The sequence below is a fragment of the Caretta caretta genome, chromosome 21, assembly GCF_965140235.1.
Source record: "Caretta caretta isolate rCarCar2 chromosome 21, rCarCar1.hap1, whole genome shotgun sequence".
Classification (NCBI taxonomy): domain Eukaryota; kingdom Metazoa; phylum Chordata; order Testudines; family Cheloniidae; genus Caretta; species Caretta caretta.
Genome location: NC_134226.1, coordinates 16,659,240 through 16,799,609, shown reverse-complemented (window position 1 = coordinate 16,799,609; position 140,370 = coordinate 16,659,240). Strand labels below are relative to the sequence as shown.

Genomic DNA, 140,370 nt, shown 5'->3' with positions numbered 1-140,370 from the left:
CTGAGGCAGTGCCCTTAGCTTCCATTGAAGCAGACACCGTGGCCGATGCGCTCCTGACCATTTTCAGCCGAGTGGGGTTCCCCAAGGAAGTCTTGACAGACCAAGGCTCCAACTTCATGTCGGCCCTGCTCCGGTGCTTGTGGGAGAAATGTGGGGTCCGGCACGACTGGGCCTCAGCTTATCACCCCCAGTCCAATGGGCTGGTGGAGAGGTTCAACGGGACGCTAAAGATGATGCTGAAAACCTTTATGAACCAGCACCCGCAGGATTGGGACAAGTACTTGCCTCACCTGCTGTTCGCGTACAGGGAGGTGCCACAGGAGTCTACCGGATTTTCGCCTTTCGAACTGTTATATGGAAGGAGGGTGAGGGGCCCCCTGGACCTGATGAGAGACGAGTGGGAGGGGAAGGCCACTCCCGATGGAGAGTCAGTGGTGGAGTATGTCCTGATCTTCCGAGAGAGACTTGCTGAACTCATGGGCCTGGCCAGGGAGAATCTGGCCAGAGCCCAGAAGAGGCAGAAGGTCTGGTATGACCGCACGGCGCGGGCCCGTGCCTACGCCACCGGGGATCCGGTGATGGTTCTCATCCCCGTGAGAAAGAACAAACTACAGGCCGCCTGGGAGGGCCCTTTCAAGGTCGTCAAGCAGCTCAATGAGGTAAACTATGTGGTGGAGCTGTCGAACCGGGCGCACCACCGCCGGGTGTACCATGTGAATATGATGAAGCCATATTATGCCAGGGGGAATGTGGTGTTGGCCGTGTGTGGACAGTGGGAAGAGCAGGGAGATGACCCTTTAGTAGATCTATTCCCTGGGACCAGAGCTGGTTCCCCCCTGGAAACAATTCCCCTCTCGGATCAGCTAACCCCTGCCCAGCAAGCTGAGGTCAGGGAGGCACTGCATCCGTACCGACAGCTGTTTTCCAACCAGCCTGGACGCACTAATCTGACTGTCCACCGGGTGCAGACCGGGTCGCACCCGCCGATAAGATGCTCCCCCTTCCGAGTCACAGGGAAAACTGCTCAGGACCTGGAAAGAGAGGTCCGGGACATGCTGGCTTTGGGGGTGATCCAGCCATCTGCCAGCCCTTGGGCCTCGCCGGTGGTGCTGGTCCCCAAAAAGGATGGGTCGGTCCGGTTCTGTGTGGACTATCGGAAGCTCAATGCCATCACTGTATCTGATGCCTACCCCATGCCCAGGCCGGACGAGCTCCTAGACAAGCTGGGAGGAGCTCGGTACCTTACCACCATGGACCTTACAAAGGGCTACTGGCAAGTGCCGCTGGATGCAGAGGCCCGGCTGAAATCGGCCTTTATCACCCCTCTGGGGCTCTATGAGTTCCTGACCCTGCCTTTCGGCCTCAAGGGAGCGCCGGCCACCTTCCAGCGCCTGGTGGACCAGCTCCTGAGGGGGATGGAGAGTTTTGCCGTGGCGTATATTGATGACATCTGTGTCTTTAGCCAGACCTGGGAGGACCACGTGTCCCAGGTTAGACAAGTGCTGGACCGACTCCAGGGGGCTGGGCTGACTGTAAAAGCGGAGAAGTGCAAGGTGGGGATGGCGGAAGTGTCTTACCTGGGCCATCGGGTGGGGAGCGGCCGCCTAAAGCCGGAACCAGCCAAGGTGGAGGTGATCAGAGACTGGCCCGCTCCCCACACCAAAAAGCAGGTCCAAGCCTTTATTGGGATGGCAGGATACTACCGAAGATTTGTGCCCCACTTTAGCGCCATAGCCACCCCCATCACTGAGCTATGCAAGAAGGGGAAGCCAGACAAGGTGGTCTGGACCGAGCAGTGCCAGGAGGCTTTCCGGGCACTGAAGGAGGCTCTGGTCAGTGGCCCAGTTCTGGCAAACCCAGACTTTGACAAGCCCTTTGTGGTGTTCACCGACGCCTCCGACACGGGACTGGGGGCGGTGTTAATGCAGGAGGATGAAAAGGGGGAGAGACACCCCATCGTGTACCTGAGCAAGAAGTTGCTACCCCGGGAGCAACACTACGCGGCCATCGAGAAGGAGTGCCTGGCCATGGTGTGGGCCCTCAAGAAACTAGAGCCCTATCTCTTCGGGCGGCACTTCACCGTGTACACCGACCACTCGCCCCTGACCTGGCTGCACCAGATGAAAGGAGCCAACGCGAAACTCCTGAGATGGAGCCTGCTCCTGCAGGATTACGACATGGACGTGGTCCACGTGAAGGGAAGTGCCAACCTGATAGCGGATGCGCTGTCCCGGAGAGGGGGCCCCGAACTTCCCCAGGTCACTGGTCACAGTGACCCCGCTCAGTTCAGTCTCGAAGGGGGGAGAGATGTGACGATGTGACTCAGCAGGGAGGGGGGAGTGTTGACCTGGGAATGTGCCCTGGGGATGGGAGACCTGAGAGCCTGTCACCTGAGCCAGGAGGGGGAGGGGGAGGTAACACCTCTGCCCAGGAATGTGAACAGAGGCTGCAGCAGGGAACCTGCTGGGTGGGTTTAGTTGGCAGTTGGGAGGCTGGGGGGGAGGAACACAGGGAACCCCAGGGCTGGGGTCTAAGCTCCCTGCTCCCCCAGAAGGACGTGATTGAGGGGTCCTGGTTGTACCCACAAGCTCTGTTGTGGACTGTGTTCCTGTGGTCCAATAAACCTTCTGTTTTACTGGCTGGCTGAGAGTCTCAGTGGATCCCAGGAAGAGGGGTGCAGGGCCTGGACTCCCCCACACTCCGTGACACTCCCACGGTCCTCTTGCTCTCTCAGACTCAGCTCCAATCCCGTCCGTCTCGATCCCCCGATGGGGCCCGATCGTGAAGACCCCCGTCTGGTCGGGGACAGGAGTCTTGGCGATGCCTGGCTCCCGCTTCAGCTGCTCCCAGATCCTGCTATAGCCCCAGTTGGGGTCAGGAATCTGTTCCTTAGAGCGGTCATCCTCCTCCAGCTGCACGATTAACTCTGCTTTGGTGAACTTTCCAACGCTCAACCCTCTCTTTCTGCACAGGGTTACAATGTCCTTCTTAAGGAGACAGTGACAGGCCGTCACTCCGCTCCTCCCAAGTTGTTGTGGACTCACAGGCCCGTGTGTTCTCAGCTCCCCACGGTTTCCAGGGAGAACCCCTAGTGTGCCAGCCCTTCTCAAGGTCACCCCCTCTTTCCCAGGGTCGAGCTGCAGACTCCTCCGCCCCTTGGACTGCTCGCTGCAATCCCCAGGGGAACCCTGTTACTGCACAGTCCTTCTCGCTGGTCACACACTCCCAGGGGTTAACCGCCCCCCGAAACCGCTCCTCTCTGAGCCTTCAGCAGGCCTGGTCCTCAGCAATCCCCCTTCGTGTTACTGCTCCCCAGTCACTTACTGCAGGAAGCACCATCCACGGGGTGCAGTACATCCCACCGCTGCCACCAGTTGTCACGGAGTTCCTGGGCGATGCTCTGGAACTGCTCCCCATGAAGTCAGTCAGGACTCTGGGGTAGTCGCCTTTCTGTGAGCAGCCTGTCTTCAGGACACACAGCTCACACAGCTTCCACCTTCCTGGGTCTGACCTCGGAGCATTCAGCATCCTCTGCCCCTCCGTGCGCTTCCCACAGCGAGTCCGCTCAGGCGGTGCTCCTGGGGAAGCCAGAGGGTCCTGCACCCCAACTTCGCAGTCAGACGTGACTCTCAGCCAGCCAGTAAAACAGAAGGTTTATTAGACGACAGGAACATGGTCTAAAACAGAGCTTGCAGGTGCAGAGAACGGGACCCCTCAGCTGGGTCCATTCTGGGGGGCAGTGAGCCAGACAACCACGTCTGCACTTCACTCCATGTCCCAGCCAGCCCCAAACTGAAAACCCCCTCCAGCCCCTCCTCCTCTGGGCTTTGTTCCTTTCCCGGGCCAGGTGGTCACCTGATTCCTTTGTTCTCCAACCCTTCATCTCTCACCTTGCAGGGGGGGAAGGGCCCAGGCCATCAGTTGCCAGGAAACAGGGTGTCGGCCATTCTCTGTGTCCAGACCCCTGCACACACATGCCCTCTAGGGCTCTGCAATGATCATACACCCTTACTCCACCCCCTAGATACTTAAGAACTGCCTAGGGGAAACTGAGGCACCCCCACACTATTCAGAGGAAACATTAAGAACAGTCCCACTTCGTCACAGGGGCATAGTGAGCAGATCGAGGGACGTGATCGTCCCCCTCTATTCGACACTGGTGAGGCCTCATCTGGAGTACTGTGTCCAGTTTTGGGCCCCACACTACAAGAAGGATGTGGATAAATTGGAGAGAGTCCAGCGAAGGGCAACAAAATGATTAGGGGTCTGGAACACATGACTTATGAGGAGAGGCTGAGGGAACTGGGATTGTTTAGTCTGCGGAAGAGAAGAATGAGGGGGGATTTGATAGCTGCTTTCAACTACCTGAGAGGTGGTTCCAGAGAGGATGGTTCTAGACTATTCTCAGTGGTGGAAGAGGACAGGACAAGGAGTAATGGTCTCAAGTTGCAGTGGGGGAGGTTTAGGTTGGATATTAGGAAAAACTTTTTCACTAGGAGGGTGGTGAAACACTGGAATGCGTTGCCTAGGGAGGTGGTGGAATCTCCTTCCTTAGAAGTTTTTAAGGTCAGGCTTGAGAAAGCCCTGGCTGGGATGATTTAATTGGAGATGGGTCCTGCTTTTGAGCAGGGGGTTGGACTACCTGACCTCCTGAGGTCCCTTCCAACCCTGATATTCTGTGATTCTATGACCCAGCCAGACACGGTGGAACCAGACCCGAGACCAAAGTCTATGGAAGCAGTTGTAAATCCAGTTCTGGGGACCCAGCCAGAACCAGCCCAAGGATCGGCACTGGCAGAGCAGTCAGCACCAGAGCCCGTGCTTGCAACCCCGGCAGAGTTAGGGGAGCCAGCACCAAAGGGCGCCAGAGAGCCTGCACCTGCAGCAGCAGCTAAACCAGCGCAAGAAGCTCAACGGGAGCCTCAAATACAACCTAGTGCCCCAGCGGAGAGCGATTCACAGTTGACAGAGACACCCCCATCACCTGCATCACTTCCACTGGGACCAAGCCCAAGTCCACAACCCAGCGATGAACTAATGTCTCCAGCATCAAGGGAGTAGTTCCAGGCAGAGCAGAAAGCGGATGAGAACCTCAAGGGAGTTGGACAGCGGCACGGAGCACTCCACCACCTCTCAGCTCTTCCAATAGGCCCAGGTTTGTTATGGAAGGGGGACTCTTATACAACGAGACCCTTTCTGGTGGGCACAAGGAGGACTGGCCTCCTCAGAGACAGTTAGTAGTGCCAACTCAGTAAAGGGAAAAGCTGGCGCGACCAACACCCGAGTGACATTTCCACGGTCCCCTTTGTCCGGGCGGAGGCCCATTGGTCGTGCCACTCCCGGTTGGACCGCATTTATTTATCACGCTTCCACCTTTCATGAGCCCACTCCTCCAGCATCGGGCTGGCCCTATTTTCTGACCATCATTTAGCCACGTGACGGCCTCCCTCTGCGCGCAGAGGCCGGGGCCGGCTTATTGGCACTTCAACAACAGCTTGTTGGAGGATGCGGGCTTCGTGACGTCCTTCCGGGAGTTCTGGCTGGCCTGGCAAGGGCAGCTGCGTGCATTTCCCTTGGCGCGGCGTTGGTGGGACCTGGGGAAGGTGCACGCCCGGCTCTTCTGTCGTGACTATACCTGGGGCGCTGGCCGACGGAGGGATGAGGCAATAGAGCAGTTGGAATGGGAGGTCTTAGAGCTGGAGAGGCTTCTGGCCGCCAGCCCCGAGGATCCGCCCCTCTGCAGAACATGCCGGGAGAAGCGGGAGGAGCTACGGGCCCTCGAGGACCATCGGGCCCGGGCCGCCTTTGTTCGAAACTGCATCTGCCTCCTTCGGGAGATGGATCGCGGCTCCTGCTTCTTCTACGTCCTGGAGAAAAAGAGGGGGGCCAAGAAACACATCACCTGCCTTCTGGCAGAAGATGACACCCCCCTCATGGATCCGGTGGAGATGTGCGGGAGGGAGAGAGCCTTCTACCCAAGCCTTTTCTCCCTGGATCCAACTGATCCTAACGCTTGCAGAGTGCTTTGGGAGGAGCTCCCTACAGTCAGCGCAGGCGACCGATACCAGCTAGAGCTGCCTCTCACTCTGGCCGAGTTCTCGGAAGCCCTCCGCCGCATGCCCACCAACAAATCCGCAGGCATGGACGGGCTGACCGTGGAGTTCTACCTCGTGTTCTGGGACGTCCTCGGCCCAGACCTAGTCACTGTCCCCACCTAGCCACTGTCTGGGCTAAGTCTTTGCGGAGCAGAGTCCTCCCTCTTTCGTGCAGGTGAGCCGTGCTCGCCTTATTGCCAAAGAAGGGGGACCTCTGCAATTTACGAAATTGGCGTCCCGTCTTGCTCCTCAGTACGGACTACAAAGTCGTAGCAAAAGCCATCTCGCTGCGACTAGGTTCCATGCTGGCGGACGTGGTCCATCCAGACCAGACCTACATCATCCCGGGCCGCTGCATCTTTGACAACCTATATCTGGTCCTGGACCTTTTGGAACTCGGGTGTAGGGATGGTCCATCGTTCACCCTCCTGTCCTTGGATCTGGAGAAGGCGTTTCACAGGGTGGATCATGGGTATCGCCTAAGCACTCTGTGAGCATTTGGCTTTGGACCCCAGTTTGTGGGTTTTCTCTGGGTGCTGTATGCCTCGGCAGAGTGTCTGGTCAGGCACAACTGGATCCTGACCAAACCGGTCAGCTTCGGGCGAGAAGTACGGCAGGGGTGCCCCCTCTCGGGCCAGCTGTATGCTCTGGCGATTGAGCCTTTCCTCTTTCTCCTCTGCAGGAGGTTGACTGGGTTGGTGCTGCAGGAGCCGGAGCTGCAGCTGGTCCTGTTGGCGTACTCTGACGTGCTCCTCATGGTCCAGGACCCGGGTGACTTGGCATGGGTGGAGGCTTGCCAGGCCGTCTATTCGGCAGCCTCCTCCACCCAGGTCAACTGGGTCAAGAGCTCTGGCGTGGTAGTCAGGGACGGGTGGCAGGTAAGCTCCTTCCCACCCGCGCTTCAGGCCATCCGGTGGAGCGCGGGTCTGCTGCTCTATCTCAGCGTTTACCTTTCTGCCACGCATCCCTCTCCGCTGAAGAACTGGCATGATTTAGAGGGCACGGTGATAGAGCGGCTCCAGAAATGGACAGGACTACTCCGGTGTCTCTCCCTTTGAGGGAGAGCGCAGGTGCTTAATCAACTAGTCCTGTCCATGCTCTGGTACCGGCTCAACACCCTGGTCCCGGCCCCGGGTTTCCTGGCCAACCTCCGGACATTGATTCTGGAGTTCTTTTGGTCAGGACTGCACTGGGTCCCTGCGGGGGTTCTCCATCTAACCCGGGAGGGAGGGAGGGCAGGGCCTGAAGTGTCTGCACACTCAAGTCCATGTCTTCCACCTCCAGGCCCTGCAGAGGCTCCTTTATGGTGCAGGTAGTCCGGCGTGGAGCGTACTGGCACATGCCTTCCTGCGCCGCTTCTGAGGGCTCCGATATGACCGGCAGCTCCTTTATCTCCATCCGAGAGGTCTTCCGCGAGACTTCTCCGGGCTGCCGGTCTTCTGCTAGGACCTCCTCCAGACCTGGAAACTGCTTTCAACAACCAGGTCCATGGCGGCCACCATCTCCTCGCGGAGCCCCTGCTACACAACCCCCAGCTTCGCGTGCAGGTGGCGGAGGTTGGTCCTGGCAGAAGTCACAGGAGTCGGAGACCTCCTGGACTATGACCGGGGAGACTGGCTGGATTCTCTGACAATCGCTCAGCGCATGGGACTCTCCAGACCTCATACTCCCCGGTGCGTACTTCAGGAGGTGAGGGCCGCTTTGCCACCTGCTGCTCGGGTTTACCTCAACAGGGCCCTGCATGAGGGCGCGCCCCACCCACCCTCCACCTCAGGCCCTCTGGACCTTTTCATGGGGCCCCCACCCCTTCATCATGAGCCGGCTGCACAAGCTGCAGCCAGTCTGCTTCCAGACCATGCCAAGGAAACATCTATACACACTCGTGCTCCACACCCTTCACGCCCTCATCCTCGTGTGCTGCCCCGATACAAAATGGCGGGACCCAGTGGGCCAGCCTATATTCCACCTTGGTCCTGAGGCCTGCCGGGGATATCAGTTGGCGGCTCCTTCATGGAGCCGTGAGCACGGGCATGTATTTGGCGCAGTTCACCCCATCCCAGACACCTGCCCCTTTTGCGGTGTGAGAGAAATCCTGGCACACATATCTGGAGTGTGCCAGGCTGCAGCCCCTATTCCGGCTTCTCACCAATATTTGATTATGCTTTTGGATTGTGCAACCGAATGACACTAGCCAGTATCTCCATTCCCAGACACAACCCTAGGAACCTCCATCTTGCAGTGTCCAGTTATGCCCGCTGGATGCTGCAAGCTTATATGAGTTCGTCAATTTAACAAAGAAATTGATACGTACCAGGCTTGTGATCGCAAGGGGAATCTCTGACACGCTTCAGACCAAATGCACTGCTTCAGGTAGAATAAACAAATTAGATTTATTAACTACAAAGATAGATTTTAAGTGATTATAAATCAAAGCATAACAAGACAGATTTAGTCAAATGAAATAAAAGCAAAATGCTTTCTAAGCTGCTCTTAACACTTTCAGTGCCCTTACAAACATAGATGCTTCTCACTACAGGCTGGCTGGTTGCCCTTCAGCCAGGCTCTCCCCTTTGATCAGTGCTTGAGTCAGTTGGTGTGTTGGTGATGGCTGTAGATGGAGCTGGAAGAGAGAGGAAGAGCATGGCAAACATGTCTCCCTTTTAATCCTGTCCTTTCTTCCCTCTTGGCTTTGCCCCGCCCTTTCGGGGTCAGGTGAGCATTGCCTCATCATAGTCCCTGACTGACCAAAGGAAGGGGGTGACTCACTTGAGAGTCCAACAGATCCTTTGTTGTTGCCTAGGCCAGTGTCCTTTGTTCCTCTGAGGCTGGGCTGGGTTTGCCCCATGCATGCCCTGATGAGAAGTAAACTGCTCCTGGGGAGTTTTTGCCTTGGCTTGCTTTAAGCCATGAGGACACATTTTCAGCCTCATAACTATATACATGAAATTACAACCGATAACATTACTGTAACAACGACTACACTAACATTACAATAGCAACAATGCTCAGTACATCATGAGCCTTCTGAAGACACCTGCCATAACAAACTTTGCATTGGATACCACACAATCATATTATAAGGATGACCATGGGGGTGGGGGGGGGAGGGATAGCTCAGTGGTTTGAGCATTGGCCTGCTAAACCCAGGGTTGTGAGTTCAATCCTTGAGGGGGCCGTTTAGGGATCTGGAGCAAAAATTGGGGATTGGTCCTGCTTCAAGCAGGGGGTTGGACTAGATGACCTCCTGAGGTCCCTTCCAACCCTAACCTTCTATGAATCTATGGTGCAGGGTCCTCCTAGGAGGTACAAAGCATCACTGGGTGATCCCAACCTTGGGGACAGCTTAAGCACAGTTCTGCTTCCCTTCATTCATACAATAATGACAGCACATTGGTAACAGCATCTCATTCCCCCTGCATTCAGTACTACAGTGATTTGTAACCCAACACCAGCCAAAGTTGATCACTTTGAGCAACACTGCTCTATCTGCTGGATAACTAGGCAGAGTAGCTGTGTTCATATAAATACAGTTTTCTCCTGAAGTCTCCCCGCTTGGAGCTAGTGGTTGGGAGAGTTCATTCAGACCCTGCTTACACTACCAGCCCTTTCTTATCTTAATCATCTATTGTTAATCACTCTGTTTATAAACAAAATTCTGACTCCCGGCATCAGGGGCGCAAACTGGGAGCAGTCTCCTGTCTCCTCTGCAGAATTTGTTACATTGCACACCCAGGCAACACCCTCCCATGCTCCCCGCAACAAACTATGCCTATGGAGTCCCTGCATTACAGGGGGATGGGAGGGTGGCCCACAGGGAGTTTGGAGGCAGGGGGGAATGGAGGAGCGCTGGAGCTTGGCAGAGATGACCAGCTGGCTATGCTTGGCTGAGCATATACTCCCCTACAGTGTAATTTTAAAGAGGTGATATATTTGAGGGGAGGTGTCCCGACCTTTGCCCCCCCCTGCCCCGCTCCAGTTTATTTTCCCCTCCCACTTACTTTTCTTTATGGGGTGGGAGGCTGCTAATTTCCATCCTCTCCCTACTAGCCCCTTTGGCAACAACCACAATAAGACCCTAACCCTAGCCTGGACCCCGCCAATACCCACCTAGGCTTGTGCCAATGATGCTGCGTAGCCTGACCAGCTGGAAGGGTTTGCAATCATGCTCCAAACAGCCTACGTGCCCTCTACCTGCCCCCAGAGCGTTTCCTGTACCCTCCTCTGTCTAACAGTCCTGCAGGGAGCCAGGATCTCCCCCACAGCAGAGGCCTTCAGCACCCCTAGGATCCCTGTTACATAGTGCTCTGCATGGCAGGCTGCCTCCCCAAAGTGCTTGTGCCCATCCCAGACTTCTTGACAGTTTCTGCTGCTGCCCAAGCCCTCAATGGGATTAGCCAGACTCACCACTTATCTTCAGCCAGCTGCTATTGCATGACTCAGGAACGCCTGATTCATGGAGCCCTGAGACCCCCCCCCCCGCACCCCCAGAACAGTACTTCTCTATTACGAAGAAAACAAAGCCACATGATCAGGTTTCGTAAGAACAATAATACCTTGCACTTGTATGTGCTGGGTGCAGGGGCACGCCACGGTCTCCAGGGAACAAAGGGTTAACCACCCCTCAGCTGATCCCTTCCCCCCCACATCTTGCTTGGGTGCTCAGGGGAAAGGGTAAAAGTGGCTGCGAGGGGGGTGGGGGCGGAGATGGAGAATGCCCAAGGGAGGTCGGGTTCCACGCTGAGGGTCAGAGGACAGAGTTAGACCCCAGCTGGGGAGCGTCTAGGGTTTGCTCTCTGTTGCCTATATTCACTCACTTTAATTTCTTGCTATAAAGCTCATTCCCAAAGGAAAAGACCCGCTGACTGCGGCTGTGCTCAGTTTTTCTGCTGCAGCGTCCCCCCAGCTCACATACTCCAGCTCTTACTACTGTGCAGGTTTTCTACTTGGTAAAGTACCACATCCTCTGAGTGCAGCATCACACTCCTAGCTCAATTGCACACCCAGGAGCTCCAGCCCTTTGCAAACGTGAAGGAAGTTTGGCCATCCCCCAGGGCAGAAGTCAGGGTAGTTGCAGAGGGGCCCAGCAGGGTGATGGCACAAGGGGCTGACTGTTGGAAGGGCTCAGTTCTCGGGTGGGCACTGCACCAAGGGCCAGCTTTTGGAAAGAGCCCCGCACCAAGATGCTAAGATCTTTTGAACACTTTGCCTTAGAGGAAATGGCTAGATGTGCACATTAAAGCATGGCCAATAATAAGCTTCAGAGTAGCAGCCGTGTTAGTCTGTATTCGCAAAAAGAACAGGAGGATGTGTGGCACCTTAGAGACTAACCCATTTATTTGAGCAGAAGCTTTCGTGAGCCACAGCTCACTTCATCGGATGCAATAAGCTTGAGCAGCTGACGGAGGAAGGGAGTGGAGCAGCTAAAAGGGGAAAGGCGACCACTACACTACAGCCAGCTGTAGAGCGCTCACAGGTCTCAGCCAGGACACAGGACACCCGTTGTTTACCCTCCTGTATGAAAAATATGTTTTCTCCTCAGTAAAGTACCACATCCTCTGAGTGGTACAAGCAGCGGTGTCTCAGTTTGCATGCGGGTCTGAACGCCTGTGAATACCAGAGCTGCTGCAGACTCGGAGCCCCTGGGAGCAATGCGAATGGGCCTGGTTTCGCATGTTGGGGCGGGGGGAGTAGGTTATGAAACCAAGATGGCTGGGATTTCACGAGAGGCGGGGGAAATAAACCACTAAAATATATATAGTAGCATTAAGGCGGAGATGGGGCCGAGTCACAGCTGTCTGTAATGGAGTGTTTGGACAGTCTTTAGCATTTGCAGCTCAAGAATGGTGAGAATAGTGAATGGCCTGACCTGGTCCCACCAAACCAGGGATGTTTGGAGCGAATGCTGGAAACCTACCCTTAACCCAGCGCCTTATCTGAGCTATTGGGAGGGGTCTGGGTAGGGTTGCCAACCCTTCAGGATTGGCCTGTAGTCTCCTGGAATCAGCATCAATCTCCCAGTGACTAATGAAAACAATCTGGGAGATTTTAATAGGCTATTTTAAGAAAATGACATTACGTCATGTTGGAAAAAAAAGCTCCTGGAATAGCTTCAGTCAGAGTTGGCAACCCTAGGTCTGGGCTGACCCTACATGCCAGCACCAAGGAATGGGCAAAAGATAGACTGGGAGATGGAGTTTGCCAGTCTTCACCATGAAATCTGAAACTGCAAAACTGCTTTCCAGTTTGTTTACTGAGGTTTGTGAATTTGTTGAGGGAACCTGGATCCATTCAACTGAACCTTGAATCTATTTATGATTTCACAGGGCATAAACACACAACTCAGCAGTCCACAGGGAGATGCAAGAGGAGGGGAGAGTCTGAGGTTTTGACTATATTTAGCTTTGAGTTTGGAGGTTCATAGGGCAGCTCGGGAGAGAGGGGACAGTGTGTGCAAACCAACACAGAGCAGAACTAGATGAAAAGGTGAGAATGACACTCCACCCTCAGTCTCCAACAGTGACCTGCATGTTCTGGTTTTAGTGGACTTAAATCAGCCTCTTAAAACAGCTGCATCGGGGAATGTTTCGGGTGTTAATGATGGAAAAGGAAAGATAAAATATAGCCCTTAAACCATCAGCATTTTGTCTTAGAAGCTGGTGTCAAGACACTGGTATTTGGTATATGGGCATTACCATAACCTGGATATTACATTTCTGAACACTATGCTGCTGGGTGACCTTGGGCAAGACACTCTTATCAACTGATAAGTTGATAGTCTGTTTTCCCTATGATTACACTTATTGTTCTCATGATCTGATCAACTTTGATAATACTTAAATCAAATAAAATCCCCCACGAAACAAGAACTCGCCAGGGAAGGGGTGAGGGCATGAGTATTGTTTCTTACACTGCATCAAGTCTAGCTTTGCAAACAGACCAATACACCTATATCAATTCAAAACCAGTTGGTGTTATTACCTTATTTGGAGCTGCCGGCCATGAGCACCACTGAGAAAATGCCACCTGAAATGAGTTGCATTTGCAGTTCTAACCACATCTGTCTCTCTCATCTCCTTTCCGAGAGTACCTCATTTATACTCGCAAACAGATTTAATTAGTGCTGAGGATTTCTCTAACCCCACCCCGTATAGATAGTGAGGCCCTCACTATTCCAATTTAGTGAGCTCCCCAAAAGCATGAGTCAGACCCAACAATCATGGGACTGGCTTAAAAATCCATGAGATTTGATCAAAAGAAGAGCCTGTTTGCTTTTAAGCAGGAGACAGTTCTAAAAACCAACAACTTTACAAGGAAGCTCCTGCTCCCAGTGAGTTGTGAAAGAGAGGAGGACTCCACCTGCTAACCCTCTCCTGGATCCTGACCCAAAGCCCATGGCAGTATATGTATAGTGGCATATGCTTAGCGTAGACCTGGCCTATAGCTTTAACTGTACCCGTATTCCCTTTCCCGCACGGGAAGATTGATGCCAGTATGGGCACCTTTATGTTGGTATACGTGTGTCCACACTAGGGGGCGCTGCACTGCTATGACTCGATTGGGATAGCTAAAGCACGATCACTTCCCCATGTGCACGAGGTTTCAGGCAATGCACGAGGCTTTGAAAAACCCCACCGTTAAACTAAATATATTGTTCAGGCTCAGCCCCAGCTAAGGTGACCAGACAGCAAGTGTGAAAAAAGGGAAGGAGGAGGATCCTGGGAACTACAGGCCAGTCAGCCTCATCTCAGTCCCTGGAAAAATCATGGAGCAGGTCCTCAAGGAATAAATTCTGAAGCATTTAGAGGACAGGAAAGTGATCAGGAACAGTCAGCATGGATTCACCAAGGGCAAGTCGTGCCTGACTAATCTAATTGCCTTCTATGACGAGATAACTGGCTCTGTGGATGAGGGAAAAATGGTGGACGTGTTGTTCCTTGACTTTAGCAAAGCTTTTGGCATTGCCACAGTATTCTTGCCAGCAAGTTAAAGAAGTATGGGCTGGATGAATGCACTATAAGGTGGATAGAAAGTTGGCTAGATTGTCGGGCTCAACGGGTAAGTGATCAATGGCTCCATGTCTAGTTGGCAGCCGGTATCAAGTTAAGTGCCCCAAGGGTTGGTCCTCAGGCCGGTTGTGTTCAATATCTTCATTAATGATCTGGAGGATGGTGTGGATTGCACCCTCAGCAGGTTTGCAGATGACACTAAACTGGGAGGAGAGGTAGATACGCTGGAGGGTAGGGATAGGATACAGAGGGCCCTAGGCAAATTGGAGGATTGGGCCAAAAGAAATCTGATGAGGTTCAACAAGGACAAGTGCAGAGTCCCGCACTTAGGACGGAAGAATTCCATGCACCGCTACAGACTAGAAACCGAATGGCTCGGCAGCAGTTCTGCAGAAAAGGACCTAGAGGTTACAGTGGACGAGAAGCTGGATATGAGTCAACAGTGTGCCCTTGTTGCCAAGAAGGCCAATGGCATTTTGGGATGTATAAGTAGGGGCATTGCCAGCAGATTGGAAGACGTGATCGTTCCCCTCTATTCGACATTGGTGAGGCCTCATCTGGAGTACTGTGTCCAGTGTTGGGCCCCACACTACAAGAAGGATGTGGAAAAATTGGAAAGAGTCCAGCAGAGGGCAACAAAAATGATTAGGGGTCTGGAACACATGAGTTATGAGGAGAGGCTGAGGGAACTGGGATTGTTTAGTCTGCGGAAGAGAAGAATGAGGGGGGATTTGATAGCTGCTTTCAACTCCCTGAAAGGGGGTTCCAAAGAGGATGGCTCTAGACTGTTCTCAGTGGTAGCTGATGACAGAATGAGGAGTAATGGTCTCAAGTTGCAGTGGGGGAGATTTAGGTTGGATATTAGGAAAAACTTTTTCACTAGGAGGGTGGTGAAACACTGGAATGCGTTACCTAGGGAGGTGGTGGAATCTCCTTCCTTAGATATTTTTAAGGTCAGGCTTGACAAAGCCCTGGATGGGATGATTTAGTTGGGGATTGGTCCTGCTTTGAGCAGGGGGTTGGACTAGATGACCTCCTGAGGTCCCTTCCAACCCTGATATTCTATTATTCTATGATTCTCTGAAAAATCAGGTCGGGGTGGAGGGGGTAATAGGTGCCTATATCAGACAAAGCCCCAAATATTAGGACATCTGGTCACCCTACCTCCAGTAATCCTTCACTGAGACTAGGGAAGTGTGAAGTTTTAACATTTAAAGGATCGGTCATTTAGTAAGTTAACCCTGTGTGTGATGAAGTGGGAATTTTCTGAAGCCTAGGCATGCCTCAGTTTCCTCTCTGCACACTGCATTGCTACCCAGTGGGTACAAATGGGCTAACACTGCTTCTGGAACAGCACAGGACACAGGAGATGTGTGTGTGTCACCTCATATCTGGCAGGACCAGGGAGACAGAGCAAGAGGTTGAGTCCACCACAGCTTGGCTGGCTTATCTGGGCATTTGTTTGGCTCTGGCGTCAGTTCTGCCCCTCTGTGGCAAGTCAGTAACTGTTTGGGGAGGTTTAACTGCCCCTGGCCTATTATACCCGCCACCCATGCTAATCAATGGTTAGCGTGTCATGGAAAATAACCTCGGGGAGCACTGCGCGTGGAAGGGAGACAGTACAAGCCTCCCACAGGAGTCTGCCTTGGCTGGATTCACTGCAGGGAGCCATGGAGAGAAACGGGGATCCTTGGTGCCGAAGGCCCATTCCTGGGGTCCTGGAACTGTGTGGGTCCTTGGGGCCTGGCCCATTAAAGGGGTCACTCCCAAGACATTGGTGCCAGGCTGGGGCCTAGACCAGGCCCTGTGACACTGCAAAAACAAAACAGCAAAGCCATCCTGGCCTGATAACATGGAGGTTCCTCAAATTTTTTAGAAAAAACTCACCTTGGAGTGAGAATGAACATGGACATTTCAGCTGCAAGAGACACATTTTCAGCAAGTTAGGAATGAAAACAAAGGAATTAAAATGTCATCTTACAACCTTAAATCTAGGGTTTGCTACTGAAATGTCTGTCCGTCTGTCATCTCCAAAGCAAAAAGCTGGGGTGACTAGCGTGAGAAGAATCTAATGTGAAGATTCCCTCCAATCATGGTGGAGCCATTTCCCCTTCGATTGACTTGCCTTCTTTGGTTGCTCCGCTTAGTTTAGATCGAGAGGCCAGGGTAATGAATGGAGTCCAGTTGAAAGAGCCGGTCCTATGTTAGAATCGATTCAGGATTAAGGACTCTGGGGTATTATCATCTACACTCTGATTCAGAACGTCAGCATGTGCGCACCTAATCTAACCACCTGGACTGCATCACCAGCCACAGCGGGGTAACTCTCCATTCAGCTCAGAAGTTCAGATTTGCTCATTTATAGAGTTCTTTCGATCGAGATTAGCGGGCTCGTTTTGCTCTGCTGGCTCACTGAATCGCGAGTGGCTAGCTATGACTGAGCCCCCACAGAGAGCAAAGCTGGTTTTGCAGAAGGCTGGGAAGTGATTTAATTCAGATTTCACACTCCAAGTACAAAATTAATACGTCAACAGAAGAGGCAGAGCTAGAGAGTTCAGACGAAATTGAATCCTGATCGGTAACCAGGTCAAAAATGTCCTGCCAACCAGATCTCCACTCTGATACAAAGCTCTAGGGCACAGGACAACTATTTGGAAGGTCCTTGTGTGTGGCAGTGTGGCCCATCATTCTGGTTATTAGCAGCTATTTGCATATTCTTTTCTTCCAAAAAAAGCTCACACTTTTCAGTGTCGCTAAGACAGGGCCCAACTGTTAATCTCCAAATAATGGCAGCACCCAGCACATTGGAGGCCCGATTCTGAGCAGGGCTCCTGGGTGCCACTGTAATAGAAAGAATAGGCCTGGTTCTTCCCTCCATGGCAGTGATACACCAGTGTATCTCCACTGGTTACCGTAGGTCTGTATTGGTGTATAGAAGGGAAGAACCAGGCATAACAATAATAATGATGACCTGGGCTAGAGAATTTCTACAATTCTGGCTAATCTAGAACACTGCAAAATGGCTGACAACAAGGTTAGGCTCAGACAACTGCGACCAAGACAATGTCATTTACAGGGTTCTGGGAAGACTCGTGTTTAAACATGATCCCGTTTAATTTTTCTACTCTTGATACCAGCAGCACATAGAGGAGGGAGCCACTCTAGGCTGAGCAAAAAGAACAGGAGGACTTGTGGCACCTTAGAGACGAACACATTCATTAGAGCATCAGCTTTCGTGGGCTACAGCTCACTTCATCGGATGCATAGAATGGAACATAGAGTAAGGAGATAGATATACACATACAGAGAAGGTAGAAGTTGCCATAACACTAACCCAGGAACCTATCCTTGCAACAAAGCCTGACGCCAACTCTGTCCACATATTTATTCAAGTGTCACCATCATAGGGCCTAATCATATTAGCCACGCCATCCGGGGCTCGTTCACCTGCACATCTACCAATGTGATATCTGCCATCACTTGCCAGCAGTGCCCCTCTGCCATGTACATTGGCCAAACTGGACAGTCTCTACGCAAAAGAATAAATGGACACAAATCTGACATCAGGAATCATAACATTCAAAAACCGGTAGAAGAACACTTCAACCTGTCTGGCCATTCAGTAAAAGACTTAAGGGTGGCAATTCTGCAACAGAAAAGCTTCAAAAACAGACTCCAGCGAGAAACTGCTGAGCTTGAATTAATATGCAAACTAGATACTATTAATGGGTTTGACTAGAGACTGGGAGTGGCTGCGTCATTACCCATATTGAATCTATTTCCCCATGTTAAGTATCCTCACGCCTTCTTGTCAACTGTGTAAATGGGCCATCTTGATTATCACTGTAAAAGTTTTTTTCTCCTGCTGATAATAGCTCATCTTAATTAATTAGCCTCTCACAGTTTGTATAGCAACTTCCAACTTATCTGTATGTGTATGTGTCTATATCTATATCTTACTATATGTTCCATTCTATGCATCCGATGAAGTGAGCTGTAGCTCACGAAAGCTTATGCTCTAATAAATTTGTTAGTCTCTAAGGTACCACAAGTTCTCCTGTTCTTTTTGATTAAATGTGTGATCTAAAACACACTGGAGTTAATGAGAATCTTTCCCTTGACTTCCATGGGCTTTGGATAAGCCTCCAATTGAAGGGGGGCTGTTTTTTATTCACACTGTTTAAAACTCTGCTTTGGTTAATTAGATCAAATGTTCAAGAAGCACTCTGGAGAAAAATGCCTTTGTTAAAGTTTCAACTCCCCACCCCTTCAAGAAAGCTCACAAGTCAAGTCAGACCCTCCAAGCAGTGCTTCAGCTAAAAGCAGGGAGCACCACACATAATATTCTTGAGCTCTGCAAAGTAAAAACCAAGGTGGGAAAAGTAACCTTTCAGGCTATGTACATACATTGCAAAGCAGCAGCTGTATCTCCTCCTGCCCCCACTGATCCTGTTCATTCTGTTTTGTACCATTTTGCAAGATTTGTAAGTGTGGAGGAAAGAACTGGGACTTGAAGGGTTTTGTGTTTGCAGGGTGTTTTCAGAAGAGCATTTTGCATTTCTGGCCTTTATTTGCTTGTAAATTCTAACCCTCCCTCCCACCACCCCACGGGCCCTCTGTCATGCACTCTTCATTTTTTCTATTTTTCTTTATTTTTTTGTTTCCAAAATTAAATCTAACTCATCTCATCCCCAAGTTGTTCACACCCACTGATACACTCTCCGCCCTGCCATCCTTGCCCTCACAGCAAGAGGAAGTGCATAATATTGCCTTAAGAAGATTTCAGAACAACAAAAAAACCATTCTGAGATTTAAACACCACCCAGTCAGCTACGCAGTTAGCGTGCTTCCTCCAGCCCTGTGCAGGTGCCTGAAGAACGCTCTCCTGCAACTCTCGCTGCTCAGTGGGGAAGACAGCTGTAAAAATGACAACTGAACCCTGGACTGTAAATTATGAAGCATCTTCTGCTGTCTACTCGGATTATAATCCCCTCCAAGATACCTGCCTACCACAGGACCTACCCTACGCTTGGTGCTACATTCCCATCCTCTACTTCATCGCTTTCTTCGTTGGCTTCATTGGCAACCTCTTGGTGATTGTACTGATGGCCAAGAAGAAAGGCAGCAAGAGGCTGGTGGATACCTTTGTCCTGAATCTGGCTGTTGCCGACCTGGTCTTTGTCTGCACCTTGCCTCTCTGGGCAGTGTCAGCAGCTTATGATAACAAGTGGTACTTTGGTGAAGGCATGTGTAAATTCAGCAGCTTTATCATCTCTGTGAACCGCAGCTCCAGCATCCTGTTCCTAATGGGCATGAGCGTGGAGCGTTACCTGGTGGTCATGAAGCGTGTGGACTCCAAGTCTACTGGGACCAAGAACTGTCTGATCATTGCCTGTGGTTGCATCTGGGCTGTCTCTCTCCTCCTAGGCATTCCCTCTATGATGTATAGGAAGCTCAGCCCCTCAGAGGATACCACTGGTGAACTGTGCGAGGATGAGGACTCTATCACCTTCCAGGTGCTCAGCCTGGCTTTGCTTATCTTGACCTTTCTCCTGCCCTTGGGAGTGATCTTATTCTGCTATTGCTCCATCTCCTTCAAGCTGCTGAACCACATCAGCTTGGGAAAGGGGACAAAGAACTCCCTCCAGATCATCTTCACGATCATCGGTGCCTTCATCTGCTGCTGGCTGCCCTTCAATGCCTTTAAAGCGTTCCTCTTCTTCTCCTCTACGTTCCAGGGAGCAGATCTGTCTTGCTGGGCATTAATGGCTCTCAGACGGGGCCTGACCATCAGTGCTTGCTTGGCCTTCATGAACAGCTGCGTAAATCCCATCATCTATGCCTTGATGGATCACCATTTCCGACGCCAGGTGCTGCAACAACGGCTCCGGGTCTGTGGTGCTTTCCAGGAGACACGGCAAACCTCGGTCTTGTCCGTCTCATCCGCTACTGAGTCCAGCCTCATGTTCGCCAGCCGGAACAAGCCACCATCACCTGCCTCCATTCGGCCGGAGATGTAAGAGGGGATGGGTAGGGTTACAAGCCTCCACCCTGAGGGCTGAGGCAGGCTAGGTAGTCGCTGTTGCTGCTTCTTGTGTAGGTAAAATGTGCCAGTTATTTGGACAGCTTTCAGGTTAATTTTGACAAGGGCTTTTCTTTCTTGACAGATCTCATTCTAAAAGCATCGCTAAGCTACCCCCCAGGTCTGTGTAGAGCTGTAACGCCAGTCTGTCTCACCTGGGTGTCAGCAGAACCTTAGTGGATCCACTCCTCTCCTGCCATAACTCCACTGATGTCCAGGGAGTTGCAAGAGCAGAGTTTCACTCAGTATTCGTAGAGGTTATAACACAGGTTTTGAAAAGGAAGAGGCTGAAGATTTTCAAAGATGACTAGGGGATTTAGCCACACAGCTCCCATTGAAATGAAAACCTCGCCTAACAGCTGCTCTCTCCTTCCCCAGCACCCTTGGGAGAAGAGGGATTCTCCACTGGCCTTACCTTCCCCTGCTAAGGAAATCAGGCACATCCAGTGCCTTTCCCAGGGGCAGTCACACATCCCAGAAATACAGTGAGGGAGAAACCACCCTGAATGCAGCCTCACAGCCCGTAGAAGCATCAGGGTTACTTAGGCCTGGTCTATAGATCCACCCAGCTACACTGCTCAGGGATGTGAAAAATCCACCCCCCTGAGCAACGTAGCGAAGCTGACGTAACCCCCGGGCACAGACAGTGCTAGGTCAGTGGAAGAATTCGTCCCTCAACCTAGCCACTGCCTCTTGGAGAGGTGGATTGGCTACAGCGATGGGAGAATTCCTCCTGCCGGCGTAGGTAGTGTCCACACTGAAGGGCTGCAGCAGCGCAGCTGTTTCACACGTAGACAAGCCCTGAGGTTTGCTCCGGCGATGAGAGCTCACACTCCCCAGGTGCTAGTGGGGGCCGGGGGAGGGGAACAGTGGCAGCAGCAGGGCAGGATGTGGCACTACAAGTAGGTTTGCTTGAGCAACAAAAATAGAGAATTCCGGAGAGGGGGCCAAACTCTGGTCTCGGTTACCCCAGCGCAAAGCCAGAGAACCACTTCTGCCAGTCTTACTCACAGGAGCAATCCCTGCTCATGTGAGTAGCCCCACTGATTTCTATGGCCCACATCCTCAAGGGTATGTCATTGCCTAACTTCACTGGGAACTAGACCCCTGCTTACCTTTGGGGATCTGGGCCTATGTGCTTATTCGCATGATCAAGGCCTGGCAGGTTTGGGCTCTGATGTCAGTGGGTTCCTACCAGGGAAACCAAGGCTGGAATCACACCTGAGGTGTACATTGTAAAACCAAATGCCTTAAATGTGTATCGCCACCCCTGAATTTATATCTCAGAGTTATTGCAAATTCAATAAACCATGGCTGCTTGCTCCTGTTACAGATCTACAGTAACAACGAAGGCGGAATTACTGAAGTTGGGACCATGTGACAGAACCATGTGGGGCTCTCTCTCTGTTAAGCAGTTGTATAATAAATATGCTTTATTAAACTTAACACAACTAAAAATAGATCTGGTAGCAAGAATCTGTACGTTTAATGAAAAGACACATTCACAATTAAAACAGCTCTGTTCTTATTACATAGTTGTGTAATAAATATGCTTTAATACTGACTGGTTTTTCTGAGTTATTTTACTGAATTGAAGGAAGTCGCTCTGGTATCTAAAATCAGCATCTTTCGAGACAGACCTATTGCACAGTGCTGCCACTCCACATTTACCGTTTAGCCCATGAGGATTCTTTGGGTTACAAACAATGCCCATAACACTGGACAGTTTTTTATACTATATTTCCCTGACTTCTGCACTATAGCATGACCTTCCCTCAACTTCTAAAAGCCCCAGCACAATAAAACAATCATCTTATTCATTAAATATCAGTTAATTACTGAAACCTTGTTTGAGGTTTCCAGCTACCAGAGATGTCTGTGACGCTCTTGTTCAGTCCCGGTAAGTGTGTTTTTACTAATCAGCTGCCATTTCACTCACACACAATAACCTAATTAAATCCCACTGGACCTCTGTGTTAGGGCATGTGTCATAACAGAGCCCAATGTTATTAGCCTTGCCATGGGTTCTTCTCCCTGGGGAAGACACTTGTCATACCGAAGGGAAGTAGCTTAGACAGCAGTAAGAATGTCTAAGGATCTGGCTACTCTGCAGTCTGGGGGTGTGATTGGAGCACGTGTAGACATACCAGCGCAGGCTCTGACCTAGCTAAATCCAAGCTAGCTCACATAATAATAGCAGTGAAGCCAGGGCATCATGGGCCTCCTGTACCTTTGTCCAGCCTCCCCCATCCCATGCTGCCAAGGAATCAAGAGCGGTCTGCTGGTCAGAGTGCAGATATGCCCAGTGATGAGCTGCTAGAAGCTGAAGATCCAGTTCCTTCAGTCGCTCCGGGTCTTCAGCGGCACTTCGGCGGCAGGTTCTTCACTCGCTCTGGGTCTTCGGCAGCATTGAAGGACCTGCTGCTGAAGTGCCGCCGAAGACCCGGAACAAGTGAAGGGCCCGTTGCCAAAATGCCGCCAAAGGTGCGCAGTGCCGCCAGGTGACTACAAATTCACAGGGGGAGCCGAGAGCTCGGGCGGGACGGGCGGGACAGGAGTCTGCCCACCCCTTTAACAACCGGTTCTCAACCGGCTGCAAAATTTAACAACTGGTTCTAAACCGGCTGAAAAATTTAACAACCAGTTTGCGCGAACTGGTGCAAACCGGCTCCAGCTCACCACTGGATATGCCCATAGAATCCTGCACTCTGTTAGAAATAACAGAGCTCCCAGAGGAGCTGCCATAGTGGGTCTTCATTTGTGGGAAAACCCGCAAGGCCCGCCTCCTCCGATCCCACCATGGGCACTGAAGAAGAAGAAAAGTGGGGCAATTTCTAAACTATGAGTGGAGGCTCAGATTGGGAGAGGGCTTGAAGGCTTCCCACTCTCCTGCCTGGCTGGGGTGGATGCCTGCTCCCCACACTCACTGGCAGGCTGGCTGGCAGTGCAGAAGCTCAGACTTTTCTCCGAGACTTTATTCTCAGACTGAGATCTACCATAAAGGAGCAGAAAGTGGGTCCTGCCCTCCCTTAATCGTTTGCTTCAGCAGAATTGATGCTCCAGTAAAGTGATTATTGTTTCAGCATGTTCAGTGCCTTGCTAGTGTTGATAGCTATGTCCTCAGTAAGAAAGTTTGCTCCCTCCTCAGATTGCCTTTGATAGACCCCTAGGCTTTAAGGCTAGAAGGGATTGCTAGGATCAGCTAGTCTGTCCTCCCACAGAATGCAAGCCAGAGAATTCATAAACCCCAGGGAACTGGCTGAACTCAAAGGGCTAACGCGACCTGCAGTACCCAGTGAAGGTACTGGTCATGGAGCACAGAAGTAACAGAACCAGGAGTCTCAGTTCAGGGCAATTGCACCTGTATTTCCCCCTCATCGTCCAACAAGGGCATCTGCTCTCAGGCTTCTAGATCACCAGCCATCACCTCTCTTGAGCGAAGACCCACATCTCTCTCCCTCCTGACTGGGGTATTTCCAGCTGCACAGCTCCCTGCCTGCACTGTGAGTGCCCCAGCTCAGCAGACTGCCAGAGCACGCTGCTTTGCCTTCCTTCCTCAGAGGCGCTGCACAGTGCAGTTGCCACAGTTAAGTTAGCACATAGCCCTTTCTAAGCAAGCACGGGTATTCTTAAGGTGAAAGCATTACAGAGAAAGCAATAAAAGAACCTACACGCCTGCTGATAAGCTTACCAGAGCTCACCCCAACTCCAGCGAGGGCTTGCGTAGGTCCTTCAAACCCCACCAAGAGGGTTTCCCTGTGTTCACAAGTTCATAACAGCTGTTAGCTCAGACAGCACCCCATGGATACAAGCCCCTTCTAAATGCAGCTTTCACCTTTGATCTCCGGGCCCTGGGAACTGGTAATCAGCAGCCAATGAGCTCCAGGTCTGGTGGGGAGAAGTTACCGTCCCCTCCTCCCAAGTATTTCCTAGGAAACCCACTCAGCTAAGAGCTCAGTCTTGTCTGGCACATTGGTTAAAAGAGTCCCTCGGTGCTCATAACCCTTCCCGGGGTGTGCATTATCCCTGTCTCCCCCTAGAGTCGTTACCTACACTCCCCCACACAATAACTGGCACGTTAACATTTTAATGCAATGACCTCCTAGAATACTGAAACTAAACTCAGCTGGCTTTGCCCAGGAATGTGCCCTCTCCAGCCCAACGGGTTCGAACATGCTCACTGAACTGCACTACAGCCTGCGATTGATAGCACAGATGGTCCCACTAGGAGAGCCCTACAAATGGGGTGGAGAACCAGGGCAAGAGCTGCATGATTTTGTAATGAATTATATATGTGCCTCAGTTTACCTGCTCAATATGACTCTGACTGTGCGGCACTGAATGCAAAGGGTTGTTAGGAAAAATCAAGCAGGAAACAGCACAATGGTCAGCGCTAAGATAGCTCAGGCCAAACAACTTCAGGAGGACAATGGCTGGACCATGAGCGAGGGCAGATGCTCTCCTGAGGTGCTGGCCTAACATGACCCAGCTGTTTGGCCCAGGCTAGAGCCTAAGTTCCAAAGGCCAGAGACCCATTGGGCAATGGCTGCCTAGAGAGGACGGGGCTGTGGGGTGCATGTCAGACAGACAGATCCGGAGCTAGGCTGTGTGTGCAGCAGGGCTGTGGCTGAAGGCAGAGGCCCTGCGGGATGCGGCTGAAGCAGCTGGGCTCATCCATCCTTTGGGAGAGGCAAGGAGCTGTTGGAAGGCCCAGGAGTGTGGCCCCATCATGGTGTTAACCCTTTGCGCTGCTCGTTGTGTACCTTTGGGCGGATGGACAGTACAGCTGTTTGGAAGGAGCTGTTGTGAGTCCCTGTAACCAGCTGCTGGCCATGGCTCCCAGGGAGAAGGGTCAGGCCCATCATGCTAGCAGCTGGAAATGGGTCTGTGGCCCTGGGTCCAGTCTAAGTACAGGAGAGCTGCAGGTTCCACCTGGGGAGAGGTGCAGCTAGCAGAGAACTGCCGGGGCGGAGGGCACCACTCGCTCCGTCACCCGGCAGGATGGTGGGTGGACATGGAGGGTGCTGTCTAGGTAGCCAGTCTAAAGGGAGGCCACCCAGGGAGGCACGCAGGTCACTTGGAAGAAGTGCCCCGAGACAGCCCGGGGGACAGAGCACATGGGCAGCATCTTTTCTGCCACAAGATACAAATCCATCCCTTGCCATCTCCCTTCCGTTCCTTGTGGTCCCCCCTCCATAGCTGGCAGCTTCTGGGGACTTTGCTCCCCCCAGATCCACTCTCCCTGGGAAGTTCAATAATTGTCCCTCCTCCTGGGTCTCATCTCCATTCCTTCCCCTCACACAGGTTCTCTTCTCTGTCCTTCCCCTCCCTCCCTCCTTTGGTCACTCGCTCGCCTCCCCTCTGCCACCCACCGCACCCCAGGGTCTCGTTTCTGGCTGCTGGGACTCAGGAGTGTGTCTGGCTCAGTGAGACGTCACACTGGCAGGCATGAGTGCAGAGTCGGGCCCAGGAGCTGCTGTCTCAGGTTTCCCCTCCCTCTCACTTGAGAGGACTCTCTCCTCCGCTCTTTCCCACGAAGGGTCCCCCCACCCTGCATCCCCCAGGTTCAGTCCCTTAGTCTCTCACCGTGTGTAAGTCTCACTTTCCAGCTCAAGCTTAGGGCGTCTCTCCACCCCCTGGAAATTCTCCCTACTCATCTGCCCTATCTCAGCCTTTTGCTGTCCAGTCCCACTGCGCCCAGCAACGCCCCCAGTCTGACCCTTGCTTCCCACCCATCTCCCAGCCTCTGACCCATTCTGCATCCACTTCTATTTAGCAACCAGCACCGCCAGCGCCAGGCAGCCTCCCTGCTGCCCCTGCTGCATCCTGTCCTGCCCCTGCTCGCAGCCCCTGATGCCCTGCCTGTTGCCAAGCCCCCTGAGACGCTCCCAGTATTGCCAGGCGCTATGGGTCCAACACTGAGTCTCTCACCCTGCAGAGAAGAGCCAGCTGGGCCCAGCGATCATGCATGCAGCAAATGCCAGGCCCAGCAATCATGCATGCAGCAAATGCCAGGCCCACGTGCTCCATTTGGCTCTGATGCCTGCTCTGCCCCTGGCCTCTGCCGCAGCTTCTGCGTGAAAATCCTGCCTCCAAGCACACAGACATGCCGCGTGCTGGCTGACCGGGATGGGGCTCCACTTACCCTCTGCTGACCCCTGGGCATGAGGGGACCAGTCTGTTCCTCTCCAGCCCCCTCCCCATCTACCCTGCTCTCCACTCACACTGCCTGTCCTGAGTATGGGATCCTGTACCATCTCCTTCCTGCCTCAGCCATGTTATCCTGGCCCAGACCCTCTGCCTGGCCCCATCACTTTCCTTGTCTCCCTTCCCCCTCACTAACCCTTCCTCCTGTTACCGTGGAGTCCCTGCTCCCTCATAGCCCCCTTGCCCCCAGGGTCGTTCCCTGTCCCACATACCCAGGCCCCTTACTGCCTGTCTGGGCGCCATGGGGCTGCACGGTCAGCGTTTCTCCTGAGGCAGCCCAGCCCCCGGCTTGTGAGAGCAATGGGCTATGGTGGCCAGTTTTAGCGAGGGGGCTGGAGCATGGGGCGGCTTGCATCAGGGTAATATCGCACCGGGTGGCACCTCTGCCACCCCTGCCCCCATTCCTGCCCCTGCTACCAGCTCCTACCCTCAGCACCCTCCCTGCCCCAGCCGGCGGGTCCTGGCTGGGCAGCCCCACGCAGGGCTCAGGGGCCTCTCGTGCCCTGCCAAGCCCAGCAGCGGGGTAGGGGGGCAGCAGCTAGCAGGGGAAGAGCCGGCTGCAGGGAAGGGCAGATGGCTCACGAGGCCCCCTGCTGGACACAGGCAGAACTGCGAGATTGGCAGACAGACCCTGATCACTGAACACTGCCTCCTGGTGCAAAGGCTTTCCCTCTGTTCCCCTTGCTCACATTCGTGTGACACCCCAGGGAACAGTCCAGACCACTGGGGGCTGTGTCACCCCTGTCCTGCAGCCTGGGGTGCCTTGCAATGCCTTGCTGTAGTAGCTCCCATCTGGGCTGCTCAAAAACAGCCTGTCAGGATGCAAGCCACACCCTGAACATCTGTGTGTAACTACAGCCTGCCAGCCACACTTGGGTTACTCTCTGGCTCTCAACAGCCTTGGTTATACTGCATGGTGACCCCCAGCACACTCCCAGTCCTGGCTCTTCCCTCAGAACTGTACGTCCGGTACTGCTCAGCCCTCTCCTGGACAGAACAAATATATTAGGTCTGTTATTTCTTTGGCTACCAATGAGACTCTCAGATCAAACAGTAAAAGGAGTATATTAACTACAAAGAGATTTTAAGTGAGTACAAGTACATAAAAGTCAGAAATGGTTAAAAAAAAAAGATAAAACATGTACTAGTATCTACTTAAGAAACTAGCTTAGCTGCAAAGCAAACATTCTCACCACATGCTCCAGCTGATTACTGCCCAAACTCTCAGGTCCGGACCCCTCCCCCAGAAGCCAACGGCTGTTTCCCTTTGTCTTCTCAGGTGCGGAGAATGAGGTGGGCAGGGGGAGAGAGAGGGGTGCCTTGGGGTGTTTGTCCCTCCTTTTTATAGTGTCAGGTCCTTTCCTGAAAAACATTTCCAGCTGAGACCCAGGAGATAAAAGGTCTGTGTGGAAGGATGTTCCCTGATGGTTTTTTCACCTGTTTGAACTTCCTTTGTTTCCCTTCCTGCTTGATGATCTTGTTTCCTGCTTAAATGCAAATTAAGGCCAGCACCATGGGCAGCAGGTTTCGTAAGCAAGAGAAGGCTCAGCCTACCCAAACTACCTGATGTGGCCCTGCCCATGCTCTACCCCCAGGCCTGCTCTAGGGTGACCAGATGAAACGGACAAAATATCAGGACACATGGGGGAAGCAAAAAAAAAAAAAAAAAAGCAGTCGGAGTGGCCAAAGCCAGTCGGGACGCGGGATAAAGAACTAAAAATCCGGATAGTCCCGATTTTATTGGGACGTCTGGTCACCCTAGCCAGCTCCTACCTGCCTGGTGTTGTTCCCTTGTGGTGGCCCAGAAGCTGGGGCAGACAAGCTGAGCCTGGGAGCTGGGTGCGTACAAGACCCCCAAGCTTTGGGTCTGAGGGCAGTCCAGCCATGCTGCCTGCCCTCCTGCCCAGCGCTGGGGGGTGCTCTGGCCGCGCTGCCCGCCCAGCACTGGGGCTGGGGGCCGATGGCCGTGGGTGTGCTCTGAGCTCCCACAGGGGAGGGGGGAAGAAGGGGCGGGGTCTTGGGCAGAGGGGGAGGGGCCAAGGGTTAGCCTCCCCCAGGGGTGCGTTCACCCACTGCCCATGGCGAGCACACATTTTTCCTTTGTTTAGGACACATCTGACTTCTGCCCGAGCAGGGCTGTGGGGTTTGCAACATGTGTTAATGACATCATACAAGGGAATCTTATAACTTCTCATGAAACATTGTCACACATTTTACCAGCACATATTGACCAGAAAATTCTGAGTTTTCAAATGATATCTTACAAGGCATACCTTGTACAAATATTACACTAGCGTGTAGGATGTGAACACAGGGGCATATTCTGTCACACCTGCCCCTGGAGGCAGCAGGTCATGCCCTTTTTTTCTGGACAGGGCATTTTTCCTTTATATACACAATTTCCATATCAAAATCTTGTATGCTCTTGACCCAGTGTCTGATACATCTGTACACAGTTTAAATACCTTGTCAAAATCTGGACTGGCTAGAACAGGCTTCTTAGACAAGATTTTCTTTACCTTATTAAAACCCTCTTGACATGCCTTTGTCCATACAACTTTGTTAGGCTTAGTCTCTTTACACAGATCTGTGATTGCAGATACAATGCCACTGAACCCACACAAACCTTCCATTGGAGTGTAGCAGAGCTGTGAAAGATTGCATCTGTTCTTTGGTTTGGGGAACAGGCCAATTTATAATGACATCAACTTTCAAGGGATCAGGGAATATTTTATCTTCCCCTATCCAGTGTCCCAAGTAAGGAACTCTGGCTGCTCCAATTTTACACTGAGAGGCTTTTACGGGTAGCCCTGCCTCTGAGCGGTGAGAGCACAATTCCCAAGTGATTTTTGTAATCACATAGAGTATTGTGAACACTGCGATGTTGTCCAGATTCACCCTCTGCAAACCACTTAACACTTGGTTGATGAGTCTCTGAAAGGTGGCTCCTGCATTAATTACGCCAAATGCTAACACTGTGAACTCAGAATCCCATATCAGTGATGAAAGCAGACTTTTTCAGTGCATCCTTATCTAAAGGAATTTGCCAATATCCTCAAGTTAAATCAAAAGAGCTGAGATAAGCTTTGCCTAAAATGGCCAAAATATCATCTATTCTAAGCATAGGATATACATCTGGGACTATGACAGTGTGACATGCTGTATCTCGGGGAACACCTTGCTCCCCCATGTTCATCCTTATAATATGATTGTGTGGTAATCAATGCAAAGTTTTTCATGTCGGGTGTCTTCGGAAGGCTCTTGATGCACTGAGCATTGTTGTTACAGTAATGTTATAGGTTGTAATTTCACGTATATAGTTATGAGGCTAAAAATGTGTCCTCATAGAAGGGTCCTCAGGGTTGGAAGGGACCTCAGGAGGTCATCTAGTCCAACCCCGTGCTCAAAGCAGCACCAATCCCTGATTTTTGCCCCAGATCCCTAAATGGCCCCCTCAAGGATTGAACTCACAACCCTGGGTTCAGCAGGCCAATGCTCAAACCACTGAGCTGTCGCTCCCCACTCATGGCTTAAAACAAGCCCAGGCAAAACTCTCCAGGAACAGAGAGGCAGTTTACTTCTCATCAGGGCATGCATGGGACAAACCCAGCCCAGCCTCAGAGGAACAAAGGACACTGGTCTAGGCAGCAACAAAGGATCTGTTGGACTTTCAAGTGAGTCACCCCCCTTCCTTCGGTCAGTCAGGGACTATGATGAGGTAATGCTCACCTGACCCCGAAAGGGTGGGGCAAAGCCAAGAGGGAAGAAAGAACACGATAAAAGGGAGAGATGTTTGCCAGGCTCTTCCTCCTCTGTCTACAGACATCACCACCAAGTGACTCAAGCACTGATCAAAGGGGAGGGCCTGGCTGAAGGGCAATCAGCCAGCCTGTGGTGAGAAGCGTCAAAGTTTGTAAGGGCACTGAAAGTGTTAAGAGCAGCTTAGAAAGCATTTTGCTTTTATTTCATTTGACCAAATCTGACTTGTTGTGCTTTGACTTATAATCACTTAAATTCTATTGTAGTTAATAAATCTATTTGTTTGTTCTACCTGAAGCAGTGTGTTTGGTTTGAAGCATGTCAGAGACTCCCCTTGGGATCACAAGCCTGGTACGTATCAATTTCTTTGTTAAATTGACGAACTCATATAAGTTTGTAGTGTCCAGTGGGCATAACTGGACACTGCAAGACGGAGGTTCCTAGGGTTGTGTCTGGAATCGGAGATATTGGCTAGTGTCATTCGGTTGCACAATCCAAGGAGCAGCTTACATGTCAGAGGCTGTGTGTGAACAGCCCAGGAGTGGGGGTTCTCTCAGCAGAGCAGGGTAAGGCTGGCTCCCAGAGACAAGGATTGGAGTGACCTAGCAGATCACCGGTCCCGATAACACCAGGGGAACATCACAAACAGCATTGAGTTTTCTATAATAAACACAAAAATCTTGGAGTGTGTCTTTTTTAGTGAACAAGAACACAAGTGATGACTAAGAATGGTCAGACTCTTCAGTTACTCTCACATCTAATATGCTTTGTGTTTCTGTATGAATTAGTTCCTGCACCTTGCTAGGACTGGGTAGGAGCTGCTGGGAGGTGGCAGTGGTCGTTTTTCAGCAAGTGTCTGGCTTGCTAGAAAACACTTCTTTGTGTTCTTGCAGCACAGACAACACCTCTTCCCTTTCAACTGGTGTTAACTCACTGCAGACATCAATGCTTTCCACAGATGAGTCAGTCTGGCATTCAGCCATCAAATCAGTGAGGTGATGTGCCTTGGTTTCCCCTTCTACACAGCAGATATTTGCTGTAGCTTCCCTGCTGTGAAAGGCTTTAAGTCTGTTTACATGTATGAGCTGTGGGATGGCATTACCATGAGGCTTTTTAACATCATATGTATCTTCATTTACAGTACCACTACTATCACCTAAAAGGGTTATTCCCAAGAGTTTGGCATTTTGTACTTTTCCCAGAGGGCTTAACACCAATGCCTATCACACTCCAATCACAAAAGAGTATTTACAAGTAGGTTTATCATAGCACACCTTTTGTCTGGACTGAATGTCTGTGAGGGTAGTTTGAACAATACCCATCATGTCTTAACTCTATCCTGAGCCTTTGTATGTATTCAGTTACTGGCTCTGCCTCAGTGTCCCTTTCCCAGGAGTCTCTGATGAGATCAAAGGGTCCCCTACCTTCCCTCCATATAGGAGATCAAATGGGGAGGACCCTATTGATTCTTGGGATACCTCTTTGTAAGCAAACAGAAAATATGGTAGCAACTTGTCCCAATCATGAAACCTTTTATTTGCATACATCCCCAGCATAGATTTTAGAGTCCCATTGAATCTTTCTACCAAACCATTTGTCTCTGGCTGACATGGGGTGGCATGTATTTGTTTCACCCCACACTAACTCCATAACTCACTGAATAGCTGAGACATGAAGTTTGACCAATGGTCAGGCAACATCTCTTTAGGGAAACCCACTTTGCTAAAGATAGTGACAAGGGCTCTTGCTACAGATTCTGCCTCAGTGTTAGGCAGAGCTACTGACTCAGGATAGCTAGTGGCAAAATCCACCACCACCAGGATTATTTCTTTCCCCTTTGGGTAGGACATGACATAGGGCCCACAGAAATGCCCTCAGAAATGTCTCTTGTATCACAGGCCAAGCACAGGGGAGCTTTCTGGGGTCCTGCAAGTCTCTTTCTCTCTTGACACAAGGCACAAGATCTGCAACAGTCCCTCTGTGTTCCTGTCTAGTAGAAATTTTTCTTTCACCTCTTCTAGGTTCTCTGTGCCCCCAAGTGACCAGCAAAGGGACAATCATGTGCTAACACCATTAACTCTCTATGGTGCTGGGTGGGCAAAACCAACTGCTTATAGGGCTTCCCAGAGCTTTTGTTTTCCCCTAGGAGCCTCCCAATACAACTTTCCATCTTCTTCAAAACTCTTCTCCCTGTTTCCCCTGCTTGGGGCCCTCTCTAGGACACACCCTCTTATGCTCCCCAGAATAGGATCTATCCTTTGTTCAATGGCAAAACGCTGATATCTGGGACAGCTTCTTCAGTCACAGGGGTCATCTCCTCCCTCTGGCCAGCCTCAGCTCCTTCCACACCTGGAAACACACTGGTCATTCTGCTGCAGAGGAGTTAGAGAGACCTTCCCTTTCCCCCACCAGCAGTCGGTGAGGTTTCCCACTCCCTTCTGGGGTTCCAGCACAACATTCCCTTTTGCTGAGGGTTACCAGATTAATAGCCTTAGCCATGTGCAAATTATTATTACCACCAAGTTCATAAAAGCTGTCAAACACCTGCTGTCAAACACCTTCTAAGCCTTCCTGTTCCATGTGCACCATGGCTAGAGGGCCAGGAATCTTATGTCCCCCACTGGCAGATGCTCCTCTTCCTGGCCAGGCAACATACCAGTCTTTGGACCACACTTCCAGAGAGCAGAGAAATCTGGGCTCCAGTGTCTCTCCATCCTACACACTCCTTGCTATTTTCTCTGTCAACTTGAATAAATTCCATACCTATGCCCTCAGGATCAGCCTTCCTAAGACTCATCAGGTGAGCTCTGGGGCTTCTGCGTTAAGCCCTGGATTGGACGGAGTTTAGCTGATTTCTCAGTGGAGTTACGGTGGAAACACCTTCCTGGATCCTCTTCCTTCACAGCAGGGTTGTGATGGGGATTTTCAGGAGGGGAGCAATTCTGGGGGGTTAGTTCCTGGGCTCCCAACACCCTCCTTCTGAGATGTAAAACAGGGTCCCCCCTTTACACTGGGTTTGTACCCTCCTCTTTCTGTGGCTGGTGCTCATTAGACATTTGGACTTGCACAAAGCAGTCAGCCAGGGTGTGCATGGCTTCCACAGAATGTAAAGATTTGTCCCATAACATATTCCTAACTTCGTCAATGCAGGTACTTAAGTAATGTCCTTGGGCAAAGAGATTAAACATCCTCATCCCTTTCCCCATTAGGGCTCACATTTTATAGGCATATTCTCTATGATTTATGTCAGCACTTTTCCTGAGATTCTTACATTTCAACCTATACACTTCAGGAGTAATTTTAAACCTTTGCAAAACAGCTTTTTAAAATTCAGAAAATCTCAAAGCTTCCTCAATCTGCATTTCATTAAATACATTCAAAGCTTTACCAGAGTGTGTTGCAATCAGGATGAGGACTTTCTTGTCCTCAGGAATATTATGAACCTCTCATAACCTTTCAAAAGTGGTAAGGTATTCTTCAGTGCAATCTGTTCCCTTCTGTGCAGGGCACAACTTGACCCAGATGAGGCTTCCTTGAGTGGGGGAGAGACTAATGTTGGGTTAGGGTTAGGGTGGGGTCTGGCCATGTTTTGCCATCATGTCCAGATTATGCTTCCTCTCCTTCTCCTTCTCTAGGGACTCTTTCTCTTTCTTCTCTCTCCAGCCTGGCCAGTTCTAGCTTTGCAGCTGTTTTGCTGGGGCTCACATTTACACTTTCCTGTTTCTATTTCTTGTACCCAAAATAAGCAAACAAAAACAACAAACTGTTACCTCTCTGTGACTGTTTGAAGCCACCACACTTGATACTCACTTAAAGCTGCTACACCAGAGCTTAAGGTATAAACCTCATTTACAGTAACAAGCTGTGCAAACACCCGAGTTCACTGCATCACTGTGAGATACTGGGGCACAGTCCAGACCAGTGGGGGGGCTGTGTCACTCCTGCCCTGCAACCTTAGGTGCCTCACAATGCCATACTGTAGTAGCTCCCACCTGGGCTGCTCACAAACAGGCTTCCAGCAGGCAAGCCACTCCCTGAGTACCCGTGTGTAACTGCAGCCTGCCAGTTACACCCTGGCTCTCACCAGCCTTGGTTATACTGCAGGGGGACCCCAACACACTCTCAGTCCCAGTTTCCAACCCAGAACTGTATGTCCTGTACTGCTCAGCCCTCTCCTGGACAGTACAAATATATTAAGTCTGTTATTCCTTTAAGGGAATAACATGCCAGCTTGATACCTTGAATAGTTATCCAGACACTCCAGTTTAAACACACTGGATTACATCAAACAGTAAAAGAAGTTTATTAACTACAAAGAGAGAGGTTTTAAATGAGTGCAAATAATGAGACATAAAAGTCAGAAATGGTTACAAGAGAAATAAAGATAAAATGCTAACTAGTATCTACTTAAGCAACTAGCTTAATTGCAAAGCAAACATTCTCACCATATGCTCAAGCAGATTATTCACCAAACTTTCAGGTCAGGACTCCTCCCCCAGAAACCAACCACTGTTTCCCTTTGTCTTCTCAGGTGCAGAAAATTATGTGGGCAGGGAAAGAGAGGGGGATATTTGTCCCTCCTTTCTATAGTTTCAGTCCCCCTGTTGAAAAACATTTCCAGCTGAGACCCAGGAGGCAAAAAGTCTATGTGGAAGGATGTTCCCTGATGGTTTTTTCACCTGTTTGAACTTCCTTTGTTTCCCTTCCTGCTTGATGAACCTGTTTCCTGCTTAAATGCAAATTAAGGCAAGAACACATTGCTTCTTTTGATTAGGACAGACCTGATTTCTGCCTGGGTGTGGCACTCTGTACCTCAAAACAGCACCCTAAAACCCTCATATGCATCATTCATCATTCATCCAAAATATGCCATGTAAGATATCATAGGAAAGGTCACAATCTGCCAAAAGTCATTATTCTGTCACAATATGTATATCTTTAGTGTATGAAATTATGAGATTTTTCTTGTATGATTGTTTCTGAAATATGTTGTAAGTTTGAGGGTTCTCCATTTCTCCAGTGACAACAAAGGAGGTGACCCACTCACAGAAGGGTGTTAAATGACCATTTATCAGCAGGGAAATTGTGATCAAGGGATTTACAATGTTGTAAGAGGGCTGTGCAAACATCATACAATGGGGGATTGCTCAACCCTGTGACTCAGCAAAACCCACCAGGACATGTCCTGGTACATTTTCAAGGTACATGGGCTGAGGATATAAAATAGAGGACAGTAGCATCATGCTTTGGCCTTTCTCCTTCCCACACTCATGCCAGAGGCAACAAGAACCCTGGGAAGACAAAGACTTGAACTGAGGAGACTGGTCCAGGCTTAAGGGGCAAGCCTGTGTATTCAGGGCTGTAACCTACCTGCAAGATCCAGTGAGGTGAGAAAAAGTGCTTGATCCAAATATTGTCTAGTCTAAGAAGGTTTAAGATTTAGAATGTGTGCTTATCTTTTTATTTTCTTTGGTAACTATCTCTGACATTTTGTGCCTACCACTTATAATCACTCAAAATCTATCTTTCTGTAGTTAATAAATCTGTTTTACATTTTTCCTAAAACAGTGGGTTTTGGTTGAAGTGCTTGGGAAATAGCTCAGGTTACAAAGGCTTGTTTGTCTCCTCTCCACATCAAAAGAAGAGTGGACTGGGTAATGAATTTACACTGGTCAGGCTTCTGACCAGGGCAAGACAGTACAGCTCTGGGGTATAAGGCTGGGGAGCAGGGGGGAATTGGCTGGTGCCTTTCTCTGTGTGATTTGTGAGTGGCATTCATGCAATCTGGCTGGGTGTGGGGCTCCACATGCTGTTGTGCTGAGTGATAACAGTGCCGGGAGGGGTTTACTACTTGTCCCTAGCAAAGCATTGTGAAAGACAGCTCAGGCTAGAGAGTTAAGAAGGCGCAGCGGTCCCACAGTCCTAGGTTGTACCCCAGGGATCCCATCACACTGGGTAGGGCTGTGGGGTTTGGAACGTGTGTTAATAACCTCATACAGGAGAATCTTATAACTTCACATACAGTGTTGCCACACATATTTTACCAGGATAATACTGACCAGCAAATTATGACTTTCAAATGTTACCTTCCAAGGCATACCATGTACCCAGATTATTACACTAGTGTGTTGGGCGTGAATACAGGGATGTATTCTGTCACCGCTGGAAAGAATTGTTCTCGTAGGATAGGGAAGGAGACGGCTTCTGGGCTATGCCCTGCTAATAGGAGAGGAGTGATTCCTCCAGGGGCAGGGATGGAAGGGGCCTGAACTCCTGAAATCTTCCTCTGCCCACTAGCAGCTGGGTCCCCAGCACTGTCATGGTTCTGACAGTGATGTTGTCCCAGAGACCCACTTAATTAACCCTGTCCTCCAAGGTGGGGCCCTCTGGGGAATGGTTCCTTCCCCAACCCCTTTCTCTCCCTTCTCTCAGTGAGCTCTTTGTATTGCTCCCACACTAGGATCAGTGTGCTGGGCTCTGCCGTGGGACTGCAGCTGTGGGAGCCCATGGGGGGCTGTGCGAGGGGAGCTGTGCTAGCCTGTGCCTTCTGGGGAAGGTCCCAGAGCAGCAGCTGAGCCTGTAACTATTCCCCTGTCCTGCCCCTTTGTTCCTGCCCCCCACCTTGGGACACTCTGAGGTCACTTCCCCCCTTCTGAAAAGGTCAGGAGCACCCAGAGGGGTCAAACCCTCGCTGAGCCAAATCTGCCCTGGCTGACCCCTCTGGAGCAAGCGACTGGCTGGGACATTAGGGAGCAGGGAGGTAGGAGCAGGGGCATGAGTGATACCAAATAGGGGGCTTGCTGGGGGCGAATGCCACCCCAAAGGTTTTTGCACTTACTCAAAGTTCCATTGGGGCCAGATCCGGGGCGGGGAGGGGACTGGCCTGACCACTCACAAGCAGGGGTCCCACACTAAATCAGGACGGCTGCAGCTGGAGCCTTGCTCTGGCCATGCGATCCCAGTGCCACTCACATCTGACCTGCTGCCCCACCGTAAAGACAGAGGGGCGTCTGGGCCACATGCTTGTGACCTGGCTGTTCCGGCACTGCAGCATGGGGGAGTCCGCCCTGACCTCGACTCCAGAGCAAGAGAGAGGGAGACTCCCCAGCCAGGGGAGAACCAGGGTCCTGGGAGGCACAGAGACCATCCCAGCCTGTGGCTGCAGGAAGCTGTGGGCCCATGTTGGGGATGGCTACATGCCACGGGAGGGAAATGGCCATCCCCTAGGCAGGGCTGTATTGAGGTTATGAGAGGCCTAAGGCTAATGGGGGGAAGGGCCTAAGTATGAATGACATATTGCAAAAAAAATGATGAAGTCCTCAAACATTTCTCAGCATACATAGTCACATATTATTTATTTATGTAAAATTAACAAGTTTATTCCACTCTCACAACACCCAGTTCTTCAAAAAAATACTTCTGAGTAAGAGGTAGCACGGGGGATAAGAACACAAGAATGGCCACACTGGGTCAGACCAAAGGTCCATCCAGCCACGTATCCTGTCTACCGACAGTGACCAATGCCAGGTGCCCCAGAGGAAGTGAACCCAACAGGTAATGATCTAGTGATCTCTCTCCTGCCATCCATCTCCACCCTCTGACAAACAGAGGCTAGGGACACCATTCCTTACCCACTCTGGCTAATAGCCGTTAATGGACTTAACCTCCATTAATTTATCCAGTTCTCTTTTAAACCCTCTTATAGTCCTAGCCTTCACAACCTCCTCAGGCAAGGAGTTCCACAGGTTGACTGTGCACTGTGTGAAGAAGAACTTCCTTTTATTTGTTTTAAACCTGCTACCCATTAATTTCATTTGGTGGCCCCTAGTTCTTATATTATGGGAACAAGTAAATAACTTTTCCTTATTCACTTTCTCCACACCACTCACTTTCTCCACACCTCCTCTATCATATCCCCCCTTAGTCTCCTCTTTTCCAAATTGAAAAGTCCTAGCCTCTTTAATCTCTCCTCATATGAGACCCGTTCCAAACCCCTAATAATTTTGGTTGCCCTTTTCTGAACCTTTTCTAATGCCAGTATATTTTTTTTGAGATGAGGGGACCACATCTGTACACAGTATTCAGGATGTACAAGGCTAATGTAGTGCCAATCTTTAAAAAAGGGAAGAAGGAGGATCCTGGGAACTACAGGCCAGTCAGCCTCACTTCAGTCCCTGGAAAAATCATGGAGCAGGTCCTCAAAGAATCAATCCTGAAGCACTTGCATGAGAGGAAAGTGATCAGGAACAGCCAGCATGGATTCACCAAGGGAAGGTCATGCCTGACTAATCTAATCGCCTTCTATGATGAGATTACTGGTTCTGTGGATGAAGGGAAAGCAGTGGATGTATTGTTTCTTGACTTTAGCAAAGCTTTTGACACGGTCTCCCACAGTATTCTTGTCAGCAAGTTAAGGAAGTATGGGCTGGATGAATGCACTATAAGGTGGGTAGAAAGCTGGCTAGATTGTCGGGCTCAACGGGTAGTTATCAATGGCTTCATGTCTAGTTGGCAGCCGGTATCAAGTGGAGTGCCCCAAGGGTCGGTCCTGGGGCCGGTTTTGTTCAATATCTTCATAAATGATCTGGAGGATGGTGTGGATTGCACTCTCAGCAAGTTTGCGGATGATACTAAACTGGGAGGAGTGGTAGATACGCTGGAGGGGAGGGATAGGATACAGAAGGACCTAGACAAATTGGAGGATTGGGCCAAAAGAAATCTGATGAGGTTCAATAAGGATAAGTGCAGAGTCCTGCACTTAGGAACGAAGAACCCAATGCACAGCTACAGACTAGGGACCGAATGGCTCGGCAGCAGTTCTGCGGAAAAGGACCTAGGGGTGACAGTGGACGAGAAGCTGGATATGAGTCAGCAGTGTGCCCTTGTTGCCAAGAAGGCCAATGGCATTTTGGGATGTATAAGTAGGGGCATAGCGAGCAGATCGAGGGACGTGATCGTTCCCCTCTATTCGACATTGGTGAGGCCTCATCTGGAGTACTGTGTCCAGTTTTGGGCCCCACACTTCAAGAAGGATGTGGATAAATTGGAGAGAGTCCAGCGAAGGGCAACAAAAATGATTAGGGGTCTGGAACACATGAGTTATGAGGAGAGGCTGAGGGAGCTGGGATTGTTTAGCCTGCAGAAGAGAAGAATGAGGGGGGATTTGATAGCTGCTTTCAACTACCTGAAAGGGGGTTCCAAAGAGGATGGCTCTAGACTGTTCTCAATGGTAGCAGATGACAGAACGAGGAGTAATGGTCTCAAGCTGCAGTGGGGGAGGTTTAGATTGGATATTAGGAAAAACTTTTTCACTAAGAGGGTGGTGAAACACTGGAATGCGTTACCTAGGGAGGTGGTAGAATCTCCTTCCTTAGAGGTTTTTAAGGTCAGGCTTGACAAAGCCCTGGCTGGGATGATTTAACTGGGATTTGGTCCTGCTTCGAGCAGGGGGTTGGACTAGATGACCTTCTGGGGTCCCTTCCAACCCTTATATTCTATGATTCTATGATTCTATGTGAGCGTACCATGGATTTATATAAGGGCAATAAGATATTCTCTGTCTTATTCTCTATCCCTTTTTAAATTATTCCTAACATCCCGTTTGCTTTTTTGACTGCCGCTGCACACTGCGTGGATGTCTTCAGAGAACTATCCACCATGACTCCAAGATCTTTCTCCTGATTAGTTGTAGCTAAATTAGCCCCCATCATATTGTATGTATAGTTGGGGTTATTTTTTCCAATGTGCATTACTTTACATTTATTCACATTAAATTTCATTTGCCATTTTGTTGCCCAATCACTTAGTTTTGTGAGATCTTTTTGAAGTTCTTCACCGTCTGCTTTGGTCTTAACTATCTTGAGCAGTTTAGTATCGTCTGCAAACTTTGCCACCTCACTGTTTACCCCTTTCTCCAGATCATTTATGAATAAGTTGAATAGGATTGGTCCTAGGACTGACCCTTGGGGAACACCACTAGTTACCCCTCTCCATTCTGAAAATTTACCATTTATTCCTACCCTTTATCCCCTGTCTTTTAACCAGTTCTCAATCCATGAAAGGATCTTCCTCTTATCCCATGACAACTTAATTTCCTTAAAAGCCTTTGGTGAGGGACCTTGTCAAAGGCTTTCTGGAAATCTAAGTACGCTATGTCCACTGGCTCCCCCTTGTCCACATGTTTGTTGAGCCCCTCAAAGAACTCTAATAGATTAGTAAGACATGATCTCCCTTTACAGAAACCATGTTGACTTTTGCGCAACAGTTTATGTTCTTCTATGTGTCTGAAAATTTTATTCTTTACTCTTGTCTCTACTGACGTTAGACTTACTGTTCTGTAATTGCCAGGATCACCTCTAGAGCCCTTCTTAAATATTGGTGTTACATTAGCTATCTTCCAGTCATTGGGTACAGTAGCTAATTTAAAGGACAGGTTACAAACCATAGTTAATAGTTCCATAATTTCACATTTGAGTTCTTTCAGAACTCTTGGGTGAATGCCATCTGGTCCCAGTGACTTGTTACTGTTAAGTTTCTCAATTAATTCCAAAACCTTCTCCAGTGACACTTCAATCTGTGACAATTCCTCAGATTAGTCACCTACAAAAGACGGCTCAGGTTTGGGAATCTCCCTAACATCCTCAGCCGTGAAGACTGAAGCAAAGAATTCATTTAGTTTCTCTGTGATGACTTTATCATCTTTAAGTGCTCCTTTTGTATCTCAATCGTCCAGGGGCCCCACTGGTTGTTTAGCAGGCTTCCTGCTTCTGATGTACTTAAAATACATTTTGTTATTAACTTTTGAGTTTTGGGCTAGCTGTTCTTCAACTCCTTTTTGGCTTTTCTTATTACATTTTTACATTTAATTTGGCAGTGTTCATGCTTCTTTCTATTTACCTCAGTATGATTTGACTTCCACCTTTTAAAAGATGCCTTTTTATCTCTCACTGCTTCTTCTACATGGTTGTCAAGCCATGGTGGCTTTTTTTTAGTTCTTTTACTGTGTTTTTTAATTTGGGGTTATACATTTACGTTGAACCTCTATTATGGTGTCTTTGAAAAGTGTCCATGCAGCTTGCAGGGATTTCACTCTAGTCACTGTACCTTTCAATTTCTGTTTAACTAACCTCCTCATTCTTGCATAGTTCCCCTTTCTGAAATTAAATGCCACAGTGTTGGACTGCTGAGGTGTTCTTCCTAGCACAGGAATGTTAAATGATATTATATTGTGGTCACTATTTCCAAGCAGTCCTGTTATAGTTACCTCTTGGACCAGATCCTGCGCTCCACTCGGGACAAGATCGAGAGTTGCCTCTCCCCTGGTGGGTTCCTGTACCAGCTGCTCCAAGAAGCAGTCGTTTAAAGTATCGAGAAATTTTGTCTCTGCATTTCGTCCTGAGGTGACATGTCCCCAGTCAATACGGGGATAATTGAAATCCCCCACTATTATTGAGTTCTTTATTTTGATAGTCTCTCTAATCTCCCTTAGCATTTCATCATCACTATCACTGTCCTGGTCAGGTGCTCGATAATAGATCCCTACTGTTATATTCTTAGTAAAGCATGGAATTACTATCCATAGAGATTCTGTGGAACATGTGGATTCATTTAAGATTTTTATTTCATTTGATTCTATATTTTCTTTCATATATAGTGCCCACTCGCCTCACCCCCCCGCCCCGCACGACCTGTTCTGTCCTTCCGATATATTTTGTACCCCGGAATGATTGTGTCTCATTGATTGTCCTCACTCCACCAGGTTTCTGTGATGCCTATTATATCAATATCCTCTGTGACAGGGTCAGGCCAGATGGAGAGTGATAGAAGGAAGATATATTAGCCCCAAGTTAAGTAGGTCCCTTTTCCCTGGGTAAGGTAACAGGGAAGGTTCCAGAATAATCAGGAACCTTCTGGAGACAATTAAGACTGACTAGCTGATTAGAACACCTGCAGCCAATCAAGAAGCTGCTAGAATCAATTAAGGCAGGCTAATTACGGCACCTGGGTTTAAAAAGGAGCTCACTTCAGTTTGTGGTGCGTGTGTAAGGAGCTGGGAGCAAGAGGCACTAGGAGCTGAGAGTGAGAACGTGGACTGTTGGAGGACTGAGGGGTACAAGCATTATCAGAAACCAGGAGGAAGGTCCTATGGTGAGGATAAAGAAGGGGTTGGGAGGAGGCCATGGGGAAGTAGCCCAGGGAGTTGTAGCTGTCGCATAGCTGTTCCAGGAGGCGCTCTAGACAGCTGCATTCCACAGGGCCCTGGGCTGGAACCCGGAGTAGAGGGCGGGCCTGGGTCCCCCCGCAAACCTCCCAACTCCTGGTCAGACACAGGAGGAGTTGACCTGGACTGTGGGTTCATGAAAATGGCCAAACTGAGGGCTGCCGTGAAGCTCCAAGGCGAGCAAATCCGCCAATAAGTGCAAGACCTATCAAGGTAGAGGAGGAACTTTGTCACACCTCCTTGAACATGAGGCAGTCTAGTTCACCCATCTTATTCTTTAGACTTCTAGCATTTGTGTACAAGCACTTTAAAAACTTGTCACTGTTTATTTGTCTGCCCTTTTCTGATGTGTCAAATTCTTTATGTGAATGTTTCTCATCTGATCTGGCCCATACTTGATCCTCTTCCATCCCCTCCTCCTGACTAAAACCTAGAGAATCTCTATCAATAGACTCTCCTCTAAGAGACGTCTCTGTCCGATCCATGTGCGCCTCTGCAGCCATCGGCTTCCCCCATCTTAGTTTAAAAACTGCTCTGCAACTTTTTAAATGTGAAGTGCCAGCAGGCTGGATCCACTCTGGTTTAGGTGGAGCCCATCCTTCCTGTATAGGCTCCCCCATCCCAAAAGTTTCCCCAGTTCCTAATAAATCTAAACCCCTCCTCTCTACACCATCGTCTCATCCACGCATTGCGACTCTGAAGCTCTGCCTGCCCACCTGGCCCTGCGCCTGGAACTGGAAGCATTTCTGAGAATGCCACCATAGAGGTCCTGGATTTCAGTCTCTTTCCTAGCAGCCTAAATTTGGCCTCCAGGACGTCTCTCCTACCCTTCACTAGGTCATTGGTACCTACATGTACCATGACCACCGGCGGCTCCTCCCCAGCACTGCACATAAGTCTATCTAGATGCTTCGAGAGATCCGCAACCTTCACATCAGGCAGGCAAGTCACCATACGGTTCTCCCGGTCATCACAAACCCAGCTCTCTATGTTTCTAATGATCCAATCGCCCATTACTAACACCTGCCTTTTCCTAATGACTGGAGTTCCCTCCCCCGGAGAGGTAACCTCAGTGTGAGTGGATACCCCAACATCATCTGGAAGGAGAGTCCCAACTATGGGAAGGCTTCCCTCTGCTCCCGTTGACTGCTCTCCTTCTCTGAGCCTTTCATCCTCCTTAACAGCACAGGGGATGTCTGACCGGAGGTGGAACAAATCTACAGCGTTCCAGAAAGCCTCATCAACATACCTCTCTGCCTTCCTTAGCTCTTCCAGTTCCGCCACCCTGGCCTCCAAAGCCCGTACACAGTCTCTGAGGGCCAGGAGCTCCTTGCACCAAATGCACACATGCGCCACCCGCCCACAGGGCAGGTAATCATACATGTTACACTGAGCGCAATAAACAGGATAGCCCCCACTCTGCTGCTGGGCTTCTGCCTGCATTCTCTCCTACAGCTACCTAGGTTAATGGTAGGGTTTTTGTTTAAATCAAGAAGTTTTGATTATAGTTTAGTTCAAAGGTTTCAAAGAATGGTAAGCCTCGCCCCCTTCCCACTCTCCTTCCCAACTCCCTCTCAAAACTCCCTGTTAGCAGTCCCTGTTCGCAAAGCTCCCTAGTTGCGTGCTCACTGCTTTATAAAGCTGTCTCCATCAGCTTGAGATGTTCTGATCCAGCTCAGACCATCACACTGGGCCTCCCCCTGCCCTCTTCCAGTGATGCCCCAAACACCCATACTCACACTCTGCTGTACTGTCACCGTAAAGGACACTCGCCCGCCACTCAAACACCAAGGTACAGGTACACAGTGGGAACTAGACCAGCCTAGCTACGGTGCCATAGTCCCAGTATAGCCCAGGAGCATAGACACAGCCTAGGCTGATGGCAGGGTTTTACCGTCAGCTCCCCAAGTGACAGTGTCTAGGTCAATGAAGCATTCTGCCATGGACTTGTGGTGTCTACATTGGGGTTAGGGCAGCACAGTTCTGGCACTCGGGGTGGATTTTTCATGCCCCTGAGTGCCGTGGCTATATCAACCTACATTTTAAGCACAGCCCATGCCTAAGCCTACTCTCCAGGGAGAATCCCACCCTTGTGAAATTGGACACCCACTTCACACTCCCTCGCAGGATGGCACCCCTTCCCCAGCCGCAAACCAGAGCCTGCTCTCAGCTCCTGGCTCGACAATGCCTGTGGCTGGCCCCATTCTGGTGCCTTGCTAGGGAGCCAGCCTGCGCAGTGTGGCATGAAATGACGCAGCCTAGCACCTTAGGGCACAAATGCTCCCCTTACCTTGCCTTGCCCAGAGGGGGTGGATGCAAGCCCCGATCTCCTCATGCCCCAGTCCCAGCTCCTTGACGCACCTCAAGCCTATCCCCAGCTCCTCTGTTCACCTACCCCTCGACCAGCCAGCCCCACCGTGTGCCCTGACTGCAGCTGCCATGCATGCAGCTAATCCCTAGGGCCTGTCCAGCTGTGGGGGGCAGAGGGAAGGCTGCAGAGGTGGACACTGGAACTGGAATCTCAGGTTTGTTGGATTCGATTATTTGGAAGGACATGAACTGTCGCCAGGGAACCCGAACTCTGCATGAAGTCTTTTTTGCCATTTAATCTTACTGATTCCCATCATCTGTCCCTGCTAACTCCCAGGCACTATATCTGCTGGGGCAGGGGTGGGAAAACTACGGCCTGCAGGCCACATCCGGCCCATCAGACCATTTAATCCAGCCCGCAGCTCCAGCGGAGGAGTGGGGTTGGCGGCTTGCCCTGCTCTGCACAGCTCCTAGGAAGCAGCCGCCATGACTCCCCTCCGGCTCCTACTTAGTACGTGGAGGCGTGGCCAGGCAGCTCTGCGCAATGCCCCGTCCACAGGTGCTGCCCTCACAGCTCCCATTGGCTGTCGTTCCCGGCCAATGGGAACTGCAGGGGTGGCGCCTGCGGACGGGGCAGCGCGCAGAGCCGCCTGGCCACGCCTCGGAGCTGGAGTGGGGACATGCTTCCAGGAGCTGCTTGCAGTAAGCGCCGCCCGGAGCCTGTACCCCGAACCTCTCCACCCCCGCGCCCCAATCCCCTGCCACAGCCCTGATCCCCCTCCTGTCCTCCAAACCCCTTGATCCCAGCCCAGAGCCCCCTCTTGTACCCCAAGCCCTTCATCCCCAGCTCCACCACAGAGCCTGCACCCCCAGCCAGAGCCCTCACCCCACCATGCCCCAACAGCCTGCCCCATCCCTGATCCCCCTCCTGTCCTCTGAACCCCTCGGTCCCCCGGAGCACCGTCCTGCACCCCAAACCCCTCATTCCCGGCCCTACCCCAGAGCCCTCACCCCCCCGTACCCCAACCCAGAGCCCGCTCCTGCACCTTGAACTCCTCATTTCTGGCTGCACCCCCAAGAGCAGCTGGAGCCCTCATCCCCTCCCGCACCCCTACCAACAATTTCATGAGCATTCATGGCCCACCATACAATTTCCATACCCCAATGTGGCCCTCAGGCCAAAAAGTTTGCCCACCCCTGAGCTAGGGGACAGGAAGGATGGCACTGAACCTGCTGGACACCATAATGCCCACCAGGGGGCACTGCCAGCTAGGGAGACAGCTCCCTCAGGTGTAATTCTGAAGGGCAGTGGTGTGGGGCAGATTGGCTTGCACCTGCTACGGGAGGGGACCCCCTGGCTGCACTGGGCACTGCTGTCACACCCAACAGGCAGCACGGTCTAGTGGCTTTGGCTTGGCGCTAGAAGGCAAGAACTCCAGGGCTCATCCTGCTGACACTGACTCAGTGTCTGGCTGTGGATAAGGTGCCTAACTCCTCTGAGCCTCAGTTTCCCCTTCTGCAACCAGGGACTGCACTCGCTAGTGCGAGGTGCAGAGGACGGGCTGCGGGCAGTGCTTGTCTGTCAGCGCAGTGCAGCAGTGCAGGGAGTGTGGGACTGACGCCTGCTAGCACAGACTGTGTCTGCGTCTCGGGGCTGCTCTTGGTCCTGTGCTGGTGGAGGCAGCTGTGTCTCCCTGCCGTGTCTCCCTGTCCCTGCTGTGGAAGGCTGTCACTCACAAGGAGATGCCTTGCGGCTGGGACCAGCTCTCCTCTGCACAGATGTCACCATGGTGGCTGTGTGATCACTGGGGAAACGACAAGCCCCTGGTACCACAACCCCCTGGCCTGGGAAAGTTTTCTCCCGTCCCCAACTTGAGCCCAGCATTTTGCGGGCTTTGCCCCACAGCCTATTCTAAGTTATTGGAGAGTAAAATAAAAGACTGAAATGGTGACTTCTCCCCCAGCTCCGCCCTGCTAACTCAAAGTGACTGCAAGGATTTACTTCAAACTCTCCCTCACATCTCCTGTCGGGGCTCAGACCCAGGACAGTAGCTGACATTGAAATGGGGCTGACATTGAAATATCTTGTGTCTCTTGTGCCCATTCTTTGAGCCATGGGGCAGGGGGAGGAGGAAGGCAATTTGGGGAAGGGGGGGTCACTTCAGAAAAGGTCCTGTAGGCTCAGCCAGACTTCTGTAGTAATTCCCATGGCATAAGCGGGACGCTGCTTCCCCAGTCACCTTGGCCAATTTGTGGAGGTCCTAGTTCTTGGAGTGAATCCCCAGTAAGACTCAGAATTAAGGAAAAATCCCGGAGACTCACCAGCTCTCAGATGGGTTCTTCCATTCCCTGGGGCATCTCCAGACAGCATCAGCCCGGCTGTGGAGAGCTGCCACCCTCGCACGGTGAAGCCTTTGGCATCAGACTGGAGAGAGACAGACGGATGGAAGTTCATGGCCTCAAGACACTGTCTGCTGCTGCAAACTTGTAACCCTCTGGGGCTGGTAGTTGGGTTGATGCATATTTTCCAGCACCTGCCCCATCTGCCACGAGTAGAGGATGTGGTCAGCTCAGCAGAAACCAGTTGCAGTCTGTGATTAATCTCTAGTGCCGTGCGGGCTCTCAGGAGATCATTTCCCACGAGGGCAGTTGGGGGCATGGACAGGGCAGCCCAGATACTATGCCAGCCTGGAGGGTCTGTCCTGGGCCCATCTACACTAGGCAAGGGAACTGCTGCCAAGGCCTGGGCTGGTTTCCTCACTTCTCTGCGCAGCAAACTGCACGGCAGGTGTGTATGACAGAGCCATGTCAGCGTGTACCTCACAGCACCTCTGGCAGCTGGGGCTGTCCCTGGGTGTCTGGGATGCCTGAAGCATCCAGGGCAACGAGGCTGCCTGGGGGCTGTCATGCTAACTTCACTCTGGCTTGCTTTGGAAGGGAGCACCTGGCCTGGGGTAGCCTGGGGTCCCCCCAAACTGCCTCACACCCAGCCTGGCCTCTGCCTCTCACCGCAGCCTCCCCTTCTGCCCACACAGCCTGGGCCTCAGCCCCACCTCCGGTCTGTCCCCACAACAGGCCACCTCAGCCTCTCCCCAGTCGGGTCTCACCTCAGCTCCCCTTGCCAAACTGGTCCCAAACCAGTGTTCACCTCAGCCTCCCTTCTACCCCACGTCAGCTTCCTTTCCCTGGGCTTCTCCTCAGCCTCACCTCTGTGCCCAAACCAGCCCCCCGCCCCGCCCCGCACGTCAGCCCCTGCGCAGCCAGGCCTCCAGCCTCGTCTCTTCCCCCCCAAACCAGCCCCCCGCTCTGCACGTCAGCCCCTGCGCAGTTAGGCCTTTAGCCTCGTCACTTCCCCCCGAGACCAGCCCCCGGCTCTGCACGTCAGCCCCTGTGCAGCCAGGCCTCCAGCCTCGTGACTTCCCCCCGAGACCAGCCCCCGGCTCTGCACGTCAGCCCCTGTGCAGCCAGGCCTCCAGCCTCGTCTCTTCCCGCCAAAACAGCCCCCTCCACATCAGCCCCTGCGCAGTCAGGCCTCCAGCCTCGTCTCTTCCCCCCCAAACCAGCCCCCTGCTCTGCACGTCAGCCCCTGCGCAGCCAGGCCTCCAGCCTCGTCTCTTCCCCCCAAAACCAGCCCCCCGCCCCGCAAGTCAGCCCCTGCGCAGCCAGGCCTCCAGCCACGTCTCTTCCCCCCAAAACCAGCCCCCCGCCCCGCAAGTCAGCCCCTGCGCAGTCAGGCCTCCAGCCTCGTCTCTTCCCCCCAAAACCAGCCCCCCGCCCCGCAAGTCAGCCCCTGCGCAGCCAGGCCTCCAGCCTCGTCTCTTCCCCCCAAAACCAGCCCCCCGCCCCGCAAGTCAGCCCCTGCGCAGCCAGGCCTCCAGCCACGTCTCTTCCCCCCGAGACCAGCCCCCCGCCCCGCAAGTCAGCCCCTGCGCAGTCAGGCCTCCAGCCTCGTCTCTTCCCCCCGAGACCAGCCCCCGGCTCTGCACGTCAGCCCCTGCGCAGCCAGGCCTCCAGCCACGTCTCTTCCCCCCAAAACAGCCCCCTCTACATCAGCCCCTGCGCAGCCAGGCCTCCAGCCTTGTCTCTTCCCCCCCATACCAGCCCCCCGCCCCACACATCAGCCCCTGCGCAGTCAGGCCTCCAGCCTCGTCTCTTCCCTCCAAAACCAGCCCCCCGCCCCGCACGTCAGCCCCTGCCCAGCCAGGCCTCCAGCCTCGTCTCTTCCCCCCCAAAACAGCTCCCCACACATCAGCCCCTGCGCAGTCAGGCCTCCAGCCTCGTCTCTTCCGCCCAAAACCAGCCCCCCGCCCCGCAAGTCAGCCTCTGCGCAGCCAGGCCTCCAGCCACGTCTCTTCCCCCCCATACCAGCCCCCCGCCCCGCACGTCAGCCCCTGCGCAGCCAGGCCTCCAGCCTCGTCTCTTCCCCCCCAGCCGGGCCACACCTCAGTCTCCCTTTTGCCACTGGCCAGGCCTCAGGGTCCCCTGGGTGAACCAAATCATCAGGGCCCTCTTTCAGATCTCAGATGCCTTCCTCCTCTGGACCCCAGACCTCCATTTCCAGCTCAGCTCCCATTTTCCATTCACCGGGTCCTACTCCCTCTGTCTGCCCCGCTCTTTCATGGGCTGTGAACGGGACCAAAGCCCACTGTGATTCACCCACCAGGAAGGATTTTTGGTCCACCCTGGAGCATCAGGCCAGGCTCCCAGTGAGCTTGGCAGCCAACTGGGGGTGTGGGTGCAGCTAATGTCACACGGTGCCCTGGGTGGGGAGCAAACCTACGACTTCGGGATCAGAGCCAATGCTGCCTGTGTTAAAGACCCAGCTCTTCTAGCCAGGGTGGTGGCCGGCTCCTCTGCCTCGCCAGGGGACCCAGCTGCCACTAGAGGGGGATGGAGCAGGCACCGAATGGCGGCGTGTGGGGTGACACTAACAGTCACACTCCCTGCAGGGATAGATCTCTGGGGGTTACTCAGGGTGCACTGGATGCCCACAGCATCCTCTTGCTCATGTGAACGCTCTCAGCTGTCCATGCACAGCGCCAAGCAAATCCCAGACTGGAACGCTGGGCCCTGGCTTTAACCAAAAGTCACTGCCTGCAAGCGTTTGCTGAGGCTGGTTTGCAAGTGACATGGTGAGAGGGTTTGGCAGTGAGGTTTTCAGGGTGTTGTAGTAAAGCCACCGAAAGACTCTGGCCTTGTAACCCTGCTCAGATCTCGGTCCCTGCCCATTGCCCTACAGATCCCCCCATCGCCTCAGGCACTAGATTAGAGCCCTGGGTCTCCACACTCAAGGACAATTTATAGGCTCTTATGAGTCTCCTAGTATTTTTCACATGAGCTGGGTAATATTTTTTAATGATCCTTTTTACATTACACAGCCCTGCCGCGCTGGGGGTGGGTCAGCGAGGGGCAAACGCACTGGGTGGGCATAAAGAGCCCAATGCCCTGAGGTCAATGGAACCGGAGGGAGCTCAGCACTTGGCAGTACTGAATCTTTGGGGCACCAGAGAGATGATACAGCAGGGAGCTGGTTTCATAATGCCTGCCATTTCGCCACGGTTACCAGCTACTTCCACAAGCCTTAATACACAGCCCTTCTCACCCCACTGCTACATGGCTATTCATGGAGGCTGGAGGCTGCCTTTAAATACCAATGGTAAGTAGCTGAGTGGAAAATCATTTAAAACCTGTTCCAAACCAATTACCTCATCCCACTGGCAGAACCAGCCCCTAATGCTGGCTATGCTCCTTACATCAGGCCCTGGTTGCACAGCGGGAACCCAGAGCTCTGGGCTTAGTTTTGTTAGATTGACAAAGAACATGGAGTCAAGGCAAATTGCTCCCTTGTCTTCTGCTCTATACATAACGTGAGAACAAATTGGGGTCATGTGATGAAATTAATGGCTGGGAAATTTAGAACTAATAAAAGGCTACTTCTTAATAGTGTGTTGCAGATAATCTGAGAAACTCCCTGCCACAGGGAATTAGAGTCACATGCTGTGGCTGTAAAGTACGGTGCCGAACCACAGTATTTAGCGATACCTTGGAAGACGTCATGGTTCATGGCAGTAGCTGATGGCACATGGGCAGGAAGGACCATATCCCTCTACACTCAATATAGCTGTTGATCAGGCACGTGATGGGAGATTTTTTTTGCCTGCTATGAGCTTCCTGTGCAGGCCACAGCTGAAGGCAGAACAGTGGACCTGGTGGGACCTGATTCAGTATGGCAAGGTGGCCAGGCTGCAGTGGGCATGATGTATGAGAAACGTCTAAGGACCACAGCTGAGAGCTGAGTTGCAGGGACTATTTTATCATCACTACAAAATGGTTCGTACCACTTCTCAGGAACGTCCTTGATCTGCCTGAAGATATGTCTGCATGTGAGCTGGAGGGGTAACTTCCTGACACACCTGCCCTCGCTCTGAAGGAGATAGCACACTGGAATAGAAGTGCGGCTGTGGTGGTGCGACCAGCAGGATGGGTTAGTCTCCCCAGGAGTGAGCCAGAGTGAGACCCTAGGCACGTCTGCTCGCCCGGCCTGCTGCTTGTGCTGCCACAGCTCCAGGGCTATTTTTAGCACAGTAGTTTGGTCAGAGCTAGCGCAGGTATGTTCACACAGCTGGAAATTACATCACTAGACCCTGAGCGGCTGAGTCAGTGTAATCCCTTCTGAGGGGTGCTCCTGACATACCACACCGAGCACATCGGGGACTTGCCCCTGGCCTGCAGCAGCAGAGTGGCAAAGGCTCAGGACTCCATTTCCCAGCTTGCCTGAGCTCCAGGGCGGAGATAAGGACTGGCTGACAGCACCACCAGACCTAATCTGAAGCCAGAAGGCAAAGACAAAGGGTTTGGTTTTACCTCTGGTTTGGGGTGTGGCGGAGAGAGATGTGTCACAGCCGGGACGCCCTTTTCCTCCAGACTCCTGCCCAGGCTGACCAGATGTCCCGAAATAACCAGGACCATCCCAATATTAGGGGCTTTGTCTTATATAGGAAACTATAACCTCTCCCCGAAAAAAAAAAGTGTCTTGATTTTTCACACTTGGTCTCTGGTCACCTGTCAGGGTTCCCTCCCCACTCTGAACTTTAGGGTACAGATGCAGGGAAATGCATGAAAGCCCCCTAAGCTTATTTCTACCAGCTTAGGTTAAAAACTTCCCCAAGGCACAAATCCTTTGTCTTTGGACGGTATGCTGCCACCACCAAGTGATTTAGACAAAGAATCAGGGAAAGGACCACTTGGAATTCCTATTCTCCCCAAATATTCCCCCAAGCCCTACACCCCCTTCCTGGGAAGGATTCAGAATAATATACCAACCAAATATGTAAACCAGATTCTTAAAAAACAGAACATTATTTTAAAGAAAAAAAAAGTAAAAGAAGCACCTCTGTAAAATCAGGATGGAAAGTAACTTTACAGGTTTCAGAGGAACAGCCGTGTTAGTCTGTATTCGCAAAAAGAAAAGGAGTACTTGTGGCACCTTAGAGACTAACCAATTTATTTGAGCATGAGCTTTCGTGAGCCACAGCTCACTTCACGAAAGCTCATGCTCAAATAAATTGGTTAGTCTCTAAGGTGCCACAAGTACTCCTTTTCTTTTTAACTTTACAGGGTAATCAGATTCAAAACACAGAGGATTCCCCTCTAGGCAAAACTTTAAAGTTACAAAAAACAGGGAAAAACCTCCCTCTTAGCACAGGGAAAATTCACAAGTTAAAAACAAAAGGTAATCTAACGCGCCCTGCCTTATTTACTTACTCTTTTTGCAATACTGAGACTCACTTTACGATGGTTTATAGGAGGAGTTTTCTGACCTGATGCTTCTCTGCTTCCCAAGAGAACACACAAACAAAAGCACAAACAAAGCCTCTCCCCCCTCTCTCCCCCCCAGATTTGAAAATATCTTCTTTCCCCATTGGTCCTTTTGGTCAGATGCCAACCAGGTTATCTGAGCTTCTTAACCCCTTACAGGTAAGGAGGAATTCTAGGCTACCTTTAGCTGTATGGTTATGACATCACCCTGTTCTGACCCAAGGGAAGACTTTGATCCTTTTGGGATTTCCGGGGTGCTGAACAGTGTCATCTCAGCAGGAGGCAGTGGAGAGTCACAGCCAGGCTACCAAAAGGCAGCATAACTGCACATCGGAATCCTGGCCAGCAGGCCGCAGAAATACTGAGATATAATGATCATCTTCTGATGAGCACAGAAACCTGTTGTATATGCACTGTTTAGCTACTTGTCTCCATATAACCTCTCCGCTTCTACTGGACAACAGTTTTGTCAAAGGAGTAGTGCTATCCCCTGTCATATTTTACTTTATTTGCTACCAAGGCATATAAAATCCCCGCTGCAGTTTCAATCAGCTATGGTATTCTTACTCACTTTCTCTTGCAAACTGCTGTGCACATTGAACAGCTGCATTGTCCTACCCCAGAGAAGGCTGCATTTCAGCTGAAATTCACTCATCTGTCAAGACAATACAAGCAGAACCCCACTGGTTTCACTGTACTTTACCTCTACAACTGAAGAGCAGAGCCAGGACTGTGAGTGAGGACTTTTAACTACCTTCGGTTATCCAGTACTTTTCTCAAAGGCAGGTCCAGTCATGGTGTCTGTTTGTGTAGAGAGGAAGGAAGGCCCAGTGGTTAGGGCACTAATTTAGGACTTGGGAGATCAGGGATCAAGTCCCAGCTCTGCTATAGACTCCTAATGTGACCTGGGTCAAGTCTATTGGGGTGCGTCTACACCGCAATAAAACACCTGCAACTGGCCTGTATCAGCTGCCTCGGGCTTGCAGAGCTATAAAATTGAAGTGTGGTCATTCAGTCTTGGACTGGAGCCCAGGCTCTGGGAAGCTGTGGGAAAGAAAGAGGAAGCGAAACAGAGTGAAACGCAGCAAAAAAATGCAGGTGTGAGAGGGGAGTGGGGCAGAGTGAAAAAGAATCACAGCTAACAATCCTAAGTGTTGTGGGACTCGAGTTACTTCTGTGCCAAAAAATTAAAAATTCTGCACGCAGTATTGCAAAATTCTGCAAATTTTATTTGTCAAACAAATGTGGAGGCTCCAGCATGGCATTGGGGAGCACAAGGCACTGGCTGCACAGAGGTGGGAAATCAGAAAGTCGTTTTTCTGCAGGGCAGCAAAGAAATCTGCAGGGGACATAAATTCTGCGCATGCGCAGTGGTGCAGAATTCCCCCAGGAGTATCGGGTTTCCTGGCTTGGTCAGTGAATCCAGGTATGGTCACTGCTGCACCTCTGTTTCCCAGTCTGTACAATGGGGCAGTGACCTCGCTGACCTCACAGAAGGCTGGGAGGGTTTGGCAGGCCTCGGAATAGGAACCAGCAAGGTTCTGCCCAGATGTTATGGAGCGTTGAGATGGTTTGGCGTGAAGGTGTTCCGCATCCAAACCCATTTCCCAGCAAACTGTTCACTACTCCTCCTCCAAGTGAGGTGGGGGTCAGAGGGCCAGATCAGGCATGGAGCTACACTGATTTACATCAGCTAAGGATCTGGCCTACCAGGGTCTGGTATCTAGACTGCAGGGCCCCATGTACCCTCACTGCTGACTCCAGGTGTCCTCGACGGGTCCTTGCCGGAGTGAAACGGGTTCAGCTGTGAGTGGTGCTAGGACCAAACGGGTCTGAGCCCGTAACACAATGCGCGACTGAGCCCACGATCCCAGGAGCTGGATGGTGCATTTCTGTGTTGGCCCTGGCCAAAGCGTTGTCCTGTTCATATCATATCAGCAGTCGTGCCCTCATGCGGATGGGCCCTAGGTCCCCGAAGCAATCCGGAGCGTGCAGAATGAACCCACAGGCGCTGAACACAGTCCTGGCGTTCCGGTCTCAGCCGGATCCCCGGGTAGTTCATTTGCTCGGCCCCTAAGAAGGACCCAGGCGAGCTGGCTTTCCAGACAACCCCTTAGTTTGCCGTTGTGCATCTGCCCAGCCGGCGGGTCGCTGCTAATCCACACTTCCCTCGGGGGCGGGTTTGGAGATTCCTCCCCCCGCCCGGGTCTCCAGGAGAACAGCCGCCGCGGGGGCGGACCGGGCTGCTGGGAGGAGCCCTGTGCCTCAGTGGCTGCCCGGCCAAGCCCGGGGCGCCGGAAAAGGGGCAGCACGTGGGGGCGGGGGGTGGCTAGTGGCCTCCATGGCCAGCGCACAACGCAGCGGGCGAAGCGAACACAAGCTCCGCGGCGCGGCACCCTGCCCTCGCCGTGTCTGCTGCGCCCCGGGGCCCGCGGCCTTGTAAAGCGCGTTAGCGCCCGCCCCCGTTCCCCGCGGGGCTTGGTCTGCCCCAGGGACAGAGGCCCCCGGAGCTCCAGCCGCTGGGACGCCGCTGGGCTGTGCCGGCGTGAAACCAGCCGCTGGGGAGCGGCCGGGCTGCGCAGGGGGAGAAGCCGGCCCCGGGTAAGTGAACCCGGCCCCGGCTCCCTGTGAAGGGGAGCTCGGATCTGCGGCTGGAAGCGCCTCGCGATGCCCCCAGGGTCGTGCGCGCTGCTCCCCTCTCATGACACTTGTTGCTGTTGGAACTTGCTCCCCGCGGGGAAGGAAGGAGCAGGCAGCCAGGGCCCCTTTGAGCCCCGTTGTTGCGTCCCCCTGCCGAGTTCAGACCAGCTGGAGCCCGGAGACTGAAGGGCGCTGGGGTCCTTGTGAGATGTGGGTTTGCAACCTCTGGACCTGGCTCCAGGGTGCAGGGATCAGACACAGAGACTGGGCCCGCTCCGGGGCTGGTGTAGGTTAGCGCTGCCTGGGTCTGGATTTACACCGCTGAGATCTGGCCAAAGGAAGGGTGAGGTTTGCTGCTTGGAGGAGGAAAGCCGGGCAGAGGCAGCCTGGGAGCTAAGACAGGGAGCCATCGCTGGCATGGGGTGACCGGCTCCCCGGCAATCCCCAGCGCCGGCAGCTTTCGCCTCCTTGGCTCGCGCTGTCCGAAGGAACAAGAGCAGGAGTTTGCCAGCCAGGCCCCGTAGTTCAGAGCAGGAATGAAGGGAAGGGTTGGCTGCTATGCGGGTGAGGTGTGCAAGTCCCGGGGATCCTTCGGGCCAGTCCTCAGCTGGTGTAAATCAGCATAGCTCAGCTGCCTTGTGGAGCTATTCCAGCTTACACCAGCTGAAGAGCGGGCCCATCATTTCTCTTGCAGCAGGACTACCAACCCCCGATAGGAATCAGGGCCCCTAACTCTGCAGCCTACAAACCAGTAACACAAAGACAGTCCCTGCCTCTGCTTGCATGAAACCTGCAAAGGATTCTTACAATGGAGATGGGCCAGGCCCTCACCAGTCTGACTTGGGTTTCACATTCCTCAGAGTTCAGGGATCATTGGATCCAGGAGGCCACATTGGCGTAAATTTGGGGTAACGCCATCAGCTTCAGTGGAGTTACTCTGGATTTACATCAGTGTTACTGAGCCTGGAGTCTGGCCCAGGGTTCTTGAGCTCAGGGAATTTCGGTTCTGGGTTTGGAATCGGGACCCTGGGGGAGGAGCTGTGTGTGAAGAATAGGCCAAAGTCCTCAGATCCAGAACTTTGGAGCAATATCAGAGAGGAGTCTACACACCCCAGCTGAGATCGGGGCCCCATTAGCCTGGGCGCCCCACACACAGGGAGAGGCACTCCCTGCCTGGCAGGGTTACAGCCCGCCCGCCCACACCCACCCACACACACACACACACACGTGTCAGATGGTGGGGGGAGGGACATATCATTGTTCCCATCTTACAGATGGAGAACTGAGGCACAGAATGATGAACGTCTGTGACAGTGCTGGGAACTCAGCGCCAATCTCAGGGCTTCTCACCTGCTGCTATTTATTGTTTGAAAGGCGTTATCCCAGGCCTCAATCCTGCAGCCGGAGCCACGTGTGCCTGGGAGGAGCCCATCAGCTGTAGCGGGGCTCTGCATGGGCCTGCGGGGATGGAACTGCAGGATTGGCTCTGACCTCTGCAAAGCATAGTGCATGCAGCGTATGGGACAAACGCTGCATAAAGTCACCTTCTACTTCACTGACTTTTTAAAATAAAAGGCGGAGCCGGTTAATTTTTCCCTTCTCAGAAAGGTTCAACAGTGACTTGGCCAAAGAGCTGAGGTCAGGAATGTCCATTGTCTGCCCTGGGGCAACTTTTGACAGCAGCGAGGGAAATCCATGCAGAGTCTGGTCTGTTTGCGTGTGATGGAAGTTCCAATAGACTCTGACCCAGGGCCTCACAAATGAGGTGGCTCTTGAAATGCAGAAGGTTTTAGGTTTTAGTTGCTAAGGGTCTGTCTACACTACCCACGTTACAGCGATGTGCGCAGCGTGTGTTATCGCCAGGGGAGAGCTCTCCCGGCAATAACAAATAACCCCCCCGAACGAGCGGTGGTCGCTTTCTCGTCGGGAGCGCGGCTCCCGGAGCTAAAGCCCCATATACTGGCGCTTTTCAGCGCTAACAATTTTTGTCGCTCATGGGGTGTTTTTTCACACCCCCTAAACGACTGACGTTTTAGCACTGAAAGCGGCAGTGTAGACGCCGCCTGACAATCCCGCTGTGCAGGCAAGAGCGGTTCTTCAGGAGCCCACTTGTGGAGCGGCTTTTGTCCAGGAAAACCTCCTACTGCCTGTCGGGGGGAAGGATCCCCATCCCTGATGAGGTTTGCATTTTTGAAGCAAGGGAAATCAGTCTCTTTCCCGGCCCTGCGGGATGATGGATGGTCTGTGACCAGGCAGGGAGACATTAACCGGCACTTGTCCTGCAGTGTGGATTATTTTTAAAGAGCTGATTATCAAAGCGGGATGAATCCACACAGTGGCCTGTGAATTCCCTGCCGTCTAGCTAAGACAAAGGAGCCTAGGTGCAGGCAGGCAGGAGAGCGGTGTTGGAAGGGAAGCCGCTGGGGATCACCACTGCTTTATCACTGGCTTTCTGCCTTTAATTTCTCTTGTTCCTGGGCAGGGAATGTTTGCACAGTGCAGTTTGGTCTGGGTGCTGCTTCCTTTGGCACATAGCAGCTGAGAGCGACAGAGCAAGGCAGGTTTAGAAACCGTCCTGATCCCTGGCGACAAGAGGCCGAAAATGTGACAAGGTTTCTGAGATCAACAGACTCTTTATTGCTCACTGTGCTAACATGCAAACCTGATAATCAAGCCTCTCCCACCCACCAACAGCCACTGGCCTTCACCCGCTCCTCAGCAGGGTCACTTCTCCAAAAGCCATTGCAGTTTGTTTGCTTTTCCAGAGTGGGCTGGATTTTCCTGAATGACTTAGGAGTCAGTGGGACTTGTGCTCCTAAATCACTCTGGCACTTTGAAGCTGCCACCCCCAGGGTACTGTCAGGAGGGAGAGCACAGTGTGGTGTTATTCACAGGGGATGGGGGCAGGAGCCCAGGAGTCTGTTTCTGGCTCTGTCGACCTTGGGCTCATCACACCAAATTTTCAAAGCTAGATGCTGGTTTTCGTGTCAAACTTGAAACACTTCGGGCCTGATTTCCCAAAGTGCTGGGCACCCCCAAATCCCAGATGAAGTCAGTGGACCCTGGGGGTGTCTGCATCTCGGAGATCAGGCCCGGGGGGTCTCACAAATTCAAGCACCCTAAACCAGTTTAACCCGTCTGTGCTGCAATTTCCCCCATTACAAATAAGGAAAAATGAGCTCCTGACTTGCTTCCCAGGGGGTTGTGCGACTGAGCCCCCTGTTGGTGAGGTGCTTTGGGATCCCTGTGTGACGAAGTGGGACTGTTCTTAATGTTTCCTCTGAATAGTGTGGGGGTGCCTCAGTTTCCCCTAGGCAGTTCTTAAGTATCTAGGTGGTGGGGTAAGGGTGTATGATCATTGCAGTGCCCTAGAGGGCATGTGTGTGCAGGAGTCTGGACACAGAGAATGGCCGACACCCTGTTTCCTGGCAACTGATGGCCTGGGCCCTTCCCCCCCTGCAAGGTGAGAGCTGAAGGGTTGGAGAACAAAGGAATCAGGTGACCTCCTGGCCCGGGAAAGGAACAAAGCCCAGAGGAGGAGGGGCTGGAGGGGTTTTTCAGTTTGGGGCTGGCTGGGACATGGAGTGAAGTGCAGACGTGGTTGTCTGGCTCACTGCCCCCCAGAATGGACCCAGCTGAGGGGTCCCGTTCTCTGCACCTGCAAGCTCTGTTTTAGACCATGTTCCTGTCGTCTAATAAACCTTCTGTTTTACTGGCTGGCGGAGAGTCACGTCTGACTGCGGAGTTGGGGTGCAGGACCCTCTGGCTTCCCCAGGAGCCCCGCCTGAGCGGACTCGCTGGGGGAAGCGCACGGAGGGGCAGAGGATGCTGAATGCTCCGAGGTCAGACCCAGGAAGGTGGAAGCTGTGTGAGCTGCGTGTCCTGAAGACAGGCTGCTCACAGAAAGGCGACTGCCCCAGAGTCCTGACTGGCTTCATGGGGAGCAGTTCCAGAGCATCGCCCAGGGACTCCGTGACAACTGGTGGCAGCGGTGGGATGTACTGCACCCCGTGGATGGCGCTTCCTGCAGTAAGTGACTGGGGAGCAGTAACACGAAGGGGGATTGCCGAGGACCAGGCCTGCTGAAGGCTCAGAAAGGAGCGGTTTCGGGGGGCGGTTAACCCCTGGGAGTGTGTGACCAGCGAGAGGGACTGTGCAGTAATGGGGTCCCCCTGGGGACTGCAGTGAGCAGTCTCAGGGGCGGAGGAGTCTGCCGCTCGACCCTGGCAAAGAGGTGGTGACCTGGAGAAGGGCTGGCACACTAGGGGTTCTCCCTGGAAACCGTGGGGAGCTGAGAACACACGGACCTGTGAGTCCACAACAGCTTGGGAGGAGCGGAGTGACGGCCTGTCACCGTCTCCTTAAGAAGGACATTGTAACCCTGTGCAAAAAGAGAGGGTTGAGCTTTGGAAAGTTCACCAAAGCAGAGTTAATCGTGCAGCTGGAGGAGGATGACCGCTCTAAGGAACAGATTCCTGACCCCAACTGGGGCTATAGCAGGATCTGGGAGCAGCTGGAGTGGGAGCCAGGCATCGCCAAGACTCCTGTCCCCGACAAGACGAGGGTCTTCACGATCGGGTTCCCCATCGGGGGATCGAGACGGACGGGATTGGAGCTGAGTCCGAGAGAGCAAGAGGACCGTGGGAGACAGCGAGAGCCCGAGAAAGAGCTGCAGAAGCAGCAGCAGCATGAACTGGCGTTGGGGGAGCGGAGAGGCCTAGGGGACCTCCCCGGGGTGAGTGGGGATAGACCCCGGGGGGCCAGTTCCGCAGGGAACCTCGAGACTAAATTGCTGCCCCTGGTTAAGGAGGGGGGGGGGTGTGGATGCCCACCTCACTGCCTTTGAGCAGGCTGGCGATTTGAACCAAGGGGACCCTGCGGAAAAGCCCCGGTGTCTAGCTCCCTTGCTGGGTCCCAAGGCCATAGACTCCGTCAGCCAGGTGGTTGGGGATGTGGACAGGCTCCCACTCCTGACCCCAACCTATATGTCTGTGTGGAGTTTCCTGGGGCCAGGCCCCCCGGACCTCCAGTGGGAGTAGAAGGTGATGGTCAATGGGGAGACATTCTTGGGGTGGCCAAAGGGCATGGGCTGCATAAACCTTCCCACATGCGGCCTGCGAGTGCTATCGACCACCCCTGATCTAAGGGAGGGCGTGAAACTGGAAGGGCCTGGTGTAACTCCTACCAAGGAATGGGAGAGATGCTGGGGCATCCATGGGAACGTTGGTGGCTTCGAACTTCCCCAGGTCACCGGCTAAAGTGACCCCGCTCAGTTCGATCTCGAAGGGGGGAGAGATGTGACGAAGTGGGACTGTTCTTAATGTTTCCTCTGAATAGTGTGGGGGTGCCTCAGTTTCCCCTAGGCAGTTCTTAAGTATCTAGGTGGTGGGGTAAGGGTGTATGATCATTGCAGTGCCCTAGAGGGCATGTGTGTGCAGGAGTCTGGACACAGAGAATGGCCGACACCCTGTTTCCTGGCAACTGATGGCCTGGGCCCTTCCCCCCCTGCAAGGTGAGAGCTGAAGGGTTGGAGAACAAAGGAATCAGGTGACCTCCTGGCCCGGGAAAGGAACAAAGCCCAGAGGAGGAGGGGCTGGAGGGGTTTTTCAGTTTGGGGCTGGCTGGGACATGGAGTGAAGTGCAGACGTGGTTGTCTGGCTCACTGCCCCCCAGAATGGACCCAGCTGAGGGGTCCCGTTCTCTGCACCTGCAAGCTCTGTTTTAGACCATGTTCCTGTCGTCTAATAAACCTTCTGTTTTACTGGCTGGCGGAGAGTCACGTCTGACTGCGGAGTTGGGGTGCAGGACCCTCTGGCTTCCCCAGGAGCCCCGCCTGAGCGGACTCGCTGGGGGAAGCGCACGGAGGGGCAGAGGATGCTGAATGCTCCGAGGTCAGACCCAGGAAGGTGGAAGCTGTGTGAGCTGCGTGTCCTGAAGACAGGCTGCTCACAGAAAGGCGACTACCCCAGAGTCCTGACTGGCTTCATGGGGAGCAGTTCCAGAGCATCGCCCAGGGACTCCGTGACACCCTGCGTGGAAGGCACTATATGAATGATCTAAGGACAGTCTATTAAAACCAATTCTATTTTGCACTTCTATAGCGCGCTCCACCCACAGAGCTCAAAGCACGCTTCAGTATCGTCACCCAACGGTACGGATACGGAAACAGAGGGACAGGGAGGTTGGACTAGGCTTGCCCATGGCCACGAAGCAAGCTAGTGTCAGAGCTGGGACCAGAGCCCCAGTCTGTCGTTAGTCAAAAGAAGTGAACAAACCATGTTTGTGATGCAGCCTGCTTGATATGTGTGTCAGGCGTTCGCAGAGGGTCGGGCCAGAAGGGACCGCGCTGATGATCTAGTCTGAGCCCCTACACAGCACAGGCCAGAGACCCACCCCTGGGTTCCCGCATGCAGCCCCTACGCTGTGCTTGAGCTAGAGTAGCTCAGCTAGACGAACGTCCAGGGGGACATGTGGTTTAGCAATGAACTCTCCTGGTCCCTGTTGGCAATCCCAGCCTGGCCGGACACCGCAGGATGCAGTCATCGGCTTCCCCGTTGTTGCTGTGAATTGGGGGGAGTCTCCTGTGAGAAGAGAGGCCGAGGCTGCACTGGACGGGGTACCAGCACAGCTCGATCAGTACAGCTGGACTGGCAAACCCTCCTGGTGGGGATGCAGTATCCACTGGCCAGAAAGCGCCGTTGTCAGTATAGATTGTACCAGTTCCCTGCGTGAAATACACCCCAACCCACACTGCTATGGCAGCAAAAATGTCTAGGGTAGCCCTGGCCTTGGATTACAGGTGTTGGCATCTGAGACAAAGCCAGATAAGCTTGGCCTTGCTGTGACTGACATAGCAGGAATGCGGAGAGAAGGGGGCGTCTGTGAGCCAATGGGATTGATCCAGTACTAGGGAGCATGTGATCTCCCACGTACAAAGCAGCGCTAAGCAATTGTCCGATTGGCTCATCACCTTGGAACAACCTTGGTTTTATTTAACCAGGAGCTGTCCAAATTGTTTTGCCGACTCCCCTGGAGGGGGAAGAGGGAATCAGGCCAGGCTGGAAACACGAAGAATAAAATCTCAAATCAGCAGCATGAAGTTCCAGGAGATTCCCTGGCACCGGCCTAAGGGATCGCCCACCCTGCACTGCAGTGTGGACTGTGGGGGGTGGGTGAATGATAGTGCACCCAAAAGTAGGGAGCTCTAACCACCCCGTGGGGAGGCTGCGGGACCAAATGAAAAGGTAGCTGGTTTGCACTACCATAGGCCTGTTTGAATGAGGTCTTGTGCGCCTAACTCACTTTAGGCACTTTGGGAAATCCCACCTGCAGTCTCTGTGAGTAATATTTCAGAAGTGCTCGGTGACACACTGAAAGCCAATGGGACTTAGGCTCCTCGGTAATTGAGGCACTTCTGAAAAAGTTCCCCACAGAGATGACAGGTGCGATTTTCAAATGCACCCAAGTGAGTTAGGAGCACAAGTTCCATTGACTTTCAGGTACTTTAGCGGTACCTCCCTAGCCCAGACAGGGGTGTCACTGGGCCCACACCCTCAGTGGGGAATCGGAAATCCTGACCTTTGCACCTTCCGCAAGGGTTCTCTGTAACATGAGCTGTAAGGAACGATAGCGGGTCAGATCTTCAGCCGGTGTAAATCAGCATAGCTCCATTGAAGTCTATCAACCTAGACTGATTTCCACCAACGGAGCATGTAGACCAGGGGTTCTCAAACTGGAGGTTTGACCAGGGTGGGTTGTGAGGTTATTACACGGGGGGGGTCGCGAGCTGTCAGCCTCCACCCCAAACCCGACTTTGCCTCCAGCATTTATAATGGTGTTAAATATGTAAAGAAGTGTTTTCAATTTAAAAGGGGGGTCACGCACAGAGGCTTGCTATGTAAAAGGGGCCACCAGTACAAAAGTTTGAGACCCACTGATGTAGACCATAGTCTCGTTTTAAAGTGACCCTGGAGGTATACACCACCTCCACCTGGTGAGTGCCTGGTACTGTGGTATCTGGGCTGCCTTTGTGTGCACAATATAACACCCGCCTGCCCGTGAGAGCAGGGAGCTCGTCCTTTGCACTGCTCTGATGCCCATGTGCACAGTCCCACAGCCCCATTGTCAGTGCAGCTCGAGGCACTCGGGTGCAGAATTCTTCTCTGCTGGTAGAACGTGCTCCTTCTGCTGGCTGCCTCCCCCTTCCTGCTTTGGTCATGGCCACAGACGGGCTTGCTCTCCGTGGCCCTCCCAGCAGGGAGGGAGAAGATGTCAGGAAATGCCGGGAGGCCACGCACAGGGTTGGGCTTGGATTGTGTTGCTACCTGTGTCGATCAGGAGTGACTCTGCTGAAGTCACTGGCCTTACACACAGGTAAACCCAAGGTCAGCGAGAGGGGTAAAGCCCCCGCCTGTTCAGATCAGCTGTTGCTGTGGCTTTGGGAGAGCAGAGAAGCTTCTCAGGAGCTTGGGACAGGACCCATCTTCCTTCTGTTCCCCTTTTCATTGTCTTCAGTCGCATGGTGACCTGTCCTGCCCATATGAAGGGTACAGCCCCTGCCCCACGTGGCAATCCACTCAGTGGCACTGACAAGCGCCACAGGCTTTGAGGAACAGCATCAGAACCTTTGCCCCAGTTCCAAACACCCGGAGACCATGGCTCTGGCTCTGCATTTATTTAAGAGCCTCTGTGGCTCTTGGCGCTGGAGTATCTGAGCATCTGCCAGCTATCAGTGGGCTCCATCCAAGGCAGGCAAGTGTTATCCCCATTGTACAGCTGAGGAAACTGAGGCACAGCATGGGGAAGTGACCTGTCCAAGAGCTCATGAGACTCTGGGGCTGCCCCAGGAACTGAATCCACATCTCCACAAGGCCAACCTTCCTCTCCACCTGAACTCAGTGCTGTCATCCAAGGCTACTCGGCCTCTTTGAAGAGCTCTCCCTGCGGCGCTGACGTTTCATGGTTAGTATTTATTTTCAGCCTTCCCAGAGCATGGTTAATAATCCCTCTGCTGCTGCAACATCCCGACCCGTGTGTCCAGTGCCTGCACCAGACAAGGCTGGGCAGGTCAAGTCTTTGTCTTGGACAACAAGGAAAGTTCTCAGGCCAGAACCCAGCTGTGTTCCTTCTGCGGCTGGCCAGGCATTGGCTGCCCTGGCCCATGGCTGAGTTCTTACCGGAGTGGGTGGGCGGGCTGGTGGGTGGGAAGAAGGCTGGCAGGGATGGCACTAGGGCCAGAAATGTTGGCCAGGGATTTTCTGATGTGGGCACTCATTTTTTTTGGCAGAGCCACTTGAGAAGCCAGGGCCCTTCCGAGGTACTGCCTGGGTATGTGACTCCATCGAAGTCAGTCACCTCATCGAGTCATCGAATCTCAGGGCTGGGAGGGACCTCAGGAGGTCATTTAGTCCCACCCCCTGCTCAGAGCAGGACCAATCCCCAACTAAATCATCCCAGCCAGGGCTTTGTCAAGCCGGGCCTTAAAGACCTCTAAGGAAGGAGATTCCACCATCTCCCTAGGTAACCCGTTCCAGTGTTTCACCACCCTCCTAGTGAAAAAGTTTTCCCTAATATCCAACCTAAACCTCCCCCACTGCAACTTGAGACCATTACTCCTTGTTCTGTCATCTGCTACCACTGAGAACAGTCTAGATCCATCCTCTTTGGAACCCCCTTTCAGGGAGATGAAAGCAGCTATCAAATCCCCCCTCATTCTTCTCTTCCGCAGACAAAATAATCCCAATTCCCTCAGCCTCTCCTCATAACTCATGTGTTCCAGCCCCCTCATCATTTTTGTTGCCCTCTGCTGGACTCTTTCCAATTTTTCCACATCCTTCTTATAGTGTGGGGCCCAAAACTGGACACAGTACTCCAGATGAGGCCTCACCAATGTTGAATAGAGGGAACGATCACGTCCCTCGATCTGCTGGCAATGCCAATACGTATACTGCCCAAAATGCCATTGGCCTTCTTGGCAACAAGGGCACACTGTTGACTCCTATCCAGCTCCTCGTCCACTGTAACCCCTAGGTCCTTTTCTGCAGAACTGCTGCCGAGCCATTTGGTCCCTCGTCTGCAGCGGTACATGGGATTATTCCGTCCTAAATGCAGGACTCTGCACTTGTCCTTGTTGAACCTCATCAGATTTCTTTTGGCCCAATCCTCTAATTTGTCTAGGGCCCTCTGTATCCTATCCCTTATGCTTCTCCCATCCTGTCAAGGTTCCTCCCCCACTCTGAACTCTAGGGTACAGATGTGGGGACCTGCATGAAAAACCTCCTAAGCTTCTCTTTACCAGCTTAGGTCAAAACTTCCCCAAGGTACAAAATATTCCACCCTTTGTCCTTGGATTGGCCGCTACCACCACCAAACAAATAGTGGTTACTGGGGAAGAGCTGTTTGGACACGTCTTTCCCCCCCAAATACTTCCCAAAACCTTGCACCCCACTTTCTGGACAGGGTTTGGTAAAAAGCCTCACCAATTTGCCTAGGTGACTACAGACCCAGACCCTTGGATCTTAAGAACAATGAACAATCCTCCCAACACTTGCACCCCCCTTTCCTGGGAAATGTTGGATAAAAAGCCTCACCAATTTGCATAGGTGACCACAGACCCAAACCCTTGGATCTGAGAACAATGAAAAAGCATTCAGTTTTCTTACAAGAAGACTTTTAATAGAAATAGAAGTAAATAGAAATAAAGAAATCCCCCCTGTAAAATCAGGATGGTAGATACCTTACAGGGTAATTAGATTCAAAACATAGAGAACCCCTCTAGGCAAAACCTTAAGTTACAAAAAAGATACACAGACAGAAATAGTTATTCTATTCAGCACAATTCTTTTCTCAGCCATTTAAAGAAATCATAATCTAACGCATACCTAGCTAGATTACTTACTAAAAGTTCTAAGACTCCATTCCTGGTCTATCCCCGGCAGAAACAGCATATAGACAGACAAGCAGACCCTTTGTTTCTCTCCCTCTTCCCAGCTTTTGAAAGTATCTTGTCTCCTCATTGGTCATTTTGGTCAGGTGCCAGCGAGGTTACCTTTAGCTTCTTAACCCTTTACAGGTGAGAGGAGCTTTCCCCTGGCCAGGAGGGATTTCAAAGGGGTTTACCCTTCCCTTTATATTTATGACACCTCCCATTCCCGCTTCATTCAGGCAGAGATGTCTGAAGAGTGCTGCAGAGATGGGCTATACATCCCAGTGTGCTGGACGGGGCACGGGAACTGTGTTTCTGGCCATGTTTGCAGGAGCAGATGTGCTGCTGAGCACGGTTCCTGGGATGTGTGTGGGGTCGGGTATGGTAAAGAAAATCCTTTAACTGGGCATTTCCTTGTTTCGAAGGCCTGCTATGCACACACGCTTTCTGCTGGTATCACTGTCAGGCAGAAGTATAATTATTTACCAGTACAGTTATACCACTGCGAGCACTAATGTGGGTGCAGTTATACCAGTATACAGGTGCCTTAAGCCAGGAGAGTCTGTTCCCCCTCCTGGTTGGGGATGAATTGGACCGGTAAGAACACCTTCATACCAGTATAGTTGTGTCCACACTCGGGGCTTGGACCACTTTAACCCTAATGGCACTGTAACCCAGTACAAGTTCTGTGTGGAGACGAGGGCTAAGGGTTGTGGGGGACTGGTGGCACTTACACACCTGGGCCTGGTTAGTGATAAGCACAACTAATAATCACCCCCCAGTGCCACCCATCAGTAGCCTGGTTTTCATCCGAGGATCTCAAAGCACACTGTAAAGGTTGGTTAATTCAGCCTCCCAGCAGACCAGTCTCACTAGCCCTCTTCGACAGGTGAGGAAGCGAAGTCGTGGGAGGGGAAGTGGCTTGCCAGCCGGCCAGTTGAGAGCAGAGGAACCCCTGGGCTCTGCTCTGACCACTAGACTGTACTCCCTGCAGATATCCTCAGAGAAAAGTCACAGTTCTGTGACCAATCAGCCCCTTGCAAGGGGCGGCTCCATTCTATGCGACCTCTCACTCTGGCTATGCAGCTACTGCACGTCCGTCACTGAGCCAGCCTAGACGCCGTCTTGTCTGAAGGAGACAGGTGCGGAGCGTTGTTCCAGCCCCGCCGTGGAGGGTTGGTCAGAGATGGTGAATTTCCTTCCATTTGTTTCTGTGACGGGGCTGCACTGAAAGAACCGGGCCCCGTGGCCCAGCTCTGGCAGCTGGCTGGAGTTCCTCTGACTCAGGGTGGGTCTAGCCGAGCGTGTGACTGTAGAACCAGCAGCCGCCCAGCGTGCACTGATTGCAGCAGAGCGTTTGTGGCTGCGGCAGGATCCCGGCTGTTTGGCGGAGTCTCCACTCCCTGGCCTTTGGAATCCAGCCGCTCAGCCTGATTTCCACTAAAGAGAAATCCAGCCCTTCCTTTGCCTTTATCGTGCTGTGCCTGTAACCCGTGTGTCAGATGTGACGTACCTGGACTGTCTGGGTCTGGGTTAGCAGGGGAGCCACTTGGGGAGGGGAGTGTTTGTCCAGGGCTGAACGCACTGGGGCTCAGTAATGATTAGGCTGTGTGAGGGGTTTTCTTGGCAAATGCTGCAGTGTTGTTACCATTCTGAGCCAGAGATGGACGGAGACGTTCTCCCACAATACGCTGGCAAGGGATTCACCCGGCAGCTCGGCTTCCTGCAGCGCTCAGACCCAGGCAGGGTGCCCCAGAAGTCGTGCGCTGCACCTGTGTGGACACAGCGGCTCCCATGCTAGTTCTCGGTGCGGGTGCTCCAACTGGAGCCAGCCTGCCACGCGTGCAGCCCGCCGTGAAGACCGTCCCCGGCACGGCCAGAATGGCGCCCAGCGGGCTGAGACCCGGCTCTGTCTTTGGTGCTCCCCAGGCCTGCGCTGAGGGAAGGAGCAGTCATGGCAGAGCTTCTCTTGGCCGAGTTTCCAGCTTAGCTTCATTTTTGTTTGAATCTTTGTTCAGAAGGAGTTTTCTGGGACCGTCACGTTCTTTGCTTGCTGGAGGGAAGAAGTGCCTCAGTTCTCCTGCTTTTTCAGCTGTTCAGGTGTGTTGTGATTAGCTAAGAACCCTGGTCCTGATTCTCCTCTCACACCACTTTCATCTTGGTGTAACCTCACTTCCTTAAATGGGATTACTCCTGTGAGTGAGAGGGGAATTGGGCTCAGAGGGTTACTCCTGATTTACATCCAGGTGAGTGAGAGGAGGATGGGGCCCAGTGGGTTACTTCTGATTTGCACCAGGGGAGTGAGGGGGATTTGGCCCCAGTGGGTTACACCTGATTTACACTGTGGGGAGTGAGAGGGGAATCAGGCTCAGTGGGGAGGGAGGAGGGGAGTGAGAGGGGAATCGGATGTGTCGTTTACCCAGGCTGGTCCTGCTCAGAGCTCAGTCAGTTCCCGTATCCCTCTGTGACAGCCACTGCTCCCTGGTGTGCCTCTGGCCGGTTAGGCAAGGCCTGTGTTTGGGAGACAGCGTGCAGGGAATCCCTCCCGCCTCACCCCTGCAGCTGTGGGCTGGTGAGCTCAGATTACCCCTAGCTGAGCTTGCACAATCGTAGCACTGTGTGCGGGTGTGCGTGGCTGAGCTTCTCCTGTTGCTGTGGGGCAGTGGGAGGGGTGTAAGCGCTACAGACCGAGCAGGAGGGATCCGCACGCACTGTGGGGTGCAGGCGATGTGCTGTGCTAAGGCCCAGGCCGGTGGCCCAGCTGAGCCTCTGGCTGGGTGGGACAGGCCACTGCGCCCTGGCTGTGCGTCTTGTGTGGTGCAGGTTTCCCACGCAGCTCTTGGAAGAGGGCTTGCTCCTCCCTGCCCCGGGAACGCCTTGTGCCGCTTGCATGCTGCCTCTGCGCCTGGCCCCGCCGCGCCTGGCAGGGCTGGGACGGTGTTGCTCACCTGCCCCTCCTCTCTGACTCACTGGTTCCCCTGGCACGGCAAGAGCCAGCGGAGTGGAGCCAGAGCGAAGACAGAGGCTGGCGGAGGGGACCAGTCGACTGTGTGTGGGGGGATTGGGAGAAATCCGTGAGCTGGATTTCAAATCAGAAGGCAGCTCCACGCTGTTTCTGGGCCGGCGCAGGGTGGAGAAGCCCGCCAGGTAAGGACGGCTCTGCTCCTTCCCGGGGGTCGGTAGGTGAGCTGGGGCGGGGGAATGAATGGAAGGGAAACCCGGGGGCCTGGGGTGGAGAAATTCGCCAGCCCTGCCAGCCCCACTCGTGGTACCAGAGCACATGGCTGTGGCCTGGGAGACATTTCCTTCCTGTGCCATTCTGGAGCCCCCTGGTTCCGCTGGGGCTGCGGGGAGATGGGGGAAGGAAGAGGGGAAAGGCAGCCTCCTTGTTTACCACAAGCCCTTTGTATTCAAGGAGAGTGGCTCTGGCCCTCCCCTCTCTGGAGGGTGCTAATTACAGCTCCTGGGAGGGAGAGGGCAGCTGCCATGGCAGGGCCTGAGAGGCCCCTCTTTGCTGGTACCCCGCCGCCCCCCCAGTATGGGACTAACAGAGTAACCCCGCTCAACACTAAGCCAGCAGAGAGACACCCAGGGACTTCAGTGGGCTTGGCTTAGCTCCGGGGGGCGTGGCATCCCCAGCACTCACTACAGGAGTATGTTCTCAGTGGAGACAAAACCAACCCCTAGTCCTTTCTCCGGAGCCCCCTCGCTTTCCCTCCCCTCGTTGCAGTCTCTGGGGCTGGGGACGCTCCTTGGGGGTTTTTATTTCTGCTAAATCCCCATGGCTCAGAGTTTGCCAGCCCCCGGTGCTGACGTCTGGGCTGGCAGGAGGTTTGTGCTGTTCGGCTGGCAGAGCAGCCAGGATATGGCTCTGGTGGACGGAGCCGTCCGGAAGATTCACGCCCAACGGCCAGGGAGGCAGCGAATGGGGCCGAGTCACTGCCAGGAGCCCTGTGCTGTCAGGCAAGGAAACTCCAGGGCCCAGGAGTGGGTCAAAGACTACAAGTGTGAGCAGGACTGGAGCAAGGGACTTGGGGCCTCCTAAATGTCCCAGAGCCAGACCCTGAGGGAGCCATTCCTGATACAGTATGGGAGGCTCCAAAGATTTAGGGGCCATTGGCCACGTGGCCTAGAGCAGTGGTTTTCAAACGGCGGGTCGCGGCCCAGTCCTGGGTCATGTCGGCTTTGGTCAGCATTGCCGACTAGGCCATTAAAGGTCCCGTTGGTGGTGCCACCGGGCTAAGGCAGGCTGGTCCCGACCTGCTCTGACACCGCACTGCCCCCCAGATGCGGCCAGCAGCGTGCTGCCCCCCCCCCCCCCCGAGCACCGGCTCCACACTCCTGGCCAATGGGAGCTGGGGCGGGAGGGGGCGGTGGCTGCAGGTGAGCGCTGCGCGGAGTCGCTTGTGCGCCTCTGCCTAGGAGCTGGACCTGTTGCTGGCTGCTTCCGGGGCACAGCGTGGTCCGCGGTGCCAGGACAGACAGAAAGCTTGACTTAGCACCCCCGCTACGCCGCTGACCGGGAGCCTCCTGAGGCAACCCCGTGTCCCAATCCCCAGCCCTGAGCCCCCCGCTGCACCCCAAACCACTCATCCCAGGCGCCACCCAAGCCTGCGCCTCCAGCCCAGAGCCCTCACCCCCTCCTGCACCCCAACCCTCTGTCCCAGCCCAGAGCCCCCTCCGACACCCTGAACCCCTCATTCCTGGCCCCATCCCACAGCCCTCACCCCCGCACCCTAGCCCTGAGCCCCTCCCACACCCCAAACCCCTCTGCCCCAGCTCCTTTGGGTCACAGGCATCAACAAGTTTCTTCAACTGGGTCGCCAGAAAAAAGTTTGAAAACCACTGGCCTACTGGATGGGGCACTACACTGGGACTCAGGAGACCTGTCTTCTTTCCCCGGCTCCTCTGGCCTGCTGGGTGATCCCGGCAATCACTACCACTCCCCGTGCCTCAGTTTCCCCATCTGTACAATGGGGGTGATGATCCTGACTTGCTTTGTAAAGCACTTTGAGATCTGCTGATGCAAAGCTCTAGATAAGAGCAGCTATTATTTATTCATTATGATCTTATCTTGAGTAGAAGTAGGAATCACTGGAACCTGGGCTAACGCCCATCCAGGCTTCTCTCCGATTTGCCTGGGGGCGCCTCGCAGCCCAGGGGTGTTTGAAGAATCAGCCTGTTGTGGTGTTGCCTTTGCTCTGCGCCGGTCCCTCTCCCGCTATAGCGGGTGGCCCCTCTCTGGGACGTGTGGGTGCCAGGAACTGCTCTGCATTGTGTCCTGACCTGAGACCTGGCCTCTCCACTCCCCTCACCACTGAGCCCAGTGCGGGCGTGTCCTTGCTGGCCCCTGCTCCTCTGCCCTGCCTTGCTCCCCCCATGGGCCTGCCGGGTGAAATGTACAATCAGTGACTTATCGCTCTGCATGAGTAATGAGGAAGGAGACAGGCTGCTTCGCCTCCTGTGACTTGCTCCCAGTTAACCCCTTCCCTGCCGCCAGTGGGTTCGGGAAGGGGACTTGGCTGTCCCTGGGCAGGAGTGGAGGTGTCATGCCCTGGCCCTGCTGCCTCTCCCTGGGGGTGAGGGAACTCAGCAGCGTCCCTAGCAAACCAACCTGCCTCCCTTCCACAGAGAGCACAGGGCTGTGTGGACGCTGCATTCGTGGCTGTGTGCCCACAACAGAGCCACATGGGCTCTTGGTTTGGAGAGATGCAAGTCCGGATTTTCTGGGAGCCCAGCACGCTGAACGCTTCAGAGAATCCGGGCCACACTGTTCATCTTGAGAGTCAGACGGTCAAACACAGGCTGTAAGGGGCTGGCCCTTTGTGCGTGGGCAGAGCAGGGAGGCTGGCACTGGCTTGGAGAAGGCTGCTCATGAAAGAATTGCAGACACTGGCTCAGGATGGCTGCCGAATCAAATGTGAAAACAGAGTGAGCCAGACACTCAGACGGTGTCCTCAGGGGCTGCGCTCATGGCAGATCTTCCCTCAGCAGCAGGGGCTCCTCAGCCTGATCCCCAAAAGGGATCCATGCGTGGGCAGCAGAAGGAGGGGTGGCCGTTGGCATTGGCAGGCAGGTGCCAGATGGAGTGACATGCAGGGCTGCAGCGCACAAATCACAGAGGCAAAGAGCCAAGGTTCCAACGGGCCGGAATACGGATTTCTGGTGAACTTTCCAGAGGACAAGGGGAAGGGCTAGGAAGAGGTGCGTGAGAAATATTATGATTTGTTACGGCTGTGGTGGGAGCAAGGCAGGCTTTGGCCTGGACAGAACAGGGGCATGCAGCCAGCAGGGTGATCCTGTGGGCTCTGCTCTGTTCTCGTTCATAAATTAATCCTGGCTGACACCTCAGGAAGCTTTCCCAGTTTCTTGTTTTTCCCATTAAGAAAGGGATAGAAAATATCATACTGCCTCTATATAAATCCATGGGACACCCACACCTGGAGTACTGCGTGCAGATGCGGTTGCCCCATTTCAGAAAAGATGTATTGGAATTGGAAAAGGTGCAGAGATGGGTAACACAAGTGGTTAGGGGTATGGAACGGCTTCCGTATGAGGAGAGATTTAAAAGATTGGGACTGTTCTGCTTGGAAAAGAGACGACTAAGGGGGGATATGATAGAGGTCTATAAAATCATGACTTTTGTGGAGAAAGTGACCAGGGAAGTGTTATTTACCCCTTCACATAACACTAGAACCAAGGATCATCTAGGGAAATTAATAGACAGCAGGTTTAAAACAAATAAAAGGAAGCATTTCTTCACACAATGCACAGTCAACCTGTGGAACTCCTTGCTAGGGGATGTTGTGAAGGCCAAGACTATAACAGGGTTAAAAAAGAGAACTAGTCAAGTTTCTGGATAATAGGTTCACCTGTGGCCATTAGCCAGGATGGTCAGGGACACAACCCCATACTCTGGGTGTCCCTAAAGCTCTGACTGCCAGATGCTGGGCATGGATGATAGGATGGTTCACTCCCTCTGAAGCACCTGGCACTGGCCACTGTTGAAAGACAGGAGGCTGAGCTAGCTGGACCTTGGGTCTGACCCAGTCTGGCTGTTCGGATGTTCTTATGCTCAGTTCCCGCCCCGGGTGCTGTGCAGCTCACACGCCTCCCCCTGAACCAGGGACCTGGCCATGAGGGAGCAGGGGTGGATTTATGGGGCTGCTGAGGTTTGGTTGCAAAACCAAGTGGAATCTGGATTGTTGTGCTGGGATTCCCAACTAGCCAGGCTGAACTCAGGGGATGAGGACATGGGGGTGGGAAGAAATGAGGGGGATGGGTCCCTCCCCGGAGCCCATTAAAGTGCGGGCGTAGGCCCCCCACTGACATCAGCAGCTCCGGTGCTGGCCTCACACTGGGCAGCTCTGCACCATGCCCGTTTCCCAGCTGACAGATGTGAGAGTTAAACAAAACCTGGGCTTGGTGCCCAGAGAAACTGGCCATTCCCTTGACTGAACCTGCCAGGGCTAGGGGGCGAATCCTTTGTCACAGGGAGCGGGAGGGGCCCTTCCCCTGCTGCTGAGGCAGGAGCCTGGGAGTGGGACTAGGTGAGCTCAGGGTGCTGGAGGGGGGAGACACAGACAGCCTGGAGCCGCAGCAAGAGGGAGAGGAGAAAGGAAGAGCTGGCCAGGACCGGGGGAGGGGTGGGGATGCCGGCTGGGAGCAGGCGGAGGGGTGGAATTAGGGAGCCTAATTAGGAATTAGGGGAGGGTATGACATCCCAGTGGACATGGGGTGGGATGGAGCGGGGTTGTTGTCCAGCAGTGGGTGGATGCGGGAGGCAGGACAGAGACCGGCGGGGCCTTGAGCTAAACTCTCAGATTATGTCTACACTGTGATGAACCCGTGGGTGGCCCAGCTAAGCTGCCTTGGGGCCGCGAGGCTCGGGCCATGGGGCTGTAGAATTGCAGGGTCGATGTTCGGGCTCAGGGACACTCCCCACTCCCGGGGTCCCAGAGCCTGGTCTCCAGCCCAAGCCCCGTGAGGTTGCGTCAGCAGAGCCGGCCCGGCTGCGGGTGTTCGTGGCCATGTAGACGTAGCTCAGCTGCTGCTCAGCAGCGCCCCATGCTCAGCGCTAGCTCTGCCCGTACCAGAGGGGGGCGCCAGAGCAGATCCGCAGGGACCCTGCAACCCCGGAGCCGGCACTGTGCTCCCAGGCGTGCTCCTCGGCCGACTCGCAGGGAGCCTGAATTTCCCCACTGTGCGACTCGCAGCATACAGCTGGTCTGCCCGGTGACTCCGGGGAATCGATGCCAGCGGCTGCAGCAGCCTCACCAGTTTCCTCACCACCGTGTGGCCGCTGCTGAGCCTGTGCCCGGGGTTGTGCCCTGGACCCGAGTTCCTGGCATAGCCCCATAGGCAGAACACAGCCTGTGAGTGCTCCCGACAGGGGGGCCCACGGGCAGGGTGGTTCACAGGGGGCTCCTGGGGATTCAGCCAAACAGTTTGGGGCCCAACTTTCCAAGTGACCTCTGATTTGAGGGGCCTCCGCTGTGGGGGTCTCAGTGGATCTGATTTCCGGGGTGTGAGGAAGCTGGGGTGACCTGTGGATGTTCAGCACCTTTGGCCCCAGGCCCTGGCTGGGGGTATTTAGGCTCCTGAAATTCAGAGGCTGCATCTGAGAGCTCATCGGCTGGAGCAGGATGGTACTGGGAGTATCTGCTGTCAGGGCTGGGTGCCCACGCTGGCTAGGCACGCGGCTCAGCCTGTAGCTCCCCTCGGGAAACGGACTGGGTTTCTTCCCGCTCTCCGTTCACAAGAACTGGCTAAATCAATCAGGGCAGGTCTGCAGGAGTACGCGGAGTCAGCGCCAGTCTGGTGGCTTGTGGTTTCCGCTCACAGTGAGGCGAACGGTGAGCAGCTCGGCTCAGGAACCCGAAAGTGCGAGTGAAACTCGGTGGCTGGGATTCCAGCGTTTTCTGACTGCTGGGGGGCTGGGCCCTGTGAACCGAAAGGTGGTGTTCTGCGTGCCGTGCTTGGCTGGCAGACTTGGCTGGGATCTGGCTGGTGAGCTGCCCTTCCTCCTCCGGGACGGACACCAGGCAATGGAGCGACTTCGTGAAAGTCACCGGCCCCAGGGTCCCACTCTCCAGAGCTCTGCACACCAGGAGGCTGGCCAGGGGCCACCCAGAGTGGCTGCACTTTTGCTCCATCGGTGCAGGGACCCGGGGTGTAGTTAGCTGGCTGCTTATGCCAGCTTGCTTTCGTCACCCCAGCAAAGGCTGCGTTTTGCACTAGTGCAGAGGGTCTACCCCAGCAGCGTGCCCTGGGGACCCACCGAGATACAGATACGCAGGGCGGGGGGATTCGCTTTCTTTCTGGGTGGGATCCCTCTGCCCCTCCCCTAGGGAGCGGCTAGTCCCAGCTCCAGACAGGAACTCTGGGAGACTTTCAGTTTCTCATGTAACAGGCTGACTCAGCTGGCGGGGGCGGGGAGACAGGCACAAACGCCGGCTCTGCCCCCAGCAGAACAGCTGCCGGGTGAGCAGCAGTGAGTGGGACAGGTGGCCCCCAGGGCTCCACTCTCGCAGGCTGGGGGCCACGCAGTGGGATTGTTCACTGGGACTGGGGCAGCCAGTGCTGTGGCCCTTACAGCTCCAGAAGAACAGTGCACTCCAGCTGCCCGCAGGGCTTTCCTGCGCCAGGGGCTGGAGGGACGGAGAGGCAGGGAAAGGGCTTGGGGAAGGGGATGAGCTGCCAGTCCCCAGGGGTGCCATCTGAGATGCCCTCTAGGGGCCTCAGCAGCTCCCGGCCCCAGCTCCCCCCACGCAGCCCGGTGCAGCATCGGAGAGCTTGGGCCAAAGCTCCGGTGCAGCTAATGTTCTAAGTGAACCCAGGGGGCCTGAGGCAAACCCCGAGCCTCGCCCCAGGGCCAGTCTGCACCGTGGGCCCAGCTCCCTTTGCAGGGCAGCTCAGATGGGAGCTTGGCGAGAAGGCATGAGAAGGAACGTTCCAGCTGAACGAATGCCCCAGTGTGTGTGTGTGTGTGTGTCTGTGCGATGGCCTTACACAACTCTGTGTGTGTGTTTCTATGTGCTAACCATGTGTGTGTCTGTGCGATGGCCTTACACAACACTGTGTGTGTGTGTGTGTGTGTGAAGCACTTCTGAGTCTCTGTCTTTTATTTAACCAGTTCCCACTCAGGGTCGCCCACTCCCGGGAGCCTCGGCGTGGGTCTCTGCCCCTCACTGTTCCTGCCCCCGGGGCCACCACTGCCCATGGAGAGTAAAGAGGATATCAGCGACTCGGACAGCGGGATCATGCTGCACTCAGGTGGGTGAATGGCAGGCTAAGTCCAGCAGCCGGCTGCCGCCCTCTGCATCGGCCTGGGGCTGGAATGTGAGCCCAGGAAGGCGGGTGGGGGGGGAAAAGCTGTTCTGGGTCAGTGTCTCTTCTGGGGATTCCCCTCCTGGGCCCTTCTCAAGGTAGGTTTCCCTGCACTGAGAGCTGTGTCTGGAGCGGGAGGCCATTTGCCAGGGACACGTGAGCCCTGAAGTGCCTGTATGTCACACACATCCGTCCTGTACCTGTAACCGTAGGCAGGGCTGCGCTAGCAGGGGCTGCGGGTTGGGAGAGAGGGGCACCGGCAGAGCTGGTGGGGAGCCCCAGGCTGGGGTAGCAGAGGGGCTGTGTGTTAGGACGGAGGAGCAGTGGCAGATTGGCCTGTGTGAGGAGAGCCTGGGGTGGCTGAAGATCTGGGAGTGAGTAGAGTCATCAATGTATCTGTGAACTTCCAGTTTTCAGCATTTATTTGGCAAAAATAATCAGCTGATACTGTCACAACTCCCCCTTCCCCCCGCCCTCAGATTTTCCAGTTGAAAATCCTGCTCCCTATGTGCCCAGTCATTCCCAAAGTCAGTCTAAAGGTGCCCCCCACACCTAGAGATGCTGGTTGGAGGGCGGGGGGAGGTTGAGGATGTCCCCAGCTCCATGAAGGTTGAGACCTTACCTTGAATCCCCTGGGCTGTCAGTGAGCGGGGCACGGTAACCACTGCTAAGATTTACAGCTGGATTCACCGACGAGAACACTGCCTTCAGGATCAGGCCCCCGGTCCAGGACCTTAGCTCCGGCAGGGGCCGGTACCAGATGTGTCAGAGGAAGCTTCTTAGCTCCAGGCAGCTCAGGAAAGTCTGCAGCATGGAACAGAAATGGCCAGGAGTGGTGACTGGACCCATGCTACAGGCGTGCTGAGCTCTCGGCAAAATCCAGCCCCAAGGGCAGGTGCTGAGCTGTAGGAAATTCTGGGCTAAAAGGAACGTCCTGGTGCGAAGGGGAAACATGGCTCTCTCCTGCCCCTCCATTTGCATTCCACTCCCAGGACCCAGCTCAGCCCCCGCTGTGGATGAAACCAGCAGTGTTTCCACTCAGAAACCTGCAGTCAGGGCTCCCTGCTTTATCTGATGGCAGTGACCTGGAGCTGGCTGCAGCCTGCTGATGCTCCAGCTAGAAACATTCCGGGCTGGGCTGGGAGCCTGCAGGCCAGCCTGTACTTTGAAGTGCCACTTACCCTGAGATGGGCCATTCCTGCTCTGGGATAGCCCTAAAGGTCAGCCTTTTTAGGTACCAGCCCCAATCCCACTCCAGGGAGGGCCTGAAGGGCCGCTCTGTCTGGGTCATTAAACATCAGCTGTCACGGTCACCTGGTTCCAGCAGCGCCCCCGCTCCAGCCCACAGAGGATGAGGAGTGGCACTGGGCTGAGAGGCTGGGGCAGGGAACTAGCCTCAGACACATTGTGGGAAGTATCAGAGCGGGCTGAAAATTGGAATTTCTGTCCCATGGAAAATTCCGATATTTCTAAATTAATTTTTATCCCAAATTGGGCTGAAAAGTCAAAAGATTGTGGTCACATGACTTCCATGATGCACTGCCTCGGTTAACTACAGGGTGACCGCAGTGCATCATGGGAGATATAGCCCAGCCAGGAGCCCAGTCCCTAGAGGCCGGTGGGGGCACGAGTGCTGGTGGACAGATTAATGTAAAACTGACTCGGAATGAAACCTGGGTTTGACAAACCAGAGCGTCGCCGCTGGGCTGGCCCAGCCCAGACCCGAATCTCCCATTTTGATTTTCCCAATAGAAAATCAACACATTTTGGCAAAATTGAAATTTTTCCTGCCGAAAATTTTGATTTGACAGTTAGTGCATCTTGCATCAAAAAAACACATTTAGATGGGAAATTCCAGACCCCCAAGTAAATCCTCAGTCAGATCAGTGACGCTGGTGGGCTCGGCAGCCGGATCAGCCAACACCTCCCAGCTGCTAACGCGAAGTGAGCAGAATTGGAGGACGCTCGATCCCTCTGGACTGGTGGGGAACTCTGTGGGGCAGGGCCGTCTCTGGGCTCTTTTTCAGCACAGGGACTAGCATCTTGGGATGCCCTTGAGCAAGCTGTAGAGAGCAGCGTAACAACACACAGTGAATCCACTTGTTTAGTTAAATCTTCACAACGGCTCCAACAGCAGGTTGGTTTGTGTTGTTATTCAGAGGGAGAAACTGAGGCACAGAGAGGGGCAGTGACTTGTCCGAGGCCACGGGGGGGAGTCACTGTCGGTGACTGGAGTAGAGCCATCAATTTCCTGGTGCCCAGCCCTGCGCATGGCGTGGAGGCTGCCGCTCTCATCCTGGAAAGGGGCAGTGTCCCCAGCCAAGGTGACTTGTGTGAATGAAGGTGCCCCAGCTGGCTGGGGGAGAAACCAGCTCGAGGTGAGCTGCGGAGATGGCACAAGATACGGTGCCCAAGCCCCAGGCACCTTAGAATCCAAGGCCCCAAGTGGCCCCAGTCTGTGCTCAGGGCTGGCCCTGCGTCTCCCCTCTGGCTGCTGAATCGCGACTCCTGCTCTCATCCCCCACAGGCCAGGACAGCCCCGTGTCTCTGCTGAAGGACCTGACCCAGGCGGTGCGCAAGCAGCAGCAGGAGCTGGCAGCGCGGCTGGAGGCCTGTCTGGTGGAGCTGAGGAAGCTGTGTCTGCGCGAGGCAGTAAGGAGCCCTGGATCTCGTGGGCTGGGCCTGGCGGCGGGTTGGCTGGATGGAGATTGTTCGGCCACCTCTCGTTTGGAGAGGAACCTGGTGGCTTTCCAGGAACTTGGGGATCCCTGCGTGTGACGGAGGGGGCTCCATCAGCTAGCCCAAAGCCACAGCTTCTACCTAGGGCGGCCAGTTTTGGTGGGACTTATTCCTGGAAGTTTCATCAGAAGACAGTATCTTTAATTAAAGATTAATATTAATTCCTGGAGACTCCAGGCCAGTCCTGGAGGGCTGGCAACCCCCTGGCCTTGATTGCAGGCTGCCACGGCCAGGCCGGATGGCTGGGGCAAACCTTAGCCCTGGCACTGAGGGGTTAGTTTGGGCCCATAGCTGCTCTGGTGTCTGGGCTATCCCAGGAGGATGGGGAATACATGGCAGTGCCAGTCAGTTAGTGCAAAGGTGACCATGTGCTAGGACCACGTGCACGTTGGCTGGTGTGCCCACTCCTCCAGGGCCTGCCCCCCAGGGCCACGTGCGTGTAGGGCGGGAGCACACTCCTACGCAGGACACGCTCCCCAGTGCGCCCCGGCTCCTCACCCATCTCTGGTGGAAAAGACGTGCCATGTGTGATCCCTTCTTCCCCTGGTGGTGCCCTGTGCTGCCCTGGAGGCTGATGTCTGTCCCTGCCCTCCCCAGGAGCTCACGGGCATACTGCCGCAGGAGTACCCCCTGAAGCAGGGGGACAGGCCCCCCATGGTACGGCGGAGGATTGGCACCGCATTCAAACTGGACGAGAAGACAATCATCTCACGAGGAGTGGTAAGGAGCCTGCTGAAGCCCGGGGATCTCTCCCTGGCGTTAGGCAGGGCACGGATGGGTCACCGCCACCACTTCATGGTGGCTCATGTGAAATGAGTTTGGAGGGTCTCAGAACAGTTCCACAGTCCCCAGCACCCCCACAGGCCCGGTCTGGTGGGCTCTGGCTCGGTCGGTCCACAGCACAGGAACTGCTCCGGCCCCTTGTTGGCTTTCTCAGCGCGGAGGCCAAAGAGTGAGGAGGCCCTTCCAGGTCAGGGGGAGGCAGCGGTGAGGGGACGGATGCTTCTCTTGCTGTACCCGCCCGGTAGATCAACGGAGTCTCCAGGCTGCCCCACCCCATCGGTACTGAAAACGACCCGGATGCCTGTCCCAGCCGGCTCTGTCTGTCCCGGCCGGCTCCAAGGGAGGAGAGCCCAGCACTGAGGGGTGGTGCACAGCAAGCTGGAGCTGCCCCAGCGCTTGTGAGGAAGCCCAGAGGTGCTGAGGCTTTGATGCTCAAGCTAGCAGGGTGGGGGAGGGGAAAGGGCATGGCTCCATCAAATGGGCAGAGTCCATTGATGCTTGATTTGCAAGAGTTCGTTAACATGCCAAACTCTCCACCTCCTGGTGACCTCTGCCTCAGCTTCCTCTGCCAGCCCACGCCCCAAGATAATGACCCAGCGTCCAGAGTGGTGCTGAGGATGGGGGGACGGGAGCGGGGGACGATTGCTCCCTCTGGCGGGAGGGAGAGGTGGGAGCATGTTTGCTCTCCCTTGACTCCAGTCTTGGGGACCAGCCTGTTGAGCCTCTGCCTTAGCGCCTCAGGAGACACAGCCGGAGCCGGGAGCCCAGTGCGCAGCGATCCCCGCACCGGGGCGGGGAGGCGGGGCTCTCTCCAGAGCCTGAATCGTTCCTGGGACTCCCCGCTAGCTGGGGCTGAACATGCCTCGTATGCAGCGCTCCCAGCCCTGCGGGCCCACGCGGGGAAGAGCACAGGGCGGGCAACCAGCTCAGACTCCGTATGGCTGCCTTGGGGCACGCCCGGGATCTGGACTTCCCGGGGTCCAGGGTGTTTCCTGATCTGTCCAGTGGGGCAGGGTTGGAGTCGGGGCGGGGTCAAGCACCCACTGGCACAAGCAGAAGTCAGCGCCTATGGAAGCCTCAGGTTTCCCCTGAGCGAAGGCCTAGCTGGACGTGGTTCCTCCTAGCCCCAAGCGCTGTTCCATGGCTTGTGTCCTCCTCCCATCCAGGACCCGCTGAGCACGCTGGAGAGAGACCTGGCCTTGCAGCTGCAGATTGCCGCAGCCACGCATCGCCTCTACCGGGAAGAGAACATCAGCAAGCACATCAAGAAGCGGCGGAAGAACATGGTGCTGAAGGAGGAGAAGAAGCTGCAGGAGCTGGAGAATGCCCTCAATGAGTGCCGCTTGAGGGCAACGCAGGAGCCCAGGCCCAGCCCCATGGCCCTCGGGGGTGAGCTGCATGTGCAGGCCAGATCTTGGCCGACTGCTCCATCAAGGCCTGCCTAGTGCGAGAGAGAGCGGGCGTGATCCAGTGGGAGCCCCTGGCCCAGAGATCAGCTGCCTCTGGCTTGCCTGGCTCCAAGGAGCAAAGGGCCTTGTTTGTAGCCTTGGTGTGACTGGGACTGGCACTGGGTGGCTCAGCCCCTGTGAGGGTTTGTCCTGCCCCAACGGTTGGCATGTTAACTGTGCCGCGGGACGTGTCGGCCGGGGGGTAGGTGGTAACGTCCATGACTCCTTGGTAGAGCTGTACAGGGATGGCCAGCACTGCCCCGATCACCGAGACTGGTGTCCGCTGGGTTATTGCTATAGCTTCGCACTCCGGCAGGGTCTCCTGTAGCCCCAAAGAGGGTCTCACTGGTCCGCCAGGGCCAGTCTCCCAGCTCTGCAAATGTTCGGTAATGGCTGTTGCTGAGGAAGGAGAGGGCAGGGCCCCCGAGCACAGCTGCCCCTTGGAGGTACGTGACTGGGGGCGAGCTCTCCCTGGCTCCTCTGCTGATGAAGTTAAACCCTTGAGCAGGAGATGAAGCTACATATGTCTCAGCTCCCCAGTGAATAGCTGGAGGTTATGGAGCTTTCCCAGGGCTCCTGCAGCAGCCTGTTCCAGAGGTCTCCTCTTCCAGCTAAAAGCACCTAGCTTTGCTTTCCTCCTGCTGTGCCTGAAAGAGGGGAATCAGACCAGTTACTCCTGAGTGACACCAGTGCAAGTGGGAGAAGAGTCAGGCCCACCAACTTGCCCGAGTGGTCATCCGCAGCAGCACCCTGAACTGCCCGCCCCAGTCTGGCTTCACTTGCCTTCCTGGACTCCGTTTCTCAAACTGCTGCTGTCTCTCCTGCATGCTTCTGTTTGTCCCCTCCCCAGAGCTCCCGCTGCACTCCCCCACCTCAGGGCTGTGGCAGGCAGGGCAGGAGGTGTTTCCATAGATCATGTGTTCATGCAGAAATGCTGATTTGTGCCAAGCGAAGCCGTACGTGGAGTCCTTTTGGAGTCAGCGAATCTCCTGACTCAGAAAAACGTGTGCGCGGGGCGGGGGATGTTTCAAAATTGTTGAAGTGGTTTGTTGTGATATTTTCAAAATGAAAAATTCCAGTTTTCCAATTCCAAAAGACTTTTGGTTTCAAAATTGAAGCTCATTAGACAAAACAAAGATTTTAAAAAGAGAAACAAGTGGAAACTGAAATGAAATGTTTCAAAATGATTAAAATGAAAACAGAATGTTCTGAGTCACTCGAACCAAAACTGTTGCAGTTTTTGGTTAACTAATATTTTCAAGAGTTTGACTTTTTGTCCCAATTCAGAATGGGAACACTTTCAAACTCCTGAAAGTTTTGGAGGGCTGAGACATCATGTTGCCTCCAGCTCTAGCTGTGAGCAGCGCGAAGGAGAGCAGAAGAATTCAGAATAATATTTTGCCTTTTTACAGGGCCTTTCAGCTGAGGCCCTCAAAGCTCTTTTCAGACATTAATTAATGAAAGCATCCCAACAGCCCTGAGGCAGGTAGGGGATATCCAGGGCAATTCCAATCCTTGTCAAAATGCAGCCTACTCTGAAGTGGAGCCCAGGGGCTGTTAAACAGCTGAAAGCATCCATGTAGAACAGGCAGTTAGGATTGTCCCGTTGAAAGCTCAGGGATTTGGGCGGGCTGGTGGAACTTGGCCTGTGGTGCAGGTGAAGGGGAACCTCTGAGCCACGTCTGACATTGGCTGGCTCATCGTCTCCACCCAGGGCTCACCCGACAGACCAGAGGCACAAAGATGAGGGGACTTCCCAGGCACCATGGTCCTCTCCCCACCCAGCCCCTGAGGTGATGCAGGCAGAGTGCAGGGCAGGGAAAGGAGAGTGAAGAGGCTCTCGGTCTCCCCAAAAGGGACTGAGCATGTGTCTGGGCGTGGGGCTGCTTTCTGAGCCAGCAGGCGGGCTGGGGGCTGTGGCGGAGTGGGGGCAAGAGGCAGTGCACTCGACTTCTCTGCACGGGCCAGGGGACTCTCGCTGCTGCGTGGCCTGGGCTGAGCTCTGGGGTCTGCGCTGTGTGCCCTCCCCTCTGGTACCCTGCTTTCCCCCCTCGCCCCCCGGCTGGCATTTCCCTTCCCGAGAGGGGTGGCCGGGGCGCAGCTAGCGAGACCAGGGCAGCGATGGGGGTGCCATCACACCTGCAATGCTCATGTTCCGGTGCCCTCTGGAGGGCTCCCCGCGTCTGGGGATGGGCGAGGGGGGCTGAAACCCGCAGGAGCAGCTGCTAGGCCCAGCTCAGCAGAGAGGAGCGGGTGGGAAGCCTGTAGGGACATGCCTCCTGCATGGTGCCAGTTAACCCTTCAGGCACCAAAGTGCTCCCTGCCTCCACCGGCTTGATCCTGCCTGGGATGGTCCCACGGGTTCCACCGCAGAGGCAGCTGCATTGCAGTGGTAGGTGAGGTGGCCCCGGAGAGGTTGGAGCTCGTGGGACGACAGACAGTTTCACTGTTGCCGTGTATAGTTAACCCCAGCTCCTGGAGCCGAGGCAGAGCAGCGGGAGACCCAGCCCCGCTCGTGTAGCTGTGTTAGGGGTTTGTGCAGCGTTGCGTCTACGTGCTGCTGGAATCCCAACAATCCCTGCTGACTGAGGCCCCATGGAGAGTCAATGGGATCTGTGTTGCGGCCCCTGGCCGAGCCCAGTGAGCGTCGCTGCCCTTCCTCACCTCTGTCTCTTTCCCCATTGCTTCCCTAGAGCTGAGCTCCTCGGATGACAGCTCCCTCTCCGATGCCGTCCTGCTGGAGGAGGGTAAGGCATGAGCAGGGTTTGGATTTTCCCTTCCTGTGGGCAGGGCATGCGGGCAGGGCAGTGTCTGCACCCCGCCACGTTGGGAAAGGGGTATGAGCCCATCTGCTCCGTTCCCCCAGAGACAAGCATTTGATGTGGGGTGAGCCAGGCAGGGCTGCTGGGGGATGGGCTCTGGGCTGTGTGGGGATCTGAGCCTGGAGCCGGAGGGAAGGTGACGGGCAGACACCGTGATTCCTGCACTGCTTTCACCCCCCTCGTTCTCTTTCAGAAGAAACCCAGGCTCCGAATCATCATGCTGCCCAGCAGCTCATGGTGCCAGTCCAGCCTGGCACACCGCACAGCTCCCCGGCCCTGCCCGCCCGCTCTGCCCCTCTCCAGCAGCGTGAGGGGCTGCCACCCACGCAGGGCGAAGTCCTAGAGCTGGAGCGCTCGCCAATCCAGAACAGCCCCTGGAAGGAGACCAGCCTCGATAGGCTCTATGAGAAGCCCAAGAAGCACGCGGCTGAGCCCTGCAGCCTGCCAAGGTACAGAGCATGGGCAGCACCTCTCGCCCCATCTCTACTCTGGGGAGCCCTGCGGATCAGGGGTCTGGGGGAATAGCCATGGAGAGATGCTGTAACCACAAGGGGTATAGAAACAACTTGGCTTGTAAGGCAGGAGAACCACAGGGGAAGTGCTGGTGGGCTGTTGGTGGCCTCTTCCCTCTAAGCCGGCAGAGACCCAACCTTGCACTGGGGCGCTACAGCTGAGACTGGAAGCCAGAGCGCGGAGACCTGCAGCCATTGCAAATCCAGGGCCCCTGCCTGACGGGTGACCCCAGTGTCCTGGCCAGGTGTCTGCTGGGCCTGATGCTCTTCACGTCCTGGCCTAAGCGGCTGGGTTCTGTGCCATTGCCTGGGGCTCTGGACAGGCTAACGCGTGTCTTTGGCTCTCCCGCTCCTCTGGAGGTCACGCCCTCCCCAGCTTCCATTGCTCGGAACTCCCTGGGACACTGAGCGGGGGATCATCTTTTCCATCCGCTTTTCCTCACCCTTCTGCCCCGCTCTCCCTTCCCTCCCCTCTGGAACGTGATGCCCTGGGTGGGTCGCTGGCCCCAGGAGGGAACCGGGACCCTGCGTCTCTTGCGGGAGCTACACGCCGATGTTCTGTGGGTCCCTGCAGCGGGGCAGAGTTGCTGAAGGGCAGGGCACCAATGCAGAGGTTTGGGCACTGTCCCCGTCTCCCCAGGGCCCTGGGCCACTCCGCTCCCACGGAAGGAGCCGTGCAGATGTTGCATTGGAGGGGAGGGATTACAGCTCTCCTGCACTGGTTTCTGTTCACTGTGTTTCTCCCCAGCAGCGCAGCCGGGACACCCATGCCAGCGCCTGCCCGCAGCCCAGCTGCTCAGAGGACACCTGAGATGCTCCCCTACCACTTTGTCCCCATCCGGACCTTGGCCTTGTGGAGGCAGGCTGGTTCCAGTGGGCCCCCGACCCCAGAGATGCAGGCGAGGCGAGGGCAATCTCAGTCCATGAGGTACTGCCCAGCAACGGGCTCTCTCAGCCAGCTGGGTGGCACTGGGCTCAGATGGGGCAGGAGAGGAAGAGCGGCTGTGTGGCCTAGCAGCTCTGACACTGAACGGGGAGAACAGGCTTCTAGTCCTACCTCTGTCACTGCCCTGCTGAGTGACCTGAGGCAAGTCACTTCCCAGCCTCATGCCTCAGTTTCCCCTCCCACCCATTCTCTGTTTGGTCTGTGAGCTCTTCGGGGTGGGGGCTGTCTCTGTGCAGCACAGGTGATAGTGGTTGAGGCCTCCAGGCAGTGCTGGTAGGAAATGATAAGGAGTGTGGGATAAATACAGAATGTGGGTGTGAGACGGGACCCCCAGAAGGGAGACAAATGAGAGGAGATGGGAGCAGCAAGGGAGGGACCCTGGGCCTAGCCCCAGAGTTTCTGCTCATGGAGAGCTTCTGATTTTGGTGCTACTGATCTGTCTTCCCCCGAATGCAAAGCAGGGATGTGGAACCCAATTAGCGCGTCCACCCTGAGCTGCCCTCGCTCTAGCAGAATCAACTCCAGCTGGCTACCTTAGCATTGACCCTGACACCCATCACTGTTGTGACTGGGCGCCTGCCACATAAAATCACTAGCAAGAGCCATGTCTCTAGTGGACTCCATGGAGCCTCTGGCTCTGCTCCCTTCTCAAGGTCAAAATTCTGCTGTGGAGGAGGGGGGTTGATTTGTTTTGATGTTATTAATGTCCTTGGTTAGTGTCGGTTAGTTGGGGTATGGCGGTGGAAGCGGGGGGTCAGCTAAGGGGGTGGCTGGAACTAAGGCGTGGGCAGAGCTAAGAAGTGGGCAGGATTAAGGCGGTGGGCAGGGTTAAGAAAGGAGGCAGAGCGGAGCTCGGGGTGGGCAGGGTTAAGGGCGTCTGGAAGGATTTCGGGGGTATTCTCCATTGAGGTCTGTGGGGAGGGCTGGTGTGTCTGTACATTAGAATCATAGATTCTCAGGGTTGGAAGGGACCTCAGGAGGTATCTAGTCCAACCCCCCGCTCAAAGCAGGACCAATCCCCAATTTTTGCCCCAAATGGCCCCTTCAAGGATTGAACTCACAACCCTGGGTTTAGCAGGCCAATGCTCGAATCACTGAGCTATCCTCCCCCCGCCAAAACTAACCTCCCCTGACCAAGGGAAACGTCTGCCAAAACCCAGGATCGAACCAGGGACCTTTAGGTCTTCAGTCTAACACTCTCCCAACTGGTACACGTGCCCTGTGTGTACACGGTGCTTTGGATTTCTGAGACCGCTTCTCTCAGCTTCCTTCACTTGGCCCTGGTGCTAGAATACCCCTAAATAGCTTCCCTCTGCCCGCAGGCTGGATGTGTCCCGGGACCGAGCGGAGCCCCGGGGGAGGAGCGTGTTGCCAAGGCGGCGCCCCACCTACTACACCGTCACCGTCCCCATCCCCGTCCCCGACTACTGCTTCCCTTCATCCAAACCGGGCCGGGCCTCCCGCTCCATCTACCACTCCGGTTCCGAGGACAGCAGCTCGGACGTCTCCAGCACCCCGTGCACCCCGTCGGCTGGCTGCGGCAGCCCTGACGCCTTCCGGAGGCCGATGCCCCCGCCGTCCGCGGAGCCGCCCTCGCCGGAGTTCAGGGGCCCGCGCTCCGTGGGGCCCGAGGCAGCGTACTATTACCAGAGCCCCCACAAGCGGCTGCTGCCTCCCGGTTACTTCCCAGCTGTGGAGCATGTGGCTGGGCGGGAGTTCTGCCGGGGCTACCCCTTGCTGCGGGCTGGCAGCCCAGCTCTGTTCCCCTATGAGCAGGACATGGTGCAGCTGCACTGCCAGCGGCTGGCCCCGGCCCCCAGCAGGCTCCTGCGCACCCCATCCCTCAAGGACTACGCCCCTGGCAGCGGCAGGGCCCTCGCCAAGTTGGCCGTGTCGGAGGAGCTGAAGTCGTGGCACGAGCGCACCAAGCTGCGGACCTTGCGGCCCCACTCGCTGGACAGGCAGGGGGCCTTCCGCGTGCGCAACACACCGGGCAGGGAGCTGTACGCCTCCCGCTCCGCCGGGCAGCAGCCTCAGGTAAGGACCGGCACGTGGCATGGGGTGGGTAGCGACAGCCAGGGCAGGAGGTGCTGCTGTACCGGGAAAGTGCTAGGGGAAGGGAACCATTGACTCTCTACGGCCTGGGGCACTCGGAGAAGCTGGGGGCCCCTTACTGAGCATCACCTCTCAGTGCCCAGCAAGTAAGGGCGAGCTGGCAAAGGAATGTACCAGCCTTTCTCCTTTGCAGGCCTAGGTTCAGTCATGTCCTGGGTCATACACTGTCCTAGCATGGATCATTCCCCAGTTCACACAAACCCCATCGGCAGAGCAGGGTGTGAGGGGAGCCCAGGGCTGGGATTGCAGGGGCTGCGGGTCGGGAGTGAGGGCTTTGCTGGGAGGGCCCGTTCTGTGGGAATCCCCCGTGATCCCTTCTCAGCGAGGGCAGCTCATGCCAGCTTGGACACCCTCAAAACCCAGTATTTGGGCCCCCAGCAGCTCTCGGCTTTCGACAGCGTTCGGTCACTGCTGCTCTGGGCAGGCCCACGCCAGGGGCCCAGCACCGTCCATCAGCAGCTCCCTCTCGCTGGGCTTCTGCAAAGGGATCAGCCAGGGAGTAAAACGCTCCTCACAGAACGGCCACGCTCAGCTCAGTGTGGGTAACACGTGGCATGTGGAATGGCAGCACCACAGCCCGCGGGCCAGGCCCTCCCTGGTGTAAATCAGCATCACCGATGCCAGGGGGACGATGCAGATTGATACCAGCTGCGGCCCTGCCCTCCCCGCTCTCTAAGGTTAATGTCATATTATTGGACTCGTCTTAGCCTGCCCGTCTTGGGGGGAATTGAGTTTATTAATGTTTGAACCCGCCCCCTCCCCGTGCCACACGACCCCCAGCAGCAAGCGGGACCAGCCCTTCCCAGCAAGTTTCCCCCAGGTCCGTGCGGGCCGGCCCTGGGGCTGGCAATGTGCTGGAAAGCCTCCAAGTTCAAATCTCGCCCAGCCGGGGGCATCTGAATGTTGCTGTTTTCCCATGGCCAGTTGAATGTGCTGCTGGTCACATCCAGCTCCCAAGAGCCACGCACAGCCTGGCCCAAGTTACTCCCATGGGCAGCTGCAGAGAGGCCTTGCAGAGGGGTTCCCTGGGCAGAGCAGGGCACACTGCCCCTGGCAGTGCGTTCTGGGAAGCCCAGGCCCTTGGCGAGCACACTCAGTGCAGGAAGGGGCTCCAGAGCCCAGGTTTAGCCTATTGAGCTGTGGAACCGGCAACACTTGTTGTGACGATGTGACTCAGCAGGGCGGGGGGAGTGTTGACCTGTGAATGTGCCCTGGGGATGGGAGACCTGAGAGCCTGTCACCTGAGCCAGGAGGGGGAGGGGGAGGTGACACCTCTGCCCAGGAATGTGATCAGAGGCTGCAGCAGGGAACCTGCTGGGTGGGTTGAGTTGGCAGTTGGGGGCTGGGGAGAGGAACACAGGGAACCCCAGGGCTGGGGTCTAAGCTCCCTGCTCCCCCAGAAGGATGTGATTGAGGGGTCCGGGTTGTACCCACAAGCTCCGTTGTGGACTGTGTTCCTGTTTCCAATAAACCTTCTGTTTTACTGGCTGGCTGAGAGTCTCAGTGGATCCCAGGAAGAGGGGTGCAGGGCCTGGACTCCCCCACACTCCGTGACAACTGGTGGCAGCGGTGGGATGTACTGCACCCCGTGAACGGCGCTTCCTGCAGTAAGTGACTGGGGAACAGTAAAACGAAGGGGGACTGACGGGGACCAGGCGTGCTGAAGATTCAGAGAGAGACGGTTTCGGGGGGTGGTTAACCCCTGGGAATGTGTGACCAGAGAGAAAGACTTTTGCAGTAACAGGGTCCCCCGGGGGATTGCAGCGAGCGGTCCCAGGGGCGGAGGAGTCTGCAGCTCGACCCTGGCAAAGAGGTGGTGACCTCAAGAAGGACTGGCACACTAAGGGCTTTTCCTGGAAACCGTGGGAAGCTGCCCGGCCGGCGAGTGGCCAGCAGGGAGATGTACGCTAAACGCCTTAAGAGTGACCTGGTGGAGCTGTGCAGGCAGAGGGGGCTGCGCATCGGGAGGTCCACCAAGGAACAACTGATTGCCCAGTTGGAGGAGAGGGATCGCTTGGATGACCCGATCCCTGTCCCTGAGGGGAGCCGCCCGGCAGACGCAGCGTGGGCCCCGGGGCCTGACCGGGCTGGGAGGGGTCAGACTGCTGCCGAGGACATCCCGAGACCCTTCCTACCTATGTCTGGGGGAGGGGTTGGGGGAAGCCCAGCGAATACCGAGGGCACCCTGACCCCAGCACCCAGCAGGGGATCCTCCCGGCGGAGCTCCCCATCCCTGGAGCGGAGGCGGCTGGAATGGGAGAGGGAGATGAAAATGAGGGAGCTGGAGGATCATGAAAAACAACGTCAACATGAGGAGAAACAACGTCAACATGAGCAGGAGGAGAAGGAGAAACAACGTCAACATGAGCAGGAGGAGAAGGAGAGGGAACGTCAGGAGAAGGAGAAACAAAGACAGCATGAACTGGAGCTGGCCAGGCTGAGGAGCAGTGGGGCCCCGGCTGTGGTGAGTGAGGGGGGACCCAAGACTGCAAGGAACTTTGATAAGTGCTTCCTGGCCCAGCAGAAGGAGGGGGAGGACATAGATAGCTTCCTGACGGCCTTTGAGAATGCCTGTGAGCTGCACAGGGTTGACCCTGCAGACAGGCTCCAGTTCCTCACCCCCTTACTGGACCCCAAAGCCGTGGAGGTGTACAGCCGGATGACAGGGCCGGAGGCAGGGGACTATGAACTGTTCAAACAGGCCCTGCTCCGTGAGTTTGGGCTGACCCCCGAGATGTACCGGAGAAGGTTCCGGAGTCAGCGTAAAACGCCTGAGGTCACCTACCTACAACTGGCCAACCGGATGCAGGGATATGCCCGCAAGTGGACAGCGGGGGCCCGAGCTAAAGAGGACCTGCTTGACCTAATTGTACTGGAGCAACTGTATGAACAGTGCCCTTCCGACCTGAGGCTGTGGTTGGTGGACAAAAAGCTCGAGAACCCCCAGCACGCAGGGCAGCTGGCCGACGAGTATGTGAACAGTCGGTCAGGGGGTAGCCGGGAGGAGTCCCAAAAGAACAGGCCCCCCCCGATGCAGAGAGAGAGTCACCAGGGGGCCTCCCAGCGGGGAAATAGGGAGAACCCCCTCCCAAGGGGAACGTCTGGCGTCGGGCCCCTCCGACCCGCTCGAGGGGACCAACGTGACCTGAGCTGCTATCACTGTGGCCAGAGAGGCCACGTACGGTCCCAGTGCCCTGGGCTCAGGGACAAACTGAGCAGACCCAACCTACCCAGGGTTAACTGGGTAGGGACCCAGCTGGACGAGGGGCAGACGACCCAGGAAAGGGGACCTACCAGTTTACCACCTGCTCAGGAGGGAAGAGTACCCCAGGCCAGCTCCGCCAGAGGGCTGGAGGCTCTGGACTCAGGGTGCTCAGTTTACAGGGTGGGCGCGGGGCTGTCCCTCCGGAGAGAGTGCCTTGTTCCCCTGGAGGTGGATGGGAGGAAGGTCAATGGATACTGGGATACGGGCGCGGAGGTGACACTGGCCCGGCCCGAGGTGGTGGCCCCAGATCGGGTGGTGCCCAACACCTACCTGACCCTGACAGGGGTGGGCGGGACCCCATTTAAGGTGCCCGTGGCAAGGGTACACCTGAAATGGGGGGCCAAGGAGGGCCCCAAGGATGTGGGGGTACACCACCATTTGCCCACTGAAGTTTTGATGGGGGGAGACCTAGAGGACTGGCCAAGCAAGCCCCAGACCGCCCTGGTTGTGACCCGTAGCCAGAGCCGGCGAGGGCCACTGCTCCCTGACCTCGGGGAGGGTACCGCACCGGAGGCGCAGGACCCTACCCTGGTGGGAAGGGAGGGCCGAGGGGCACGGCTCAGAGAGGCTGAGGCCTCAGACCTGGCCACTGAGGGGGAACCGGTCCCCATCCCTTCCCCAGCCGCTGAGTTCCAGGCCGAGTTGAGGAAAGATCCCTCCTTGCGGAAGCTCAGGGACCTGGCCGACCTCGGTGTGGTACGGACCATGAGGAGAGGCTGCCAGGAGAGGTTCCTGTGGGAGAAGGGGTTCCTGTACCGAGAATGGGCTCCCACAAGGGAAGTGGAGTCCTGTGGGATCAGGAGGCAGCTGGTGGTCCCCCAGAAGTATCGCCGCAAGCTCCTGTACCTGGCCCATGACATCCCCCTCGCAGGGCACCAGGGAATCCGGCGCACCCGGCAGAGGTTGCTACAGAACTTTTACTGGCCCGGGGTCTTTACCACGGTCCGGCAGTATTGCCGATCCTGTGACCCCTGTCAGAGGGTGGGGAAGGCCCGGGACAAGGGGAAAGCGGCTTTGAGACCTTTGCCCATCATAGAGGAGCCTTTCCAGAAGGTGGCCATGGACATCGTGGGGCCTCTCAGCAAGACGACCCGGTCGGGGAAGAAATACATTCTGGTCGTGGTAGATTTTGCCACCCGCTACCCCGAGGCAGTGCCCTTAGCTTCCATTGAAGCAGACACCGTGGCCGATGCGCTCCTGACCATTTTCAGCCGAGTGGGGTTCCCCAAGGAAGTCTTGACAGACCAAGGCTCCAACTTCATGTCGGCCCTGCTCCGGTGCTTGTGGGAGAAATGTGGGGTCCGGCACGACTGGGCCTCAGCTTATCACCCCCAGTCCAACGGGCTGGTGGAGAGGTTTAACGGGACGCTAAAGATGATGCTGAAAACCTTTATGAACCAGCACCCACAGGATTGGGACAAGTACTTGCCTCACCTGCTGTTCGCGTACAGGGAGGTGCCACAGGAGTCTACCGGATTTTCGCCTTTCGAACTGTTATATGGAAGGAGGGTGAGGGGCCCCCTGGACCTGATGAGAGACGAGTGGGAGGGGAAGGCCACTCCCGATGGAGAGTCAGTGGTGGAGTATGTCCTGATCTTCCGAGAGAGACTTGCTGAACTCATGGGCCTGGCCAGGGAGAATCTGGCCAGAGCCCAGAGGAAGCAGAAGGTCTGGTATGACCGCACGGCAAGGGCCCGTGCCTACGCCACCGGGGATCTGGTGATGGTTCTCATCCCAGTGAGAAAGAACAAACTACAGGCCGCCTGGGAGGGCCCTTTCAAGGTCGTCAAGCAGCTCAATGAGGTAAACTATGTGGTGGAGCTGTCGAACCGGGCGCACCACCGCCGGGTGTACCATGTGAATATGATGAAGCCATATTATGCCAGGGGGAATGTGGTGTTGGCCGTGTGTGGACAGTGGGAAGAGCAGGGAGATGACCCTTTAGTAGATCTATTCCCTGGGACCAGAGCTGGTTCCCCCCTGGAGACAATTCCCCTCTCGGATCAGCTAACCCCTGCCCAGCAAGCTGAGGTCAGGGAGGTGCTGCATCCGTACCGACAGCTGTTTTCCAACCAGCCTGGACGCACTAATCTGACTGTCCACCGGGTGCAGACAGGGTCGCACCCGCCGATAAGATGCTCCCCCTTCCGAGTCACAGGGAAAACTGCTCAGGACCTGGAAAGAGAGGTCCGGGACATGCTGGCTTTGGGGGTGATCCAGCCATCTGCCAGCCCTTGGGCCTCGCCGGTGGTGCTGGTCCCCAAAAAGGACGGGTCGGTCCGGTTCTGCGTGGACTATCGGAAGCTCAATGCCATCACTGTATCTGATGCCTACCCCATGCCCAGGCCGGACGAGCTCCTAGACAAGCTGGGAGGAGCTCGGTACCTTACCACCATGGACCTTACAAAGGGCTACTGGCAAGTGCCGCTGGATGCAGATGCCCGACTGAAATCGGCCTTTATCACCCCTCTGGGGCTCTATGAGTTCCTGACCCTGCCTTTCGGCCTCAAGGGAGCGCCGGCCACCTTCCAGCGCCTGGTGGACCAGCTCCTGAGGGGGATGGAGAGTTTTGCCGTGGCGTATATTGATGACATCTGTGTCTTTAGCCAGACCTGGGAGGACCACGTGTCCCAGGTTAGACAAGTGCTGGACTGACTCCAGGGGGCTGGGCTGACTGTAAAAGCGGAGAAGTGCAAGGTGGGGATGGCGGAAGTGTCTTACCTGGGCCATCGGGTGGGGAGCGGCCGCCTAAAGCCGGAACCAGCCAAGGTGGAGGTGATCAGAGACTGGCCCGCTCCCCACACCAAAAAGCAGGTCCAAGCCTTTATTGGGATGGCAGGATACTACCGAAGATTTGTGCCCCACTTTAGCGCCATAGCCACCCCCATCACTGAGCTATGCAAGAAGGGGAAGCCAGACAAGGTGGTCTGGACCGAGCAGTGCCAGGTGGCTTTCCGGGCGCTGAAGGAGGCTCTGGTCAGTGGCCCAGTTCTGGCGAACCCAGACTTTGACAAGCCCTTTGTGGTGTTCACCGACGCCTCCGACACGGGACTGGGGGCGGTGTTAATGCAGGAGGATGAAAAGGGGGAGAGACACCCCATCGTGTACTTGAGCAAGAAGTTGCTACCCCGGGAGCAACACTACGCGGCCATCGAGAAGGAGTGCCTGGCCATGGTGTGGGCCCTCAAGAAACTAGAGCCCTATCTCTTCGGGCGGCACTTCACCGTGTACACCGACCACTCTCCCCTGACCTGGCTGCACCAGATGAAAGGAGCCAACGCCAAGCTCCTGAGGTGGAGCCTGCTCCTGCAGGATTACGACATGGACGTGGTCCACGTGAAGGGAAATGCCAACCTGATAGCGGATGCGCTGTCCCGGAGAGGGGGCCCCGAACTTCCCCAGGTCACTGGTCACAGTGACCCCGCTCAGTTCAGTCTCGAAGGGGGGAGAGATGTGACGATGTGACTCAGCAGGGCGGGGGGAGTGTTGACCTGTGAATGTGCCCTGGGGATGGGAGACCTGAGAGCCTGTCACCTGAGCCAGGAGGGGGAGGGGGAGGTGACACCTCTGCCCAGGAATGTGAACAGAGGCTGCAGCAGGGAACCTGCTGGGTGGGTTGAGTTGGCAGTTGGGGGCTGGGGAGAGGAACACAGGGAACCCCAGGGCTGGGGTCTAAGCTCCCTGCTCCCCCAGAAGGATGTGATTGAGGGGTCCGGGTTGTACCCACAAGCTCCGTTGTGGACTGTGTTCCTGTTTCCAATAAACCTTCTGTTTTACTGGCTGGCTGAGAGTCTCAGTGGATCCCAGGAAGAGGGGTGCAGGGCCTGGACTCCCCCACACTCCGTGACACTTGTCCAGCAGGCCCTTCCCCGAGCCATGTCCATTCTCCTGCCCGGGCAGCTCCCTGCCTGCAGCAGAGGGCAGTGGCCCACGCCAGGCAGGCTGGGGCTTGTGCCTGGCTTCCTCCCATCACCGCCCCCGCCAGGAACCAGAGAGCTGCTCTCTGCAGTGACACACAGTCCGGCAGCTGTCCTCACCCCGGGAGCGCTGCCTGGGGGAGCACGGCCCTGCACACCACATCGTCCTGCGAGCACCGCAGGGTGGGCAGCATGAGGGGTCACGTGACCCGTGAGCTTAGCAAGAGGGCCAAGGAATCCCTGGGGTAACTCCATGCACACCCAGCCCCTCTCCACCCACGCACCAAAGGCCAGGCCTGCAGCAGCTGGCCTTGTCAAAGCAGGGTGCTCTGTGCTGGGGGCAGGGGCCTGGGCACCCCCAGGAGACTGGGGCTGAGCGCCTGGCTCTGCACAGGCTCCCTGTGTGACTTTGGGCCAGTCCCTTCCTCCCACGGGCCTCTGCTCCCTGTGTGCGGTGGGGAATAGTGCCAAACCCCCAGGGGTTGTGAGCGGCCGGGACGGGCTGGCTGTTGAGTCACACTCTTGCTTTGCTGGCTGGGATGGCTGCCCTGAAAGGCTTTTTCCTTCACGCCCATGCAGGTGTGTCAGATCCATGTCCTGAAGCAGTCCCCCGAGGGAGCTCCTGTGCAGGTCTACGTGCCAGAGAATGGGGAGGTCATCACTCAGGTCTAGAGCCGGCCTGGGCCTGCTGCCAAGCCCTCGCCAAGAGAGCCCCGCGCCCAGCTGGTGAGAAGCGGCGGCAGCGAGCCTGGGCGCGGGGGCTTACTCAGGAAGCCAGCTGGTTGCCCTGGACGGGGCTAGCAAGGGGGCAGGACCCCGGGTGCACCAGTCCTGACCATGTATTTGGACACTGCCATTTGGAAGAACTGGATTCATTCTGGCATTGTTACCTTCTGAGGTGTTTCTCTTTGGACTATGGGGTGCCTCCTCCCACAAGAACTCCCCTCTGTCTGTCTATGGGTTTGCGTGGGCTGCAGCAGAGGAGGAAGGCCGGCTTAGGGCCACAACCTCCTGTGCGGCTTGGGGCTGGACTGTTTCAGCTGCTGGATATTCGCCAAGGGACAGACGTCCTTGCTTCACAGGTGTCATGCAGCTGATAAGAATAGCAGCAGTTGCCTTGTGATCATGCAAGCAGCTGCTGGGGTCATGGTACGTTGTTGATAGAGAGACACCTGCAGGGTCATGCGTTATGTGTCATGGTTCAGGCCAGTGCCAGGGAATTGTCCTCTTGTTGATTCAGCATAGAAGCTGCTGGTTTGCCGAGCACCCCACTACCTCCGTGCAAGTGGCACATTCCTGGAGAATGCAGCAAGGGCCGTCAAGATCAGAGTGTTTGGGCAACTGGGGAATGGGAGGATTTGATTGGCTATTAGTCTTGCTGCAGTCCCATAAACCATTGCAGCTCTCCCACAGGGGTACGTGCCTTGCCCCTTTCTAGGCTCTAGAGCAGTGGTTCTCAAAGCCGGTCCGCCGCTTGCTCAGGGAAAGCCCCTGGCGGGCCGGGCCGGTTTGTTTACCTGCCGCGTCCGCGGGTTCGGCCGTTCACGGCTCCCACTGACCGCGGTTCGCTGCTCCAGGCCAATGGGGGCTGCGGGAAGGGCGGCCAGCACATCCCTGCTGTGTCTCCCTGTTCCCTGCAGCAGTCCCCTATTGCTCACTACCCTGTGGCATTTATAACTGCCCAGGTGTCTTTCTGTGTTAGGCTAGAGAAATTAACCCACTAATTACGGTAGCAGACTGAGTTTATTTTCATAGATTCATAGATACTAAGGTCAGAAGGGACCATTATGATCATCTAGTCCGACCTCCTGCACAACGCAGGCCACAGAATCTCACCCACCCACTCCTGCGAAAAGCCTCTCACCTGTGTCTGAGCTATTGAAGTCCTCAAATCGTGGTTTAAAGACTTCAAGGAGCAGAGAATCCTCCAGCAAGTGACCCGTGCCCCATGCTGCAGAGGAAGGATATACAGTGTCTGTGGCACCATTTCTTTATATTAACTTATTTGCAATAAGGTACAGTATTGGGTACCCACCCTGTGGGTTTGTACCAAACAGCAAGGGCTCATGCTGGTCTGGATTTATTCCAAGCTCCCTTCTTTAATAAATGCTGTTGTTCTTTGGGGTCCCTTTGGTATCTGAGACTTCATTTTTGAGGCATTGAATTGAGTCTCATGAATTTCTTGGGGAAGGTGTGGTGCTGTCACTGGCTTGTTAACGCTGCCGGGTGCCTTGTGGGGCTGGGCTGAGCGGAGGAGCCAGCAGCGAGAACCCACTGTGACCCTCAGCCGGGTGCCTGCTCCAGAGCTCAGTGTTTGTCAGGAGACAGCAACGTCGCTGGGTAGTGAATGGAGCAGCTCTCCCACCTGGCATTCAGCTCAGTCCTAGGCCAGGAACCCAGCCTTCCAAAGGCCCCTCCCAGCGGGGCTGGGGCCTCCATTAGGGACTTGACTAATGCTGTTGCCATACACGCAGGGTGCCCAGGTGCTATGGTGATGGGCAGCAGGAGAAAAGCTTAAAATAGATCAGTGTCAGCCCAGCTCCTGTGCTGGGGGAGGAGGGAGTCGGAGCTGGGGTTAACCCTTAGTTCCCCAGGGACCAGCCGGAGCAGTGGGTTCTCAACCTTTTCCACCCCAGGATCCCCCATGACAGCAGCAGAATATCATGGGGCCTGGTTGCCAAATGATGAGATTTTGATGCGGGGCCAGAAGCTCCAGCCTGTCAGAAAATGTGAGCCCTCTGACTGGCTGCCTGCCCTAACTGCCCGCCTCGTGGGATAGAGCAGCCAATCAGAGCTCTCCCACCCCAGCCCCTCAGCAACCCAAAGCCGCTCTCACGGGAGGGGATGGGGGGGAGGGACCACAGAGCCCAGCAGCCCAGAGGGCTCCACTCCCTCCCCCTCCTGTGAGCAACGGGGATGGGACAGCGCTTCTCCGCCCCGCTCTCCACCACCACTTTGAGGGAATGGGGCTGAAGAGGCCCAGGAGGAGCAGAAGTGAGGCTGGAGTGATGGGGACTGGGTGGGAGCTGGGCAGATCGGGGCTGGGGCTGAACTAAGCGGGGGCTGGGGGAACAAAAAAAATGTCCTCTAAAAAAAACCCCTCCCAGCTTTCCAAGCAGCCAAAAGAAAGGGGGGGAAAAGTCTTTTTAATATCCTGAGGTTTGTGCTTCTGTTTCAAAATCATCCCACTGCTCTGCCACCATGTCAGGGTACAGATGTAGGGACCCGCATGAAAGACCCCCTAAGCTTATTTCTACCAGCTTAAGTTTAAAAACTTCCCCAAGGCACAAATCCTTCCTTGTCCTTGGATGGGTACTTCTGCCACCACCAAGTGAGTTAGACAAAGATTCAGGAAAAGAACAACTTGGAGTTCCTGTTCCCCAAAATATCCCCCCAAGCTCCTTCACCCCCTTTCTTGGGGAGGCTTGAGAATAATATACCAACCAAATAGGTTAACAAGGTGAGCACAGACCAGCCCGTTGGGTTTTTAGGACATTAAAAACCAATCAGATTCTTAAAAACTGAACTTTATTATAAAGAAAAAATAAAAGAAGCACCTCTGTACAATCAGGATGGAATGTAATTTTACAGGGTAATCAGATTCAAAACACAGAGGATTCCCCTCTAGGCAAAACTTTAAAGTTACAAAAAAAAAAAAACCCAACAGGAATAAACCTCCCTCTTAGCCTAGGGAAAATTCACAAGCTAAAACAAAAGATAATCTAACGCATTTCCTTCCTATTACTTACAATTTGTAATCTTAGATGCTTAGTTCAGGTATGGCTTCAGGAGATCTGTTTTCCCTGCCCTGGTTCCTCGCTGTCCCAGAGAGAACCACAAAGAGCACAAAGCAAAAACCTTCCCCCACAGATTTGAAAGTATCTTCTCCCTGTATTGGTCCTTTTGGTCAGGTGCCAACCAGGTTATTTGAGCTTCTTAACCCTTTACAGGTAAAGGAGGGATTTTATGCTACCCTTAACTATATGATTATGACACTGTCTTAACCACTGTGTCTGGAAAACCATCTCTGAGCGATTTTCCATGACATGGTGGTAATAACTCCTTTGAGCCCTGCCTGCCTTAGTGCCTTAGTACCTGTTGCTGCTGGACCATTCGTCATAGTGTAGAAACACCTAGGTGAATGTCATGTTCACGAGGAATGTTCTGGTGCAGTTTATTCCTGGTCTGCTCCTCACAGGAGTCTCAAATCTCTCCATAGTTGCACAGAAATGATGGACTGAGAAGTAGCTTGTGTATCTGTTGGGAGTTCTTACTGTGCGAAGCAGCTGCCAGGATGCGAGGTTCTAAAGTAACTCAACAAGGCAATATGGATGCGATGCCTTTGAGATTCCTGGATGACAACAGTTCTTTGTCTTCCCTTCTGTTGCACTCATCAATAAAAGGTGGCTATTGTCCATCACACTATATGAAAGTCAGAATTGTTTTAACCTGGGCTTCTGTTGGGTTTAGCTTTAGGTCAGCTGTTTCAAGTTTCTTACTGGAATTTTAATTCTTAGTTCCTTCCCTAACCCAGATCTCTCAAATATCTTTATTTTTCTGACCATAATGTTTCAAAACTGCATTTGAGTTTTCAATCTGTTGTAACAAAATGCTGGTCCCTTAAGACTTTAGGGTTCTGTCTATCCAGGTACAAGCAGGTAACTCCTGCTGAGCACCTTTGCTGCAGTATCTGAGCGCCTGGCGGTTGTCATTATGCTGTACTAGGTGTGGTCACTTAGCATTGACAAGGATAGCAAGAATAAATCCTGATCCTCTTGCTCCAAAAACACAGGCCCCTACCACTTGAGCAAAAGGAGAACCCCTGTTAGCTAGTGGGTTTGCAGGACCTGTGGTTTACAACTCAGCACTCCTGGTCTATTCCAGGAGAGGGCAGTGATAACACATACATATTAGCCTATCCAGTCTAATATTTGTTTAATCGGCCTCAATGCAGTATTCCTCTGGGTTTCTTCCAAAAACGTTTTAAAACTGAGCATAGAAAGTAATGTTTCCAAACAATAAATAATACACTATACCCTTTGATTTGTATATAAACACAAAGGAGTTTTTGTTGCATACAAATGCAGTGAAAAGCAGCGGTAAACAACTGGACTGTACCTTTCCCAACAAGGAGGAAGTGAACAGCCAAAAAACCAGCTAACTTCTGGAATTCCAGGCTTATGAAACAGACTCTTACTCCTTCCTGGCTGCCTGAATGGAACTGAGGCTTCGAGAGATAGTGACGTTTTCATGCAGAATAGTCTCTTTCAAACCTCATTCCCAGAGTGTCCCAGCATGCCCCCCTCCCCCTATGAAGGTGCAGTTTGGCACAGATGGAGGGGGAGCGCACACTGGCAATTGTACCCAGGTGGGGAATTAGATATTCTGTCTCTGGGCAGCATCTACAGAGGTGCTTGTTGGAGCCTAGATAAAGGAGTGGGGGTTCCGAGGATAGGTAAGTCTTCTTTGTCAGTTAAGGGATGGGAGAATTGGGGTGCCCTGGCCCACCCCATATGTGTATTGTGGTTTCTTTTAGGTCTCTAACCCTGGGGTGGGGGAGGGGTCAGAAGCGAATCCTGGCCAAAGCCAGAGAACGGGGATTGGGGGAGGAGAAGAAAGGAGCCCATGGAACCCTTCTCTCAACCACCTGCTGTGCTCCCACCCCAGCCACCGTCTCCCTGGGCTCCCTCCCCTTCCCAGCCCCTTACCCGTGCACTCTGGGCCATCCCTGGCACAGCTGTGCGGATCCTCCTACTTGAGGATGGAGCCAGGTCTCCTGCAGGATATGTGGGTTCTACTAGGCTCCGCTCCACTCCCTGGGAGGTCAAAGGAGATGCCCTTCTCCCAGCATGCCTGCAGCCAGATCGGCTTCCCCACGTGCTCCGTTTCCACCCAGACCGGCAGCCACCCAGCTGGGGCCTGAGGCAGAAGTAGTCGCACAGAACAGCATGTGGAAGGTGTGGGACACCAGCTCCTCGGGGATGCAGCTCTGCCTGCCAGCCCCAGCACAGAGCACAGGAGCCGGAAGCCCAATCCAGGCAGGAGGTCCTGGCAGTTGAAAGTCAGGTGGTGGAAGAGCTCCTGTAGGTACTGGTCAATCCCTGTGGTCAGCACCACAGCCTTGTCCCCCCCAGAGTCCTGGCTGGCAGTGATGGTGGGAGAGAGCTTGGCAGAGCCAGCGGGTGCTATGCATGAGGGTGAGGGGCAGGGGCTCTTTCTGGCCATGGAGCTGGCAAGGGATGAGGAAGCACAGTGTGAGGAAGAGGAGGGAGAAGAAATCCCAGGCACCTGGTGGCTGAAGCTCCAGTTATATTGATCCCTATAAAAGGTCTTTCATCCACAGAGTTCAAAAGCAGGTCTGGATCATTATCACCCACTAACTCGCAAGGAAACCGGGGAGGCCAGGGACTCCCCCAGGTCACACAACAGCAGAGCTGGGAACAGAACCCCAAAGTCTCAACTCCCTGCTCCTGAGTGTCAACCACTAGACCATGCAGCTGCGCAGTTTCCCTGTAGCTAGGCAGCAGACAAGCATGAAAATAACCCCACACAAGCCAGAAGAAGCAGAGAGGAGACAATGGGAAGCTGCAGAAAGGGACAGAGATGCCTCCTGTGAGCTCCTGAGCCGGGGGGCTGCTGCAGACCCCTAGGGAGCCCAGGACTGGCCAAGGCCATTTACAGACCCAAGCGGGGAGGAGCTGCAAGCGCTGACAGAGGCCTTCTTCCCCAATGACCAGGATGATCCTCTGCAGAGCCAGGTACACCCTGAGAGGGACCTGGGAAGTGACCCAGGGGTGGCCAACCCCTGTCTGGCTGCAACACTGCCAGCGAGTGAATCACCGGGGACAAGGTGAATGGAAAAGATGTTGCTCAGGTAAATGAACGATTAAGAAGGGACGGTCGAGGATGGGGTGTAGTGGGGTTAGGAACCGACCCGGGGTTGCGTAAATCTAAAAACAAGCAGTGGGGGGGCTTACATTGTTTATTTTCTGAAAATCTCTCAACAGCTCGACAATGCCTTTCTAGAGGCCTTTGAGACTTTACACATTGGAAGCCCTGTGGAAGTAAATATGTCATGCATCAGCTGTTTTTGCTCATGTCTGAGACACAGATCTCAAGAGGAAAATCCAGAAAAGGACAAAATGGAAGAATGAACCAGCTCAGACTCCCTAATGGTAGGGGTCATGGCATCAATTTTCACAGGCGGCTGTAAAAGGTCGTGTTAAACCAGGCGAGTAATAAAACTTGTTTAAATTTGTCAATATGCATGTGTCCCTCCATACTCGTGTTAGTAAAAGACGGTACCAGTAACAGTCATGTCTACGCAGATGGTTCTGTTAAAGAAAATATATTACACTCCTGGGGAAGTTGGGAGTTTCGGCGGGGTGAACCCTCTTTTTCAAGTGGCCAAAAAGCATAGTAAAACTTTAAACAGAAGACAGGTAATAGTTTGGCCTTCAGACCAGGATTCTTACACTTTACCATCTTTCTCATCCACACCTATGTATCATAGAATCATAGAATATCAGGGTTGGAAGGGACCTCAGGAGGTCATCTAGTCCAACCCCCTGCACAAAGCGGGACCAATCCCTGTCATGTAGTTACTTAAAACACAAAACCTCATAAAATAACCAAACCAATATGCAAAATATATTTACTGGGCTTCATCCTTCCATCAGCCATTGAGGCTGGTGAATTCCTTTTCAGTTCATAGAATCATAGAGTCATAAAATATCAGGGTTGGAAAGGACCTCAGGAGGTCATCTAGTCCAACCCCCTGCTCAAAGTAGGACCGATCCCCAATTAAATCATCCCAGCCAGGGCTTTGTCAAGCCTGACCTTAAAAATATCTAAGGAAGGAGATTCCACCACCTCCCTAGGTAACGCATTCCAGTGTTTCACCACCCTCCTAGTGAAAAAGTTTTTCCTAATATCCAACCAAAATCTCCCCCACTGCAACTTGAGACCATTACTCCTTGTTCTGTCATCTGCTATCACTGAGAACAGTCTAGAGCCATCCTCTTTGGAACCCCCTTTCAGGTAGTTGAAAGCAGCTATCAAATCCCCCCCTCATTCTTCTCTTCTGCAGACTAAACATCCCCAGTTCCCTCAGCCTCTCCTCATAACTCGTGTTCCAGTCCCCTAATCATTTTTGTTGCCCTCCGCTGGACTCTTTCCCATTTTTCCACATCCTTTTTGTAGTGTGGGGCCCAAAACTGGACACAGTACTCCAGATGAGGCCTCACCAATGTCGAATAGAGGGGAACGATCACATCCCTTGATCTGCCGGCAATGCCCCTACTTATACATCCCAAAATGCCATTGGCCTTCTTGGCATATCCAGCTTCTCGTCCACTGTAACCCCCTAGGTCTGCAGAACTGCTGCCCAGCCACTCGGTCCCTAGTCTGCAGCGGTGCATTGGATTCTTCTGTCCTAAATGCAGGACTCTGTACTTGTCCTTGTTGAACCTCATCAGATTTCTTTTGGCCCAATCCTCTAATTTGTCTAGGGCCCTCTGTATCCTATCCCTACCCTCCAGCGTATCTACCTCTCCTCCCAGTTTAGTGTCATCTGCAAACTTGCTGAGGGTGCAGTCCATGCCGTCCTCCAGATCATTTATGAAGATATTGAACAAAACCGGCCCGAGGACTGACCCTTGGGGCACTCCACTTGATCCCGGCTGCCAACTACACATGGAGCCATTGATCACTACCCATTGAGCCCGACAATCTAGCCAACTTTCTATCCACCTTATAGTCCATTTATCCAGCCCATACTTGTTTAACTTGCTGGCAAGAATACTGTGGGAGACCGTGTCAAAAGCTTAGGAACAAGACGTCCACCACTTTTCCCTCATCCACAGAGCCAGTTATCTCGTCATAGAAGGCAATTAGATTAGTCAGGCATGACTTGCCCTTGGTGAATCCATGCTGACTGTTCCTGATCACTTTCCTCTCCTCTAAGTGCTTCAGAATTGATTCCTTGAGGACCTGCTCCATGGTTTTTCCAGGGACTGAGGTGAGGTTGACTGGCCTGTAGTTCCCAGGATCCTCCTCCTTCCCTTTTTTAAAGATGGGCACTACATTAGCCTTTTTCCAGTCGTCCGGGACTTCCCCCGATCGCCATGAGTTTTCAAAGATAATGGCCAATGGCTCTGCAATCACATCCGCCAACTCCTTTAGCACTCTCGGATGAGGGAGTCAAAGTCTGCTTTTCTGAAGTCCAGGGTCCGTATTCTGCTGCTCTCCTTTCTTCCCTGTGTCAGGATCCTGAACTTGACCATCTCATGATCACTGCCTCCCAGGTTCCCATCCACTTTTGCTTCCCCTACTAATTCTTCCCGGTTTGTGAGCAGCAGGTCAAGAAGAGCTCTGCCCCTAGTTGGTTCTTCCAGCACTTGCACCAGGAAATTGTCCCCTACACTTTCCATAAACTTCCTGGATTGTCTGTGCACCGCTGTATTGCTCTCCCAACAGATATCAGGGTGATTGATCTGTTTAGCATGGAACCTGTAACTTTAAGCTGCATTTCACCATCAGGCCAAGGTGAAAAACATTTTGAACTATAGTTATGCTTAATACTGTTAAATTACCAAAAAACAAAACAAAACAAAAAAAAACCTTCTGGTATTACACAGGTTGCATATGTATTTGGGGGTAATAGTAACATCCGATGAAGTGAGCTGTAGCTCACGAAAGCTCATGCGCAAATAAATTGGTTAGTCTCTAAGGTGCCACAAGTACTCCTTTTCTTTTTAGTAACTAAAATGTTTGCTTGTTCTTTAACCCAAAGGCCCAAACATACATGGGGGGGAACAGAACAACCATGTGCCAGCAACCCTTTATCCTGTGGTAGAAGGTAACTTTCTGCAATTGGCTTTTAAATGCATGTGAGTGTATTGAAAAGTATTTTGTTGCAAACCGTTGGTTTTAAACTGCTGGGGTTTTATGGCTGCAAACTGATGGTATGGTGTGTTTCAAACTAACAGGGGTTTCTGTGCAAAATGGTTTTTAAAAGTTGGTTTTTCAAAGCAGTTTGGTTTTTATTCTGCAAAAAATGAGAGGTTTTTTGTTTTTTGTTTTAAATGGGGTTGTTTGTCTTCTTAAAAGAGTTGGCTTTAATGTTTAAATTGTTAGTGACTCAGGGGCCTAAGCTAGAGATAAATGTGGGTGTTTAAAAATATTTTGTTGCAAACTGTTGGTTTGGTGTTTTAAACTGCTGGTGTGTGTGTGTGTAACATAGGTGTGTTTTTTTTTTAAAAGTATATGGCTGCAAAGTATTGGTTTGGTGTGTTTCAAACTAACAGGGAGTTTCTGTGCAAAATGTGTTTTAAAAGGGATTTTAAAAGTTGATTTTAAAGCAGTTTGGTTTTATTCTTCAAAATGAGATGTGTTTTTAAAAATGTTCGTGGTGTTGTTTTTTTAAAGTGTTAGAAATAAACTCAAAACCTCTGTTTGTTGTACAGCCTAAAATGGATTATTTTGTTTTAAAGCTATGACTTTTTAAATAGAAAAACACCCTAATGAGTATTTCATTTCGTTAAGTTTACAAGACCGTTTCATAATAATAATGTTGTCTGCTTCACAGTATGGCAGGAGAGATCCTTACACCAGAGGGTAAACAAACTCAAAAGAAAAAGGAAAGAGACAATTGAAAAGGAAAATTGACCAGCATCAACGGCTGGTGGATGGATGAAGCCCAGTAAATATATTTTGCATATTGGTTTGGTTATTTTATGAGGTTTTGTGTTTTAAGTAAATACATAGGTGTGGGTGAGAAAGATGGTAAAGTGTAAGCATCCTGGTCTGAAGGCCAAGCTATTACCTGTCTTCTGTTTAAAGTTTTACTATGCTTTTTGGCCACTTGAAAAAGAGGGTTCACCCCGCCGAAACTCCCAACTTCCCCAGGAGTGTAATATATTTTCTTTAACAGAACCATCTGCGTAGACATGACTGTTACTGGTACCGTCTTTTACGAACACGAGTATGGAGGGGACACATTCATACTGACAAATTTTATTACTCGCCTGGTTTAACACAACCTTTTACAGCCACCTGTGAAAATTGATGCCATGACTCCTACCATTAGGGAGTCTGAGCTGGTTCATTCTTCCATTTTGTCCTTTTCTGGATTTTCCTCTTGAAATCTGTGTCTCAGACATGAGCAAAAACAGTTGATGCATGATATATTTACTCCCACAGGGCTCCTTATGTGTAAAGTCTCAAATGCCTCTAGAAAGGCATTGTCGAGCTGTTGAGAAATTTTTCAGAAAATAAACAGTGTAAGCCCCCTCATAGAATCATAGAATCATAGAATATAAGGGTTGGAAGGGACCCCAGAAGGTCATCTAGTCCAACCCCCTGCTCGAAGCAGGACCAATTCCCAGTTAAATCGGTCCCAGTTAAATCCCCTCACTGCTTGTTTTTAGATTTACGCAACCCCGAGTCGGTTCCTAACCCCATTACACCCCATCCTCGACCGTCCCTTCTTAATCTTTCATTTATCTGAGCGACGTCTTTTCCATTCACCTTGTCCACCGGTGACTCCCCCGAGCCGTGGTCGCCTTCCTCCATAGGGGCGGACAACGAGAGGCCGTCACGCTCGTCGGTCTTCCTCACAAGTAGTCGGGTTTCGGGGTCGGGTTCCGGAGTATCCATCAACGGTTGAGTCAAAGGACGCTCGTCGGAACTGTCGCTGATGTAGCGCTTTCTCCACACTAGTCCATATTGCCTTGCTGAGTTACGTTAGAACCTCGCATCCTGGCAGCTGCTTCGCACAGTAAGAACTCCCAACAGATACACAAGCTACTTCTCAGTCCATCATTTCTGTGCAACTATGGAGAGATTTGAGACTCCTGTGAGGAGCAGACCAGGAATAAACTGCACCAGAACATTCCTCGTGAACATGACATCCACCTAGCTGTTTCTACACTATGAAGAATGGTCCAGCAGCAACAGGTACTAAGGCACGAACGCAGGCAGGGCTCAAAGGAGTTATTACCACCATGTCATGGAAAATCGCTCAGAGATGGTTTTCCAGACACAGTGGTTAAGACCGGCTGTCTGCTCGAGTGCTCATGTTGCTGCTGCCCGTGCAGCTGAACCATTGATAGCAATTGCTGTAACACTAGGAATTAATGTGTCTAGGATTGACAGGGCTTCCAAGTACGGTGAGTGGGAAACTTAGTTTAGTTGGAAAATGCCAATTTGCTGGAGCAAAATGTTTTATTCAAAGTGTTGCAGATTCAACAAAACATAGGCAGTCTTCCATGGAAAACTGCTGGTGTTGCAGGGTGGACAGCCCCACAGCAGAGAGCCTGGCTGGAGGAGGAATTCTCACAGCTGTTACATTCCCTGATCTGCAGCAGGGAGCTTGCCAGCCCCCCAGAGCTCGGCTGGAGCTAGGGCTCTCCAAGCTGGCTAGGCTCCTAGCTCAGCCAAGCTCCCCGCTGTGGAGCGGTAGCCTAGAAACCCTGAGTGCCCTGGCTCAAGCAGGGGCTCAGAGCTTCCAATTCCTTTCCATGGAGCTGGGAGCCTGGCTCCCAGGGTCTGTGGCCCCAAGGCAGTCCCACCAACAGCCAGGGAACCCAGGGCTTCCAGACTCTCTGCCAGTGTTACTCATGTGCCTAATAGGGAGATATCTCTTGAAGAGACCCATTGGGGGCAGGTAGGAGTGAGTTGTGTCTGGTCACTGGTTTTTGTTGTTGTTGTTGTTTTTTGTGGCTCCTTCTCTTTATTGCTCGTGCACACGACGGGGCAGGCTCCAAACAGCTCTGGGAAGGAACCGGTCCAGCCCAGGCTACTAGTCAGCCATCTGCTTCTCCATGGTGCTCAGCCCCAGGGCGTTGTGGGTAAGCTGCCCATAGGTGTGGCCAAACTGGAACTTGTAGCCTGGGACGTAGCCTGCGTAGTGGGGCAGCGGCCCCATGTCTGTGGAGTACGACTTCAGCAGCGGAGGAAGGACCGTGCTGCCTTTCCCGGCCTCAGGCTGGCTCCCTCTGTTCTGGCCAAACTCCACCAGGGCGCGGTGGGGAGTCAGCGGGTAGCCTGCCCCAATCCGGAAGCGGGCACGGGGCACAAAGCCGGTGAAACCCGAGATGAAGCACTTGTGGGGGTTGTTGTCCTCCATGGAGTAGGGGGAGCCCTGCGGTTGGAAGGCGAAGGGCGATACATACGGGGCAGCTGCTGCCGGGCCTGCCGGGACCGGAGTCCTGTACTTGGTGGTGAGGAGTTTGCCCTTGGTGCCCTGGGGCAGCCACCCTGCGTTCTGCAGCTCCTGCTCCTTGCCTGCGGCTCTCAGCTGCTGCCTGGCAAAGTCACTCCTTGCAGATCTCGGGGTAGGTCATGGCGAAGAGGTTCTGGGCCCTGGGAATGAATCCCGGGGCCGTGGTGCGGGTCCGGGCTCACCAGGCTCCGGCTGAGCTTGGGGGCGAAGGCAGCGGCCGTGGATGCTGTTGCGAGGCAGATTAAGCACTCCACATCCTGAAGCTTCTGGACTTGGGGGTGGTAGTTTTGGGTCTGCTCCCATAGGTTCCCTGTTGCTGGGGTCAGACTCCAGGAGGGCGAGCAGGCAGGGCAGCTGCTTTGCAGAAGGCCAGGTGCCCTGGGTGAGTTGGGAGAAGCTGAGCCCAGGAGCAGGAAGCAGGCTGCTGTCCCTGCCTCGGAAGGATTTTGCAGCAGGTTAGTGATATTCACAAAAAGAAAAGGAGGACTTATGGCACCTTAGAGGCTAACCAATTTATTTGAGCATAAGCTTTCGTGAGCTACAGCTCACTTCATCGGCTGTAGCTCACGAAAGCTTATGCTCAAATAAATTGGTTAGCCTCTAAGGTGCCACAAGTCCTCCTTTTCTTTTTGCGAATACAGACTAACATGGCTGTTACTCTGAAACCTGTTAGTGATATTGTGAACCCTCGAACAGGGAAGCCTGGGAAATGCTAATTATAGCCAGGGGAAATTGGGAGGGAAAATAACTTCTATTTTAATTGTATGTTTTGAATGTTTTGATTTTAGCCAAACTGTTCTAGTTACATTCTCTCAACTCGTCTGAGTTGCCAACTTTTCTTTCAATGCAGTAATGGGGAAGGAGTAATTTCTAGTTTGCTATTCTCAGTTGTGTATTTTCTTGTAACAGGGTTTTCTTTAACTCTAGACAGGTAACTGAGTGGTTGGTTAATCAGTCAGCCGACTGGCTAGCAGTGATTTCGGCAGAGGAAGAGCATGGATCTAACTGAAGATTCCTACAAGCAAGTGGAGGGAAGATGTTCTTTTAGACTCAGCAGACTGTCTAGATTTGGTGATCAAAGACTCTAATGGAGACTTAGGTAATCAAAACCTAAGCTTTTGGGAACTTTGTTTCTTCTCACTATTTCTGTGGGGATTGAACTGTTCAGATTTTCATTTTAATTTGTGTTTATGTAAAACTGTGAAGGTAATGACTAATATTTATTTGAGCATAAGCTTTCGTGAGCTACAGCTCACTTCATCGGATGCATTCAGTGGAAAATACTGAATGCATCCGATGAAGTGAGCTGTAGCTCACGAAAGCTCATGCTCAAATAAATTGGTTAGTCTCTAAGGTGCCACAAGTCCTCCTTTTCTTTTTACGGATACAGACGAACACGGCTGGGACTCTGAAACCTGTGAAGTCTGTGGATTATAAAATAGCCATGTCATGCTGTAAACATTAGATTATAAAATCTTATGGTAAAGAAACAAATAATAAAGTTATTTAATTAAATTTATTTCTTTAGTTCCTGTTGGGACTTGAATGTGGGGAGGTTGACCTGGTGCAATCCTTGCTGAAAATCCTTAGAGACTGAACTCTGGGTCTCCAGCTACTTTCTGTGGGAGTTGGGTGTTCTTTTTAAGGCACTGGAGATGGGCAATGAAGTGAACTCTAGCCCACCCAAAGGTTACACCAGCTCAGGAGTTGGGCAGCCCAGAGAGCCAGGGAGGCTGGGAGTCCAGAAGCCCTGGGGTCTCTGGCCCAGGGATAGTCTGTACGGCAGGGCTGCCCTGAAGCCACAGACCCTGGGAGCGCAGGCAGCTGCTCGGTGAAACTGACTGTCTTCTCATTTTCATGGCTAGTATTTATTCAATAGCAGTTCTGTAATCAACAACAACGTCAGTGTCTCATTTCATTTTAGAAACACCCTGTTTCAGTATTTCTGAAATGAATTTTTTTAATTTGCAAAGAAATGTTGGCAAATTTGGTTTCATTCTGTTCCAGAGTGAACCCAGATTCCAAAAAAAACCCAAATATCTCCCAAACTGGAGATCACGAGATCTACTTTTGAGTCAGCGATGAACCAATGCCCAGGCATTGTTTTAGGAGCGCTCTGTGACTAGTGATGCCATGTTTTAGATGAGGCTTTGAATCACATCCTGTGTTCATTTAAAGATTTCAAGCACTTAGAGCCCAATCCTGCTCTCCTGAAACCAATGGGACTTTTACCACTGTCTTCACTAGGAGCTGGATCAGACACACAAAGAGGTAGATTAGATCATCAGAGGAGAGAGCCATTTCCCTTTACATTACCCCTATGGGCGGGAAGCACCAACTTCTCACCTCCGTGAGCTAAAGGAGTAATTCCACTAGTTCAGGGGTGGGCAAACTTTTTGGCCCAAGGGCCACATCTGGGTATGGAAATTGTAGGGCGGGCCATGAATGCTCATGACATTAGGGGCTGGGGTGCAAGAGGGGGTGAGGGCTCTGGGGTGGGGCCAGAAATGGGGAGTTCAGGGTGCAGGAGTGTGCTCCGGGCTGGGGCAGGGGGTTGGGGTGGGGGGTGAGGGCTCCAGCTGTGGGTGCAAGCTCTGGAGTGGGGCTGGGGATGAGGGGTTGGGGGTGCAGGAGGGTGCTCCGGGCTGGAACCGAGGGGTTCGAGGAGGGGAGGGGGATCAGGGCTGGGGTTGGGGTGTGGGGGGGGGTCAGGGGTGCAGGCTCTGGGTGGTGCTTACCTCAAGCAGCTCCTGGAAGCAGTAGCATGTCCCCACTCTGGCTCCTACGTGGAGGTGCGGCCAGGCGTCTCTGCGCGCTGCTTGGTCTGCAGGCGCCGCCCCTGCAGCTCCCATTGGCCACAGTTCCTAGCCAATGGGAGCTGTGGGAGTGGCGCTTAGGGTGGCGGCAGCGTACGGAACTCCCTGGCTGCCCCATGTGTAGGAGCCAGACAGGGGACATGCCGCTGTTTCTGAGGGCCATGCAAAGCCACAGCAGGAGCTCAAAAGCCAGATTAAAACATCGGAAGGTGTGGCCCCCGGGCCGTAGTTTGCCCACCCCTGCACTAGTTGGTAACAATAGTTTACCCCTAGAGTGGGATTCAAGAATCTCTGGTAGCATCAGAGAAACTAAAAACTTTTAGAAACAAAGTGAAACTGATTGGCCTAGTCTGCAGGAAGCAAGGTGCAAAAAAGGAAACAGCAAAAATGGTGGAAAGTAAACCAGAATGTCTGAGAACTCTTGGCTCTTTTAATCTAATAGTAAGCTAGGTGAGGAACTGAGAGAAAAGGGTTATGTGATTTATCGTGATCGTGTCTTTTTGTATGTCTTTGGGTCATCTCAGTATAAAACAGTCTGTGTGGGGGCCCCCCAGGCAAGCACTAATCTGGCAGACTCCAGGGGAGCGAGACCATCTAATATGCCCATTTTATTTTATTTTATTTTATTTTTTATTATAACAGGATCTGGAATCTGCTGGGGCTGGAATAATTTTGCAATAAAATACAGCATTTGCGGAATAAGCAGCATAATGAGACATCTGAAATACCTTTAAATTGTCCCATTTACCAGGCTCTCATCTAGTCTAGATCAGGGATCGGCAACTTTTGGCACGCAACCCATCAGGGAAATCCACTGGAGGGCTGGGACGGTTTGTTTACCTACAGCATCCACAGTTTTGGCCGATCGCAGCTCCCACTGGCCGCGGTTCACTGTTCCAGGACAATGGGGGCTGCGGGAAGCCGCGAGGGCTGAGGGATGTGCTTGGCTTTGATCTTCCACGAAGCTTATGGGAAACCCTAAACTGCATCCGCTCAAACCATGGCAGGCGCGGATCCTTGATGCACAAATGGAAAATTAAAAATTCTCCAGAGTGCGGCTGTGGCCACCCAGAACAGACCATGGAACCTATAACAACTCAATGCCCAAATTTGCAAATACGAAGGCAGCATCATAGCGATACACTCTGCTACTCTTGACATAGAAGAAGAAGAAGACCACATCCTCCATATCTGAATATCGCCACTCCCTTGTTCTGGCTGTCTGCCTCCTTCTCTGTCTACACTGCTTCATCTGAAGCTTATCCCGGCTGGAGGTAGGCTAGGCTCTGCTTATTGCATATGCTCCCAGCCCTAGCCACTTCTGTTTGCTGGCTTTAAAATCTCTATCTTCCATCAAAGGGTGTCACAGAATGGACTGGGCCCTTTAATAGGAAACTGGTCCAGCTCATCTGTGCCTCATGAACAGCCTCTCAATAGGGCCTGAGAGAGGGCAGCTGCCCTGTAGGAACAGCCAGCATGGCTGAGAGGAAGCTGTGCTATAGTGAAGCTGCAGGGAAGAAGAACGCTCTGTAGAGAGCAGGAGGTTGCAGGCGAGTTTGAGACACAGGGACCAAAAGACTCCAGCCAGGTAGGGCTGGGAGTGGCCCAGGGGCATGGGAGGATCCTGTCCTGGGGGGAGCACAAGCACTGAGTGTTTTGAATTGTATGTAAATAAACTAGACCCTGAAGGTAAATGTTCTAAGGACTTTGGATGGGTGGAGCTCTAAAGAAGGGAAACTGAGGCAGGATACTGGTTAGCTGCCCTGGCCTTGAGGGGGCACTCAGGTGGCGGCTGCCTGTTACGGTGTGTTAGTGATTAGACCAGTGACTGTAAAGATGAGTTTCCTGAACTGGTTTTATTCCCCCGCCTCAGCTCATCCCCAACTCAGTTTCTAGCTTCTGTCTGGTATCGCCAAGCTGAGCTCTCTCTGCTGCCTCAAGCATCCACTGCAGTGAAGACACTGGCGTTGACCTTTAGCTGGTAACTCTGCCAACTCACTAAGCGGAACTGAATCCAGCTCGATTCTCCCTGGCAGCAAGAATCATGATGTTGCCAGAGATGATGGGGAACTGAATGCGCCTGGATCCACCAAAAGTGGCTCCCACTCCCAAAGTCCTTGCTCAGCTGATCCCCTTCAGCAGCATCTCTGAGGCTGTTACAATAAAATCTCTCCCACACACACACTGCATCATAGAGTAGGTTGAAAACTAAGCAGGCTCCCATAACATTGAGCAATAAATCACAGTGGCCAAGTAACCTGGCAGACTTAGTGTTGATAGAGGAAAGAGAACATGTATTGGAGGAAAAGGCAGCTAATAGAAAAGGATCCAAGGTTCTGCTGCCAGCATCTATCCAACACCATGACAACCCTCTCTCATCTTGGCACATGAGGTTCAGAGCAGGAGATCCGGTGCCAGATCTGAGCATATCTATGTAGAGGAGCGATGGGAGTGAACTTTTGGCACATTGAACCTCTAGTGCCCCTGAAGGGGAGATCTGCCCGCTGGCCACCCATTTACAATGCATCCACTTCCCACGTGGCTATGGACGCTTCACAGAGGTCTGGATAACAGGCAGAAGCTTAAGGGCAACTGGTTCCTGCTCTTTGATATGCTGTGATGAAGCCAAGAGCAGTCTGGGTTCTGGCCAGGGTGGGTCACTCTGGTCCCTGCAGACAGGCTGGTCTGGGGGCAGTGCAGCTCTGGGCTGTTCAGAGAAGGCAAACAGAGTTTCTCAAATGATTTCCAAGGAAGGTTGAAAAGTGCCCTGCCCCACAGCAAATACTGAAAAACTTAACAGAATTTTTGAATCAAAAATCTAGTTTCTGATGTGACAGGGTCGGGCCAGATGGCTACAAGAGAGTGATAGAAGGCAGATATATTAGCCCCAGGTTAAGTAGGTCCCTTTCCCCTGGGTAAGGTAACAGAGAAGGTTCCAGAACAATTGGGAACCTTCTGGAGACAATTAAGACAGACAGGCTGATTGGCTGCAGGTGTTCTAATCAAGAAGCTGCTAGAATCAATTAAGGCAGGCTAATCAGGGCGCCTGGGTTTAAAAAGGAGCTCACTTCAGTTTGTGGCGCGTGTGAGGAGCTGGGAGCAAGAGGCACTAGGAGCTGAGAGTGAGAACGCGGACTGTTGGAGGACTGAGGAGTACAAGTATTATCAGACACCAGGAGGAAGGTCCTATGGTGAGGATAAAGAAGGTGTTGGGAGGAGGCCATGGGGAAGTGGGACAGAGGGACCTGGACAAATTGGAGGATTGGGCCAAAAGAAATCTGATGAGGTTCAATAAGGATAAGTACAGGGTCCTGCACTTAGGACAGAAGAACCCAATGCACAGCTACAGACTAGGGACCGAATGGCTAGGCAGCAGTTCTGCAGAAAAGGACCTAGGGGTGACAGTGGACGAGAAGCTGGATATGAGTCAGCAGTGTGCCCTTGTTGCCAAGAAGGCCAATGTCATTTTGGGATGTATAAGTAGGGGCATAGCGAGCAGATCGAGGGACGTGATCGTCCCCCTCTATTCGACATTGGTGAGGCCTCATCTGGAGTACTGTGTCCAGTTTTGGGCCCCACACTACAAGAAGGATGTGGATAAATTGGAAAGAGTCCAGCGAAGGGCAACAAAAATGATTAGGGGTCTGGAACACATGAGTTATGAGGAGAGGCTGAGGGAGCTGGGATTGTTTAGCCTGCAGAAGAGAAGAATGAGGGGGGATTTGATAGCTGCTTTCAACTACCTGAAAGGGGGTTCCAAAGAGGATGGCTCTAGACTGTTCTCAGTGGTAGCTGATGACAGAACAAGGAGTAATGGTCTCAAGTTGCAGTGGGGGAGGTTTAGGTTGGATATTAGGAAAAACTTTTTCACTAGGAGGGTGGTGAAACACTGGAATGCGTTGCCTAGGGAGGTGGTGGAATCTCCTTCCTTAGAAGTTTTTAAGGTCAGGCTTGACAAAGCCCTGGCTGGGATGATTTAGTTGGGGATTGGTCCTGCTTTGAGCAGGGGGTTGGACTAGATGACTCCTGAGGTCCCTTCCAACCCTGATATTCTATGATTCTATGAAGTAGCCCAGGGAGTTGTAGCTGTCACACAGCTGTTCCAGGAGACACTCTAGACAGCTGCATTCCACAGGGCCCTGGGCTGGAACCTGGAGTAGAGGGCGGGCCTGGGTTCCCCCCAAATCCTCCCAACTCCTGGTCAGACACAGGAGGAGTTGACCTGAACTGTGGGTTCATGAAAATGGCCAAACTGAGGGCTGCCGTGAAGCTCCAAGGCGAGCAAATCCGCCAATAAGTGCAAGACCCACCAAGATAGAGGAGGAACTTTGTCACACTGACTAACACACCTGTAATCAAGCGTTTGATTTTGGGGAGGGCAAGCCTTGGGATTTTTTCCATAGACAATTGCTACAACATCAATAATATTCATTGAACACTTCTGCCTTTTCTGCATTCTTGATAATTCTACCATTTCCATCTAGTAATGGACCAATACCATTGTCCACATTTTGTTTCTTCCTAATATATTTTTAAAACTCCTTATTGTCCTTAACTCTGTTGGCCATAGAGGTCTTCTTGTGTCCCCTGGCTTCCCTTATCAATTTTCTACAATTCCTAGCTTCTGATATTTGGAAAACCATTTATATTTGGAAAACCATTCCCAGAGAGTAGTTATCAGTGGTTCACAGTCACACTGGAAGGGCATAACGAGTGGGATCCCGCAGGCATCAGTTCTGGGTCCAGTTCTGTTTAATATCTTCATCAATGATTTAGATAATGGCATAGAGAGCACACTTATAAAGTTTGCAGATGATACCAAGCTGGGAAGGGTTGCAAGTGCTTTGGAGGATAGGATTATAATTCAAAATGATCTGGACAAACTGGAGAAATGGTCTGAAGTAAATAGGATGAAATTCAATAAGGACAAATGCGAAGTACTCCACTTGCACACATACAAAATGGGGAATGACTTCCTAGGAAGGAGTACTGCGGAAAGGGATCTGGGGGTCATTGTGGATCACAAGCTAAATATTAGTCAACAGTGTAACGCTGTTGCAAAAAAAGCAAACCTCATTCTGGGCTGTATTAGCAGGAGTATGGTAAGCAAGACACGAGAAGTAATTATTCCACTCTACTCCACGCTGATTAGGCCTCAGCTGGAGTATTGTGTCCAGTTCTGGGTGCCACATTTCAGGAAAGATGTGGACAAATTGGAGAAAGGCCAGAGAAGAGCAAAAAAATGATGAAAGGTCTAGAAAACATGACCTATGAGGGAAGATTGAAAAAATTGGGTTTGTTTAGTCTGGAGAAGAGAAGACTGAGAGGGGACATGAGAACAGTTTTCAAGTACATAAAAGGTTGTTACAAGGAGGAGGGAGAAAAATTGTTCTTCTTAATCGCTGAGGAAAGGACAAGACGAAATGAGCTTAAATTGCAGCAAGGGAGGTTTAGGTTGGACATCAGGAAAAACTTCCTAACTGTCAGGGTGGTTAAGCACTGGAATAAATTGCCTAGGGAGGTTGTGGAATCTCCAACACTGGACATTTTTAAGAGCAGGTTGGACAAACACCCGTCAGGGATGGTCTAGATAATACTTAGTCCTGCCATGAGTGCAGGCGACTGGACTAGATGATCTCTTGAGGTCCCTTCTAGTTCTATTATTTTTTACTATCAACTTCCCCTTTCTTCCATTTGTTGTTGGGTTTTTTGTTTTTTTGTTTTTTACAACTCCCTTCGCTTACCCTCTGTACCAGGTTGGTTTTTTAACCAGCACATCAGAAGAACCTTCTTCCTTCACTGTGGGATTGTGGCTTTTGGAGCATCTAGTAAGGTGTCCTTAAATGATTTGCAATTATCATTCACATTTTTCTGATTAAATCCTTCCTCCCAGCTGATTTAGCTCATAATTGTTTTCAGCTTTGTGAAACCGACCCTATTCAAGCATCAAGTATTTATATATTACTGGTCTGGATTTTATTCTGCTTGTACATTATAAATCCGATGAAGTGAGCTGTAGCTCACGAAAGCTCATGCTCAAATAAATTGATTAGTCTCTAAGGTGCCACAAGTACTCCTTTTCTTTTTGCGAATACAGACTAACACGGCTGTTACTCTGAAACCTGTCATTATAAATGTGAACAAGTCTTGATCACTTGTACCTAAGCTACCATTAACTTTTAGTACTGTGATCAGTTCCTCTTTATCTGGCAGGACAAGGTCTAATGTAGAGTTCCCCCGTGTTGGCTGCAACACTTTTTGAGTTAGGAAATTGTCCTCTATAATGTTTAGAAATTCCAAGAATGTTTTCGTACTGACAGCATGAGACCTCCAGCAGATGTCACTCAAACTGAAGTCCCCATGGTTTTTTCCCTACACTTTATAGATAGGTCTGTAAAGAGGTGGTCCTTTTTCCCTGGTGTGATTTGATGATCTGTAGCAGACACCAATGAATACCCCATCTTGTGCTTTCTCTGTTAGAACATTGATCCATAAGCATTCAAGATCATTATCTTCCCAGTGATCAGTGACTCGGAAACAGATAATACCATTTTTGACATAGAGTGCCACTCCCCCGCCGCTTCTGCCCACCTGATCCTTTCTAAAGAGGTTATAACAATTGGTTTTAACATTACAGTCATGTGAATCATCCCACCAGGTTTCAGTAATATTAACTAGATGGAATAAATGAACAGTTCCAATTCCTCTTGTTTGTTACCCAGGCTTCTAGCATCGGTGTATAGGCAAATTCAAGAATTTATTCTCTTCTGCCCTTTGGTGCCTTGATTCATTTTGTTCTCAACATCTTGATTTTTGTGCTGAGCACTCATCTCTTTGCTCTTTTTACCCTTCCCTTTTGTGATTAGTTTAACCCTGTCCTGACTACTCTAGCCACAGGAGAGCGAGGGGGAAAGAATAGAGGGGCAAATAAGAGTGGGAAGGGGCAGGGACGGGGGAGGTGAGGGTGAGTGTTATGGGGAGGGGCAGTGGGAGGAGAAGGAGAGAGGGTGTGGGACAGGGTCTGCAGTCTGAGGCCAGCCCTCCCCCCACTCTGCAGTGCTACTAAACCCCTGATGGAGAAGCCAAGGCTTCTGTATAATCTGCAGGCGCCCCTGTGGTGCTTTGCCCCTGCCTGTGCTGGGGTGCGGGGGAGGCTGAGTTGCTGGGATTTGTATTTGCTGGTTGTCAGGAGAACAAGGGAGGTGCTGTCCTCACAACTAAACCAAGAAGGTCTGTCCAAGGTCCACACTATCAACAAGGCATCTCTGTGGAGAAAGGAAAGCCAGGGAAGAGCCCTGGACGTGTCTTGAGGGGTGGAGACCAGGAGCCTGAGGGTAAACAGAGAGGGTGGGGTCCTATCCAGGACTGGAGAGGACAGCGCTGGAGACACTGGATTGCTGGGAGGTGACTGGGAAAGGCAGAGTGAGGAGCGAGCTGTGCTGAAGAACCAGCAGGCAGTGGGGCTGGGTTTGGTTTGGAGAAGCCCCCTCCGGCAGGGGTGAATAGCTTGCCAGGGAGGGGGCTGTGAGCCCGAATTCAGAATAAACCACAGGTGGAACGGGTCTAGTGAATGAATCCCCGGCGGCGTCACAAAACCAGCATGTGATCCGCAAGCAGCCAGTGCTGGAGTGGCAAAGTGGGTCAGGCCTCAGGGGCACTGGCAAAGCGATGCCGGGAGCTCAGCGCTGTGTGAGGAGGAAGCGCTGGAGGGCAGGATGTTCACAGGAGGGGGGCCGGCAGAGCTGTGCATGAGGGTCATGGCATTGTGGGAGGGGAGGGTCTGCTGTGTAGGGATCTCCGGAGCTGGGTTAGTCAGGGTGCTGACAATGAGGGTGGAGGTGCCTGGACAGAGCTGGGTGAGGGTCTGCTCTGCAGCTGCTGTAGCCTAGGATTACTATGCATCGGCAGGGGCCTGCAAGGTTGATGATTTTCCTATGCGAGAGAGCAAAGAGCAGCAGGCGTGGTCCCTGCGTCAGAAGCCAGACGAGATTATTATGATTCACTCCCTCTGGGTCCAGTTACCAAGAGAGTGAGTCCAGAGCTGGGGAGATCAAAGTCTGCAGTCGGAGCTGTAGATTGTCCAAGCCGCAGCTCCTGGCCCCCTCCTCTTCCCCTGAGTTTCTCCAGGAGAGAATGCCCCTGTGATCGCCCACTGGGAACTGGTAGGAGCCATCGCCCGACAACCTGCCAGGTAACCAACTTGCAGTATTCCCTGGACGCCAGCTTCCGGCTCCAAGCCTTAGCGAGGGAGGAGTAAGCAGCAGGCAGGTCCAGGTGATGATGGCTCCCCAGGGAGAAGACTCTGTGAGGAGCAGCTAATTGCTCGGGGAAAGGCCCTGCTCTCTGGGTCCGGCGGGCAGGCAGTGGTGGTGTGCTGCGACGTGCGGCTCTGGAAGGGGATCGATGTGAGCTGGGGTTAACCAGCAGCAACTCAGACACATGGTTACTAAGGGGGATCTCCCTCTCAAGCCAGGCGAGTTTCCCTCCCTCCAGCATTTCAAGCCCTGCAGGGAAAATGCCTGACCTGGGGCTTCTTAAAAGCAAGATGGCTGTCAAGGCCGTGACGCCACAAACTTCCTGGTGCTCTTCGCTAGAGCCAGGGCGGTGGGGAGGCGGCTGGCCAGGAAGGGCTTAGATTGATCGCAGCGCTTGTCTGATAAGTGGCATTGGTGGCTGCGAGGAGACAGGGCGGGCGAGAATGGAAGCCTGATTAGCCACAGGGCTCAGTCGAGACCAAGATTTGTGACACAGGAGCACAGGGATCAGAGCAGGGGCCCATCTAGCCTAGTCTCATGGCTCTGGCCCTGCCCAGCGCCAGCTACTTCAGAGGAAGGTGCAAGAAACCCCCCTCCCCAGTGGACAATTGTGAAATAGCCTGACCCCGTTTGTTAAAGGGTAGCTCATGCCCTGAGGCAGGAGAGTTTATAGTCCCTCCAAACATCCAGGGGATCTATTTTCAGGAGGGGAGGCATTTGGGGTAATTGCAGGAGCTGGCCTCGCATTGTCCCTGCCCCTGCGGGGCCGATCCAGCCCGCGATGCAGCAAGTAAGAGTTTGAGGCGTGGAGGCTGGGGAAGAAGATGGGCTTCAGCTAAACTCTCTCCCTTTTAGTAAAGGCTAAATCATAAGCTTGCCTCCCTGGGCTCCCCCACTGGAAAATGGTGGTTCCAGCCTCCAACCCTCCCGGAGTCCCCAAACCTCACTCTTTGGAAGCCCCTTATTCCCTGCAGCAGGGCTGCATGACTGGGCAGGATCAGGGTGTGCCCATGTACTGAGGGAGGTGATCAGTGATTCGTGTGCATTGGAGCCGAGGGGCCGGGGGGGAAGGAAAGCCGTGCAATTAGGGCTCTGACACTGGAACCAGCACCCCTACTGTGTAGGTGACCATATTTCCCAACGGCAAAATGGGTCACCCTGTGGGGCTAGCCAGAGTCCTCTTGTGGCCCGAGCCACTTGCCCGAGACCCCCTCCCTGCATGGGGCTGGCGTCACTGCTCGCTGGAGCCCTGCCTGCCCCCCATCCGAGGCTGGGACTGGTGTCACTGCTCACTCGCCCCCTGCCTCTCCCCCTGCATGGGGCTGGCATCACCACTCACCGCCAGGCACGTTCCTCCGCACCCATGCTTTTGACAGAAGTGGGCATTTGGCCCATTTGCTCTTGCCAACTGATCGGCTTTGCAAGAGCAATCGAGACAAATGCCCACCCTGGCCAGAAAAGTCAGGACGGCCAGGACAGGGCTTAAAAAAGGGGCTGTCCTGGCCACAATGGGACATATGATCATCCTACTACTTTCAGCTCCCTCTGCCTTGCCCTCCGGCAGCTGATCCCACCCTTGGGCGTGGGCTCTGATGTTTCTGTTTTGCAGGGCCTGCCCTCTGGGACAACGATGATGGAGCCCTTTGGCCACAGGACCGAGTCTGAGTACAAGTGAGTGCCCGTCTCTCTTAGGGCTCTGGGGGTGCCCCCTACCCTGCTGCGGTGAGCTCTGGGGGCTGTACTCCCCCACCCCACAGGCATACAGTACAATCAATGCTCCATCTGACAACTGCTTCTCTGACCATCCCCAGGGCTCTTGGGCAGAGCAGCCTACCTGGGAGACAGGGAGCATCTTCCAAACAGGGCCCAGGCACTGCTCTCTCTGCATCTCCCCATCTGGGTCAGGAGGCACCCACTGAGATTCCTCACGGGCCAGTGGGGGCCAGGCAAAGGCCGACTGTCGTCAAACCCCACTCACCCAGCTCCGGAGCACAACCTGGCATGTGCCAGCAGGTCCCTGCACTGGGGAGCAAGGGCCCAAGCTCAGGGGGGAGGGAGGAGGGTCCTTGGGATCCTGGCAGATCTTATGACCCAGGTGTCTGTATGTTTGTCTGTCCTCTCTACAGTGAGTTCAGCAATGGCAGCCCAGACCTCATCAGAGCCAACAGCACATCCAGGCCCAGCAGCAAAGCCATTTACCGTAAGAACAGCGTCCCCCTCCCTTCAGCCTACCCATCCCCTTCCCCTCCCTCATGTCTCCGCACCTCCCATCTAGGAGTGCAAGTAGGGTGGTAGGCTCCAGTATGCTAGCAAGACTTTTAGCGGGTACGGGGTACCGGAAAGACTTAGCTAGCTAGCCTTAAAGGAGCAGAACGCAGCTAGGGAGAGCATTCATTCTTTATATGGGTTTAACAGCACAATACATATGCTAACAAACTTAAACAAAAGAAAAGGAGTACTTGTGGCACCTTAGAGACTAACCAATTTATTTGAGCGTAAGCTTTCGTGAGCTACAGCTCACTTCATCGGATGCCTACTGTGGAAAATACAGAAGATTGTTTTTACACACACAAATCATAAAAAAAATGGGTGTTTATCACTACAAAAGGTTTTCTCTCCTCTCACCCCACTCTCCTGCTGGTAATAGCTTATGTAAAGTGATCACTCTCCTTACAATGTGTATGATAATCAAGGTGGGCCATTTCTAGCACAAATCCGGGGTTTAACAAGAACGTCTGGGGGGGCGGGGGTTAGAAAAACAAGGGGAAATAGGTTACCTTGCATAATGACTTAGCCACTCCCAGTCTCTATTCAAGCCTAAGTTAATTGTATCCAATTTGCAAATGAATTCCAATTCAGCAGTCTCTCGCTGGAGTCTGGATTTGAAGCCGTGACATTATCGGGGATAGTGTTCTTGACGGCTTGTAGTCCATCTTTGTGTGGAATGTTGGTGTAGAGGGCTTCTACATCCATCGTGGCCAGGATAATGTCACGGCTAACCTGGTGGCTGAAATTTGTGACTTTGTCCTTACCCATAACTATTTTACATTTGGGGACAATGTATACCTTTAAACCAGCAGCACTGCTATGGGTACCCGCATGGCCCCACAGTATGCCAACATTTTTATGGCTGACTAAGAACAACGCTTCCTCAGCTCTCGTCCCCTAATGCCCCTCCTCTACTTGCGAGATATTGATGACATCTTCATCATCTGGACCCATGGAAAAGAAGCTCTTGAGGAATTCCACCATGATTTCAACAATTTCCATCCCACCATCAACCTCAGCCTGGTCCAGTCCACACAAGAGATCCACTTCCTGGACACTACAGTGCTGATAAATGATGGTCACAAACACCACCCTATACCAGAAACCTACTGACCGCTATTCCTACCTACATGCCTCCAGCTTTCACCCTGACCACACCACACGATCCATTGTCTACAGCCAAGCTCTGCGATACAACCGCATTTGCTCCAACCCCTCAGACAGAGACAAACACCTACAAGATCTCTGTCAAGCATTCTTACGACTACAATACCCACCTGCAGAAGTGAAGAAACAGATTGATAGAGCCAGAAGAGCTCCCAGAAGTCACCTACTACAGGACAGACCTAACAAAGAAAATAACAGAACGCCACTAGCCATCACCTTCAGCCCCCAACTAAAACCCCTCCAACGCATTATCAAGGATCTACAACCTATCCTGAAGGATGACCCAACACTCTCACAAATCTTGGGAGACAAACCAGTCCTTGCCTACAGACAGCCCCCCAACCTGAAGCGAATACTCACCAGCAACCACATACCACACAACAGAACCACTCACCCAGGAACCTATCCTTGCAACAAAGCCCGTTGCCAACTGTGTCCACGTATCTATTCAGGGGACACCATCACAGGGCCTAATCACATCAGCCACACTATCAGAGGCTAGTTCACCTGCACATCTACCAATGTGATATATGCCATCATGTGCCAGCAATGCCCCTCTGCCATGTACATTGGTCAAACTGGACAGTCTCTACATAAAAGAATAAATGGACACAAATCAGACGTCAAGAATTATAACATTCATAAACCAGTTGGAGAACACTTCAATCTCTCTGGTCACGCGATTACAGACATAGAATCATAGAATATCAGGGTTGGAAGGGACCTCAGGAGGTCATCTAGTCCAACCCCCTGCTCAAAAGCAGGACCCATCCCCAATTAAATCATCCCAGCCAGGGCTTTGTCAAGCCTGACCTTAAAAACTTCTAAGGAAGGAGATTCCACCACCTCCCTAGGCAACGCATTCCAGTGTTTCACCACCCTCCTAGTGAAAAAGTTTTTCCTAATATCCAACCTAAACCTCCCCCACTGCAACTTGAGACCATTACTCCTTGTCCTGTCCTCTTCTACCACTGAGAATAGTCTAGAACCATCCTCTCTGGAACCACCTTTCAGGTAGTTGAAAGCAGCTATCAAATCCCCCCTCATTCTTCTCTTCTGCAGACTAAACAATCCCAGTTCCCTCAGCCTCTCCTCATAAGTCACGTGTTCCAGACCCCTAATGATTTTTGACGGGTTTCAGAGTAACAGCCGTGTTAGTCTGTATTCGCAAAAAGAAAAGGAGTACTTGTGGCACCTTAGAGACGAACCAATTTATTTGAGCATGAGCTTTCGTGAGCTACAGCTCACTTCATCGGATGCAACCGATGAAGTGAGCTGTAGCTCACGAAAGCTCATGCTCAAATAAATTGGTTAGTCTCTAAGGTGCCACAAGTACTCCTTTTCTTTTTGCTAATCATTTTTGTTGCCCTTCGCTGGACTCTTTCCAATTTATCCACATCCTTCTTGTAGTGTGGGGCCCAAAACTGGACACAGTACTCCAGATGAGGCCTCACCAATGTCGAATAGAGGGGGACGATCACGTCCCTCGATCTGCTGGCTATGCCCCTACTTATACATCCCAAAATGACATTGGCCTTCTTGGCAACAAGGGTACACTGCTGACTCATATCCAGCTTCTCGTCCACTGTCACCCCTAGGTCCTTTTCCGCAGAACTGCTGCCTAGCCATTCGGTCCCTAGTCTGTAGCTGTGCATTGGGTTCTTCTGTCCTAAGTGCAGGACCCTGTACTTATCCTTATTGAACCTCATCAGATTTCTTTTGGCCCAATCCTCCGATTTGTCCAGGTCCCTCTGTATCCTATCCCTCCCCTCCAGCGTATCTACCACTCCTCCCAGTTTAGTATCATCCGCAAATTTGCTGAGAGTGCAATCCACACCATCCTCCAGATCATTTATGAAGATATTGAACAAAATCGGCCCCAGGACCAACCCCTGGGGCACTCCACTTGACACCGGCTGCCAACTACACATGGAGCCATTGATCACTACCCGTTGAGCCCGACAATCTAGCCAACTTTCTACCCACCTTATAGTGCATTCATCCAGCCCATACTTCTTTAACTTGCTGACAAGAATACTGTGGGAGACAGTGTCAAAAGCTTTGCTAAAGTCAAGAAACAATACATCCACTGGTTTCCCTTCATCCACAGAACCAGTAATCTCATCATAGAAGGCGATTAGATTAGTCAGGCATGACCTTCCCTTGGTGAATCCATGCTGACTGTTCCTGATCACTTTCCTCTCCTCTAAGTGCTTCAGGATTGATTCTTTGAGGACCTGCTCCATGATTTTTCCAGGGACTGAAGTGAGGCTGACTGGCCTGTAGTTCCCAGGATCTTCCTTCTTCCCTTTTTTAAAGATTGGCACTACATTAGCCTTTTTCCAGTCATCTGGGACTTCCCCCGTTCGCCACGAGTTTTCAAAGATAATGTCCAATGGCTCTGCACTCACAGCCGCCAGTTCCTTTAGCACTCTCGGATGCAACTCGTCCGGCCCCATGGACTTGTGCACGTCCAGCTTTTCTAAATAGTCCCTAACCACCTCTTTCTCCACAGAGGGCTGGCCATCTATTCCCCATGTTGTGATGCCCAGCGCAGCAGTCTGGTAGCTGACCTTGTTAGTGAAGACAGAGGCAAAAAAAGCATTGAGTACATTAGCTTTTTCCACATCCTCTGTCACTAGGTTGCCTCCCTCATTCAGTAAGGGGCCCACACTTTCCTTGGCTTTCTTCTTGTTGCCAACATACCTGAAGAAACCTTTCTTGTTACTCTTGACATCTCTCGCTAGCTGCAGCTCCAGGTGCGATTTGGCCCTCCTGATTTCATTCCTACATGCCCGAGCAATATTTTTATACTCTTCCCTGGTCATATGTCCAACCTTCCACTTCTTGTAAGCTTCTTTTTTATGTTTAAGATCAGCTAGGATTTCACCGTTAAGCCAAGCTGGTCACCTGCCATATTTACTATTCTTTCGACACATCAGGATGGTTTGTCCCTGTAACCTCAACAGGGATTCCTTGAAATACAGCCAGCTCTCCTGGACTCCTTTCCCCTTCATGTTAGTCCCCCAGGGGATCCTACCCATCTGTTCCCTGAGGGAGTCGAAGTCTGCTTTCCTGAAGTCCAGGGTCCGTATCCTGCTGCTTACCTTTCTTCCCTGTGTCAGGATCCTGAACTCAACCAACTCATGGTCACTGCCTCCCAGATTCCCATCCACTTTTGCTTCCCCCACTAATTCTACCCGGTTTGTGAGCAGCAGGTCAAGAAAAGCGCCCCCACAGTTGGCTCCTCTAGCACTTGCACCAGGAAATTGTCCCCTACGCTTTCCAAAAACTTCCTGGATTGTCTATGCACCGCTGTATTGCTCTCCCAGCAGATATCAGGAAAATTAAAGTCACCCATGAGAACCAGGGCATGCGATCTAGTAGCTTCCGCGAGCTGCCTGAAGAAAGCCTCATCCACCTCATCCCCCTGGTCCTGTGGTCTATAGCAGACTCCCACCACTACATCACTCTTGTTGCTCACACTTCTAAACTTAATCCAGAGACCCTCAGGTTTTTCTGCAGTTTCGTACCGGAGCTCTGAGCAGTCATACTGCTCCCTTACATACAGTGCTACTCCCCCACCTTTTCCGCCCTGCCTGTCCTTCCTGAACAGTTTATAACCATCCATGACAGTACTCCAGTCATGTGAGTTATCCCACCAAGTCTCTGTTATTCCAATCACGTCATAATTCCTTGATATCACCAGGACCTCCAGTTCTCCCTGCTTGTTTCCAAGGCTTTGTGCATTCGTATATAAGCGCTTGAGATAACCTGCTGATCGCCCCTCATTCTCAGTATGAGGCAGGAGCCCTCCCCTCACAGACATTCCTGCCTGTGCTTCCTCCCGGTATCCCGCTTTCCCACTTACCTCAGGAAAGTTGCGATATTACAACAGAAAAACTTCAAATCCAGACTCCAGCGAGGGACTGCTGAATTGGAATTCATTTGCAAATTGGATACAATTAACTTAGGCTTGAATAGAGACTGGGAGTGGCTAAGTCATTATACAAGGTAACCTATTTCCCCTTGTTTTCCTAACCCCCCCCCCCTCCTCAGACGTTCTTGTTAAACCCTGGATTTGTGCTGGAAATGGCCCACCTTGATTATCATACACATTGTAAGGAGAGTGATCACTTTACATAAGCTAATACCAGCAGAAGAGTGGAGTGGGGGGGAGAGAAAACCTTTTGTAGTGATAAACACCCATTTTTTCATGATTTGTGTGTATAAAAACAAACATTTTCTGTATTTTCCACAGTAGGCATGCGATGAAGTGAGCTGTAGCTCATGAAAGCTCATGCTCAAATAAATTGGTTAGTCTCTAAGGTGCCACAAGTCCTCCTTTTCTTTTTGCGAATACAGACTAACAAGGCTGTTACTCTGAAACCTGTCATTAAACAAAAGCTTTGTTTAAGTTTGTTAGCATATGTATTGTGCTGTTAAGTTGGTCTGGAGTCATAGAATCATAGAATATCAGGGTTGGAAGGGACCTCAGGAGGTCATCTAGTCCAACCCCCTGCTCAAAGCAGGACCGATCCCCAATTAAATCATCCCAGCCAGGGCTTTGTCAAGCCTGACCTTAAAAACTTCTAAGGAAGGAGATTCCACCACCTCCCTAGGTAATGCATTCCAGTGTTTCACCACCCTCCTAGTGAAAAGGTTTTTCCTAATATCCAACCTAAATCTCCCCCACTGCAACTTGAGACCATTACTCCTTATTCTGTCATCAGCTACCACTGAGAACAATCTAGAGCCATCCGCTTTGGAATCCCCTTTCAGGTAGTTGAAAGCAGCTATCAAATCCCCCCTCATTCTTCTTTTCCGTAGACTAAACATCCCCAGTTCCCTCAGCCTCTCCTCATAACTCATGTGTTCCAGTCCCCTCATCATTTTTGTTGCCCTCCACTGGACTCTCTCCAATTTCTCCACATCCTTCTTGTAGTGTGGGCCCCAAAACTGGACACAGTACTCCAGATGAGGCCTCACCAGTGTCGAATAGAGCGGAATGATCACGTCTCTCAATCTGCTGGCAATGCCCCTACGTATACATCCCAAAATGCCATTGGCCTTCTTGGCAACAAGGGCACACTGTTGACTCCTATCCAGCTTCTCGTCCACTGTAACCCCTAGGTCCTTTTCCGCAGAACTGCTGCCGAGCCATTCGGTTCCTAGTCTGTCGCGGTGCATGGGATTCTTCCGTCCTAAGTGCAGGACTCTGCACTTGTCCTTGTTGAACCTCATCAGATTTCTTTTGGCCCAATCCTCCAATTTGTCTAGAGCCCTCTGTATCCTATCCCTACCCTCCAGCATATCTACCTCTCCTCCCAGTTTAGTGTCATCTGCAAACTTGCTGGGGGTGCAATCCACACCATCCTCCAGATCATTTATGAAGATATTGAACAAAACCGGCCCCAGGACCGAGCCTTGGGGCACTCCACTTGATACCGGCTGCCAACTAGACATGGAGCCATTGATCACTACCCGCTGAGCCCGACAATCTAGCCAGCTTTCTATCCACCTTATAGTCCATTCATCCAGCCCATACTTCTTTAACTTGCTGGCAAGAATACTGTGGGAGACAGTGTCAAAAGCTTTGCTAAAGTCAAGGAACAATACGTCCACTGTTTTCCCTTCATCCACAGAACCAGTTATCTCGTCATAGAAGGCAATTAGATTAGTCAGGCATGACTTGCCCTTGGTGAATCCATGCTGACTGTTCCTGATCACTTCCCTCTCCTCTAAGTGCTTCAGAATTGATTCCTTGAGGACCTGCTCCATGATTTTTCCAGGGACTGAGGTGAGGCTGACTGGCCTGTAGTTCCCAGAATTCTCCTCCTTCCCTTTTTTAAAGATGGGCACTACATTAGCCTTTTTCCAGTCGTCTGGGACTTCCCCCGATCGCCATGAGTTTTCAAAGATAATGGCCAATGACTCTGCAATCACAACCGCCAACTCCTTTAGCACTCTCAGATGCAGCCCATCCGGCCCCATGGACTTGTGCACGTCCAGCTTTTCTAAATAGTCCCGAACCACTTCTTTCTCCACAGAGGGCTGGTCACCTCCTCCCCATGCTGTGCTGCCCAGTGCAGTATTCTGGGAGCTGAGGGGAAAGGTGAGGGGACGGAAGGTGTTTAGACAGTGTTTTTGATTCCTGCTCCAGCCTCTGGACTATGAACATATACTGATGGGAGCATTCTAACCAAGGGACTAAAGGCTTTAAGGTAATCTGGAGCCTTCATATTTCCTTGATCCTTTGCAGATGGACTTATGAGTTGGATATGGTACAGAGACTGTTCTAGCCTCATTGGTTGCTGATTTCTCCCTTGCAATGGACAAAGATCAGATCTCTGCTGACTTTCTCACATGAGTCAGCAGCCTTTGATAGCTGTGATATAAGCAACATAGCCCTTGCTTGAGTGATTTTGTTCTTTCCTCTCCAAATGTCAAAGCCTGTTCCCATTGAACTCAATAGCAAAACTCCTTTTGATTTCAGTGGGAACAGGATTTGGTCCCAAGAGATTAGAGAATGTACTTTTGATCAATTGCTTATCTGTCCAGAGATAGTTCTCATACACGTCCTGCCAGACTGATTTTGATTGCCCATCCTGTACGTCATGCTGAGGAAAATAATAAAACAATTTGGGCTGTAGCTCTATCAAGATGTACGTGGCACACAGAGTTCTGTGCCTCTTTTGCATCACACCCAGATGGTGCAGCATCTTTGCTTGCCTGGTGCCTGGCAGAGAGCAATACTTAGGCCTTGTCTACGCTGCCACTTTACAGCGCTGAAAATTTCTCACTCGGGAGTGTGAAAAAACACCCCCCACGAGCGATGTAACGTAGACAGTGCACCAGCGCTGGAAGCTACTCCCCCGCAACTACCCAGCCACGTTAAAGCGTGGGTTAAAGTCACATTAAAGGGAAAGTGGGTGATTGTCCTTCCTATCCTTCTTTCATTAAAAAAGTTTTCAGTTTGGGGTGCTGCTGGAAGTACAGGTGGCACCAGCGGCCCAAAGCATCATTTTACAATCGCATCTGTTTAATGGAGTTGTAAAATTTTAGACAAGTAAGGGGGGTGTCGGAGGGGACGGGGAGAGCGTGGGGGCCCCGGGCTGGGGGTGGGGTGGGGAGGGGAGGAGTCACATGGAGGGTTACGTGGGGAGGTCACGTGACACCCCGTTGTGTCCCTCCCATGAGTGCAAGAAATGCTTTCTCCTTGCACCACGTCTCCTGTCAGCCAGCCCCTTCTTCTCCCCAGATTTCTGCCTCACCCTTTCATTCCTCTTGCCCCTCTCCGCCTGCAGGCCAGCGCAAACATTACACCCTCTCCACACTGAAGCAGCAAAGCAATTTCCAGCACCGCGTGGAGGTAGGAGAAGTCCAAGCGGCCTGTTTTCCCTCCCTGGAGAAAATGCCCCGTGCACCCCCGCTCATCAGAGCCCGAACAGCTGCCCCCGCGCTGTCACCTCCCCTCAGCGGGGAAGGGCCTTCCCAGCATGCTCCGGTGCGCCAGGATGGGCAATGCAGCTGCATGCTGCTTCCTCTGGGCTTGCACCGTGGCTGGGTTCCCCACCGCCCAGCAAAGCCCTGATTGCAGACGAGACATCCCAGCCTCGTGCTTTGCACGGGCCAGTACCACCCACCGCCACCTCGCTCAGCCACGTCACGCGGTCCCCTCTCCTGTGGTCAGGGGCCAGGGTCAGGGGCACTGGGGAAGGCCTGGACTCTGTACTGTGTGTCCCCAGCACCTGCTCACCGCCCACGTGGACTCCAAGGACATCTGTGGCGTGGACGACTGTGTGGCACAGCTGAAGATGATGGATGCGCAGGGACGGGTCTGGGGACAGGACATGATCCTGCAAGTGAAGGGCCCTGAGCTGCTGTTGAGCGACATCGAGACCAAGGTGCATGGGGGTCTCCCAGCCCATCTCAACCTCCCCTCCTCCCAGCAGGGCCCAGCCCCACCCTGCAGCATGCACTCTCTTTAGGATCCTGGGGGAGACAGCAGAGTGCATCGGGGGGCTTACTCTTTTCCTGCAAGCCCTATGGGAGGGGATATGCTGCCTCTGGCCCATTGGGTTCCCCTCACACCCCATGTTCATGGGAGAGGAGCTTGGATCCCCAGCAGAGCAGAGACACCCACTGTCCTGCTGATCGGCCCCTGTTTCCTCCGCTGCAGGAGGAGTTGGAGAGCTACCCCCTTGAGAGCGTCCAGGAGTGCGCTGCCATACTCAGCCCCTGTGTCTACAACTCCATCCTGGCCGTCACCGTGAGGGAGCAGAGCCAGCACGGCAGCAGCATCCTCCTCTTCCAGTGCGAGCAGCTTGGGGTGAGCAGCACGGGCCGGCGGCAGGTCTAAGGATGGCTTCAGCCAGCGGCTCGGCCCCCTCCTCGGAGCACGGGAAATGGGAGACTCGTTAGCATGGGGTGCATGTGACGCTGCAGCCCCGTCCTGGATGGAATCAGGATGGCGTTTCATTGTCCCCACACTGCTAGGGAGAGTCTCCTATAGCTCCAGTAGCAGTTGCTTTCAGAACTGGATGCCCTGGGGTCTATCCCCACTATTGGCAGGAAGTTCTGCGTGGCTGCGGCATGCAGCGTAGGGACTGCAGCTCTCAACTGCAGGGCTGTGGAGGGGAACTCACGGTTCTGCTGTTTCCTCTTCCCTTCCCATCAGGCAGAGCTGATGAAAGCCAACCTGGAGAAGGCCATCAAGGAGTGGAAAGGGGAACGGGAGAGTCAGGACATGCTCAGGTAATGGGGTGCAGAGAGCCTGTCTCCAGCAGGGTAAGTTAGGTGCAACCCTCCAACCACTGTCTCTTGATGGGGCACTTCCAGGTCTGACACAGTCCCACAACCCTGGATTCCCAGGAGCCCCCCTCTCCCCTTCCACACACCCCTGGATTTCCAGTAAGGATCCCCCCATAAAGGTACAAAAAAATTCCCCACCTTCTGAGGTCCCCAAGGGATACAGCCCACACCCCAGCTCTAGACAGGGGCCCTCAGTCCTTCCATAGAGTTGGGGTGCTCCTAGGGTTGAGCCACACAGAGCCCTCGTGGATGGGATGTATCCCCCCCCCCACCCCTCTTCCTCGGGGACACCAGGGATTTCTCTTCCAGTGTCCCCAGGGGGTGTAATGCAGTCCCTTCTCTATGGCAGAAGAAGCCTTCTCCCAGCCCCCAGTGACCTGATCCCCCACCTCGTCTGCAGGGATAGCACTCAGTGCTGCATGACTAGAAGACGCCCTCCTTGTTCCCTTTCTCAGGAGCAGTTTGGAGACCATGCTGTCCCAGCAGAGCCGAGGGTCCTTCCACAGCAGCCTCCCACAGATCAGCCAGGATAGGTGGGCTGGACTGTCAGACCCAAACCCCTTTATTCCTCCCACACCACAGGAGTGGCAGAGCCAAGACCAGGTGCCCCGGAATCCTCCAGCCTTCATGGATTATGGTAAACAGGCTCAGGTGTGGCAGGGAGGGGGTGGTGAGTGGGGGAGGGTTGGCGTGGAGGAGGGGCAGGCCAGGGAGGTATAGGTTCGGAGCAGGATTTGGACTCAGGACTCCTAGATTCCCTTCCCAGCTCTGCCACTGACTCTCTGTAACACGGGGCTCATGATACTGGCTCCCCTTAGCCAGGCTGTATTCACTGATGTCTGCAGAGCGCTGGAGGTGCTGTGGGAGGGTGCAGAGGGCAATGGGGAGGATAGGGTTGGGGGAGGAGCTGTAAGTCTGAGCCCTGACGGAGGGGGCCATGGAATGGAAACCCCACCACAAACCCCTGCCTGCTGTGACTGACCTCAGCCTCCTGGGTATTGCAGGGCCTGGCCAGCCGCGGCCCCCAAAGCCGAGAGATGAGTGGACGGATCCCAGCTTGCAGGCAATGCAGGACTTGGACAAAGACACTGTAAGTGCCCCAGGACTGCTCCAGCTGCTTCCCTGACACCAGCTTTTCCTGGGACTGCTGCAGCCCCCCTCATCGCCTGGTGGAGCCTGCCCCCAAGGATAGGCTTGGCCCCTGGTGCATCACCAGGCAAATGTGCAGTAGGGCAGAGCTTGTTTGGGTTTGGTATTGACACGCTTCTGACCCTCTCGGGGGCTGCGGTGTTGGGCTGGGACCTGCATGGGAAGGAACTCTCCAAGCGCCCTGCCAGACCCGAGAAGAATGGCCTCTGCCTTAGAAAGGCCTAGAGAGCAGCTGGCAGAAGAGGGAGAGGAAGTAGCTGCCAGGGGGTAGCTGGGTGGATTTTTAGCCTCTGCAGTTCTGCTAGCTGGCTTAGGGGACAAGATGTGTCCCAGCCCTGCCCAGAAGGAGCTGTGGGCCGGCCAGCGAGTGGAAGTGGGGATACAGCCAAAGGAGGAGCTGGGGAGATCAGGTTTGCTCGCCTCAGAGGTTCACAGCAGCCCTCAGTTTGGCCACTTTTGCTAGTGGCTCAAACCTGCCATTCACTCAGCTAACCTCATCACTGGCCAGCATAGGGAAACAGAAGGAGAACAATCCCCACAGTCTCTGCTGATCCACCTAGTAGGTTGGGGGACAGGCCAGGGACCTTCCCCTCTGGTGGGACCCACAGTCCAGGAGAACTCCTCCTCTATCCAATAGGGGGATGGGGGGAACCCAGGCCCACCCTCTACTCCGGGTTCCAGCCCAGGGCCCTGTGGATCACAGATATCTACAGTGTTTCTTGTAACAGCTGTGTGACAGCTACAACTCCCTGGGCTACTTCCCCATGGCCTTCCCCCCAACACCTTCTGTATCCTCACTGCAGGAACTTCCTCCTGACGCCAGATAGCGTTTGTACTCCTCAGTCCTCCAGCAGCACGCCCTCTCGCTCTCAGCTCCTTGCGTGCCCCTCACTGACTGGGGTGAGATCCTTTTCAAACCAGATGCCCTGATTAGTCTGCCTGTCTTAATTGATTCTAGCAAGTTCCTGATTGTTCTGGAACCGCCCCTGTTACCTTATCCAGGGAAAAAGGACCTGCTTAACCTGGAGCTAATATATCTCCCTCTATCACTCTCCTGTAGCCATCTGGCCTGACCCTGTCACAAGCTGATCACTCTTGGCTACGGGTGGTGTTCCGTCCAGGGAGCTCACAATGCAATTAGACTGCTTCAGTATTTTGGATATCAATCAAGGACTTATTACTAGAATTGGTCTGATAATTGCTGAGCTGGATGTGTGCAGGCGAGGGTTCATTAACATCTGGAGCAGAGATCCCCCAGGATGCAGTGCTTCCCTGCTTTTCTGGTCCCAGAGTTCAGTGCAATTCTTGTCTTGGAATCTCCGTTCTCCATTCTGTATGCTAATGAGGATGCCTCCCTGTCCCATCTTTGATGCAGATGAGGCTGGGGGAGTTGCCTTAATCTTGTCACCCTTGTCAGGAGGGGTGTAGGTGTGTCTCCCACCGCCCTTCACTGCTCTCTGTAAGTCTTTTCTCTGATCGGTTTTGGTTCCAGCAGAGGCTTGGGGGGGGTGTCCTTTCATGAGTCAGACAGGCTGGATACTGTGCCCTGGTTCCCCAAGAACACAGAGCAGACTGGTATCACCTTGCTCTGTGCTCTGGCTGCAGTTAGGCCTGGGCGTTCTCCCCAGAGATAGAGGCTGGCCTGGGGCCCTGCCATGGCTCAGATACATCCCGGCTGCTTCTGTGTCGGCAGGAAATCCTGAACCATGTGCTGAGTGACATCGAGCTCTTTGTGGGGAAGCTGAAGGAGACGAGCGGCTCGGTGAGCAGCAAGAAGAAGTCGAAGAAAAAGGACAAGGAGAGAGGAGGTGAGGGAGGGAGAAAGGTTCTGTGGAAAGAAGGGGGCCTGGGACTCCTAGGAGAAGCAGGGTCAGTCTCTGCGTGGTCCCTCCAGGGGAAAGGTGACCTGGGGAGGTCTCTGAGGGGACATCTCCGCAGCTGTGGAGTGAGCCTCCCAGCCTCGGTAGGCAGATGCACGAGCTCTGCTTCAGCGAATGCACTTCAGAGTAGCCGTGTGCATGTTGCGGCATGAGCATGGCACAGGTTGCTCACCCTATCGTGGAGCCAGGGGCTCGGGCAGGCTTGGACTCCATGTCCCGCCTGTGCTGAGCATCCACAATGCTATTTATGTGGTATGTGTCCGTCTACCCAGGGTGGGACACTCACTCCCAGCTGTAGTGAGTGTAGACACACCCTGTGATGGGAGAGGAGGATCTGGGGGGCAGGTCTCTGTGGGGGCCCCCAGGGGAAGGAAGTGTCTCATGAGGCTAGGATCTGTGCCCCTGGCTAGCATATCCAAATCTCCAGCCTGCGGTGGGCAGCGGAGAGCATGCGGCTTTCATGACATTGGGGCGGGCGAGGAATTACCCCATGAACAGAGCTCCGTGCCCTTTAGCACAGTCTCTGCCCCTTCCGAATGGCTAGGTGGGGTCCCGAGGCCTGGGCTGCTCCTGCCCTGGCTCAGTCCCCAGGCCTGTTCTGCCTCTCTGAGAGCCAGTTCCAAAGCTGGGGCTGGGGCCCATCTATTGAGGCTCTCTGCTGTTCTCAGCTGTTAGGAGGTGGGATGGGGAGGGAGGCGGGACAGTGGATGGATGGATGGACGGATGGACAGGGCCCACTCCTGAGAGCAAAGCTGCCTGCCCTGAGAGGCGTGGGTGGAGAGGCTGATCTGTCTCTGGGCATCTGGCTGTCTGCTTGCTGCGGTGTGGGAGAGATGGGCGAAGCGCCCAGCTACCAGGCTGACAGCTCCCTCCTGTCTCTCCCATCTCTCCCAGTGCTGCCCCCAGAGCCTGAGTGGGAGACCTGCTTCCAGAAGATCAAATACGCCTTAAACCTGCTGGTAGGTCAGGGCTACTGGCTGGGTGGGCAGAGCTGGCTGGGGGTTGAAGAGGGGTGCCCATGGCAGCACCACACAGGGCCCATTGACACCGCCCGGCCCAATTAGCAGAGGGCACAAAGCAGCGGGGGAACCTATGCCCTCCCCGCAAGAGGCTGAGCACTGGGATACAGTGGAGATGAGCATGGTATAAATGCCTGGATGCAGAGACCCTGTGCACCCAACCCCCTGTGGCCCACTCCCCTCAGTGCCGCCAGGGAATCACGTTAGTTATTGAAACAAAACAGGATCTGGGATGGAGGGATCTGGGGGTGGAGGGTGGGGTCAGAGGGCCTATAATGCCGGGATAAATCTCTGGCTACTTGGCAGCCTCCTGGAGCCAGGAAATCCCTGGCGCTGCTCGGGCCCTATCGCTTGAGTCGAAGAAGTTTCTGTCAGCCGCCATGGGACTAGCGGGGTCATTGGTCTGACCTGGCACAAGCAGTGAGGGCCGGGGAACTGGTCTGGTCTTGCAAGGCAGTTCCCGTGGGGTTCCTCTGCTGAGGCGCTCAGAAACGTTGGTGATGAGTGTGGCATGAGAACCGATATAGAGAAGAGTATCTGGAGCTGACTGTGTTGTATGTCCCTGGCTGTCCCTCCTGCGGGATCGTAAGCCAGGGCGGTGGGGGTATGGTCGGGGGGTGCATATGTAGGCTTGGCAGAATTCAGGTTTTATTGTCTCTAATTTCGAAGATTAATAATGATTTTTTTCTATTTTTAGTTATTTTAATTGTTACGGTTGCTGTAAATTAAGTGGGGGGCCTGGCTGGAGCTAGGGCTAGGGTAGTGCTGGCAGTGGGGCTGCAGGGGGCTCCCCACACAGCCAAGGGGCCCAAGACGCCAGAGCACAAGGTGCTGGAGAGGCTGCAGTCATCTTGGCCTGGAGGGGCAGAGATCCCCAGCCAGGCCTACAAGGAGGAAGAAGAGTCCCCAGCCGTAGGGCAGGCCATCTGGTTGCTGAATGGCTCCTACCTGGGACAGACCATTGGATGGACTCCCCCATGGCTGGGGTACTCATCCTCTAGTCCTCACAGTCCTGGCCAGGCCTCTCTGCTCTGCCCTGCCAAGATCGCAGCCTCCCCCACACTTTGCACCTGCAGGGGTCAGGTGTCTCACAGCTAGAGTAAGAACACTGCATATGGCATAGGTACGGGTTTGTCCTATCCATGCAGCAGGGAGATCCTGGGTGCTGGGGGCTCTGCGGCCAACTCCCCTGCTCTACCAGGGCCAGCCACACTTGTTACAGAGCACATGCTGCAGCCAAGTTTGCAACCCCTCTGCGTTGCTCCTCCTTGTGTTAGCCGCCCAGGGTGCAGCTACCTCCCTGGCGGTGGGGCCAAGGCAGAGAGGTGAAAAGCTTCACCTGTGTTTTGTCTCTGCCCAGGGGAAGCTGAGACCTAAGCTGCAGCAGCAGCCCAGTGCCCCGGAACTGGTTCGACTCGTCTTCTCCACCCTCTCCTTTGTGAGTATCCCAGACCGTTCGGATCCATCTCATTGACCCCCCTTGTATCCATGCAGCCAATGGGCTGGCAGGCTGGACAATACCAGGATGCGAATTGTAGTCTCCGAATGACACCATTGTTCCAAACTGATCCTGCTCTCCTTGGGAAGTGCCTACGGGAATGCAGGCCAGATCCGCAACTGGTGTCAGCTGGTAGAGCTTCATCAGCTTTGGGGGAGCTGCCTCCATCTCCACGACTTCAACGGCACTAAACCAGCTCATCCCAGGTGAAGAACTGCCCCCGAAACTCCTACTCTGGGAGTTGGATTGAGGGCTCCAGAAAACCTGATCGTTGGCTGAGCCCAAAGCCCAGGTCTCTGAGCCTCACCAAATAAGGGAAGCTCATACGCACAGTGCTTTCCTCAGCTGCAAACCTCCACAAAGGGAAGGATCTGTTTTCTCTTTGCTGTATCCCACATGCGCATTGCAGCAGCAAAGAGAAACCTTGGGAGACAGAGTGCCAAACACTCAGCCTAGGGGACGATCAGCTCCTTCAGCAAGCAGCAGCATTCTTCAGGGGTAGGTGTAACGACTGCCATTGTGGCTTCTGCCAGAAATTCCAGATCTAAGCCCCTTTGTCCTATGTGGGCACAGAGTGGGATCGGCTCACAGTGGACAATGGGTTGCAGGCAGATTTTTCCCCACCACAGGAATCTGAGAGACCCCAGATTTTCCCTGGCAGTAAAATTCTCAGGACATAGCCTTGTGGCTACCAGGAGAGGGCATGGGCTAGTGATTCAAGCACAGGCCTGGGAGTCAGGACTCCTGGCTTTTGTTCCCACCTTTGCCGCTGGCTCGCTTTGTGACCTTGAGCAAGTCACTTCCCCTCTCTGTGGTTCCATGTCCTGACCTGTAAAACTGGCATCCGCCCGCCGCCCCCAAGGGCTGTGTGGATGGGCTCTGTTCATAGAGCACTTTGGAGCTCCGCTGCACAGTGATCGTGTGAATCGTTCCCCTGCACCCAGCGCTGTGCGCTTCAGTGTGGCAGATCCCCCTGCAAACATCTGACCACCAGTGACTCATCACCCCCAGCTGCACCCAAAGCAGGTGTGAGCAGGGCACCCTGACAGCGCAGCTGCCCTCGGACATGACCACCAGAGCGGGGAGGTACTGGGCTGACCTGACTTATCACTGTCATTCCTCCCCATCTGCCCAATATCCAGATTTTGTCCAACTGTCCCTGGCCCAGCCTGGCCTCCTCCATTGTTTCCCCTCTGCTGACCGAGGCAGCCATCGACCTGGTGGACGAGTCTTTGGAGAAAAAGGATCATGACACCTGGAAGAGTCTGGGCAAGGCTTGGCACACCACGAGGTGAGGAGAATCCCTCGGCCATCCAGGCCATTCCCTCTACCAAGCCGGCAGGGCGTGGAGCAGCCGCTTGGAACGTGCACCGTCCGTTGCTGTTAATGGGGAGGATCTTAAGCCGGCGAATGTGGAAAGAACTTGAACTGGGATCCAGTGGAGCCATCTCCCCCTTTAGCGTTAATCCAGATTGTGGTTGCTGGTCTGAAGTCTACTCTTTAGCCCCAGGCAGCAGCTTCGCCGCATTACCCAGCCCTGTCTGGATCTGAGAGGAGATCTCGAGCCCCATTGGGCTGAGATGGGGAGAGAAGCTGTGCTGAGGGCTTCTGTGTCAGCTCCTCCCAGACGGGCATCAGACACCCAGGAATGCTGTCTGTCTCGCTTCCAGCCCGAGCCGGATCCGAACCAGCAGCCTCCACTGGGGTTGTAAGAGACTGTTCTCCCCTTACCAAGTCACTGAGCTTTCCATCGTCCCCTCCACCCCCACATGTACCTTCCCGCAGGGCTATGACTGGTGCCTCCCTTCCCAGCCTGAGCCCCTTGACCTGTTCTTTGCTCGCTGCAGCCATTGCTTGTTGTCAGAGCTATGGATCCCCCTTCGAGTCGCTTCTACCCACCCTGTGCAGCTGCCGGTGGTTAGAGAGACGTGTTTATGGTCCTGTCTGGAGACCAGCATTGCAAAGTCTTCTCTTTCTTCCCCACCCCAGGGCAGAGTACCCAGACAGACAGTTCATCCCTCCCTACATCCCCATCTTCTCAGATGGGTGGGTGCCCCCCCTGCCGACCCAGAGGGCGACTGCCACTCATGTGGAGAGGGTGAGTCTTGACTGCCAGTCTGTTCGTGGCGGCACAAATTAAAATTTGAGCTGGGTGGCTGAGGGGCGCACTTTAAATACTGTCTTCCCAAAGCTGCTGCTCCCTGATTATGATTGATTCCCCTCACATCACTAAGACCACTTTAAGCACTATCACTGGGAATGGGGAATAGCACAAGGGACATCTAATGGGCTCATCTCACAGAAGCAAAGCTAATGAGGCAGTTTGGCCCCAGACCCCTTGTAAGAGAGGGAGGGTTGTCTAGTGGTTAGAGCACTAGCCTGGGCCCTGGGAGACCCAGGTTCAAGCTTCTGCTCTGCCACTGACTGCCCATATGATCTTGGGCAAGTTACTTAGGCACAGAGCCTCAAAGGTATTCAGGTACTTAACTTCCATAGGTGTTAGGTGCCTAAATACCTTTGAGGACCTGTGTCTTCATTTCCCATCTGCAAAATGGGATAGTAGCACTGCTCGGTCTCACCATGGGAGTCTTAGGACAGCCTCATTAATGGTTACCAGGCACTCAGATGTTATAGGGATGAGTGCCATAGACAGACATCGGAACTCCGAGTCCAGGGGAGGGGAAGATGATTTGCACTGCTGTAAGCCCATCCTTCCCTTGAAACACTGAACAGTAGGTTGTAGCCAGGCCGTGACTTGGCCCTTTGTGCAATCTGGGAAAGGATTACGTCCCCTACCAGGGGATTTAGTGCATGCAGACTTTGCTGTGTGTGGACTGCTTCCTCCTGCCTCCCCCAGGGTCTAGCAGTGATAAAAGCCCTACGATTGCTAACAGGTGAGGGAGATTCTTCTGTAACTTGGAAAGACAGGCTTATGTTTGCAGAGCAGAAGCTGCTGGGGTCACACGTGCTGCGTAGCCTCTCCAGGGTGTCTCTCTGGCTCTGGGGGTTATCACCCGTCTGTTCAGTGGGAGCCATGAAGGGCTCTTGTGCCACCCTCAGCTTCCCTGGAATGCCCCCCTCGGATGTAACTAAAGCATGTTTGTCTTCTCTCCATGCAGCAGCCCCTGGGAAGCCAGAACCATGCCACGTCCAGGTACGTGCTCCTGTCTCCAGGCTGGCCTGGCTTCCTACTGGGGTTCTGAGAAATGTCTCAATGCGCTGTATGCAGGGAGGCCCCTTGGACTTCAGTGTGCATGAATGAACATGGGCAGCACAGGGTCCCTGGCTATGAGGGGCAAATAACTCCTGCTCAGAACTTGCTGGGATCCCCTCTTGAGACCG

The 140,370-nt window shown here is 53.4% G+C and overlaps 4 protein-coding genes across 10 annotated transcripts in view; 3 read left to right on the top strand and 1 right to left on the bottom strand.

Moving 5' to 3' along the window:
• The first annotated feature begins 19,026 nt into the window (after positions 1 to 19,026).
• On the top strand, positions 19,027 to 20,121 carry GPR25 (G protein-coupled receptor 25). The gene has a single exon (XM_048826666.1). The coding sequence runs from the start codon at positions 19,027 to 19,029 to the stop codon at positions 20,119 to 20,121; it is 1,095 nt and encodes a 364-aa protein (XP_048682623.1).
• Positions 20,122 to 54,651: 34,530 nt separating this feature from the next.
• INAVA (innate immunity activator) lies at positions 54,652 to 109,677 on the top strand. Of its 7 annotated transcripts, none has more exons than XM_075121907.1 (11): positions 54,652 to 55,098; positions 76,197 to 76,336; positions 78,918 to 79,042; positions 79,727 to 79,849; positions 81,079 to 81,301; positions 84,054 to 84,107; positions 84,379 to 84,631; positions 85,443 to 85,622; positions 86,963 to 87,677; positions 89,252 to 89,362; positions 95,517 to 95,619. In XM_075121907.1, exons 2-10 carry the CDS (start codon positions 76,282 to 76,284, stop codon positions 89,345 to 89,347), a joined length of 1,824 nt encoding a protein of 607 aa, XP_074978008.1. In that variant the 5' UTR covers positions 54,652 to 55,098; positions 76,197 to 76,281; the 3' UTR covers positions 89,348 to 89,362; positions 95,517 to 95,619. The 7 variants fall into 7 exon arrangements, 5 of the variants coding, with proteins under 5 accessions (XP_074978008.1, XP_074978007.1, XP_074978006.1 ...); XM_075121906.1 differs by having other exon boundaries at positions 84,376 to 84,631; positions 85,446 to 85,622; XM_075121905.1 differs by having other exon boundaries at positions 54,653 to 55,098; positions 84,376 to 84,631.
• Positions 107,740 to 108,340, bottom strand: LOC125625278 (ciliary microtubule inner protein 2B-like; the record flags this gene model as incomplete). Its single annotated transcript, XM_048827140.2, is given in 2 exon segments — positions 107,740 to 108,256; positions 108,258 to 108,340. Coding segments are annotated over 2 exon segments (600 nt in total), but the record flags the coding sequence as incomplete, so codon positions are not given.
• A 9,121-nt stretch (positions 109,678 to 118,798) lies between the features above and the next one.
• The window catches only part of EPS8L3 (EPS8 signaling adaptor L3), a 26,735-nt gene continuing 5,163 nt past the window's right edge, over positions 118,799 to 140,370 (top strand). Inside the window, exons 1-15 of the mRNA XM_048826643.2 lie at positions 118,799 to 119,169; positions 120,843 to 120,904; positions 121,360 to 121,433; positions 129,976 to 130,040; positions 130,417 to 130,575; positions 130,851 to 131,000; positions 131,349 to 131,425; positions 131,938 to 132,119; positions 132,487 to 132,572; positions 134,325 to 134,439; positions 135,406 to 135,470; positions 136,891 to 136,968; positions 138,171 to 138,319; positions 139,018 to 139,126; positions 140,148 to 140,182. Of these exons, the coding sequence (XP_048682600.1) occupies positions 120,864 to 120,904; positions 121,360 to 121,433; positions 129,976 to 130,040; positions 130,417 to 130,575; positions 130,851 to 131,000; positions 131,349 to 131,425; positions 131,938 to 132,119; positions 132,487 to 132,572; positions 134,325 to 134,439; positions 135,406 to 135,470; positions 136,891 to 136,968; positions 138,171 to 138,319; positions 139,018 to 139,126; positions 140,148 to 140,182 (1,385 nt within the window). The 5' untranslated portion in view covers positions 118,799 to 119,169; positions 120,843 to 120,863. The remainder of the gene's footprint in view (positions 119,170 to 120,842; positions 120,905 to 121,359; positions 121,434 to 129,975; positions 130,041 to 130,416; positions 130,576 to 130,850; positions 131,001 to 131,348; positions 131,426 to 131,937; positions 132,120 to 132,486; positions 132,573 to 134,324; positions 134,440 to 135,405; positions 135,471 to 136,890; positions 136,969 to 138,170; positions 138,320 to 139,017; positions 139,127 to 140,147; positions 140,183 to 140,370) is intronic.

What these genes read in the sequence shown, in the direction of transcription:
- GPR25 (XM_048826666.1), top strand. Translation starts at nt 19,027, where the DNA reads ATGACAACTGAACCCTGGACTGTAAATTATGAAGCATCTTCTGCTGTC.
- INAVA (XM_075121905.1), top strand. Translation starts at nt 76,282, where the DNA reads ATGGAGAGTAAAGAGGATATCAGCGACTCGGACAGCGGGATCATGCTG. An exon ending in TGCCGTCCTGCTGGAGGAGG is followed by an intron (nt 84,108 to 84,375) that starts GTAAGGCATGAG and finishes GTTCTCTTTCAG; the next exon opens with AAGAAACCCAGGCTCCGAAT. An exon ending in GGGCAATCTCAGTCCATGAG is followed by an intron (nt 85,623 to 86,962) that starts GTACTGCCCAGC and finishes CTCTGCCCGCAG; the next exon opens with GCTGGATGTGTCCCGGGACC.